At 43.4% G+C, this 125,000-nt stretch overlaps 5 protein-coding genes and 2 long non-coding RNA genes across 11 annotated transcripts in view; 3 read left to right on the top strand and 4 right to left on the bottom strand.

The window, feature by feature from the left end:
- LOC131370956 (macrophage mannose receptor 1-like) overlaps nt 1-27,064 on the top strand; it is a 31,182-nt gene extending 4,118 nt beyond the window's left edge. The window contains exons 3-5 of the mRNA XM_058418591.1: nt 25,716-26,084; nt 26,164-26,505; nt 26,641-27,064. Coding sequence (XP_058274574.1) covers nt 25,716-26,084; nt 26,164-26,505; nt 26,641-27,011 — 1,082 coding nt within the window. The 3' untranslated portion in view covers nt 27,012-27,064. The remainder of the gene's footprint in view (nt 1-25,715; nt 26,085-26,163; nt 26,506-26,640) is intronic.
- Nucleotides 27,065-30,038: 2,974 nt separating this feature from the next.
- On the bottom strand, nt 30,039-32,452 carry pnrc2 (proline-rich nuclear receptor coactivator 2). Of its 4 annotated transcripts, none has more exons than XM_058418593.1 (3): nt 32,257-32,452; nt 31,442-31,690; nt 30,039-30,788 (listed from the first exon to the last, which is right to left on the bottom strand). In XM_058418593.1, exon 3 carries the CDS (start codon nt 30,765-30,767, stop codon nt 30,357-30,359), a length of 411 nt encoding a protein of 136 aa, XP_058274576.1. In that variant the 5' UTR covers nt 30,768-30,788; nt 31,442-31,690; nt 32,257-32,452; the 3' UTR covers nt 30,039-30,356. The 4 variants fall into 4 exon arrangements, with proteins under 4 accessions (XP_058274576.1, XP_058274579.1, XP_058274577.1 ...); XM_058418596.1 differs by lacking the exon at nt 32,257-32,452 and adding an exon at nt 32,030-32,163; XM_058418594.1 differs by lacking the exon at nt 32,257-32,452 and adding an exon at nt 31,939-32,076.
- Nucleotides 32,453-36,599: 4,147 nt separating this feature from the next.
- On the top strand, nt 36,600-42,556 carry akirin1 (akirin 1). The gene is made up of 5 exons (XM_058418553.1): nt 36,600-36,979; nt 41,336-41,461; nt 41,570-41,704; nt 41,900-41,971; nt 42,167-42,556. The coding sequence occupies exons 1-5, from the start codon at nt 36,775-36,777 to the stop codon at nt 42,175-42,177; spliced, it is 549 nt and encodes a 182-aa protein (XP_058274536.1). The 5' UTR covers nt 36,600-36,774; the 3' UTR covers nt 42,178-42,556.
- Nucleotides 41,625-48,216, bottom strand: LOC131370937 (uncharacterized). The gene is made up of 3 exons (XR_009207478.1): nt 48,084-48,216; nt 47,675-47,754; nt 41,625-41,747 (listed from the first exon to the last, which is right to left on the bottom strand). It is a non-coding gene; the product is annotated as an uncharacterized LOC131370937 (long non-coding RNA).
- rhbdl2 (rhomboid, veinlet-like 2 (Drosophila)) lies at nt 48,136-73,410 on the top strand. Of its 2 annotated transcripts, none has more exons than XM_058418552.1 (8): nt 48,136-48,474; nt 48,996-49,237; nt 50,566-50,714; nt 50,810-50,922; nt 51,116-51,216; nt 51,423-51,483; nt 70,525-70,586; nt 71,860-73,410. In XM_058418552.1, exons 2-8 carry the CDS (start codon nt 49,019-49,021, stop codon nt 72,040-72,042), a joined length of 888 nt encoding a protein of 295 aa, XP_058274535.1. In that variant the 5' UTR covers nt 48,136-48,474; nt 48,996-49,018; the 3' UTR covers nt 72,043-73,410. The 2 variants fall into 2 exon arrangements, with proteins under 2 accessions (XP_058274535.1, XP_058274534.1); XM_058418551.1 differs by having other exon boundaries at nt 48,138-48,474; nt 48,992-49,237.
- A 401-nt stretch (nt 73,411-73,811) lies between these two features.
- LOC131370938 (uncharacterized) lies at nt 73,812-75,213 on the bottom strand. The gene is made up of 3 exons (XR_009207479.1): nt 75,166-75,213; nt 74,661-74,733; nt 73,812-73,935 (listed from the first exon to the last, which is right to left on the bottom strand). It is a non-coding gene; the product is annotated as an uncharacterized LOC131370938 (long non-coding RNA).
- A 97-nt stretch (nt 75,214-75,310) lies between these two features.
- Nucleotides 75,311-89,350, bottom strand: LOC131341978 (uncharacterized). Its single transcript, XM_058372681.1, has 5 exons — nt 89,240-89,350; nt 87,875-88,064; nt 81,054-81,262; nt 80,725-80,926; nt 75,311-75,612 (listed from the first exon to the last, which is right to left on the bottom strand). Exons 1-5 carry the CDS (start codon nt 89,240-89,242, stop codon nt 75,311-75,313), a joined length of 906 nt encoding a protein of 301 aa, XP_058228664.1. The 5' UTR covers nt 89,243-89,350.
- Between the last annotated feature and the right edge of the window lie 35,650 nt (nt 89,351-125,000).

Here is a 125,000-nt window from a genome sequence, read left to right as displayed (position 1 = left end):
GTGTGTGTGAAGGGTGTGTGGGGTGTGTAAGAGTGTGTGTGAGGGGTGTGTGGAGTGTGTAAGAGTGTGTGTGAGGGGTGTGTGGGGTGTGTAAGAGTGTGTGTGAGGGGTGTGTAAGAGTGTGTGTGAGGGGTGTGTGGGGTGTGTAAGAGTGTGTGTGAGGGGTGTGTAAGAGTGTGTGTGTGGGGTGTGTAAGAGTGTGTGTGAGGGGTGTGTGGGGTGTGTGTGAGGAGTGTGTGGGGTGTGTAAGAGTGTGTGTGAGGGGTGTGTGGGGTGTGTAACAGTGTGTGTGAGGGCTGTGTGGGGTGTGTAAGAGTGTGTGTGAGGGGTGTGTAAGAGTGTGTGTGAGGGGTGTGTGGGGTGTGTAAGAGTGTGTGTGAGGGGTGTGTGGGGTGTGTAAGAGTGTGTGTGAGGGCTGTGTGGGGTGTGTAAGAGTGTGTGTGAGGGATGTGTGGGGTGTGTAAGAGTGTGTGTGAGGGGTGTGTATGAGTGTGTGTGTGAAGGGTGTGTGGGGTGTGTAAGAGTGTGTGTGAGGGGTGTGTGGAGTGTGTAAGAGTGTGTGTGAGGGGTGTGTGGGGTGGGTAAGAGTGTGTGTGTGGGGTGTGTGGGGTGTGTAAGAGTGTGTGTGAGGGGTGTGTAAGAGTGTGTGTGAAGGGTGTGTGGGGTGTGTAAGAGTGTGTGTGAGGGGTGTGTGGGGTGTGTAAGAGTGTGTGTGAGGGGTGTGTGGAGTGTGTAAGAGTGTGTGTGAGGGGTGTGTAAGAGTGTGTGTGAGGGGTGTGTGGGGTGTGCATGAGTGTGTGTGTGTAGGGTGTGTGGGGTGTGTAAGAGTGTGTGTGAGGGGTGTGTGGAGTGTGTAAGAGTGTGTGTGAGGGGTGTGTGGGGTGTGTAAGAGTGTGTGTGAGGGGTGTGTAAGAGTGTGTGTGAGGGGTGTGGGGGGTGTGTAAGAGTGTGTGTGAGGGGTGTGTAAGAGTGTGTGTGTGGGGTGTGTAAGAGTGTGTGTGAGGGGTGTGTAAGAGTGTGTGTGTGAGGAGTGTGTGGGGTGTGTAAGAGTGTGTGTGAGGGGTGTGTGGGGTGTGTAACAGTGTGTGTGAGGGCTGTGTGGGGTGTGTAAGAGTGTGTGTGAGGGGTGTGTAAGAGTGTGTGTGTGGGGTGTGTAAGAGTGTGTGTGAGGGGTGTGTGGGGTGTGTAAGAGTGTGTGTGAGGGGTGTGTGGGGTGTGTAAGAGTGTGTGTGAGGGGTGTGTAAGAGTGTGTGTGAGGGGTGTGTGGGGTGTGTAAGAGTGTGTGTGAGGGGTGTGTGGGGTGTGTAAGAGTGTGTGTGAGGGCTGTGTGGGGTGTGTAAGAGTGTGTGTGAGGGGTGTGTAAGAGTGTGTGTGAGGGGTGTGTGGGGTGTGTAAGAGTGTGTGTGAGGGGTGTGTGGGGTGTGTAAGAGTGTGTGTGAGGGCTGTGTGGGGTGTTTAAGAGTGTGTGTGAGGGGTGTGTAAGAGTGTGTGTGAGGGGTGTGTGGGGTGTGTAAGAGTGTGTGTGAGGGGTGTGTGCGGTGTGTAAGAGTGTGTGTGAGGGGTGTGTGGGGGGTGTAAGAGTGTGTGTGAGGGGTGTGTAAGAGTGTGTGTGAGGGGTGTGTGGGGTGTGTAAGAGTGTGTGTGAGGGGTGTGTGGGGTGTGTAAGAGTGTTTGTGAGGGGTGTGTGGGGTGTGTAAGAGTGTGTGTGAGGGGTGTGTGGGGTGTGTAAGAGTGTGTGTGAGGGGTGTGTGGGGTGTGTAAGAGTGTGTGTGAGGGGTGTGTGGGGTGTGTAAGAGTGTTTGTGAGGGGTGTGTGGGGTGTGTAAGAGTGTGTGTGAGGGGTGTGTGGGGTGTGTGAGGGGTGTGTGTCGGGTGTGTAAGAGTGTGTGTGAGGGGTGTGTGGGGTGTGTAAGTGTGTGTGTGAGGGGTGTGTGGGGTGTGTAAGAGTGTGTGTGAGGGGTGTGTGGGGTGTGTAAGAGTGTGTGTGAGGGGTGTGTGGGGTGTGTAAGAGTGTGTGTGAGGGGTGTGTAAGAGTGTGTGTGAGGGGTGTGTGGGGTGTGTAAGAGTGTGTGTGAGGGGTGTGTGGGGTGTGTAAGAGTGTGTGTGAGGGGTGTGTAAGAGTGTGTGTGAGGGGTGTGTGGGGTGTGTATGAGTGTGTGTGAGGGGTGTGTGGGGTGTGTAAGAGTGTGTGTGAGGGGTGTGTAAGAGTGTGTGTGAGGGGTGTGTGGGGTGTGTATGAGTGTGTGTGAGGGGTGTGTGGGGTGTGTAATAGTGTTTGTGAGGGGTGTGTGGGGTGTGTAAGAGTGTGTGTGAGGGGTGTGTAAGAGAGTGTGTGAGGGGTGGATGGGGTGTGTAAGAGTGTGTGTGAGGGGTGTGTGGGGTGTGCAAGAGTGTGTGTGAGGGGTGTGAGGGGTGTGTAAGTGTGTGTGAGGGGTGTGTAAGAGTGTGTGTGAGGGTGTGTAAGAGTGGGTGTGAGGGGTATGTGGGGTGTGTAAGAGTGTGTGTGAGGGGTGTGTGGGGTGTGTAAGAGTGTTTGTGAGGGGTGTGTGGGGTGTGTAAGAGTGTGTGTGAGGGGTGTGTGGGGTGTGTAAGAGTGTGTGTGAGGGGTGTGTAAGAGTGTGTGTGAGGGGTGTGTGGGGTGTGTAAGAATGTGTGTGAGGGGTGTGTGGGGTGTGTATGAGTGTGTGTGAGGGGTGTGTGGGGTGTGTAAGAGTGTGTGTGAGGGGTGTGTGGGGTGTGTAAGAGTGTGTGTGAGGGGTGTGTAAGAGTGTGTGTGAGGGGTGTGTGAGGGGTGTGTGTGGGGTGTGTAAGAGTGTGTGTGAGGGGTGTGTGGGGTGTGTAAGAGTGTGTGTGAGGGGTGTGTGGGGTGAGTAAGAGTGTGTGTGAGGGGTGTGTGGGGTGTGTGGGGTGTGTAAGAGTGTGTGTGAGGGGTGTGTAAGAGTGTGTGTGAGGGGTGTGTGGGGTGTGTAAGAGTGTGTGTGAAGGGTGTGTAAGAGTGTGTGTGAGGGGTGTGTGGGGTGTGTAAGAGTGTGTGTGAGGGGTGTGTGGGGTGTGTAAGAGTGTTTGTGAGGGGTGTGTGGGGTGTGTAAGAGTGTGTGTGAGGGGTGTGTGGGGTGTGTAAGAGTGTGTGTGAGGGGTTGGTGGGGTGTGTAAGAGTGTGTGTGAGGGGTGTGTAAGAGTGTGTGTGAGGGGTGTGAGGGGTGTGTAAGAGTGCGAGTGAGGGGTGTGTGAGGTGTGTAAGAGTGTGTGTGAGGGGTGTGAGGGGTGTTTAAGAGTGTGTGTGAGGGGTGTGTGGGGTGTGTAAGAGTGTGTGTGAGGGGTGTGTAAGAGTGTGTGTGAGGGGTGTGTGGGGTGTGTAAGAGTGTGTGTGAGGGGTGTGTAAGAGTGTGTGTGAGGGTTGTGTGGGGTGTGTAAGAGTGTGTGTGAGGGGTGTGTAAGAGTGTGTGTGAGGGGTGTGTGGGGTGTGTAAGAGTGTGTGTGAGGGGTGTGTAAGAGTGTGTGTGAGGGGTGTGTGGGGTGTGTAAGAGTGTGAGTGAGGGGTGTGTGGGGTGTGTAAGAGTGTGTGTGAGGGGTGTGTAAGAGTGTGTGTGAGGGGTGTGTGGGGTGTGTAAGAGTGTGTGTGAGTGGTGTGTGGGGTGTGTAAGAGTGTGTGTGAGGGGTGTGTAAGAGTGTGTGTGAGGGGTGTGTGGGGTGTGTAAGAGTGTGTGTGAGTGTTGTGTGGAGTGTGTAAGAGTGTGTGTGAGGGTTGTGAGGGGTGTGTAAGAGTGTGTGTGAGGGGTGTGTGGGGTGTGTAAGAGTGTGTGTGAGGGGTGTGTAAGAGTGTGTGTGAGGGGTGTGTGGGGTGTGTAAGAGTGTGTGTGAGGGGTGTGTAAGAGTGTGTGTGAGGGGTGTGTGGGGTGTGTAAGAGTGTGTGTGAGGGGTGTGTAAGAGTGTGTGTGAGGGGTGTGTGGGGTGTGTAAGAGTGTGAGTGAGGGGTGTGTGGGGTGTGTAAGAGTGTGTGTGAGGGGTGTGTAAGAGTGTGTGTGAGGGGTGTGTGGGGTGTGTAAGAGTGTGTGTGAGTGGTGTGTGGGGTGTGTAAGAGTGTGTGTGAGGGGTGTGTAAGAGTGTGTGTGAGGGGTGTGTGGGGTGTGTAAGAGTGTGTGTGAGTGGTGTGTGGAGTGTGTAAGAGTGTGTGTGAGGGTTGTGAGGGGTGTGTAAGAGTGTGTGTGAGGGGTGTGTGGGGTGTGTAAGAGTGTGTGTGAGGGGTGTGTGGAGTGTGTAAGAGTGTGTGTGAGGGGTGTGTGGGGTGTGTAAGAGTGTGTGTGAGGGGTGTGTGGGGTGTGTAAGAGTGTGTGTGAGGGGTGTGTGGGGTGTGTAAGAGTGTGTGTGAGGGGTGTGTGGGGTGTGTAAAAGTGTGTGTGAGGGGTGTGTGGGGTGTGTAAGAGTGTGTGTGAGGGGTGTGTAAGAGTGTGTGTGAGGGGTGTGTGGGGTGTGTGGGGTGTGTAAGAGTGTGTGTGAGGGGTGTGTAAGAGTGTGTGTGAGGGGTGTGTGGGGTGTGTATGAGTGTGTGTGAGGGGTGTGTGGGGTGTGTAAGAGTGTGTGTGAGGGGTGTGTAAGAGTGTGTGTGAGGGGTGTGTGGGGTGTGTATGAGTGTGTGTGAGGGGTGTGTGGGGTGTGTAATAGTGTTTGTGAGGGGTGTGTGGGGTGTGTAAGAGTGTGTGTGAGGGGTGTGTAAGAGTGTGTGTGAGGGGTGTGTGGGGTGTGTAAGAGTGTGTGTGAGTGGTGTGTGGAGTGTGTAAGAGTGTGTGTGAGGGTTGTGAGGGGTGTGTATGAGTGTGTGTGAGGGGTGTGTGGGGTGTGTAATAGTGTTTGTGAGGGGTGGATGGGGTGTGTAAGAGTGTGTGTGAGGGGTGTGTGGGGTGTGCAAGAGTGTGTGTGAGGGGTGTGAGGGGTGTGTAAGTGTGTGTGAGGGGTGTGTAAGAGTGTGTGTGAGGGGTGTGTAAGAGTGTGTGTGAGGGGTATGTGGGGTGTGTAAGAGTGTGTGTGAGGGGTGTGTGGGGTGTGTAAGAGTGTTTGTGAGGGGTGTGTGGGGTGTGTAAGAGTGTGTGTGAGGGGTGTGTGGGGTGTGTAAGAGTGTGTGTGAGGGGTGTGTAAGAGTGTGTGTGAGGGGTGTGTGGGGTGTGTAAGAATGTGTGTGAGGGGTGTGTGGGGTGTGTAAGAGTGTGTGTGAGGGGTGTGTGGGGTGTGTATGAGTGTGTGTGAGGGGTGTGTGGGGTGTGTAAGAGTGTGTGTGAGGGGTGTGTGGGGTGTGCAAGAGTGTGTGTGAGGGGTGTGTAAGAGTGTGTGTGAGGGGTGTGTGAGGGGTGTGTGTGGGGTGTGTAAGAGTGTGTGTGAGGGGTGTGTGGGGTGTGTAAGAGTGTGTGTGAGGGGTGTGTGGGGTGTGTAAGAGTGTGTGTGAGGGGTGTGTGGGGTGTGTGGGGTGTGTAAGAGTGTGTGTGAGGGGTGTGTAAGAGTGTGTGTGAGGGGTGTGTGGGGTGTGTAAGAGTGTGTGTGAGGGGTGTGTAAGAGTGTGTGTGAGGGGTGTGTGGGGTGTGTAAGAGTGTGTGTGAGGGGTGTGTGGGGTGTGTAAGAGTGTGTGTGAGGGGTTGGTGGGGTGTGTAAGAGTGTGTGTGAGGGGTGTGTAAGAGTGTGTGTGAGGGGTGTGAGGGGTGTGTAAGAGTGCGAGTGAGGGGTGTGTGAGGTGTGTAAGAGTGTGTGTGAGGGGTGTGTGGGGTGTGTAAGAGTGTGTGTGAGGTGTGTGTGAGGGGTGTGTAAGAGTGTGTGTGAGGTGTGTGTGAGGGGTGTGTAAGAGTGTGTGTGTGAGGGGTGTGTAAGAGTGTGTGTGTGGGGTGTGTAAGGGGTGTGTAAAAGTGTGTGTGAGGGGTGTGTAAGAGTGTGTGTGAGGGGTGTGTGGGGTGTGTAAGAGTGTGTGTGAGGGGTGTGTGGGGTGTGTAAGAGTGTGTGTGAGGGGTGTGTGGGGTGTGTAAGAGTGTGTGTGAGGGGTGTGTGGGGTGTGTAAGAGTGTGTGTGAGGGGTGTGTGGGGTGTGTAAGAGTGTGTGTGAGGGGTGTGTGGGGTGTGTAAGAGTGTGTGTGAGGGGTGTGTGGGGTGTGTAAGAGTGTGTGTGAGGGGTGTGTGGGGTGTGTAAGAGTGTGTGTGAGGGGTGTGTGGGGTGTGTAAGAGTGTGTGTGAGGGGTGTGTGGGGTGTGTAAGAGTGTGTGTGAGGGGTGTGTGGGGTGTGTAAGAGTGTGTGTGAGGGGTGTGTGGGGTGTGTAAGAGTGTGTTTGAGGGGTGTGTGGGGTGTGTAAGAGTGTGTGTGAGGGGTGTGTGGGGTGTGTAAGAGTGTGTGTGAGGGGTGTGTGGGGTGTGTAAGAGTGTGTGTGAGGGGTGTGTGGGGTGTGTAAGAGTGTGTGTGAGGGGTGTGTGGGGTGTGTAAGAGTGTGTGTGAGGGGTGTGTGGGGTGTGTAAGAGTGTGTGTGAGGGGTGTGTGGGGTGTGTAAGAGTGTGTGTGAGGGGTGTGTAAGAGTGTGTGTGAGGGGTGTGTGGGGTGTGTAAGAGTGTGTGTGAGGGGTGTGTGGGGTGTGTAAGAGTGTGTGTGAGGGGTGTGTGGGGTGTGTAAGAGTGTGTGTGAGGGGTGTGTGGGGTGTGTAAGAGTGTGTGTGAGGGGTGTGTGGGGTGTGTAAGAGTGTGTGTGAGGGGTGTGTGGGGTGTGTAAGAGTGTGTGTGAGGGGTGTGTGGGGTGTGTAAGAGTGTGTGTGAGGGGTGTGTGGGGTGTGTAAGAGTGTGTGTGAGGGGTGTGTGGGGTGTGTAAGAGTGTGTGTGAGGGGTGTGTGGGGTGTGTAAGAGTGTGTGTGAGGGGTGTGTAAGAGTGTGTGTGAGGGGTGTGTGGGGTGTGTAAGAGTGTGTGTGAGGGGTGTGTAAGAGTGTGTGTGAGGGGTGTGTGGGGTGTGTAAGAGTGTGTGTGAGGGGTGTGTGGGGTGTGTAAGAGTGTGTGTGAGGGGTGTGTGGGGTGTGTAAGAGTGTGTGTGAGGGGTGTGTGGGGTGTGTAAGAGTGTGTGTGAGGGGTGTGTGGGGTGTGTAAGAGTGTGTGTGAGGGGTGTGTAAGAGTGTGTGTGAGGGGTGTGTGGGGTGTGTAAGAGTGTGTGTGAGGGGTGTGTGGGGTGTGTAAGAGTGTGTGTGAGGGGTGTGTAAGAGTGTGTGTGAGGGGTGTGTGGGGTGTGTAAGAGTGTGTGTGAGGGGTGTGTGGGGTGTGTAAGAGTGTGTGTGAGGGGTGTGTGGGGTGTGTAAGAGTGTGTGTGAGGGGTGTGTGGGGTGTGTAAGAGTGTGTGTGAGGGGTGTGTAAGAGTGTGTGTGAGGGGTGTGTGGGGTGTGTAAGAGTGTGTGTGAGGGGTGTGTGGGGTGTGTAAGAGTGTGTGTGAGGGGTGTGTAAGAGTGTGTGTGAGGGGTGTGTGGGGTGTGTAAGAGTGTGTGTGAGGGGTGTGTGGGGTGTGTAAGAGTGTGTGTGAGGGGTGTGTAAGAGTGTGTGTGAGGGGTGTGTGGGGTGTGTAAGAGTGTGTGTGAGGGGTGTGTAAGAGTGTGTGTGAGGGGTGTGTGGGGTGTGTAAGAGTGTGTGTGAGGGGTGTGTGGGGTGTGTAAGAGTGTGTGTGAGGGGTGTGTGGGGTGTGTAAGAGTGTGTGTGAGGGGTGTGTGGGGTGTGTAAGAGTGTGTGTGAGGGGTGTGTGGGGTGTGTAAGAGTGTGTGTGAGGGGTGTGTAAGAGTGTGTGTGAGGGGTGTGTGGGGTGTGTAAGAGTGTGTGTGAGGGGTGTGTGGGGTGTGTAAGAGTGTGTGTGAGGGGTGTGTAAGAGTGTGTGTGAGGGGTGTGTGGGGTGTGTAAGAGTGTGTGTGAGGGGTGTGTAAGAGTGTGTGTGAGGGGTGTGTGGGGTGTGTAAGAGTGTGTGTGAGGGGTGTGTAAGAGTGTGTGTGAGGGGTGTGTGGGGTGTGTGGGGTGTGTAAGAGTGTGTGTGAGGGGTGTGTAAGAGTGTGTGTGAGGGGTGTGTAAGAGTGTGTGTGAGGGGTGTGTGGGGTGTGTAAGAGTGTGTGTGAGGGGTGTGTAAGAGTGTGTGTGAGGGGTGTGTGGGGTGTGTAAGAGTGTGTGTGAGGGGTGTGTGGGGTGTGTAAGAGTGTGTGTGAGGGGTGTGTGGGGTGTGTAAGAGTGTGTGTGAGGGGTGTGTAAGAGTGTGTGTGAGGGGTGTGTGGGGTGTGTAAGAGTGTGTGTGAGGGGTGTGTAAGAGTGTGTGTGAGGGGTGTGTGGGGTGTGTAAGAGTGTGTGTGAGGGGTGTGTGGGGTGTGTAAGAGTGTGTGTGAGGGGTGTGTGGGGTGTGTAAGAGTGTGTGTGAGGGGTGTGTGGGGTGTGTAAGAGTGTGTGTGAGGGGTGTGTAAGAGTGTGTGTGAGGGGTGTGTGGGGTGTGTAAGAGTGTGTGTGAGGGGTGTGTGGGGTGTGTAAGAGTGTGTGTGAGGGGTGTGTGGGGTGTGTAAGAGTGTGTGTGAGGGGTGTGTGGGGTGTGTAAGAGTGTGTGTGAGGGGTGTGTGGGGTGTGTAAGAGTGTGTGTGAGGGGTGTGTGGGGTGTGTAAGAGTGTGTGTGAGGGGTGTGTAAGAGTGTGTGTGAGGGGTGTGTGGGGTGTGTAAGAGTGTGTGTGAGGGGTGTGTGGGGTGTGTAAGAGTGTGTGTGAGGGGTGTGTAAGAGTGTGTGTGAGGGGTGTGTGGGGTGTGTAAGAGTGTGTGTGAGGGGTGTGTGGGGTGTGTAAGAGTGTGTGTGAGGGGTGTGTAAGAGTGTGTGTGAGGGGTGTGTGGGGTGTGTAAGAGTGTGTGTGAGGGGTGTGTGGGGTGTGTAAGAGTGTGTGTGAGGGGTGTGTGGGGTGTGTAAGAGTGTGTGTGAGGGGTGTGTGGGGTGTGTAAGAGTGTGTGTGAGGGGTGTGTGGGGTGTGTAAGAGTGTGTGTGAGGGGTGTGTAAGAGTGTGTGTGAGGGGTGTGTGGGGTGTGTAAGAGTGTGTGTGAGGGGTGTGTGGGGTGTGTAAGAGTGTGTGTGAGGGGTGTGTGGGGTGTGTAAGAGTGTGTGTGAGGGGTGTGTGGGGTGTGTAAGAGTGTGTGTGAGGGGTGTGTGGGGTGTGTAAGAGTGTGTGTGAGGGGTGTGTGGGGTGTGTAAGAGTGTGTGTGAGGGGTGTGTAAGAGTGTGTGTGAGGGGTGTGTGGGGTGTGTAAGAGTGTGTGTGAGGGGTGTGTGGGGTGTGTAAGAGTGTGTGTGAGGGGTGTGTAAGAGTGTGTGTGAGGGGTGTGTGGGGTGTGTAAGAGTGTGTGTGAGGGGTGTGTAAGAGTGTGTGTGAGGGGTGTGTGGGGTGTGTAAGAGTGTGTGTGAGGGGTGTGTGGGGTGTGTAAGAGTGTGTGTGAGGGGTGTGTAAGAGTGTGTGTGAGGGGTGTGTGGGGTGTGTAAGAGTGTGTGTGAGGGGTGTGTGGGGTGTGTAAGAGTGTGTGTGAGGGGTGTGTGGGGTGTGTAAGAGTGTGTGTGAGGGGTGTGTGGGGTGTGTAAGAGTGTGTGTGAGGGGTGTGTGGGGTGTGTAAGAGTGTGTGTGAGGGGTGTGTGGGGTGTGTAAGAGTGTGTGTGAGGGGTGTGTGGGGTGTGTAAGAGTGTGTGTGAGGGGTGTGTGGGGTGTGTAAGAGTGTGTGTGAGGGGTGTGTAAGAGTGTGTGTGAGGGGTGTGTGGGGTGTGTAAGAGTGTGTGTGAGGGGTGTGTCGGGTGTGTAAGAGTGTGTGTGAGGGGTGTGTGGGGTGTGTAAGAGTGTGTGTGAGGGGTGTGTGGGGTGTGTAAGAGTGTGTGTGAGGGGTGTGTGGGGTGTGTAAGAGTGTGTGTGAGGGGTGTGTAAGAGTGTGTGTGAGGGGTGTGTGAGGGGTGTGTGTGGGGTGTGTAAGAGTGTGTGTGAGGGGTGTGTGGGGTGTGTAAGAGTGTGTGTGAGGGGTGTGTAAGACTGTGTGTGAGGGGTGTGTGGGGTGTGTAAGAGTGTGTGTGAGGGGTGTGTGGGGTGTGCAAGAGTGTGTGTGAGGGGTGTGTGGGGTGTGTAAGAGTGTGTGTGAGGGGTGTGTGGGGTGTGTAAGAGTGTGTGTGAGGGGTGTGTGGGGTGTGTAAGAGTGTGTGTGAGGGGTGTGTAAGAGTGTGTGTGAGGGGTGTGTGGGGTGTGTAAGAGTGTGTGTGAGGGGTGTGTGGGGTGTGTAAGAGTGTGTGTGAGGGGTGTGTGGGGTGTGTAAGAGTGTGTGTGAGGGGTGTGTGGGGTGTGTAAGAGTGTGTGTGAGGGGTGTGTAAGAGTGTGTGTGAGGGGTGTGTGGGGTGTGTAAGAGTGTGTGTGAGGGGTGTGTAAGAGTGTGTGTGAGGGGTGTGTGGGGTGTGTAAGAGTGTGTGTGAGGGGTGTGTGGGGTGTGTAAGAGTGTGTGTGAGGGGTGTGTGGGGTGTGTAAGAGTGTGTGTGAGGGGTGTGTGGGGTGTGTAAGAGTTTGAGTGAGGGGTTTGTGGGGTGTGTAAGAGTGTGTGTGAGGGGTGTGTAAGAGTGTGTGTGAGGGGTGTGTGGGGTGTGTAAGAGTGTGTGTGAGGGGTGTGTGGGGTGTGTAAGAGTGTGTGTGAGGGGTGTGTGGGGTGTGTAAGAGTGTGTGTGAGGGGTGTGTGGGGTGTGTAAGAGTGTGTGTGAGGGGTGTGTGGGGTGTGTAAGAGTGTGTGTGAGGGGTGTGTGGGGTGTGTAAGAGTGTGTGTGAGGGGTGTGTGGGGTGTGTAAGAGTGTGTGTGAGGGGTGTGTGGGGTGTGTAAGAGTGTGTGTGAGGGGTGTGTAAGAGTGTGTGTGAGGGGTGTGTGGGGTGTGTAAGAGTGTGTGTGAGGGGTGTGTGGGGTGTGTAAGAGTGTGTGTGAGGGGTGTGTGGGGTGTGTAAGAGTGTGTGTGAGGGGTGTGTAAGAGTGTGTGTGAGGGGTGTGTGGGGTGTGTAAGAGTGTGTGTGAGGGGTGTGTAAGAGTGTGTGTGAGGGGTGTGTGGGGTGTGTAAGAGTGTGTGTGATGGGTGTGTAAGAGTGTGTGTGAGGGGTGTGTGGGGTGTGTAAGAGTGTGTGTGAGGGGTGTGTGGGGTGTGTAAGAGTGTGTGTGTGGGGTGTGTAAGAGTGTGTGTGAGGGGTGTGTGGGGTGTGTAAGAGTGTGTGTGAGGGGTGTGTGGGGTGTGTAAGAGTGTGTGTGAGGGGTGTGTAAGAGTGTGTGTGAAGGGTGTGTGGGGTGTGTAAGAGTGTGTGTGAGGGGTGTGTGGAGTGTGTAAGAGTGTGTGTGAGGGGTGTGAGGGGTGTGTAAGAGTGTGTGTGAGGGGTGTGTGGGGTGTGTAAGAGTGTGTGTGAGGGGTGTGTAAGAGTGTGTGTGAGGGGTGTGTGGGGTGTGTAAGAGTGTGTGTGAGGGGTGTGTGGGGTGTGTAAGAGTGTGAGTGAGGGGTGTGTGGGGTGTGTAAGAGTGTGTGTGAGGGGTGTGTGGGGTGTGTAAGAGTGTGTGTGAGGGGTGTGTGGGGTGTGTAAGAGTGTGTGTGAGGGGTGTGTAAGAGTGTGTGTGAGGGGTGTGTGGGGTGTGTAAGAGTGTGTGTGAGGGGTGTGTAAGAGTGTGTGTGAGGGGTGTGTGGGGTGTGTAAGAGTGTGTGTGAGGGGTGTGTGGGGTGTGTAAGAGTGTGTGTGAGGGGTGTGTGGGGTGTGTAAGAGTGTGTGTGAGGGGTGTGTAAGAGTGTGTGTGAGGGGTGTGTGGGGTGTGTAAGAGTGTGTGTGAGGGATGTGTGGGGTGTGTAAGAGTGTGTGTGAGGGATGTGTGGGGTGTGTAAGAGTGTGTGGGAGGAGTGTGTGGGGTGTGTAAGAGTGTGTGTGAGGGGTGTGTGGGGTGTGTAAGAGTGTGTGTGAGGGGTGTGTGGGGTGTGTAAGAGTGTGTGTGAAGGGTGTGTGGGGTGTGTAAGAGTGTGTGTGAGGGGTGTGTGGAGTGTGTAAGAGTGTGTGTGAGGGGTGTGAGGGGTGTGTAAGAGTGTGTGTGAGGGGTATGTGGGGTGTGTAAGAGTGTGTGTGAGGGGTGTGTGGGGTGTGTAAGAGTGTGTGTGAGGGGTGTGTGGGGTGTGTAAGAGTGTGTGTGAGGGGTGTGTGGGGTGTGTGAGGGGTGTGTAAGAGTGTGTGAGGGGTGTGTGGGGTGTGTAAGAGTGTGTGTGAGGGGTGTGTGGGGTGTGTAAGAGTGTGTGTGAGGGGTGTGTGGGGTGTGTAAGAGTGTGTGTGAGGGGTGTGTAAGAGTGTGTGTGAGGGGTGTGTGGGGTGTGTAAGAGTGTGTGTGAGGGGTGTGTGGGGTGTGTAGGAGTGTGTGTGGGAGTGTGTGTAGGAGTGTGTGTGAGGGGTGTGTGGGGTGTGTAAGAGTGTGTGTGAGGGGTGTGTAAGAGTGTGTGTGAGGGGTGTGTGGGGTGTGTAAGAGTGTGTGTGAGGGGTTTGTGGGGTGTGTAAGAGTGTGTGTGAGGGGTGTGTAAGAGTGTGTGTGAGGGGTGTGTGGGGTGTGTAAGAGTGTGTGTGAGGGGTGTGAGGGGTGTGTAAGAGTGTGTGTGAGGGGTGTGTGGGGTGTGTAAGAGTGTGTGTGAGGGGTGTGTAAGAGTGTGTGTGAGGGTTGTGTGGGGTGTGTAAGAGTGTGTGTGAGGGGTGTGTGGGGTGTGTTAGAGTGTGTGTGAGGGGTGTGTGGGGTGTGTAAGAGTGTGTGTGAGGGGTGTGTAAGAGTGTGTGTGAGGGGTGTGTGGGGTGTGTAAGAGTGTGTGTGAGGGGTGTGTGGGGTGTGTAAGAGTGTGTGTGAGGGGTGTGTAAGAGTGTGTGTGAGGGGTGTGTGGGGTGTGTAAGAGTGTGTGTGAGTGGTGTGTGGGGTGTGTAAGAGTGTGTGTGAGGGGTGTGTAAGAGTGTGTGTGAGGGGTGTGTGGGGTGTGTAAGAGTGTGTGTGAGTGTTGTGTAGAGTGTGTAAGAGTGTGTGTGAGGGTTGTGAGGGGTGTGTAAGAGTGTGTGTGAGGGGTGTGTGGGGTGTGTAAGAGTGTGTGTGAGGGGTGTGTGGAGTGTGTAAGAGTGTGTGTGAGGGGTGTGTGGGGTGTGTAAGAGTGTGTGTGAGGGGTGTGTGGGGTGTGTAAGAGTGTGTGTGAGGGGTGTGTGGGGTGTGTAAGAGTGTGTGTGAGGGGTGTTTGGGGTGTGTAAGAGTGTGTGTGAGGGGTGTGTGGGGTGTGTAAGAGTGTGTGTGAGGGGTGTGTAAGAGTGTGTGTGAGGGGTGTGTGGGGTGTGTAAGAGTGTGTGTGTGAGGGGTGTGTAAGAGTGTGTGTGAGGGGTGTGTGGGGTGTGTAAGAGTGTGTGTGAGGGGTGTGTGGGGTGTGTAAGAGTGTGTGTGAGGGGTGTGTGGGGTGTGTAAGAGTGTGTGTGAGGGGTGTGTTGGGTATGTAAGAGTGTGTGTGAGGGGTGTGTGGGGTGTGTATGAGTGTGTGTGAGGGGTGTGTAAGAGTGTGTTTGATGGCTGTGTGGGGTGTGTAAGAGTGTGTGTGAGGGGTGTGTGGGGTGTGTAAGAGTGTGTGTGAGGGGTGTGTAAGAGTGTGTGTGAGGGGTGGATGGGGTGTGTAAGAGTGTGTGTGAGGGGTGTGTGGGGTGTGCAAGAGTGTGTGTGAGGGGTGTGAGGGGTGTGTAAGTGTGTGTGAGGGGTGTGTAAGAGTGTGTGTGAGGGGTGTGTAAGAGTGTGTGTGAGGGGTGTGTGGGGTGTGTAAGGGGTGTGTGTGAGGGGTGTGTGGGGTGTGTAAGAGTGTGTGTGAGGGGTGTGTGGGGTGTGTAAGAGTGTGTGTGAGGGGTGTGTAAGAGTGTGTGTGAGGGGTGTGTGGGGTGTGTAAGTGTGTGTGTGAGGGGTGTGTGGGGTGTGTCAGAGTGTGTGTGAGGGGTGTGTGGGGTGTGTAAGAGTGTGTGTGAGAGCTGTGTGGGATGTGTAAGAGTGTGTGTGTGGGGTGTGTGGGGTGTGTAAGAGTGTGTGTGAAGTGTGTGTGGGTTGTGTAAGAGTGTGTGTGAGGGGTGTGAGGGGTGTGTAAGAGTGTGTGTGAAGGGTGTGTGGGGTGTGTAAGAGTGTGTGTGAGGGGTGTGAGGGGTGTGTAAGAGTGTGTGTGAAGGGTGTGTGGGGTGTGTAAGAGTGTGTGTGAGGGGTGTGTGGGGTGTGTAAGAGTGTGTGTGAGGGGTGTGTGGAGTGTGTAAGAGTGTGTGTGAGGGGTATGTAAGAGTGTGTGTGAGGGGTGTGTGGGGTGTGTAAGAGTGTGTGTGAGGGGTGTGTGGAGTGTGTAAGAGTGTGTGTGAGGGGTGTGTAAGAGTGTGTGTGAGGGGTGTGTGGGGTGTGTAAGAGTGTGTGTGAGGGGTGTGTAAGAGTGTGTGTGAGGGGTGTGGGGGGTGTGTAAGAGTGTGTGTGAGGGGTGTGTGGGGTGTGTAAGAGTGTGTGTGAGGGGTGTGTAAGAGTGTGTGTGAGGGGTGTGTGGGGTGTGTAAGAGTGTGTGTGAGGGGTGTGTGGGGTGTGTAAGAGTGTGTGTGAGGGGTGTGTAAGAGTGTGTGTGAGGGGTGTGTGGGGTGTGTAAGAGTGTGTGTGAGGGGTGTGTGTGGGGTGTGTGGAGTGTGTGTGAGGGGTGTGTGGGGTGTGTAAGAGTGTGTGTGAGGGGTGTGTGGGGTGTGTAAGAGTGTGTGTGAGGGGTGTGTAAGAGTGTGTGTGAGGGGTGTGTGGGGTGTGTAAGAGTGTGTGTGAGGGGTGTGTAAGAGTGTGTGTGAGGGGTGTGTGGGGTGTGTAAGAGTGTGTGTGAGGGGTGTGTAAGAGTGTGTGTGAGGGGTGTGTGGGGTGTGTAAGAGTGTGTGTGAGGGGTGTGTGGGGTGTGTAAGAGTGTGTGTGAGGGGTGTGTGGGGTGTGTAAGAGTGTGTGTGAGGGGTGTGTGGGGTGTGTAAGAGTGTGTGTGAGGGGTGTGTAAGAGTGTGTGTGAGGGGTGTGTGGGGTGTGTAAGAGTGTGTGTGAGTGGTGTGTGGGGTGTGTAAGAGTGTGTGTGAGGGGTGTGTAAGAGTGTGTGTGAGGGGTGTGTGGGGTGTGTAAGAGTGTGTGTGAGGGGTGTGTGGAGTGTGTAAGAGTGTGTGTGAGGGGTATGTAAGAGTGTGTGTGAGGGGTGTGTGGGGTGTGTAAGAGTGTGTGTGAGGGGTGTGTGGGGTGTGTAAGAGTGTGTGTGAGGGGTGTGTGGGGTGTGTAAGAGTGTGTGTGAGGGGTGTGTGGGGTGTGTAAGAGTGTGTGTGAGGGGTGTGTGGGGTGTGTAAGAGTGTGTGTGAGGGGTGTGTGGGGTGTGTAAGAGTGTGTGTGAGGGGTGTGTGGGGTGTGTAAGAGTGTGTGTGAGGGGTGTGTAAGAGTGTGTGTGAGGGGTGTGTGGGGTGTGTATGAGTGTGTGTGAGGGGTGTGTGGGGTGTGTAAGAGTGTGTGTGAGGGGTGTGTAAGAGTGTGTGTGAGGGGTGTGTGGGGTGTGTATGAGTGTGTGTGAGGGGTGTGTAAGAGTGTGTGTGAGGGGTGTGTGGGGTGTGTAATAGTGTTTGTGAGGGGTGTGTGGGGTGTGTAAGAGTGTGTGTGAGGGGTGTGTAAGAGTGTGTGTGAGGGGTGGATGGGGTGTGTAAGAGTGTGTGTGAGGGGTGTGTGGGGTGTGCAAGAGTGTGTGTGAGGGGTGTGAGGGGTGTGTACGTGTGTGTGAGGGGTGTGTGGGGTGTGTAAGAGTGTGTGTGAGGGGTGTGTAAGAGTGTGTGTGAGGGGTATGTGGGGTGTGTAAGAGTGTGTGTGAGGGGTGTGTGGGGTGTGTAAGAGTGTTTGTGAGGGGTGTGTGGGGTGTGTAAGAGTGTGTGTGAGGGGTGTGTAAGAGTGTGTGTGAGGGGTGTGTGGGGTGTGTAAGAGTGTGTGTGAGGGGTGTGTGGGGTGTGTAAGAGTGTGTGTGAGGGGTGTGTGGGGTGTGTAAGAGTGTGTGTGAGGGGTGTGTGGGGTGTGTAAGAGTGTGTGTGAGGGGTGTGTGGGGTGTGTAAGAGTGTGTGTGAGAGGTGTGTGGGTTGTGTAAGAGTGTGTGTGAGGGGTGTGTAAGAGTGTGTGTGAAGGGTGTGTGGGGTGTGTAAGAGTGTGTGTGAGGGGTGTGAGGGGTGTGTAAGAGTGTGTGTGAGGGGTGTGTAAGAGTGTGTGTGAGGGGTGTGTGGGGTGTGTAAGAGTGTGTGTGAGGGGTGTGTGGGGTGTGTAAGAGTGTGTGTGAGGGGTGTGTGGGGTGTGTAAGAGTGTGTGTGAGGGGTGTGTGGGGTGTGTAAGAGTGTGTGTGAGGGGTGTGTGGGGTGTGTAAGAGTGTGTGTGAGGGGTGTGTGGAGTGTGTAAGAGTGTGTGTGAGGGGTGTGTGGGGTGTGTAAGAGTGTGTGTGAGGGGTGTGTGGGGTGTGTAAGAGTGTGTGTGAGGGGTGTGTGGGGTGTGTAAGAGTGTGTGTGAGGGGTGTGTGGGGTGTGTAAGAGTGTGTGTGAGGGGTGTGTGGGGTGTGTAAGAGTGTGTGTGAGGGGTGTGTAAGAGTGTGTGTGAGGGGTGTGTGGGGTGTGTAAGAGTGTGTGTGAGGGGTGTGTGGGGTGTGTAAGAGTGTGTGTGAGGGGTGTGTGGGGTGTGTAAGAGTGTGTGTGAGGGGTGTGTGGGGTGTGTAAGAGTGTGTGTGAGGGGTGTGTGGGGTGTGTAAGAGTGTGTGTGAGGGGTGTGTGGGGTGTGTAAGAGTGTGTGTGAGGGGTGTGTAAGAGTGTGTGTGAGGGGTGTGTGGGGTGTGTAAGAGTGTGTGTGAGGGGTGTGTGGGGTGTGTAAGAGTGTGTGTGAGGGGTGTGTGGGGTGTGTAAGAGTGTGTGTGAGGGGTGTGTGGGGTGTGTGGGGTGTGTAAGAGTGTGTGTGAGGGGTGTGTAAGAGTGTGTGTGAGGGGTGTGTGGGGTGTGTAAGAGTGTGTGTGAGGGGTGTGTGGGGTGTGTAAGAGTGTGTGTGAGGGGTGTGTAAGAGTGTGTGTGAGGGGTGTGTGGGGTGTGTAAGAGTGTTTGTGAGGGGTGTGTGGGGTGTGTAAGAGTGTGTGTGAGGGGTGTGTGGGGTGTGTAAGAGTGTGTGTGAGGGGTGTGTGGGGTGTGTAAGAGTGTGTGTGAGGGGTGTGTAAGAGTGTGTGTGAGGGGTGTGAGGGGTGTGTAAGAGTGTGTGTGAGGGGTGTGTGGGGTGTGTAAGAGTGTGTGTGAGGGGTGTGTGGGGTGTGTAAGAGTGTGTGTGAGGGGTGTGTGGGGTGTGTAAGAGTGTGTGTGAGGGGTGTGTAAGAGTGTGTGTGAGGGGTGTGTGGGGTGTGTAAGAGTGTGTGTGAGGGGTGTGTGGGGTGTGTAAGAGTGTGTGTGAGGGGTGTGTGGGGTGTGTAAGAGTGTGTGTGAGGGGTGTGTGGGGTGTGTAAGAGTGTGTGTGAGGGGTGTGTGGGGTGTGTAAGAGTGTGTGTGAGGGGTGTGTAAGAGTGTGTGTGAGGGGTGTGTGGGGTGTGTAAGAGTGTGTGTGAGGGGTGTGTGGGGTGTGTAAGAGTGTGTGTGAGGGGTGTGTGGGGTGTGTAAGAGTGTGTGTGAGGGGTGTGTGGGGTGTGTAAGAGTGTGTGTGAGGGGTGTGTGGGGTGTGTAAGAGTGTGTGTGAGGGGTGTGTGGGGTGTGTAAGAGTGTGTGTGAGGGGTGTGTGGGGTGTGTAAGAGTGTGTGTGAGGGGTGTGTGGGGTGTGTAAGAGTGTGTGTGAGGGGTGTGTGGGGTGTGTAAGAGTGTGTGGGGTGTGTAAGAGTGTGTGTGAGGGGTGTGTGGGGTGTGTAAGAGTGTGTGTGAGGGGTGTGTAAGAGTGTGTGGGGTGTGTAAGAGTGTGTGGGGTGTGTAAGAGTGTGTGGGGTGTGTAAGAGTGTGTGTGAGGGGTGTGTGGGGTGTGTAAGAGTGTGTGAGGGTTGTGTAAGAGTGTGTGTGAGGGGTGTGTAAGAGTGTGTGTGAGGGGTGTGTAAGAGTGTGTGTGAGGGGTGTGTGGGGTGTGTAAGAGTGTGTGTGAGAGGTGTGTGGGGTGTGTAAGAGTGTGTGTGAGGGGTGTGTAAGAGTGTGTGTGAGGGGTGTGTGGGGTGTGTAAGAGTGTGTGTGAGGGGTGTGTGGGGTGTGTAAGAGTGTTTGTGAGGGGTGTGTGGGGTGTGTAAGAGTGTGTGTGAGGGGTGTGTTGGGTGTGTAAGAGTGTGTGTGAGGGGTGTGTGGGGTGTGTAAGAGTGTGTGTGAGGGGTGTGTGGGGTGTGTAAGAGTGTGTGTGAGGGGTGTGAGGGGTGTGTAAGAGTGTGTGTGAGGGGTGTGGGGGGGTGTAAGAGTGTGAGTGAGGGGTGTGTAAGAGTGTGTGTGAGGGGTGTGTGGGGTGTGTAAGAGTGTGTGTGAGGGGTGTGTAAGAGTGTGTGTGAGGGGTGTGTGGGGTGTGTAAGAGTGTGTGTGAGGGGTGTGTAAGAGTGTGTGTGAGGGGTGTGTAAGAGTGTGTGTGAGGGGTGTGTAAGAGTGTGTGTGAGGGGTGTGTGGGGTGTGTAAGAATGTGTGTGAGGGGTGTTTGGGATGTGTAAGAGTGTGTGTGAGGGGTGTGTGGGGTGTGTATGAGTGTGTGTGAGGGGTGTGTGGGGTGTGTAAGAGTGTGTGTGAGGGGTGTGTGGGGTGTGTAAGAGTGTGTGTGAGGGGTGTGTGGGGTGTGTAAGAGTGTGTGTGAGGGGTGTGTGAGGGGTGTGTGTGGGGTGTGTAAGAGTGTGTGTGAGGGGTGTGTGGGGTGTGTAAGAGTGTGTGTGAGGGGTGTGTGGGGTGTGTAAGAGTGTGTGTGAGGGGTGTGTGGGGTGTGTGGGGTGTGTAAGAGTGTGTGTGAGGGGTGTGTAAGAGTGTGTGTGAGGGGTGTGTGGGGTGTGTAAGAGTGTGTGTGAGGGGTGTGTAAGAGTGTGTGTGAGGGGTGTGTGGGGTGTGTAAGAGTGTGTGTGAGGGGTGTGTGGGGTGTGTAAGAGTGTTTGTGAGGGGTGTGTGGGGTGTGTAAGAGTGTGTGTGAGGGGTGTGTGGGGTGTGTAAGAGTGTGTGTGAGGGGTGTGTAAGAGTGTGTGTGAGGGGTGTGTGGGGTGTGTAAGAGTGTGTGTGAGGGGTGTGTGGGGTGTGTAAGAGTGTGTGTGAGGGGTGTGTGGGGTGTGTAAGAGTGTGTGTGAGGGGTGTGTGGGGTGTGTAAGAGTGTGTGTGAGGGGTGTTTAAGAGTGTTTGTGAGGGGTGTGTGGGGTGTGTAAGAGTGTGTGTGAGGGGTGTGTAAGAGTGTGTGTGAGGGGTGTGTGGGGTGTGTAAGAGTGTGTGTGAGGGGTGTGTGGGGTGTGCAAGAGTGTGTGTGAGGGGTGTGTGGGGTGTGCAAGAGTGTGTGTGAGGGGTGTGAGGGGTGTTTAAGAGTGTGTGTGAGGGGTGTGTGGGGTGTGTAAGAGTGTGTGTGAGGGGTGTGTGGGGTGTGTAAGAGTGTGTGTGAGGGGTGTGTGGGGTGTGTAAGAGTGTGTGTGAGGGGTGTGTGGGATGTGTAAGAGTGTGTGTGAGGGGTGTGTGGGGTGTGTAAGAGTGTGTGTGAGGGGTGTGTGGGGTGTGTAAGAGTGTGTGTGAGGGGTGTGTGGGGTGTGTAAGAGTGTGTGTGAGGGGTGTGTGGGGTGTGTAAGAGTGTGTGTGAGGGGTGTGTGGGGTGTGTAAGAGTGTGTGTGAGGGGTGTGTGGGGTGTGTGAGGGGTGTGTGTCGGGTGTGTAAGAGTGTGTGTGAGGGGTATGTGGGGTGTGTAAGAGTGTGTGTGAGGGGTGTGTGGGGTGTGTAAGAGTGTGTGTGAGGGGTGTGTGGGGTGTGTAAGAGTGTGTGTGAGGGGTGTGTGGGGTGTGTGAGGGGTGTGTGTGGGGTGTGTAAGAGTGTGTGAGGGGTGTGTGGGGTGTGTAAGAGTGTGTGTGAGGGGTGTGTGGGGTGTGTAAGAGTGTGTGTGAGGGGTGTGTAAGAGTGTGTGTGAGGGGTGTGTGGGGTGTGTAAGAGTGTGTGTGAGGGGTGTGTAAGAGTGTGTGTGAGGGGTGTGTGGGGTGTGTAAGAGTGTGTGTGAGGGGTGTGTAAGAGTGTGTGTGAGGGGTGTGTGGGGTGTGTAAGAGTGTGTGTGAGGGGTGTGTGGGGTGTGTAAGAGTGTGTGTGAGGGGTGTGTAAGAGTGTGTGTGAGGGGTGTGTGGGGTGTGTAAGAGTGTGTGTGAGGGGTGTGTGGGGTGTGTAAGAGTGTGTGTGAGGGGTGTGTGGGGTGTGTAAGAGTGTGTGTGAGGGGTGTGTAAGAGTGTGTGTGAGGGGTGTGTGGGGTGTGTAAGAGTGTGTGTGAGGGGTGTGTGGGGTGTGTGAGGGGTGTGTGTGGGGTGTGTAAGAGTGTGTGTGAGGGGTGTGTAAGAGTGTGTGTGAGGGGTGTGTGGGGTGTGTAAGATTGTGTGTGAGGGGTGTGTAAGAGTGTGTGTGAGGGGTGTGTGGGGTGTGTAATAGTGTTTGTGAGGGGTTTGTGGGGTGTGTAAGAGTGTGTGTGAGGGGTGTGTAAGAGTGTGTGTGAGGGGTGGATGGGGTGTGTAAGAGTGTGTGTGAGGGGTGTGTGGGGTGTGCAAGAGTGTGTGTGAGGGGTGTGAGGGGTGTGTAAGAGTGTGTGTGAGGGGTGTGTAAGAGTGTGTGTGAGGGGTATGTGGGGTGTGTAAGAGTGTGTGTGAGGGGTGTGTGGGGTGTGTAAGAGTGTTTGTGAGGGGTGTGTGGGGTGTGTAAGAGTGTGTGTGAGGGGTGTGTAAGAGTGTGTGTGAGGGGTGTGTGGGGTGTGTAAGAGTGTGTGTGAGGGGTGTGTGGGGTGTGTAAGAGTGTGTGTGAGGGGTGTGTGGGGTGTGTAAGAGTGTGTGTGAGGGGTGTGTGGGGTGTGTAAGAGTGTGTGTGAGGGATGTGTGGGGTGTGTAAGAGTGTGTGTGAGAGGTGTGTGGGGTGTGTAAGATTGTGTGTGAAAGGTGTGTGGGTTGTGTAAGAGTGTGTGTGAGGGGTGTGTAAGAGTGTGTGTGAGGGGTGTGTGGGGTGTGTAAGAGTGTGTGTGAGGGGTGTGTAAGAGTGTGTGTGAGGGGTGTGTGGGGTGTGTAAGAGTGTGTGTGAGGGGCGTGTGGGGTGTGTAAGAGTGTGTGTGAGGGGTGTGTGGGGTGTGTAAGAGTGTGTGTGAGGGGTGTGTGGGGTGTGTAAGAGTGTGTGTGAGGGGTTTGTGGGGTGTGTAAGAGTGTGTGTGAGGGGTGTGTAAGAGTGTGTGTGAGGGGTGTGTGGGGTGTGTAAGAGTGTGTGTGAGGGGTGTGTAAGAGTGTGTGTGAGGGGTGTGTGGGGTGTGTAAGAGTGTGTGTGAGGGGTGTGTAAGAGTGTGTGTGAGGGCTGTGTGGGGTGTGTAAGAGTGTGTGTGAGGGGTGTGTGGGGTGTGTAAGAGTGTGTGTGAGGGGTGTGTGGGGTGTGTAAGAGTGTGTGTGAGGGGTGTGTGGGGTGTGTGAGGGGTGTGTGTGGGGTGTGTAAGAGTGTGTGTGAGGGGTGTGTAAGAGTGTGTGTGAGGGGTGTGTGGGGTGTGTAAGAGTGTGTGTGAGGGGTGTGTGGGGTGTGTAAGAGTGTGTGTGAGGGGTGTGTGGGGTGTGTAAGAGTGTGTGTGAGGGGTGTGTGGGGTGTGTAAGAGTGTGTGTGAGGGGTGTGTGGGGTGTGTAAGAGTGTGTGTGAGGGGTGTGTGAGGGGTGTGTGTCTGTCCTCACTATCCCCTGAAGGGTCTTGTGATCTGAGACGGTGCAGTTCCCAAACCAGGCAGTGATGCAGCTGCTCAGGACGCTCTCCATGGTCCCTCTGTAGAACACAGTCAGGATGGGGGAGGGAGATGGGCTTTCCTCAGCCTCCTCAGGAAGTAGAGACGCTGCTGGGCTTTCTGGGTGATGGAGCTGGTGTTGAGTGACCAGGTGAAGTTCTCTGCCAGATGAACATCAAGGAATTTGGTGCTCTTGACGATCTCCACAGAGGATCCGTCGATGAACAGTGGAGAATGGTCACTCTGTGCTCTCCTGAAGTCAACAACCATCTCTTTGGTCTTGTCAACGTTCAGGGAGAGGTTGTCGGCTCTGCACCAGGCTGTTAGATGTTGCACCTCCTCTCTGTATGCTGACTCGTCGTTCTTGCTGATGAGACCCACCACGGTCGTGTCATCTGCGAACTTGACGATGTGGTTGGAGATGTGCATTGCTGCACAGTCGTGAGTCAGCAGAGTGAACAGCAGTGGACTGAGCACACAGCCCTGAGGAGCTCCAGTGCTCAGTGTGGTGGTGCTGGAGATACTGCTCCCGATCCGGACTGACTGAGGTCTCCCAGTCAGGAAATCCAGGATCCAGTTGCAGAGAGAGGTGTTCAGGCCCAGGAGACTCAGCTTCTCAATCAGCTGCTGAGGGATGATTGTGTTGAATGCTGAACTGAAATCTATGAACAGCATTCATACATATGTGTCCTTACAGTCCAGGTGTGTGAGGGCCAGATGGAGGGTTGTGGTGATGGCGTCGTCCGTGGAACGGTTAGGACGAAACACAAACTGCGAGGGGTCCAGCGAGGGTGGTAGCTGTGACTTGATGTGCCTCACGACGAGCCTCTCGAAGCATTTCATCACGATTGGTGTGAGTGCAACGGGATGATAGTCATTGAGGCAGGAAACCGTAGACTTCTTTGGCAGATACATGGTCAGGTCAGACAGATACAGGGTCAGATACAGGGTCAGGTCAGACAGATACAGGGTCAGATACATGGTCAGGTCAGACAGATACAGGGTCAGATACAGGGTCAGGTCAGACAGATACAGGGTCAGATACATGGTCAGGTCAGACAGATACAGGGTCAGATACAGGGTCAGGTCAGACAGATACAGGGTCAGATACATGGTCAGGTAAGTCAGATACAGGGTCAGATACATGGTCAGGTCAGTCAGATACAGGGTCAGTTCAGTCAGATACAGGGTCAGATACAGGGTCAGGTCAGTCAGATACAGGGTCAGATACATGGTCAGGTCAGTCAGATACAGGGTCAGATATAGGGTCAGGTCAGTCAGATACAGGGTCAGATACATGGTCAGGTCAGTCAGATACAGGGTCAGATACAGGGTCAGGTCAGTCAGATACAGGGTCAGATACAGGGTCAGATACAGGGTCAGGTCAGTCAGATACAGGGTCAGATACAGGGTCAGGTCAGTCAGATACAGGGTCAGATACATGGTCAGGTCAGTCAGATACAGGGTCAGATACAGGGTCAGGTCAGTCAGATAGGGTCAGATACAGGGTCAGGTCAGTCAGATACAGGGTCAGATACATGGTCAGGTCAGTCAGATACAGGGTCAGGTCAGTCAGATACAGGGTCAGGTCAGTCAGATACAGGGTCAGATACAGGGTCAGGTCAGTCAGATACAGGGTCAGATACAGGGTCAGGTCAGTCAGATACAGGGTCAGATATAGGGTCAGGTCAGTCAGATACAGGGTCAGATACATGGTCAGGTCAGTCAGATACAGGGTCAGATACAGGGTCAGGTCAGTCAGATACAGGGTCAGATACATGGTCAGGTCAGTCAGATACAGGGTCAGATACAGGGTCAGGTCAGTCAGATACAGGGTCAGATACAGGGTCAGGTCAGTCAGATACAGGGTCAGATACAGGGTCAGGTCAGTCAGATACAGGGTCAGATACAGGGTCAGGTCAGTCAGATACAGGGTCAGATACAGGGTCAGGTCAGTCAGATACAGGGTCAGATACAGGGTCAGGTCAGTCAGATACAGGGTCAGATACATGGTCAGGTCAGTCAGATACAGGGTCAGATACATGGTCAGGTCAGTCAGATACAGGGTCAGATACAGGGTCAGGTCAGTCAGATACAGGGTCAGATACAGGGTCAGGTCAGTCAGATACAGGGTCAGATACAGGGTCAGGTCAGTCAGATACAGGGTCAGATACAGGGTCAGGTCAGTCAGATACAGGGTCAGATACAGGGTCAGGTCAGTCAGATACAGGGTCAGATACAGGGTCAGGTCAGTCAGATACAGGGTCAGATACATGGTCAGGTCAGTCAGATACAGGGTCAGATACAGGGTCAGATACATGGTCAGGTCAGTCAGATACAGGGTCAGATACATGGTCAGGTCAGTCAGATACAGGGTCAGATACAGGGTCAGGTCAGTCAGATACAGGGTCAGGTCAGTCAGATACAGGGTCAGATACAGGGTCAGGTCAGTCAGATACAGGGTCAGATACATGGTCAGGTCAGTCAGATACAGGGTCAGATACAGGGTCAGGTCAGTCAGATACAGGGTCAGATACAGGGTCAGGTCAGTCAGATACAGGGTCAGGTCAGTCAGATACAGGGTCAGATACAGGGTCAGGTCAGTCAGATACAGGGTCAGATACATGGTCAGGTCAGTCAGATACAGGGTCAGATACAGGGTCAGGTCAGTCAGATACAGGGTCAGATACAGGGTCAGGTCAGTCAGATACAGGGTCAGATACATGGTCAGGTCAGTCAGATACAGGGTCAGATACAGGGTCAGGTCAGTCAGATACAGGGTCAGATACAGGGTCAGGTCAGTCAGATACAGGGTCAGATACAGGGTCAGGTCAGTCAGATACAGGGTCAGATACAGGGTCAGGTCAGTCAGATACAGAGTACATTACACATTTCTGGCATTTGGCAGACGCTCTTATCCAGAGCGATATACAAAAGTGCTTTAAGTCTCTATCATTGAAAACATTAACCCTGGGTCAGTAGATTACAGACTCAGGAGACCAGGAGCCTAAAATTGGAATATTTTTTTAAATTTTTTTTTTTAAATAAACCATATAACTACATAAACAGTGAACGGTAAGAGCTAGTTTAAGTGCCTCAGGAAAAGGTAGGTCTTAAGACGTCGTTTGAAGACAGTCAGAGACTCTGCTGTACGGACATCTAGGAGAAGTTCATTCCACCACCTCGGTGCCAGAACAGAGAAGAGTCTAGATGAATACCTATAAACAGTCTGAAAGGTTCATATTTGTGTGTAAATGTCTAAAATAAACTGAAATTTCAGATCTTACTGCACGCAAAACCAAGAAAAAACAGTGGCTAAAATATACAATTATTAAATAAAACACAGAAAGAAACAAATTATTTGTTGTAATTCGATCTCCAGTTTATTTGTAGTTGAGCTCAGAGGAATCACACTGCCACCTGCTGGTGAGGAGGAGTTTAGTTTTACTGCTCAGTCTAACAGTCTAGAGGAGCAGAGAAAGAGAAGAACTGCAGACTCTTTCTGAAAGTGTTGAACTTTATTTAAGAGAAGGTCATGGTTATAGAGTCTTTGTTCTTTGGAATGGTTAGGTGTTATATAATAAAGCAGGTAATATAAAGATCCTGTCAAAATGTTGATAAATGATAAGCGAGGCATGTTTTGGTCATTTAAATAATAATCTTTATTCATCCAACACTTTTTATTTATAAATGAATCCCAATACACTTTACATCAAAAGATTAATGACTGCATTCATCCACATCACATTTCACTCCTTTCATCTCTGTCCTGCTACATTAACAGGAGAAATTTCTTCCACAGCTTCTTCTCCTCCAGTCCACAGTCTCCTCACTTCACTCCATTTCATTCCGGGTGACATGATTTACACTGAGGCTCGGGAAGCTTGCAGAGAAAAATACACCGACCTCGTCACTGTGTACTCTGATGAAGACACACTAACACTAAACACTAAACTGGTTAAACTGGTGATGAAGACTGCTATGGGTTACGGCTGGATCGGACTCTATCGTGGTCAGTTCAGTGAGAAATGGTCTAATGGTGATCCTGTAACATTCAGAAATCTGACAGGGGATTGTGGGACATCAGACTGCTGTGCTGCTATGAAGCCTGATGGTTCATGGGAAAGTCTTCAGTGCAGAGGGACAAGATATTTCATGTGTTATGAAGAAGGTACCTTCAGGTGACTTCATTACAGAATAACTATAAAATATAAATATAATACAGAAAAATATATTTTTAACCTCCACAGATGCTTCCTCACAGACTCCTAATTATCATCTAATCCCTGAGACTAAGACCTGGTATGAAGCTCAGCATTACTGCAGACAGATATACACTGACCTGGTCAGCATCAGAGATCAGCAGCACAATGAAGAGGTGAAGATTAAAGGGTTAAACAGCACCATGTCCTTCTGGATCGGCCTGCTGCAGGATGACTGGCAGTGGACTGATGGAGGAAACTCCACCTACAGAAACTGGGAGAGCGGTCAACCTTCATCATCACCATCCGACTGTGTAATACTGAGGAAGGAAGAATTGAGATGGTGCTCAGTCCCGTGCGATAATATTCACTCTGCTCTGTGCTCCAACAGTAAGTGTGGACTTTCTGAAGAGTAAAATGGTCTCAGCAATCTTCTGTATGAAGACTAGAACACTGATGTGAGTCTCTCTCTCTGATATCACTCTAAACCATCCTCCTCCTTTTGGGTTTTTGTGTCTCTATCAGTTTCCATCCATGTGAGTGAAGTGACTCTGAGCTGGGAGAAAGCTCTGGATTACTGTCAGGAAGAGGACAGAGGTGGACTGCTGCAGATTGAGTCTGAAGATGACCAGAAGGATGTGATGAAAGAGCTTAAAAGGGGGCGTGTTTCTGAGCCTGTGTGGGTGGGGCTTAGACAGAGCCGACTCTTCGGGTTCTGGATTTGGCCCGATGGGAAGGCTGTGTTTCCGTACTCCAACTGGGACGAAGGGAAACAGCCTGAACATCAGCTCTCTCAGCACTGCGGTGCCGTCGTTCCACAGAGAGACTACAGATGGAGAGACATGAACTGTCGGGCTCAGTACAGGGTTCTGTGTCACAGCACATGTTCTCACTGAGCCACTACACTTCCCTGATCAGTCAAGAACACTGATACTTTAAACATCTGAATGCATTCAATTTTATAATCATTTCTCTTGTGCATATATAATTATTATTAATTCATTTAATTCTTCAAGCTTAGAGACTGTGTGTGGTTATTTATGGTTAAATTTAAATAAATACAGCAATGGAAATATTTATTCTTGAGAATTAAAGAGATAGAAATCAGCTTCATTTATATTTGTAATTATTTTAAACCTTATATATTTAATTGCTATAATAATAAAACTCAGTGTGGGATTGTGGATTAATAATCTTATTTTTTGTGATACTGAAATAAATATTCTGAAAGATTCAGTTTATTCTGAATTTGTCAAAATGTTGGAAAATGTGTAGATAAACACACAAACTCCAAAAAAAAGCAAAAAAACATTCACACTTAAATCACACATACTCACGCGCGCGCACACACACACACACACACATACACACACACACACACACACACACACACACACACACACACACACACACACACACACGCACACGCACACGCACACGCACAAAACCCAAACAATCAGTCCTGGAAAGCATTCAGTGTTTCTAAATTCACTGCCAATAAAAACTCCTCATGGAGTTTATTTTTATTGAGTCCGAACTCTCCACCCTGCAGCGGTCAGTCAGTACTTTACAGCTACTGAATCATTCTTCCACTTTATTCACTGCAGAAGTGTGTGCTGCTCAGTGCTGCACTGCCCCGTGGTCACTACAGTACTGGCCCGTCTCTCTCTGTTTGCCACTACTGACCTCTGCTGTCTCCTGTGGTTGTGTGTGTGATGCTCCACATTTCATTTCCTTTGCACTGCAGCACCTTTCTATGGACATGATCAAATCATCTTGACTTCATGACTGGACACCAGAGAGTTCACTAAACTCTTGAGACTTGAGTTGAGATCAAACTCCTCCACCATCCTGAGGAACCTCCACCACATCACACACAGATTGCTGGAATAATTATTACTACTATGGGATTTTTAAAAAAAAAAAAAAAAAAGGCAACACACAGTTTGGGGGTGAAGGGGGGTGGGGGGTTTATTTTTTAAACCAAATTACACAGCGCTTTAAAACTTTATAACACCAATTACAATAAAATGGGCGTCTTTCTTTTTCTGATCCTAAAGTGACATTTTTTAAGTCTGGGACAAATTCAAAGCCAATTATCAGGGAATATCCAGAGACTTTTACACACACACAGGGAAATAAACGTGGGGAAAAATGAGAATTGATTTAAAACAGAAAATATATTTAAAAACAGTAAAAGTGGTGTATAGAGACGCGAGTCTGCAGAGGAAAGAACTCACTCCTGGACACCTGTAATTAAAACTAAATTAAAAAACCTTAAAATCAGGTTCTTATTGGAAAACGGAGCCAATGTGTGTGTAAAAGTCTGACGTTATAACTACATACATTTCTAAACCTTGCACTTGCAGAACCTGGACACAGTGCAGAGGGACGTCCAGGGCCCAGAGGGACGTCCAGGGCCCAGAGGGACGTCCAGGGCCCAGAGGGACGTCCAGGGCCCAGAGGGACGTCCACACACTACAGTACAGATATTTTCTTCTTTTTTTCTTTTTTTTTTTTAAACAAAAATAATTTCAGCATTTGAAATCAAGCCACATCGTCATCATGACTTACATTCAGTGTTGTTACTAAAAATACTTTATCAGCAGGTTTAAAACAACCCTGCGTTTAATGTACAATATACTACAAGGTTTTATACATTTCATTATTTACACGACTCCGGGTCTAGAGTCGCCTTCCAGCTGACCGTTAACGCGCCCGTGTGCAGGAGAGAAGACGTGTTCAGGCACGTGTGACGATCGGATACACCATATAATCGTGATAAAGCTACGATGTGATGGGATTGTGTTTGTACTGATGAGCCACACGGCACTAATACATTTCATTTTAAATCGTTTACTATATTTAGGGAAGATATCGGAGCTCTAGGGTCGGGCGGTTACACGATACGACACGTGCCTGAACACGTTACACGAGTCTGAAATGAGGCGACGGTTTCACTACACGCTCACAATGTGGAGACACAGTGCAAGTCAAAGGAGTCAGATACGCCTAAAACTTTGGCCCCTTTTTTTAAAGTGTAAACAGATTAAATGCTACAACACGACTATAACGACATGCTGCATGATGAACAGGCGAATGAAGTCCTACAGAGGGATGATCAACACTCCTCCGTCTCTCTCCATACGCCTTCCTCTGCATGGTTCACCATAAAGCTGCCGTACGTCACCGACTGCATCCACTTCCTCCTCTCTGTCTACATCCTGGAAACCCTATGCTGATGTCATGGCTCAGGGTGGACATACCCTACTCTGGAGCTGCTGTGATTTAGGGTTGCTGTAATAAGAAGCGCTCCGTTAAACTGGTCTGAATCTAAACCGGATATAAATGGAGCTCTACTCCACAGCGTAGATTCCTAACAGTGAGGTACTGACCATCAGCACACACACACACACACACACACACACACACACACACACACACACACACACACACACATCTGTAACCACATGACCAGGAGGGCCGGCTGTACGCCGTAAACTTCAACACCTGATTGAATAAAAGCAAAACAAAGGAGGCGCTGCTTATTTACACACCGTGTTGAATCCCAGCTCCCATAGTGCAGTGCGCACAGCGCTAATTATAAAAGTACAGGAGCTGAAAGCACACAGTGTGTGTGGGCCACATTGTGAGGATAAATCAGAACTAACACACACACGTACACACACATTCGCATTGCATTAAACATTTTCTCTTCCTCAAAAAAACAAACAAACCCAGAACACGTGAACAGCCTGATGGATTTTCTCTGATCTATAAACCTGTGTGGGAGAAAGGTGTGACAGTACAGGTGAGAGTGAGATGACTGCATTGTGAGAACTCTCTATCTGCACTTTAACACTATCGCGGGTTAGATGTTTAATGCTGCAGATCGTTACTGTGCTGATTTCCTGTAGTAAATATAAAAATGTTGTGATGTGTGAGGACGTCTCTCATCACACACTGACTATCGTTAACGGCCAACAAAAAAAAACAAAAAAACATGAGATCGTTCAGAAGGAAATTCGTTTTGTTCATCTAGATGTTGGACTCCGTTAACCGCTCCTCCCTCCTGTAAGGCTGCAGTGACGCAATATCTGTGCTAAACTTTTAAAAAAAAACTATATACAGTTAAAGAGGAACCGTTTGCAGAAATGGTCCCAATTAAAATCACAGCGCTGCAGCGTTGCAGGGGAGTGGAGCCTGGTATGAAGTCACTGACGGTTCGTTAACATTGATTTTTACGCCTGTACTTTGAGAAGGCTCTTCAACTGAAAGGCCATCATCTCACGTCGATCACAGGGAATCATGGGAAGGGAAACCCAGTGACTAGGAGGTTTGGGGAGAACACTAGGAGAAGGCGGCTCGCTGAATTTGGCACCGGCGTAGGCATGGCTGCACTGTGTGACCAGAATGTTGTTCAGGTGAGTCACGGCTCCTCCCCAGCACTGATTGCTGTAGGAGAAGCGAACGGAGCCGCCGTTCTTCTCTGTCAGTTTCTCGGGAGAGGTCGGAGCACCGGGAGATGTGGAAAAGGCGCCGGCGTGCTGGTTCCTGCACCTGGGCTTGGCCTTGCCAACGTGGTGGTGCTTTTTGGAGGCAGAGTGATCGGGATGGGGTGCTGGAATGTTGTATCTCTCACCGCCTCCCATTCTGATTGTGCTGGATGTCACCTGATTACACACAACATAAATAACCGAGTGGAATTAGAGCCCAAGTTCCTGTAGCCGTGATAAACCTGAGACTGACAGAAAGAATACTGATACAGAAATAAACATAAAGCACAACAAAAAGATAATCAGCCCAGACTCGCATAATGAAACACACAACAGGATCAGACCAGAGGTTTCACATTGTTGAGAACATCTGGATCTTAATGATAAAAGAAACAATAAGGGGAAAAACTTAAGGAATCATCTTTACCATGAACAGCGTTAAAACTTCATGAATGCATCTGAATTCCTGATCTAATCTTCATCACTCATCACCCTCTCTAAACTACTTCCAGAAAACACTCTTATTTCAGAACATGTGTGTGTGTAAAGGTTATTAGCTGGACACAGTTTCCTGCTGTCAGAAAATATCCAGTGCATGTTTATTTATAATTCCAATAAACACTCATTTAAAAAAGGGACAAAACCATAGCATGCTTCATGATATTGAAAATAACACTGCAGGCTAAACTGCACTGCATTAAAGTCCACTGTGTACATAATAAAGTCATATACTTCAGTATGCAGGTTTCAAAAACCCACAGACTTAAACACATTGTTGTGCTTCATCATCATCATCATCATCATCACACGGTTGTGTCCCTCAGCTGTACCTCTTTGTTGTTGATGTAAAGTGGACTCTGCAGAGGTTCCTCCTCCTCACGGTCTCCTCACTGATCTGTCTCCAGGTCCTCGAAGTCCGTCTGCTTCTCACTGCACGCGTCTTTAACTCGGACTTTACGGTGTTTCTGGACTTTACGGACTTTATGGTGTTCATGTGCCAAAGAGCGACGTTTTGTGGTGAATCCGAGCTGAACATCAACTCACCTCGGCAAACACGGCGCCCCAGGAAGCCCTGAAATCTACAGATAAAAACAAATGTTATTTTATCTTACAGCTGGATTTAAACCTATAAAAGTTTAAAACAGCATTAATTATAAAATATACATAAACTACATAATCCTGTGCGTTCACAAGACAAAGGCTCTTCGACGCCTGAACTGCGGATATTTACATTCTTGTTCCATTCAGTCGACATTACCCAAATAAATTAGATTTTATACTTTAAAATAAAAACCTGAACTCAAACATTAAAGTAAATCGAACACACCCGAGGAGAAAGGTCCAACAAACAAAAAGTTGGAGCCGTACCAAAACAAAGAGCTGCCTCTCACAATATGGCGGCCGATCGATTGGTTTACCTTTTCCACCCACATTCTGTAAATCCCTCCTCCTGCGCATGGATTGGCCAGAGCGTCGTATTTACAATCGTCTAGCCAATGGACGCTCAGAGATAATAAACACTATCCAATCCTAACGGAAAGGTCGAGACGAACCAGCTGTAAAACGGGTGCGGAAAAAGACCTCTATCTGGATTTCTAAGCTAACTTTGCTAACTAATTAGCAAACAAGAAAAAAGACGTCTTACCGACTTCCTTAAGGAACTGTTGTCGCGAACGCCAGCTGCAGCAGTTCGGTGAAACAAGCTACTTCCTTCAGGAGTCAACAACTTCTTCGACCCGATACCACAAATGATATTGATATTGATATCGATATCGATATCTCTCTCTCTCTCTCTCTCTCTCTCTCTCTCTCTCTCTCTCCTTCTCTTCGTCTATCTCACAACAAAATGGCTCCTCAGTCAAGAATAAGTCTCGCAGCTGGGAAGCGACCAATCAGCATCGAGCACTGACTTGGTGTGACCAATAGGAGAGAGCGACACGCTTGTTGCTGCCTTTGTTACGTCACGAGCTTTAAGACGGTGACGCAGTTTCATAAAGAAAACTTCTTTTTCTGAGTTTTCACTTTGTTCAACATTTTACTGTCGACTTACTAAACTAATTATTCGGTTTATCTAGAGATCAACACTCCTGTTTTTATTCCTTTATTATTACTGACACGAAACCCTGTCTGAGTCATTAACACTGCTGCCCTCTCCCTCTGTTCGAGTGTTTTATGTGAATTTTATATATATATATATATGTGTGTAATATTTGTGTGATACACATCTACAGTTCAACCATATATGATTCTCATCACTCATGTTTGAAGACAAATGATCTCTTTATGATTGTGTTAAATGTTTGCTTTGTAGTTTTTGTGTCATTTATTTCTAGCACATTTTATTTTTATTTATTTCTAGAACATTAAAAAAAACTCTGTAAATAAACCTGCAGTGATTACTGATCACACTGAACAGATAACAAGCCACAGCTTTATTATATACACATGGAACTGTTTACAAACACCTGTTCAACGATACATGAACAAACTATTTAAATCCTACACTGTTTACACTTTACACTGTTTAAACGTTACTGTTTACACTTTACACTGTTTACACTTTACACTGTTTACACTTTACACTGTTTAAACTTTACTGTTTACACTTTACACTGTTTACACTGTACATTGTTTACACTGTACACTGTTTACACTTTACACTGTTTACACTGTACACTGTTTACACTTTACACTGTTTAAACTTTACTGTTTACACTTTACACTGTTTAAACTTTACTGTTTAAACTTTACACTGTTTAAACTTTACTGTTTACACTTTACACTGTTTACACTTTACACTGTTTACACTTTACACTGTTTAAACTTTACTGTTTACACTTTACACTGTTTAAACTTTACTGTTTACACTTTACACTGTTTACACTTTACACTGTTTAAACTTTACTGTTTACACTTTACACTGTTTAAACTTTACTGTTTACACTTTACACTGTTTACACTGTACACTGTTTACACTTTACACTGTTTACACTGTACACTGTTTACACTTTACACTGTTTAAACTTTACTGTTTAAACTTTACTGTTTACACTTTACACTGTTTAAACTTTACTGTTTACACTTTACACTGTTTAAACTTTACTGTTTAAACTTTACTGTTTAAACTTTACACTGTTTAAACTTCACTGTTTACACTTTACACTGTTTACATTTTACACTGTTTACACTTTACACTGTTTAAACTTTACTGTTTACACTTTACACTGTTTAAACTTTACTGTTTACACTTTACACTGTTTAAACTTTACTGTTTACACTTTACACTGTTTATACTTTACACTGTTTACACTTTACTGTTTACACTTTACACTGTTTACACTGTACATTGTTTACACTGTACACTGTTTACACTTTACACTGTTTACACTGTACACTGTTTACACTTTACACTGTTTAAACTTTACTGTTTACACTTTACACTGTTTAAACTTTACTGTTTACACTTTACACTGTTTAAACTTTACTGTTTAAACTTTACACTGTTTAAACTTCACTGTTTACACTTTACACTGTTTACATTTTACACTGTTTAAACTTTACTGTTTACACTTTACACTGTTTACACTTTACACTGTTTAAACTTTACTGTTTACACTTTACACTGTTTAAACTTTACTGTTTACACTTTACACTGTTTAAACTTTACTGTTTACACTTTACACTGTTTAAACTTTACTGTTTACACTTTACACTGTTTAAACTTTACCGTTTACACTTTACACTGTTTAAACTTTACTGTTTACACTTTACACTGTTTACACTTTACACTGTTTAAACTTTACTGTTTAAACTTTACACTGTTTAAACTTCACTGTTTACACTTTACACTGTTTACATTTTACACTGTTTAAACTTTACTGTTTACACTTTACACTGTTTACACTTTACACTGTTTAAACTTTACTGTTTACACTTTACACTGTTTAAACTTTACTGTTTACACTTTACACTGTTTAAACTTTACTGTTTACACTTTACACTGTTTACACTTTACTGTTTACACTTTACACTGTTTAAACTTTACTGTTTACACTTTACACTGTTTACACTTTACACTGTTTAAACTTTACTGTTTACACTTTACACTGTTTAAACTTTACTGTTTACACTTTACACTGTTTAAACTTTACTGTTTACACTTTACACTGTTTAAACTTTACTGTTTACACTTTACACTGTTTACACTTTACACTGTTTAAACTTTACACTGTTTACACTTTACACTGTTTAAACTTTAGTCTTTTTTGCACTACTGTCATACTGCTGCTATCATACTGTCTTGCATCTAACTTCTGAATATTTACATTTATCTTCAGATTTATTTGCACCTTAGAATATATTTGTATATTTAATAGAATTCACTGTTTACACTCAGATATATATTCATTAAGATGTTCACTTTATTTTTCACTGGTTTATTTATATCTATTTATTACAAGTATACTGCTGGTACCATCACACAAAATCTGTTCTATACTGCACTGACCACACTGATAATGTAAATACTGATGAGAGAAGAGAAACGGTATTTCGATTCCTCTGCACATATGGAGGTATTGACAATAAAGAACCCCAAACCTTTATATAAAGAGGTGTTGAAATAGCCAGTGATGGTTCATTGAGTCTTTTTTATTCAGGTGTGATAAAAACATTTAGAAAACGGTGAGATATCCTGTTCTGTCTGTATGTGTTGTTTACATCCGGAAACTCAGTTGTGTGTTTAGTAACGTGCAGAGAGTGTGAAGAGCTAAGAGTGAGATCTGTGTGAGAGATCTGGGAGTGAAGAGAGAAGACTGAGATCTGGGAGTGAGATCTGAGAGTGAAGAGCTGAGTGTGAGATCTGAGAGTGAAGAGCTGAGTGTGAGATCTGAGAGTGAGATCTGAGTGTGAGATCTGAGAGTGAAGAGCTGAGTGTGAGATCTGAGAGTGAGATCTGGGAGTGAGATCTGAGAGTGAAGAGCTGAGTGTGAGATCTGAGTGTGAAGAGCTGAGTGTGAGATCTGAGAGTGAAGAGCTGAGTGTGAGATCTGAGAGTGAGATCTGACTGTGAGATCTGAGAGTGAGATCTGGGAGTGAGATCTGAGAGTGAAGAGCTGAGTGTGAAGAGCTGAGTGTGAGATCTGAGAGTGAGATCTGACTGTGAGATCTGGGAGTGAGATCTGAGCGTGAAGAGCTGAGTGTGAGATCTGAGAGTGAGATCTGAGAGTGAAGAGCTGAGTGTGAGATCTGAGAGTGAGATCTGAGTGTGAAGAGCTGAATGTGAGATCTGAGAGTGAGATCTGAGTGTGAAGAGCTGAATGTGAGATCTGAGAGTGAGATCTGGGAGTGAGATCTGGGAGTGAGATCTGAGAGTGAAGAGCTGAGTGTGAGATCTGAGAGTGAGATCTGGGAGTGAGATCTGAGAGTGAAGAGCTGAGTGTGAGATCTGAGTGTGAGATCTGGGAGTGAGATCTGAGAGTGAAGAGCTGAGTGTGAGATCTGAGTGTGAGATCTGGGAGTGAGATCTGAGAGTGAGATCTGAGTGTGAAGAGCTGAATGTGAGATCTGGGAGTGAGATCTGAGTGTGAGATCTGAGTGTGAGATCTGAGAGTGAGATCTGAGTGTGAAGAGCTGAATGTGAGATCTGGGAGTGAGATCTGAGCACACTGAGGTTACAGCTCTTCATATAAAATAGAGTTTATTAATTCATTCATTACTGAGTTATTGAATAAGGTGTGGATGTTGGAATCCAGCCAAGAAACGGGATGAGAGTAAAACGTTTTGTGATAAAAAAATTAAAAAGTGTTTTTTTTCCGTTTGTACAAAAACACAGAGCGCAGAATCTCCTGATTAAAGGCCTGGAAAATAAAGACAAAACCGTGTGTAGTGAGAGGAAGCGTGTTAAAGGGGAAGTAGTACACCCCTATGTGAGTGACATGGTACAGTCCGGCATCGTGACGCAGAAGCATTTTAGTAAGACGCTGGCGATCGGCTAATCCAAACCGGCGTTAGAGGGAGGGGGAGCTACCCGCTGAGCTAATAAAGAAAGCTTACGGAGAGAAAGACGGGCTGAGAGAGAGCGGAAGTCGGAGGTTTTACCGAACAGTTAGGATTTTGAAAGCCCTGAAAACTCGGCTGTGATTTTATCCACTCTGGTGAAAACATGGCGTGCGGTGCGACGTTAAAACGCTCCATGGAGTTTGAGGCCCTTTTGGGCCCTCAGTCCCCGAAGCGCCGGCGGTGCAGCCCGCTAGCCGGAGCCGCCGCTACTCCTTCCCCGCAGAGGTGCAGCCTGAGACCTCAAACGGAGAGTCCCGTGAACCCGGTGTCCCCTCAAGCTCTGAGCGGAGAACACAGGCTAACTCCAGGTAAGGAGTCGAGATATTCGCCTGATATCAGACCTTTATGTAGACTTCAGGTCCAGGTTTAGCTCCACGGTGTAGGGCCGAAGTCCGAATCCACTTGAGTCAGATATTTAGTGCACTACAGCAGCCGCTGTGATAAACACTATCTAGGGCACTAGGGTAGGAAGGGTGACTCGGTTTGGGATTGAACTATCTTTTTGTAGCTAGCTTTATGGTTTTGTTTTTGAACATCACCGAAACTCTTTATTACACCACATTACACCATATAAATCTCTGCATTCACATTTCTCTTAAAATATTTCTCTACATTTGGAGCTTGATGTAATTATAGTGTAATTAGCCTGAAGCATCACTGAAGCGTTAGCGTCTCGCTAATCAACCTAGCTAAGGCATGCTAACTGTTGTTGTTGTTGTTGTTTGCTTTGTCCTCGATCGAACATCAACACGACAATTTTAAACAAACAATTTAAACGATCCCAAGATTTATGAAAGTCCACGCACGCGCAGCTCTTTAAAACGCGGCCGTGTTTCAGTACAGATTAGATTACAGGACGGTAAATTATGCTAACAATGCTAACACACCTAGCCGCACTCTCACGAGCTCTGTTTACTGGAGAATTTATTACAAAATAAAAATATTTATTATAGATCTTAAAGAATAAAATTATACACTCACTTGCACTGAAACTGTGTTTATTCAACAGATATAATCAATAGATTAAATTTTATTATTTAATTTAAAGAGATTAACAAAATAAAGTGTACAGAAATATCTGAAGTGTCTGTTTTCTTTTTTAGTAATTATTATTAGTCAGTAGATCACTATTCAGTTTATATTTCTGTACTTTTGTATATTGTTCTTTTCTCATGATAAAACAGATTATTATTTATATTTATTTATTTAACTCTAGTACACTTCATCACTCTCAGTGAAGTTATTGTGTGTTTATTACAACTTTCATTATATCTGTAGTTATAAAGGATGTGATGCAGTGACCTGACCTCAGTAATACACACACACACACACACACACACTTAATACACACAAACATAATTAATACACACATGATAAATACACACAAACACATAATTAATACACACACACACACACAGGGTTAATATGACTGTGTTGATGTCAGAGCTGAGCAATGTTTCTGAATTTATCAGAACTCCTCAACTCACTTAATACACTCTGTTAATCGTGTGCGTGTGTGTTAATCGTGTGCGTGTGTGTGTTAATCGTGTGCGTGTGTGTGTTAATCGTGTGCGTGTGTGTGTTAATCGTGTGCGTGTGTGTTAATCGTGTGCGTGTGTGTGTTAATCGTGTGCGTGCGTGTGTTAATCGTGTGCGTGCGTGTGTTAATCGTGTGCGTGCGCGTGTTAATCGTGTGCGTGTGTGTGTTAATCGTGTGCGTGTGTGTGTTAATCGTGTGCGTGTGTGTTAATCGTGTGTGTGTGTTAATCGTGTGCGTTAATCGTGTGCGTGTGTGTTAATCGTGTGCGTGTGTGTGTTAATCGTGTGCGTGTGTGTGTTAATCGTGTGCGTGTGTGTGTTAATCGTGTGCGTGTGTGTGTTAATCGTGTGCGTGTGTGTGTTAATCGTGTGCGTGTGTGTGTTAATCGTGTGCGTGTGTGTGTTAATCGTGTGCGTGTGTGTGTTAATCGTGTGCGTGTGTGTGTTAATCGTGTGCGTGTGTGTGTTAATCGTGTGTGTTAATCGTGTGCGTGTGTGTTAATCGTGTGTGTTAATCGTGTGCGTGTGTGTGTTAATCGTGTGCGTGTGTGTGTTAATCGTGTGCGTGTGTGTGTTAATCGTGTGCGTGTGTGTGTTAATCGTGTGCGTGTGTGTGTTAATCGTGTGCGTGTGTGTGTTAATCGTGTGCGTGTGTGTGTTAATCGTGTGCGTGTGTGTGTTAATCGTGTGTGTGTGTGTTAATCGTGTGTGTTAATCGTGTGCGTGTGTGTGTTAATCGTGTGCGTGTGTGTTAATCGTGTGCGTGTGTGTTAATCGTGTGCGTGTGTGTTAATCGTGTGCGTGTGTTAATCGTGTGCGTGCGTGTGTTAATCGTGTGCGTGCGTGTGTTAATCGTGTGCGTGCGTGTGTTAATCGTGTGCGTGCGTGTGTTAATCGTGTGCGTGCGTGTGTTAATCGTGTGCGTGCGTGTGTTAATCGTGTGCGTGCGTGTGTTAATCGTGTGTGTGTGTGTTAATCGTGTGTGTTAATCGTGTGCGTGTGTTAATCGTGTGCGTGCGCGTGTTAATCGTGTGCGTGCGCGTGTTAATCGTGTGCGTGCGCGTGTTAATCGTGTGCGTGCGCGTGTTAATCGTGTGCGTGCGCGTGTTAATCGTGTGCGTGCGCGTGTTAATCGTGTGCGTGTGTGTGTTAATCGTGTGCGTGTGTGTGTTAATCGTGTGCGCGTGTGTGTTAGAGTGTGTGTGTGTTAATCGTGTGTGTTAATCGTGTGCGTGTGTGTGTTAATCGTGTGCGTGTGTGTGTTAATCGTGTGTGTGTGTGTGTTAATCGTGTGCGCGTGTGTGTTAGTGTGTGTGTGTTAATCGTGTGTGTTAATCGTGTGCGTGTGTGTTAATCGTGTGCGTGTGTGTGTTAATCGTGTGCGTGTGTGTTAATCGTGTGCGTGTGTGTGTTAATCGTGTGCGTGTGTTAATCGTGTGCGTTAATCGTGTGCGTGTGTGTTAATCGTGTGCGTGTGTGTGTTAATCGCGTGTGTGTTAATCGTGTGCGCGTGTGTGTTAATCGTGTGCGTGTGTGTGTTAATCGTGTGCGTGTGTGTGTTAATCGTGTGTGTGTGTGTGTTAATCGTGTGTGTGTGTGTGTTAATCGTGTGCGTGTGTGTGTTAATCGTGTGCGCGTGTGTTAATCGTGTGCGCGTGTGTGTTAGTGTGTGTGTGTGTTAATCGTGTGCGTGTGTGTGTGTTAATCGTGTGTGTGTGTGTTAATCGTGTGCGCGTGTGTTAATCGTGTGTGTGTGTGTGTGTGTTAATCGTGTGTGTGTGTGTGTTAATCGTGTGCGTGTGTGTGTTAATCGTGTGCGCGTGTGTTAATCGTGTGCGTGTGTGTTAATCGTGTGTGTGTGTGTTAATCGTGTGCGTGTGTGTGTTAATCGTGTGTGTGTGTGTGTGTGTGTTAATCGTGTGCGTGTGTGTGTTAATCGTGTGCGTGTGTGTTAATCGTGTGCGTGTGTGTTAATCGTGTGCGTGTGTGTTAATCGTGTGCGTGTGTGTTAATCGTGTGTGTGTGTGTTAATCGTGTGTGTGTGTGTTAATCGTGTGCGTGTGTGTGTTAATCGTGTGTGTGTGTGTTAATCGTGTGCGTGTGTGTGTTAATCGTGTGTGTGTGTGTGTGTGTGTTAATCGTGTGCGTGTGTGTGTTAATCGTGTGCGTGTGTGTTAATCGTGTGTGTGTGTGTTAATCGTGTGCGTGTGTGTGTTAATCGTGTGTGTGTGTGTGTGTGTGTTAATCGTGTGCGTGTGTGTGTTAATCGTGTGCGCGTGTGTGTTAGTGTGTGTGTGTGTTAATCGTGTGTGTTAATCGTGTGTGTGTGTGTGTGTTAATCGTGTGCGCGTGTGTGTTAGTGTGTGTGTGTGTTAATCGTGTGTGTGTGTGTGTTAATCGTGTGCGTGTGTGTTAATCGTGTGTGTTAATCGTGTGCGTGTGTGTGTTAATCGTGTGTGTGTGTGTGTGTTAATCGTGTGCGTGTGTGTGTTAATCGTGTGTGTGTGTGTGTTAATCGTGTGTGTGTGTGTGTGTTAATCGTGTGTGTGTGTGTGTGTGTGTGTGTGTGTTAATCGTGTGTGTGTTAATCGTGTGCGTGTGTGTGTTAATCGTGTGTGTGTGTGTGTGTTAATCGTGTGTGTGTGTGTGTGTGTGTGTTAATCGTGTGCGTGTGTGTGTGTGTGTGTGTGTTAATCGTGTGTGTGTGTGTGTGTGTTAATCGTGTGCGTGTGTGTGTGTGTGTGTGTGTTAATCGTGTGTGTGTGTGTGTTAATCGTGTGTGTGTGTGTGTGTGTTAATCGTGTGTGTGTGTGTGTGTTAATCGTGTGTGTGTGTGTGTGTTAATCGTGTGCGTGTGTGTGTGTGTGTGTGTGTTAATCGTGTGTGTGTGTGTGTTAATCGTGTGTGTGTGTGTGTGTTAATCGTGTGCGTGTGTGTTAATCGTGTGCGTGTGAAGTGTAGTTGATTTAAAAATCTTATCATTGTCAGTAGAGCACGCTGTCCACACCCCTGTGACTGAGCGGTTACTATGGAAACGATACCTCAGTAGAGTGTGTGTGTAATATAAACCTTTAACAGAAATGTTAGAATATTTCCGAGTTAAACATTAGCTCCTGTGTTTACAGAGCAGATCTTCCAGAACATCCGGCAGGAGTACAGTCGTTACCAACGGCGACGGCAGCTGGAGGGAGCGTTCAACCAGACGGAGACGGGCGTGGCTGCTGAGAGCTCCAACCCTAGCTCACCGTCAGGTCAGAACACACACGCTGGAGTGGAACTCTACACCCTGTGTGTGGTCAGAACACTGTAGTGGTGTTGAGGGACCTGGTCACTGATCTCCTCCTCCTCCTCCTCCACAGGTGCAGCATCAGTGAAGAAGGACCAGCCCACCTTTACCCTGCGGCAGGTCAGCTACCTGTGTGAGCGCATCCTGAAAGACCATGAAGAGAAGATCCGCGAGGAGTACGAGCAGATACTCAACACCAAACTGGCAGGTAGAGGAGAGAGACGCATTGGTCCAGCACGCTTTACTGACCTCTGAAAAATAAGATCAGCATGAGTCCAGTGTCCTGCTGATCACACGCTGGCGTCATGGTCACATCTCAAATTAACAAGAACAGCTCTGTGTGTGTGTGTGTGTGTGTGTGTGTGTGTGTGTGTGTACTGATCCTCTTCTCTCTTTATTACAGAACAATACGAGTCGTTTGTGAAATTCACACAGGATCAGATCATGAGGCGGTACGGAGCTCGACCTGCCAGCTGTGAGTACACATCTCCCCCAGCACCCCCACACATGTCCCCACCCTAACAGCCCACCATGTCTCCTCTTTTATGAACATACCTCGTTAGCTCTTATTTAAGTTATTTAATTACAAGTGATCCATTTTTTTCTGTAGTTGTATTACAATGAAATCTGTGGATTCTTATTTAAGTCATAAACTGTGTGTGTGTTTCAGACGTATCTTGAAGTTCTCATATGGACGACTACAAGCCAATGACATGGTTCCTGCAGTATCCTCTCTCTCTCTCTCTCTCTCTCTCTCTATCTCTCTCGTTCTTTGTTTTAAAGACAGCTCGGGTGATCTGGGTTCTTTCTCCACGTAACCTTCTTTTTCGTTTCTCTTCCTGAAGCCCGGCTCCTGAGCAGTTGTGAATAAACGCTGTTCTGATGAAAACTCGCTCTCTTCCCTCTTTTTAAAATAAGTGAATGTTTCGGGATCTGCCACATCTCACACACTCGACTCTCCTACTTCCTGTTTCAAACCTGAGGGATGTGGATATTATTTTCCTTACTCTTTTATTTTTTTGATTTTTGAAAAGAATAAAGGTTCAGTGGTCTTCTCGTACCCAGGTCCGTCTCCCTCCTTATTTCTCAGCTGGTGTGTTGTGATGCAGAGTGTGTTATTAATTTTACATATTTCAATTTTTAAGTTGTGTATTAAATAATCAGAGATAAACACCACTGTCCTGACACGGTTCTTCACACGGCAGGGTTAGGAGGAGCGGGGTGTGAGACTGCTCAATAAACATAGTTAGAATTAAATCTTCATATCTTTGTTACATATTGTGTCTGTGAGTGAGGGTGGGTTTGTGTGATTTCTGTGTGTGTGTGTGTGTATATATATATGTGTATATATATATATATATATATATATAATTAGTGTGTGTCCATCTAGTGGTCAAACTGTTTAATAGCAATGTAGAATTTGTAAGAAATCTCGTACATTTCCAGGAAACTGGTAAGTCATACTTCAGATCTTGGTTATAATAGCTGTGATTCAACTCACCAGACTAATACAAGTGCACACACCACTCATCTTATAGAAACTGTGTCTGTTCCCCGAATAGTGAGATCAAAGAATAAATTCATTAAAAGTTGAGTAATCACCATAAAACCAGAAAAAGGCCAAATAACCAAACAAAAACTATTTCTAAAGTTTGGGCTTCTCAATATTAGATCCCTTGAACTAAAACACTTCTTGTTAATGAAATGATCTCAGATAATAGATAAAAGATAATAGATAATAGACCTATTGATTCATTTTGACAAAGTGTTGATTGTAGGAGACTTTAACATTCATGTAGACCATGCTAATGATGCTTTAGGACTCTGGTTTCACTAAATTCCTTTGGGGTTAAACAAAACATCACTAGACCGACTCATCGTTTTAATCATATGCTAGATTTAGTTATATCACATGGGACAGAGGTCACTGATGCAGCCATTCTACCTCAAAGCGATGATATCACAGACCATCACCTCCTAGTGTACACACTACCTGTAGAACATATTAGACACGTCTCTCCACGTTATCAATTTGGTAGAACTAGTAATCTGCCGGATCTGTCTCAACTTCTTACTAGACCCCTAAATAAGAAGAAAGAAGGAAAAGCCTTTGTTTGTCACATACAGTGAGGGAAAAAAATGATTTGATCCCCTGCTGATTTTGTACGTTTGCCCACTGACAAAGAAATGACCAGTCTGTAATTTTAATGGTAGGTGTATTTGAACAGTGAGAGACAGAATAACAACAAAAAAATCCAGAAAAATGCATTTCAGAAAAGTTCTACATTAATTTGCATTTTAATGAATGAAATAAGTATTTGACCCCTATCAGTCCGAAAGATTTCTGGCTCCCAGGTGTCTTTTATACAGGTAAGGAGCTGAGATTACAGTAGGAGCACGCTCAGGGAGTGCTCTTAATCTCAGCTGGTTAACTGTATGAAAGACACCTGTCCACAGAAGGAAGCAATCAATCAGATTCCAAACTCTCCATCATGGCCAAGACCAAAGAGCTGTCCATGGATGTCAGGGACAAGATTGTAGACCTACACAAGGCTGGAATGAGCTACAAGACCATCGCCAAGCAGCTTGGTGAGAAGGTGACAACAGTTGGTGCGATTATTCCCAAATGGAAGAAACACAAAAGGACTGTCGATCTTCCTCGGTCTGGGGCTCCATGCAAGATCTCACCTCATGGAGTTTCAATGATCATGAGAACGGCGAGGAATCAGCCCAGAATTACACTGGAAGATTTTGTCAATGATCTCAAGGCAGCTGGGACCACAGTCACCAAGAAAACAATTGGTAACACACTACGCCGTGAAAGACTGAAATCCAGTAGCGCCCACAAGGTCCCCCTGCTAAAGAAAGCACATGTACAGGACCATCTGAAGTTTACCAGTGAACATCTGAATGATTCAGAGGAGAACTGGGTGAAAGTGTTGTGGTCAAATGAGACCAAAATCCAACTCTTTGGCATCAACTCAACTCGCCGTGTTTGGAGGAGGAGGAATGCTGCCTATGACCCCAAGAAGACCATCCCCAGGTGACAGGACAACTGCACCGCATCTAAGGGACGATAGACGGAGCCATGTACCGTTAAATGAATGAGAACCTCCTTCCCTCAGCCAGGGCATTGAAAATGGGTCGTGGATGGATATTCCAGCCTGACAATGACCCAAAACACACGGCCAAGGCAACAAAGGAGTGGTTCAAAAAGAAGCACATTAAGGTCCTGTCCAGACCTTAATCCTATAGAAAATCTGTGGAGGGAGCTGAAGGGTCAGCCACAAAACCTTAATGACTTGGAGAGGATCTGCAAAGAGGAGTGGGCCCAAATTCCTTGAGATGTGAGATGTGTGCAAACCTGGTGGCCAACTACAAGAAATGTCTGACGTCTGTGATTGCCAACAAGGGTTTGGCACCAAGTACAAGTACAAAGTCATGTTTTGCAAAGGGGTCAAATACTTATTTCACTCAATAAAATGCAAATCAATGTAGAACTTTTCTGAAATGTGTTTTTCTGGATTTTTTTTTTGTTATTCTGTCTCTCACTGTTCAGATAAACCTACCATTAAAATTACAGACTGGTCATTTCTTTGTCAGTGGGCAAACGTACAAAATCAGCAGGGGATCAAATCATTTTTTCCTCCTTGGAGGTTGGGGTCAGAGCTGAGGGTCAGCCATAATACAGCGCCCCCAGAGCAGAGAGGGTTAAGAGCCTTGCTCAAGGGCCCAACAGTGGCAACTTGGCGGTGCTGGGGCTTGAACCCCAGATCTTCTAGTCCACGACCCAGAGGTCAGAGATAAAACACCTGCACCATGGTACAATAGTCATACTCACGCCCTCAAGAGAGCAACCCATGACCTCGAGCGAAAGTGGAGAAAAACTAAATTAGAAGTTTTTAGAATTGCATATAAAGACAGTTTGTCCAGCTATAGACAGGCTCTAAAAGCTGCTAGAGCTGAGCATCTGAGCCATCTGATAAAAATAAACCAGAACAATCCCAGATTCTTATTCAGTACAGTGGCTAGACTAACAAAACATCAGATTTCTGGAGAAAATTTCTGGAGTATTTCAGCACAGTTTAGTAGTGAGGACTTTATGAATTTCTTCACTGAAAAAATTGATAGTATCAGGAACAAAATATTGGATGTTCAACCTTTGACAGCATCCGGTGATCCAGACCAGGCTACAGCTCCACATTTAAAGCTACAATGCTTTACCAGTATAGGACAGGAAGAGCTAGTTAAACTTATCACCACGGCTAAACCAACAACGTGTTTGTTAGATCCAATTCCAACTAGTATACTTAAAAGGAGTGATACATGCAGCTGGAGAGCCTCTTCTTAATATTATTAACTCTTCGTTATTTCTAGGTCATGTCCCAAAATCTCTCAAGTTAGCAGTTATTAAGCCTCTTCTTAAGAAACCAAAACTAGACCCTGATGAAATATCAAATTACAGACCGATTTCAAACCTTCCGTTTATATCTAAAATATTAGAAAAGGTGTCAGCCCAATTATGCTCCTTTCTACAGGAAAACAATATCCATGAAGAATTTCAGTCAGGTTTCAGGCCCCATCATAGCACAGAAACTGCACTAGTTAAAATCACTAATGACTTGATTTTAGCTTCGGACCAAGGCTGCATCTCCATTTTAGTCCTGCTTGATCTTAGTGCTGCATTCCACACTATAGATCATGATATTCTCATAGATCGCTTACAAAATCACACAGGTATGCAGAGACAGGCATTAAAATGGTTTAGATCCTACCTGTCTGATCCATACCACTTTGTAGATTTAAATGGAGAACTGTCCAGTGTAGTGCCAGTGAAATACGGGGTCCCACAAGGGTCAGTTTTAGGACCTCTGCTTTTCTCAGTATACATACTCTCATTGGGTAACATCATTAGAAGGCATGGGATTAGTTTCCATTGTTATCCCGATGATACCCAGTTATATATCTCATCAAAACCAGATGAAATATCTAATTTGTCTAGACTAACTGAGTGTGTTAAAGATATTAGAGATTGGATGACTGATAATTTCCTATTATTAAATTCTGATAAGACAGAGATATTACTTATTGGCCCAAAAACCAGTAGCTCTCGCAATTCAGCTTGCACCTAGAAGGATGTACTGTTACTACTAGCTCAACAGTGAAAGACCTGGGTGTAATATTAGACAGCAACTTATCCTTTAAAAATCATATTTCCAATATCACAAAAACTTCTTCCATCTTAGAAATATCGCCAAGCTTAGGAACATTTTATCTGTATCTGATGCAGAAAAACTAGTTCATGCATTCATGACCTCCAGACTGGACTACTGTAATGCATTACTAGGTGTTTGTCCTGCATCTTCAATAAACAAGCTACAGTTAGTCCAGAATGCAGCCGCCAGAGTTCTTACCAGATCAAGAAAATATGATCATATAACCCCAATATTATCATCCCTGCACTGGCTACCTGTTAAACTTAGAATTGACTATAAATTAGCTCTAGTCATGTTCAAGGCTCTAATTGGTTTAGCTCCCACCTATCTCTCCAGTCTTCTGACACGCTACAATCCACCACGCTCTTTAAGATCACAAAATTCTGGACTTCTAGTAGTTCCCAGAATATCAAAGTCCACAAAAGGGGGTAGAGTGTTTTCGTATTTAGCTCCAAAACTTTGGACTAGTCTTCCTAGTTTAAATGTAGATTAAAGACTTATCTCTTTATCCTGGCATACACATAATTCCTCCCATAACCTTGTGCTCCAGTACATCTGCTCAAATGCACATTATCATCTAGTCCTGCTAATATCATGAACAGCAACTACGCTAATTCCTTTCCACCTGTATCACACTCTCCTGTGTTTATAATCATGTATAATCACACGCTTCAATGTTTAGAATAATTTATAATCACACTCTCCGGTCTCACCTAAATGAGGACGGGTTCCCTTTTGAGTCTGTTTCCTCTTAAGGTTTTTTCTTGCCACAGTCGCCTCAGGCTTCTCACTAGGGATGATTTTGTCTAAACATCTAGGACTTTTTGTGTGTTTTCTGTTTCCTATGTTCTGTAAAGCTGTTTTAAGACAATGTTCATTGTTAAAAACACTATACAAATAAAATTGAATAGAATAGAAATCCCAGTTCTCCTGCAACCCAGTTCCCCTGCGGTTTTATTCACCTGCAGCTCGGTTCCCCTGCAGCCTGGTTCTCCTGCAGCTCGGTTCTCCTGCAGCCCGGTTCTCCTGCAGCTGGTCTTGTCTGTAGCAGCAGTAATAAAGCTGAGTGATGTATAAGACTTTACACGCTGCTGTATCTTCTCTTCTCCATCCAGTCTTTTATTTATTTCATCATTAAAGCTGATAAATAAAGGAGCTACAGCAGATTGTTGATGTTTCCTGAGAAATCACACACACTGTTCACACTGAAAACTTCCCTTTCTGGAGTTTTGATATGATCTGATTAATCTCCAAACCTTGATAAAGTTTGTGTTCTTATTATTATTCTCCCACATCCTCTACATGAGAGCTGGACAGAATGAGAGACTGATTAATTTCTCAGGTAAATTCCTGAACACACTGTAGCCCTACCTGTGCACGGCTTCCGCCTCGTGACGTCACTCAGGTGTGGTCCTGCGGGAAATGGCGGCTGAAGTTTCTTGTGTCTTTTTGCTGTGAGAGTGTGATGAAGTGAAGGAACAGAGGAGAGCTGCAGCTGGAGAGAGAGCGGAAGGAAGAGCTGATTACAGAGAGATCTGGACCGAGACACAGTCCGGAGATTTCCCTCGCTCGCGAGCGCGCGCGTGTGCGTGCGTGTGTATGTGTGTGTATGTGTGTGTATGTGTGTGCTCTGTACACACTCCTGCGGTCTGATCCTCACTAGAACACACAGATTTGACCCACAGCGCGGTGTCCAGTCTCGGGCTCCGAATCGCGGCTCAGAACAGTCTCTCAACTTTTACAGTAAAAGAGAGAAAAGTCGGTGAGTAAATATTTATTATTATTTAAATATTTATATTTTTTGGAGTTTTTATTTCTCTCACGTTTCAGTTTCGGGTTAAAGTTTAGAGTCGGAAGTTTTTCTTTATTCAGGATTCAAAGTTTTTACTGAACAGAGAGAGGAAATGTGCAGACTGAACTTTAATTATTATTCTTTAGGATAATCTGAAAAAAACTCTGTGTGCGCGCGCCCGTGTGTTTATGTTCCTGTTTCCTGTACACTGGACAGAATACAGAGTAAAGTGTAGTTCATTGAATAATTTGCTGTATAAAGTGTGTGTGTGTCTGTGTGTGTCTGTGTGTGTTTGAGCACATGTTCTGTGAAAGATTTGCTATATAATTTGTGTGTGTGTGTGTGTGTGTGTGTGTGTGTGTGTAGATAAATGTGCAGTTACTTTGGTCATTTCCTGTATGAGTGTTTACAGGATGTGTGTTTGTGTTCAAACTTTTCCCTACACACACACACACACACACACACACACACACACACACACACACAGACAGACAGTTGGAGGTTCAGGTGTGAGATGGCGAGTGAGGACGTGGAGGCGAGTGAAGCATTTCCTGTAGAGAGAGACAGTGTGGGTGTGGAGGAGGAGGAGGAGAGCCAGGACCCGGGATGCTGTGAGAGGTTCCACAGGTTAGTGTCCAGGTGGATGCTGCCCGAGGACCTGCGGGAGACCTATCTGGAGAGAGCGAACTGCTGCCCGCCGCCCATCTTCATCATCCTCATCAGCATCGGAGAGGTAAACAAACCTTTACACAGTTTATACACACACCTGTGGTGTAGTGTGGAGGGGTGTGGTGTGGAGGGGTGTGGTGTGGAGGGGTGTGGTGTGGTGTGGTGTGGTGTGGAGGGGTGTGGTGTGGTGTGGTGTGGTGTGGAGGGGTGTGGTGTGGTGTGGAGGGGTGTGGTGTGGTGTGGTGTGGTGTGGAGGGGTGTGGTGTGGTGTGGAGGGGTGTGGTGTGGTGTGGTGTGGTGTGGAGGGGTTTAAGGTCAAACTGAAATCTAAATTTTATTGGTCACATATATAATGGTACAGTGTGATAGACAGTGAAATGATTACACCACTGTTTGCTTTGACCCTTGGAAAGGAAAAGGAATAAGGACAGAAAAGACAAGGATAAAATGTAAAATATAAAATACATAATATAAAATAATGTGCAGTGTGCAGACAGCAGCAGTACGGGGGTCATGGAGTGGAATGAGGTGATGAGAGCAGTGCTATTGTCCATCTTAAAGCACAGATGTACACAAGTCCACTTTGTGTATAAACGGAGCAGAATGTCCCATATATGTTTGTGTTTATGTATTGTGTGTCACAGTCCTGTAGTGTGTAAATGTACAGTACGGTTTGGTGTTTTCCAACACGTGTGTAGGAAGCATGAAGGTGGGGTTTTGGGTGTGGTTTAGGGTGAAGGGGTTTAGGGTGGGGTTTTGGGTGTGGTTTAGGATGAAGGGGTTTAGGGTGGGGTTTTGGGTGTGGTTTAGGGTGGAGGGGTTTAGGGTGGGGTTTTGGGTGTGGTTTAGGGTGAAGGAGTTTAAGGTGGAGGGGTTTAGGGTGGGGTTTATGGTGGAGGGGTTTAGGGTGGGGTTTAGTGTCTCTATGAGGAACTTAGACACACACACACACACACAAAACACACACAGCTTTCAGACTCACTAAAACACACACACACACACAGCAGTAACAGTGTTGACTGTGCAGAGAAACAACACAGTGTTTATTCCTTTAGGACTGAAGCAGCGTTGTGTCTCACTGCAGTTTGTGGCTCTGAGTGTGGATTTAACCCCGAGTTACCTCTCTAACCTCACTGTGGAAATAAACATTATAATATCAAGCTTCTCTCTCTCTCTCTCTCTCTCTCTCTGTCATTCTCTCTCTCTCTCTCTCTCTCTCTCTCTCTCTCCTATATCTCTCTCTCGTCAGTAAAATAAATCATTTTAACTGACTTAAATGATTTTTAACTGATTAATATTGTATGAATGTCAGAGATCAGTGTGTGTGTGTGTGTGTGTGAATGGTATAAACAGTAATAAACATTAATAACCCTGCTCTGTGTCATGTGACAGCTGGCGGTGTTTATTTATTATGCGGTGTGGAAGCCTCAGAAGCAGTGGATAACTCTGGATGAAGGAATCTGGAGAAGTCCATTAACGTATAAACCTGATGAGCGTGAGGAGGCGTGGCGTTTCCTCTCCTACATGTTCGTCCATGCCGGGTAAACACACCCCTTCCTCTCGTTTACCTGATTAGTGTTTATTTTTGTTGTATTTCTGTGATTTCATGTTTTTTTGCTCTTCTTTTCCTCTCCAGTGTTCAACACATCCTCGGGAACCTGATTCTCCAGCTGCTCCTCGGGATCCCGTTAGAACTGGTCCATAAAGGGTTTGAGGTGGGGATGGTGTACCTCGGTGGCGTTCTCGCAGGTCAGACTGGCGTAGAACCTCTCTGTGCTGGGGGAGAGAACTCACACACAGACACACACACACACACACACACCAGCTCAGTGTTGGTTTAGTTTCAAACAGTGAGTGTTGATGTTCTGCACTCTGTATCTTCAGGCTCTGAAATGTGTGTGTGTGTTTGTGTGTGTGTGTGTGAGTGTGTGTGTGTGTCTAGGATCATTAGCGAGCTCTATCTTTGACCCGTACAGCGCCCTGGTCGGAGCTTCAGGAGGAGTTTATGCCCTGATTGGAGGTTACTTCATGAACGCTGTGGTGGTGCGCTTGTTACTGCTCTTATTTATGATTTTTTTTCTTTTTTCAGCTTTCAGTTTAAAGTGTTAAAGTGTAAAATGTCTAAATGTCTGTGATGGAGACCCTCACAGTCTGACCCTCACAGTCTGACCCTCACAGTCTGACCCTCACAGTCTGACCCTCACAGTCTGACCCTCCTGTGTTTACTTCCTGTTTTTTCTCTTCTTCAGAACTTTAGAGAGATGATTCCTCTGCTCGGAATTTTCCGCATCACCGTCATCATCCTCATCGGTGTGTGTTACTGTGTGTGTGTGTTACTGTGTGTGTGTGTGTGTGTTTGTTACTCTGTGTGTGTGTGTGTTACTGTGTGTGTTTGTTACTGTGTGTGTGTTACTGTGTGTGTTTGTTACTGTGTGTGTGTTACAGTGTGTGTTGTTACTGTGTGTGTTGTTACTGTGTGTGTTGTTACTGTGTGTGTTGTTACTGTGTGTGTTGTTACTGTGTGTGTTAGTTACTGTGTGTGTTTGTTACCGTGTGTGTTTGTTACCGTGTGTGTTTGTTACTGTGTGTGTTTGTTACTGTGTGTGTTTGTTAGTGTGTGTGTTACAGTGTGTGTTGTTACTGTGTGTGTTGTTACTGTGTGTGTTGTTACTGTGTGTGTTGTTACCGTGTGTGTTTGTTACCGTGTGTGTTTGTTACTGTGTGTGTTTGTTACCGTGTGTGTTTGTTACCGTGTGTGTTTGTTACTGTGTGTGTTTGTTACCTTGTGTGTTTGTTACCTTGTGTGTTTGTTACCGTGTGTGTTTGTTACCGTGTGTGTTTGTTACTGTGTGTGTTTGTTACTGTGTGTGTGTTACAGTGTGTGTTGTTACTGTGTGTGTTGTTACTGTGTGTGTTAGATACTGTGTGTGTTTGTTACCGTGTGTGTTTGTTACCGTGTGTGTTTGTTACTGTGTGTGTTTGTTACCGTGTGTGTTTGTTACCGTGTGTGTTTGTTACTGTGTGTGTTTGTTAGTGTGTGTGTTACAGTGTGTGTTGTTACTGTGTGTGTTGTTACTGTGTGTGTTGTTACTGTGTGTGTTTGTTACCGTGTGTGTTTGTTACCGTGTGTGTTTGTTACTGTGTGTGTTTGTTACCTTGTGTGTTTGTTACCGTGTGTGTTTGTTACCGTGTGTGTTTGTTACTGTGTGTGTTTGTTACTGTGTGTGTGTTACAGTGTGTGTTGTTACTGTGTGTGTTGTTACTGTGTGTGTTAGATACTGTGTGTGTTTGTTACCGTGTGTGTTTGTTACCGTGTGTGTTTGTTACTGTGTGTGTTTGTTACCGTGTGTGTTTGTTACTGTGTGTGTTTGTTACTGTGTGTGTTTGTTAGTGTGTGTGTTACAGTGTGTGTTGTTACTGTGTGTGTTGTTACTGTGTGTGTTGTTACTGTGTGTGTTTGTTACCGTGTGTGTTTGTTACTGTGTGTGTTTGTTACCGTGTGTGTTTGTTACTGTGTGTGTTTGTTACCTTGTGTGTTTGTTACCGTGTGTGTTTGTTACCGTGTGTGTTTGTTACTGTGTGTGTTTGTTACTGTGTGTGTGTTACAGTGTGTGTTGTTACTGTGTGTGTTGTTACTGTGTGTGTTAGATACTGTGTGTGTTTGTTACCGTGTGTGTTTGTTACTGTGTGTGTTAGTTACCGTGTGTGTTAGTTACCGTGTGTGTTTGTTACTGTGTGTGTTTGTTACTGTGTGTGTTTGTTACCTTGTGTGTTTGTTACTGTGTGTGTTTGTTACCGTGTGTTTGTTACTGTGTGTGTTAGTTACCGTGTGTGTTAGTTACCGTGTGTGTTAGTTACCGTGTGTGTTTGTTAGTGTGTGTGTTTGTTAGTGTGTGTTACAGTGTGTTTTTTAGTGTATGTGCTTGTTAGTGTGTGTGTGAATGTTAGTGGGTGTATGTTACAGGGTGTGTGTTTGTTAGTGTGTTTGTTAGTGTGTGTTTGTTACTGTGTGTGTATGTTACTGTGTGTGTATGTTAGTGTTTCTTAGTGTGTGTGTTTGTTAGTGTGTGTGTATGTTACTGTGTGTGTTTGTTACTGTGTGTGTTTGTTACTGTGTGTGTTTGTTACTGTGTGTGTTTGTTAGTGTGTGTGTTTGTTAGTGTGTGTGTATGTTACTGTGTGTGTTTGTTAGTGTGTGTTTGTTAGTGTGTGTGTATGTTACTGTGTGTGTTTGTTAGTGTGTGTGTATGTTACTGTGTGTGTTTGTTACTGTGTGTGTTTGTTACTGTGTGTTTGTTAGTGTGTGTGTATGTTACTGTGTGTGTTTGTTAGTGTGTGTGTATGTTACTGTGTGTGTTTGTTAGTGTGTGTGTTTGTTAGTGTGTGTGTATGTTACTGTGTGTGTTTGTTAGTGTGTGTGTATGTTACTGTGTGTGTATGTTACTGTGTGTGTTTGTTAGTGTGTGTTACAGTGTTACAGTGTGTTTTTTAGTGTATGTGCTTGTTAGTGTGTGAATGTTAGTGTGTGTGAATGTTAGTGTGTGTGTGTATGTTAGTGTGTTTGTTAGTGTGTGTGTTTGTTAGTGTGTGTGTGTTTGTTACAGTGTGTGTTTGTTACTGTGTGTATTTGTTACTGTGTTTGTTAGTGTGTGTGTTTGTTAGTGTGTGTGTGTTAGTGTGTGTGTGTTAGTGTGTGTGCATTTGTTGTAGTGTGTGTGTTTGTTACTGTGTGTGTTTGTTACACTGTGTGTGTGTGTGTGTTACTGTGTGTATTTGTTACTGTGTGTGTGTGTTACTGTGTGTGTGTGTGTGTGTTTGTTACTCTGTGTGTGTGTGTTTGTTAGTGTGTGTTTGTTAGTGTGTGTTTGTTAGTGTGTGTTTGTTAGTGTGTGTTTGTTAGTGTGTGTTTGTTAATGTGTGTGTTTGTTAATGTGTGTGTTTGTTACAGTGTGTGTTTTAGTGTGTGTGTTTGTTAGTGTGTATGTTTGTTAGTGTGTGTGTTTGTTACTGTGTGTGTTAGTGTTACAGTGTGTTTGTTACTGTGTGTGTTTGTTACTGTGTGTGTTAGTTACCGTGTGTGTTTGTTACTGTGTGTTTGTTACTGTGTGTGTTTGTTACTGTGTGTGTTAGTTACTGTGTGTTTGTTACCGTGTGTGTTTGTTACCGTGTGTGTTTGTTACTGTGTGTGTTTGTTACTGTGTGTGTTAGTTACCGTGTGTGTTTGTTACCGTGTGTGTTTGTTACCGTGTGTGTTTGTTACCGTGTGTGTTTGTTACCGTGTGTGTTTGTTACTGTGTGTGTTTGTTACTGTGTGTGTTTGTTACTGTGTGTGTTAGTTACCGTGTGTGTTTGTTACTGTGTGTTTGTTACTGTGTGTGTTTGTTACCGTGTGTGTTTGTTACTGTGTGTTTGTTACCGTGTGTGTTTGTTACCGTGTGTGTTTGTTACCGTGTGTGTTTGTTACCGTGTGTGTTTGTTACCGTGTGTGTTTGTTACCGTGTGTGTTTGTTACTGTGTGTGTTTGTTACTGTGTGTGTTTGTTACTGTGTGTGTTTGTTACTGTGTGTGTTTGTTACCGTGTGTTAGTTACCGTGTGTTTGTTACTGTGTGTGTTTGTTACTGTGTGTGTTAGTTACCGTGTGTTTGTTACTGTGTGTGTTTGTTACTGTGTGTGTTAGTTACCGTGTGTGTTTGTTACTGTGTGTGTTTGTTAGTGTGTGTTACAGTGTGTTTTTTAGTGTATGTGCTTGTTAGTGTGTGTGTGAATGTTAGTGGGTGTATGTTACAGGGTGTGTGTTTGTTAGTGTGTTTGTTAGTGTGTGTTTGTTACTGTGTGTGTATGTTACTGTGTGTGTATGTTACTGTGTGTGTATGTTACTGTGTGTGTATGTTAGTGTTTCTTAGTGTGTGTGTTTGTTAGTGTGTGTGTATGTTACTGTGTGTTTGTTACTGTGTGTGTTTGTTAGTGTGTGTGTTTGTTAGTGTGTGTGTATGTTACTGTGTGTGTTTGTTAGTGTGTGTTTGTTAGTGTGTGTGTATGTTACTGTGTGTGTTTGTTAGTGTGTGTGTTTGTTAGTGTGTGTGTATGTTACTGTGTGTGTTTGTTAGTGTGTGTTTTTTAGTGTGTGTGTATGTTAGTGTGTGTGTTTGTTAGTGTGTGTGTTTGTTAGTGTGTGTGTGTTACTGTGTGTGTTTGTTAGTGTGTGTTTGTTAGTGTGTGTGTATGTTACTGTGTGTGTTTGTTAGTGTGTGTGTTTGTTAGTGTGTGTGTTTGTTAGTGTGTGTGTATGTTACTGTGTGTGTTTGTTAGTGTGTGTTTGTTAGTGTGTGTGTATGTTAGTGTGTGTGTATGTTAGTGTGTGTGTATGTTAGTGTGTGTGTTTGTTAGTGTGTGTGTTTGTTACTGTGTGTGTTTGTTAGTGTGTGTTACAGTGTGTTTTTTAGTGTATGTGCTTGTTAGTGTGTGTGTGAATGTTAGTGGGTGTATGTTACAGGGTGTGTGTTTGTTAGTGTGTTTGTTAGTGTGTGTTTGTTACTGTGTGTGTATGTTACTGTGTGTGTATGTTAGTGTTTCTTAGTGTGTGTGTTTGTTAGTGTGTGTGTATGTTACTGTGTGTTTGTTAGTGTGTGTGTTTGTTAGTGTGTGTGTTTGTTAGTGTGTGTGTTTGTTAGTGTGTGTGTATGTTACTGTGTGTGTTTGTTAGTGTGTGTTTGTTAGTGTGTGTGTATGTTACTGTGTGTGTTTGTTACTGTGTGTGTTTGTTACTGTGTGTGTATGTTAGTGTTTCTTAGTGTGTGTGTTTGTTAGTGTGTGTGTATGTTACTGTGTGTTTGTTACTGTGTGTGTTTGTTACTGTGTGTGTTTGTTACTGTGTGTGTTTGTTACTGTGTGTTTGTTAGTGTGTGTGTATGTTACTGTGTGTGTTTGTTAGTGTGTGTGTATGTTACTGTGTGTGTATGTTAGTGTTTCTTAGTGTGTGTGTTTGTTAGTGTGTGTGTATGTTACTGTGTGTGTTTGTTACTGTGTGTGTTTGTTACTGTGTGTGTTTGTTACTGTGTGTGTTTGTTACTGTGTGTGTTTGTTACCTTGTGTGTTTGTTACCGTGTGTGTTTGTTACTGTGTGTGTTAGTTACTGTGTGTGTATGTTACTGTGTGTGTTTGTTACTGTGTGTGTGTGTTAGTGTGTGTGCTTGTTACTGTGTGTGTGTGTGTTAGTGTGTGTGCTTGTTACTGTGTGTGTGTGTGTTAGTGTGTGCTTGTTACTGTGTGTGTTTGTTAGTGTGTGTGTTTGTTAGTGTGTGTATTTGTTACTGTGTGTGTTTGTTACTGTGTGTGTTAGTGTTAGTGTGTTTGTTACTGTGTGTGTTTGTTACTGTGTGTGTTTGTTACTGTGTGTGTTTGTTACTGTGTGTGTTAGTTACTGTGTGTGTTTGTTACTGTGTGTGTTTGTTAGTTTGTGTTACAGTGTGTTTTTTAGTGTATGTGCTTGTTAGTGTGTGTGTGAATGTTAGTGGGTGTATGTTACAGGGTGTGTGTTTGTTAGTGTGTTTGTTAGTGTGTTTGTTAGTGTGTGTGTATGTTTGTGTTTGTTATTGTGTGTGTATGTTACTGTGTGTATGTTAGTGTGTTTTTTAGTGTGTGTGTTTGTTAGTGTGTGTGTGTGTTACTGTGTGTGTGTTACTGTGTGTGTGTTACTGTGTGTGTGTTACTGTGTGTGTGTTACTGTGTGTGTATGTTACTGTGTGTGTATGTTACTGTGTGTGTATGTTACTGTGTGTTTTTTAGTGTGTGTGTTAGTTACTGTGTGTGTTAGTTACTGTGTGTGTTAGTTACTGTGTGTGTTAGTTACTGTGTGTGTTTGTTAGTGTGTGTGTTTGTTAGTGTGTGTGTTAGTTACTGTGTGTGTTAGTTACTGTGTGTGTTAGTTACTCTGTGTGTTTGTTACTGTGTGTGTTTGTTAGTGTGTGTGTATGTTACTGTGTGTGTTTGTTACTGTGTGTAACATACTGTGTTAGTGTGTGTTTGTTACTGTGTGTGTTTGTTACTGTGTGTGTAACATACTGTGTTAGTGTGTGTGCGTTTGTTACTGTTTGTGTGTTTGTTAGTGTGTGTGTTTGTTAGTGTGTGTGTTTTACTGTGTGTGTGTTTGTTACAGTGTGTGTGTTTGTTACTGTGTGTGTTTGTTACTGTGTTTGTTTCTTAGTGTGTGTGTATGTTAGTGTGTGTGTTTGTTACTGTGTGTGTTTGTTACTGTGTGTTTGTTACTGTGTGTGTTTGTTAGTGTGTGTGTATGTTACTGTGTGTGTTTGTTAGTGTGTGTTACAGTGTTACAGTGTGTGTTTTAGTGTATGTGCTTGTTAGTGTGTGAATGTTAGTGTGTGAATGTTAGTGTGTGTGAATGTTAGTGTGTGTGAATGTTAGTGTGTGAATGTTAGTGTGTGTGTTTGTTAGTGTGTGTGTGTGTATGTTACAGTGTGTTTGTTACTGTGTGTGTTTGTTACTGTGTGTGTTTGTTACTGTGTGTGTTTGTTACTGTGTTTGTTAGTGTGTGTCTTTGTTAGTGTGTGTCTTTGTTAGTGTGTGTGTTTGTTAGTGTGTGTGTTTGTTAGTGTGTGTGTGTGTTAGTGTGTGTGTGTTAGTGTGTGTGCATTTGTTGTAGTGTGTGTGTTTGTTACTGTGTGTGTTTGTTACTGTGTGTGTAACATACTGTGTTAGTGTGTTAGTGTGTGTGCGTTTGTTACTGTTTGTGTGTTTGTTAGTGTGTGTGTTTGTTAATGTGTGTGTTTGTTAATGTGTGTGTTTGTTACAGTGTGTGTTTGTTACAGTGTGTGTTTTAGTGTGTGTGTTTGTTAGTGTGTATGTTTGTTAGTGTGTGTGTTTGTTACTGTGAGTTTTACAGTGTGTTTGTTACTGTGTGTTTGTTACCGTGTGTGTTTGTTACTGTGTGTGTTTGTTACTGTGTGTGTTTGTTACCGTGTGTGTTTGTTACCGTGTGTGTTTGTTACCGTGTGTGTTTGTTACCGTGTGTGTTTGTTACTGTGTGTGTTAGTTACCGTGTGTGTTTGTTACTGTGTGTTTGTTACCGTGTGTGTTTGTTACCGTGTGTGTTTGTTACCGTGTGTGTTAGTTACCGTGTGTGTTTGTTACCGTGTGTGTTTGTTACCGTGTGTGTTTGTTACCGTGTGTGTTTGTTACTGTGTGTTTGTTACCGTGTGTGTTTGTTACTGTGTGTGTTAGTTACCGTGTGTGTTTGTTACTGTGTGTTTGTTACCGTGTGTGTTTGTTACCGTGTGTGTTTGTTACCGTGTGTGTTTGTTACCGTGTGAGTTTGTTACCTTGTGTGTTTGTTACCGTGTGTGTTTGTTACCGTGTGTGTTTGTTACCGTGTGTGTTTGTTACCGTGTGTGTTAGTTACCGTGTGTGTTTGTTACTGTGTGTTTGTTACCGTGTGTGTTTGTTACCGTGTGTGTTTGTTACCGTGTGTGTTTGTTACCGTGTGTGTTAGTTACCGTGTGTGTTTGTTACCGTGTGTGTTTGTTACCGTGTGTGTTTGTTACCGTGTGTGTTTGTTACCGTGTGTTTGTTACCGTGTGTGTTTGTTACTGTGTGTGTTTGTTACTGTGTGTGTTAGTTACCGTGTGTGTTTGTTACTGTGTGTTTGTTAGTGTGTGTTACAGTGTGTTTTTAGTGTATGTGCTTCTTAGTGTGTGTTAGTGTGTGTGTAACATACTGTGTTAGTGTGTGTGTTTGTTAGTGTGTGTTTGTTACTGTGTGTGTGTTTGTTACTGTGTGTGTTTGTTACTGTGTGTGTTTGTTACTGTGTGTGTTTGTTACTGTGTGTGTTAGTTACCGTGTGTGTGTTAGTGTGTGTGTTTGTTAGTGTGTGTGTTTGTTAGTGTGTGTTAGTGTGTTTTTTAGTGTATGTGCTTGTTAGTGTGTGTGTGAATGTTAGTGGGTGTATGTTACAGGGTGTGTGTTTGTTAGTGTGTTTGTTAGTGTGTTTGTTACTGTGTGTGTATGTTACTGTGTGTGTATGTTAGTGTTTCTTAGTGTGTGTGTTTGTTAGTGTGTGTGTTTGTTAGTGTGTGTGTTTGTTAGTGTGTGTGTTTGTTACTGTGTGTGTTTGTTACTGTGTGTGTTTGTTACTGTGTGTGTTTGTTAGTGTGTGTGTATGTTACTGTGTGTGTTTGTTAGTGTGTGTTTGTTAGTGTGTGTGTATGTTACTGTGTGTGTTTGTTACTGTGTGTGTTTGTTACTGTGTGTGTTTGTTACTGTGTGTGTTTGTTAGTGTGTGTTACAGTGTGTTTTTTAGTGTATGTGCTTGTTAGTGTGTGTGTGAATGTTAGTGGGTGTATGTTACAGGGTGTGTGTTTGTTAGTGTGTTTGTTAGTGTGTGTTTGTTACTGTGTGTGTATGTTACTGTGTGTGTATGTTAGTGTTTCTTAGTGTGTGTGTTTGTTAGTGTGTGTGTATGTTACTGTGTGTTTGTTATTGTGTGTGTTTGTTAGTGTGTGTGTTTGTTAGTGTGTGTGTTTGTTAGTGTGTGTGTTTGTTAGTGTGTGTGTGTTACTGTGTGTGTTTGTTAGTGTGTGTATGTTACTGTGTGTGTTTGTTACTGTGTGTGTTTGTTACTGTGTGTGTTTGTTACTGTGTGTGTTTGTTACTGTGTGTGTATGTTACTGTGTGTGTATGTTAGTGTTTCTTAGTGTGTGTGTTTGTTAGTGTGTGTGTATGTTACTGTGTGTTTGTTACTGTGTGTGTTTGTTACTGTGTGTGTATGTTACTGTGTGTTTGTTACTGTGTGTGTTTGTTACTGTGTGTGTTTGTTACTGTGTGTGTTTGTTACTGTGTGTGTTTGTTACTGTGTGTGTATGTTACTGTGTGTGTTTGTTAGTGTGTGTGTATGTTACTGTGTGTGTTTGTTAGTGTGTGTTTGTTAGTGTGTGTGTATGTTAGTGTTTCTTACTGTGTGTGTTTGTTAGTGTGTGTGTATGTTACTGTGTGTTTGTTACTGTGTGTGTTTGTTACTGTGTGTGTTTGTTACTGTGTGTGTTTGTTAGTGTGTGTGTTTGTTAGTGTGTGTGTATGTTACTGTGTGTGTTTGTTAGTGTGTGTGTATGTTACTGTGTGTGTTTGTTACTGTGTGTGTTTGTTACTGTGTGTTTGTTAGTGTGTGTGTATGTTACTGTGTGTGTTTGTTAGTGTGTGTGTATGTTACTGTGTGTGTATGTTAGTGTTTCTTAGTGTGTGTGTTAGTGTGTGTGTATGTTACTGTGTGTTTGTTACTGTGTGTGTTTGTTACTGTGTGTGTTTGTTACTGTGTGTGTATGTTACTGTGTGTGTTTGTTAGTGTGTGTGTTTGTTAGTGTGTGTGTATGTTACTGTGTGTGTTTGTTAGTGTGTGTGTATGTTACTGTGTGTGTATGTTACTGTGTGTGTTTGTTACTGTGTGTGTTTGTTAGTGTGTGTGTATGTTACTGTGTGTGTTTGTTAGTGTGTGTGTATGTTACTGTGTGTGTTTGTTAGTGTGTGTGTTTGTTAGTGTGTGTGTTTGTTAGTGTGTGTGTATGTTACTGTGTGTGTTTGTTACTGTGTGTGTATGTTACTGTGTGTGTTTGTTAGTGTGTGTTACAGTGTTACAGTGTGTTTTTTAGTGTATGTGCTTGTTAGTGTGTGAATGTTAGTGTGTGTGTTTGTTACAGTGTGTGTGTTTGTTACTGTGTGTATTTGTTACTGTGTTTGTTAGTGTGTGTGTTTGTTAGTGTGTGTGTGTTAGTGTGTGTGCATTTGTTGTAGTGTGTGTGTTTGTTACTGTGTGTGTTTGTTACTCTGTGTGTGTGTGTGTTACTGTGTGTATTTGTTACTGTGTGTGTGTGTTACTGTGTGTGTGTGTGTGTTTGTTACTCTGTGTGTGTGTGTTTGTTAGTGTGTGTTTGTTAATGTGTGTGTTTGTTACAGTGTGTGTTTGTTACAGTGTGTGTTTTAGTGTGTGTGTTTTAGTGTGTGTTTTAGTGTGTGTTTGTTAATGTGTGTGTTTGTTAGTGTGTGTGTGTATGTTACAGTGTGTGTTTGTTAGTGTCCGTTTGTTAGTGTGTGTGTGTATGTTACAGTGTGTGTATGTTACAGTGTGTGTTACTGTGTGTGTTTGTTACTGTGTGTGTTTGTTACTGTGTGTGTTTGTTACAGTGTTTGTTTGTTACTGTGTGTGTTTGTTACTGTGTGTGTTTGTTACTGTGTGTGTTTGTTACTGTGTGTGTTTGTTACTGTGTGTTAGTGTTACAGTGTGTTTGTTAGTGTGTGTGTTTGTTACTGTGTGTGTTACAGTGTTACAGTGTGTCTGTTACTGTGTGTGTCTGTTACTGTGTGTGTCTGTTACTGTGTGTGTCTGTTACTGTGTGTGTTTCTTACTGTGTGTGTTTGTTACTGTGTGTGTTTGTTACTGTGTGTGTTAGTTACCGTATGTGTTTGTTACTGTGTGTGTTTGTTAGTGTGTGTTACAGTGTGTTTTTAGTGTATGTGCTTCTTAGTGTGTGTGTTAGTGTGTGTGTTAGTGTGTGTTAGTGTGTGTGTTTGTTAGTCTGTGTGTTTGTTAGTGTGTGTGTTTGTTAGTGTGTGTGTATGTTAGTGTGTGTGTATGTTACTGTGTGTGTTTGTTAGTGTGTGTGTTTGTTAGTGTGTGTGTATGTTACTGTGTGTGTGTATGTTAGTGTGTGTTTATGTTAGTGTGTGTTTGTTAGTGTGTGTGTTTGTTACTGTGTGTGTTTCTTAGTGTGTGTGTATGTTACAGTGTGCCTGTTAGTGTGTTTGTTAGTGTGTGTGTTTGTTAGTGTGTGTGTTAGTGTGTGTGTTTGTTAGTGTGTGTGTTTGTTAGTGAGTGTGTTTGGTAGTGTGTGTGTTTGTGTGTGTGTTTGTTACTGTGTGTGTTTGTTACTGTGTGTGTTTGTTACTGTGTGTGTTTGTTACTGTGTGTGTTTGTTAGTGTGTGTTACAGTGTTACAGTGTGTTTTTTAGTGTGTGAATGTTAGTGTGTGTGTGTATGTTACAGTGTGTTTGTTAGTGTGTGTGTTTGTTAGTGTGTGTGTTTGTTAGTGTGTGTGTTTGTTACTGTGTGTGTGTTTGTTACAGTGTGTGTGTTTGTTACTGTGTGTATTTGTTACTGTGTGTATTTGTTACTGTGTTTGTTAGTGTGTGTGTGTTAGTGTGTGTGTGTTAGTGTGTGTGCATTTGTTGTAGTGTGTGTGTTTGTTACTGTGTGTGTTTGTTACTCTGTGTGTGTGTGTGTGTTACTGTGTGTATTTGTTACTGTGTGTGTGTTACTGTGTGTGTGTGTGTGTTTGTTACTCTGTGTGTGTGTGTTTGTTAGTGTGTGTTTGTTAATGTGTGTGTTTTAGTGTGTGTGTTTTAGTGTGTGTTTTAGTGTGTGTTTGTTAATGTGTGTGTTTGTTAGTGTGTGTGTGTATGTTACAGTGTGTGTTTGTTAGTGTCCGTTTGTTAGTGTGTGTGTGTTACATTGTGTGTTTATTAGTGTGTGTGTGTATGTTAGTGTGTGTATGTTACAGTGTGTGTTACTGTGTGTGTTTGTTACTGTGTGTGTTTGTTACTGTGTGTGTTTGTTACTGTGTGTGTTTGTTACAGTGTGTGTTTGTTACAGTGTGTGTTTGTTACTGTGTGTGTTTGTTACTGTGTGTTAGTGTTACAGTGTGTCTGTTACTGTGTGTGTTTCTTACTGTGTGTGTTTGTTACTGTGTGTGTTTGTTACTGTGTGTGTCTGTTACTGTGTGTGTCTGTTACTGTGTGTGTCTGTTACTGTGTGTGTCTGTTACTGTGTGTGTTTGTTAGTGTGTGTGTTTGTTACTGTGTGTGTTTGTTAGTGTGTGTGTATGTTACTGTGTGTGTTTGTTAGTGTGTGTGTATGTTAGTGTGTGTTACAGTGTGTTTTTAGTGTATGTGCTTCTTAGTGTGTGTGTTAGTGTGTGTTAGTGTGTGTGTTTGTTAGTGTGTGTGTTTGTTACTGTGTGTGTTACAGTGTGTTTTTTAGTGTATGTGCTTGTTAGTGTGTGTGTTTGTTAGTGTGTGTGTTTGTTAGTGTGTGTTACAGTGTGTTTTTTAGTGTATGTGCTTGTTAGTGTGTGTGTGAATGTTAGTGGGTGTATGTTACAGGGTGTGTGTTTGTTAGTGTGTTTCTTAGTGTGTGTGTTTGTTAGTGTGTGTGTATGTTACTGTGTGTTTGTTACTGTGTGTGTTTGTTACTGTGTGTGTTTGTTACTGTGTGTGTTTGTTACTGTGTGTGTATGTTACTGTGTGTGTTTGTTAGTGTGTGTGTATGTTACTGTGTGTGTTTGTTACTGTGTGTGTTTGTTACTGTGTGTGTTTGTTAGTGTGTGTGTATGTTACTGTGTGTGTTTGTTAGTGTGTGTTACAGTGTTACAGTGTGTTTTTTAGTGTATGTGCTTGTTAGTGTGTGAATGTTAGTGTGTGTGAATGTTAGTGTGTGTGTGTATGTTAGTGTGTTTGTTAGTGTGTGTGTTTGTTACTCTGTGTGTGTTTGTTACTCTGTGTGTGTTTGTTACTGTGTGTGTGTTTGTTACAGTGTGTGTGTTTGTTACTGTGTGTATTTGTTACTGTGTTTGTTAGTGTGTGTGTTTGTTAGTGTGTGTGTGTTAGTGTGTGTGCATTTGTTGTAGTGTGTGTGTTTGTTACTGTGTGTGTTTGTTACTCTGTGTGTGTGTGTGTTACTGTGTGTATTTGTTACTGTGTGTGTGTTACTGTGTGTGTGTGTGTGTTTGTTACTCTGTGTGTGTGTGTTTGTTAGTGTGTGTTTGTTAATGTGTGTGTTTGTTAGTGTGTGTGTGTATGTTACAGTGTGTGTTTGTTAGTGTCCGTTTGTTAGTGTGTGTGTATGTTACATTGTGTGTTTATTAGTGTGTGTGTGTATGTTACAGTGTGTGTATGTTACAGTGTGTGTATGTTACAGTGTGTGTTTGTTACTGTGTGTGTTTGTTACTGTGTGTGTTTGTTACTGTGTGTGTTACAGTGTTACAGTGTGTCTGTTACTGTGTGTGTCTGTTACTGTGTGTGTCTGTTACTGTGTGTGTTTGTTACTGTGTGTGTTTGTTACTGTGTGTGTTTGTTAGTGTGTGTTACAGTGTGTTTTTAGTGTATGTGCTTCTTAGTGTGTGTGTTAGTGTGTGTTAGTGTGTGTTAGTGTGTGTGTTTGTTAGTGTGTGTGTTTGTTACTGTGTGTGTTACAGTGTGTTTTTTAGTGTATGTGCTTGTTAGTGTGTGTGTTTGTTAGTGTGTGTGTTTGTTAGTGTGTGTGTTTGTTAGTGTGTGTTACAGTGTGTTTTTAGTGTATGTGCTTCTTAGTGTGTGTGTTAGTGTGTGTGTTAGTGTGTGTGTTAGTGTGTGTTAGTGTGTGTGTTTGTTAGTGTGTGTGTTTGTTACTGTGTGTGTTACAGTGTGTTTTTTAGTGTATGTGCTTGTTAGTGTGTGTGTGAATGTTAGTGGGTGTATGTTACAGGGTGTGTGTTTGTTAGTGTGTGTGTTTGTTACTGTGTGTGTTACAGTGTGTTTTTTAGTGTATGTGCTTGTTAGTGTGTGTGTTTGTTAGTGTGTGTTACAGTGTGTTTTTTAGTGTATGTGCTTGTTAGTGTGTGTGTGAATGTTAGTGGGTGTATGTTACAGGGTGTGTGTTTGTTAGTGTGTGTTTGTTAGTGTGTGTGTTTGTTACTGTGTGTGTTACAGTGTGTTTTTTAGTGTATGTGCTTGTTAGTGTGTGTGTTTGTTAGTGTGTGTGTTTGTTAGTGTGTGTTACAGTGTGTTTTTTAGTGTATGTGCTTGTTAGTGTGTGTGTGAATGTTAGTGGGTGTATGTTACAGGGTGTGTGTTTGTTAGTGTGTTTGTTAGTGTGTGTTTGTTAGTGTGTGTTTGTTAGTGTGTGTGTTTGTTACCGTGTGTGTTTGTTACCGTGTGTGTTTGTTACCGTGTGTGTTAGTTACCGTGTGTGTTTGTTAGTGTGTGTGTTTGTTAGTGTGTGTGTTTGTTAGTGTGTGTTACAGTGTGTTTTTAGTGTATGTGCTTCTTAGTGTGTGTGTTAGTGTGTGTGTTAGTGTGTGTTAGTGTGTGTGTTTGTTACTGTGTGTGTTACAGTGTTACAGTGTGTTTTTTAGTGTATGTGCTTGTCAGTGTGTGTGTGAATGTTAGTGGGTGTATGTTACAGTGTGTGTGTTTGTTAGTGTGTTTGTTAGTGTGTTTGTTAGTGTGTGTGTATGTTACTGTGTGTATGTTTGTGTTTCTTAGTGTGTGTGTTTGTTAGTGTGTGTATGTTACTGTGTGTTTGTTACTGTGTGTGTTTGTTACTGTGTGTGTTTGTTTGTTACTGTGTGTGTTTGTTACTGTGTGTGTTTGTTACTGTGTGTGTTTGTTACTGTGTGTGTTTGTTACTGTGTGTTTGTTACTGTGTGTGTTTGTTAGTGTGTGTGTATGTTACTGTGTGTGTTTGTTAGTGTGTGTTACAGTGTGTTTTTTATTGTATGTGCTTGTTAGTGTGTGAATGTTAGTGTGTGAATGTTAGTGTGTGTGAATGTTAGTGTGTGTGAATGTTAGTGTGTGAATGTTAGTGTGTGAATGTTAGTGTGTGAATGTTAGTGTGTGTGTTTGTTAGTGTGTGTGTGTATGTTACAGTGTGTTTGTTACTGTGTGTGTTTGTTACTGTGTGTGTTTGTTACTGTGTTTGTTAGTGTGTGTCTTTGTTAGTGTGTGTGTTTGTTAGTGTGTGTGTTTGTTAGTGTGTGTGTGTGTTAGTGTGTGTGTGTTAGTGTGTGTGCATTTGTTGTAGTGTGTGTGTTTGTTACTGTGTGTGTTTGTTACTGTGTGTGTAACATACTGTGTTAGTGTGTTAGTGTGTGTGCGTTTGTTACTGTTTGTGTGTTTGTTAGTGTGTGTGTTTGTTAGTGTGTGTGTTTGTTAGTGTGTGTGTATGTTACAGTGTGTTTGTTAGTGTGTGTGTTTGTTAGTGTGTGTATTTGTTACTGTGTGTGTTTGTTACTGTGTGTGTTTGTTACTGTGTGTGTTAGTTACTGTGTGTGTTAGTGTTACAGTGTGTTTTTTAGTGTGTGTGTTTGTTACTGTGTGTGTTTGTTACTGTGTTTGTTAGTGTGTGTGTATGTTACTGTGTGTTTTTGTTAGTGTGTGTATTTGTTAGTGTGTGTGTGTGTTAGAGTGTGTTTGTTCGTGTGTGTGTTTGTTACTGTGTGTGTGTTAGTGTGTGTGCTTGTTACTGTGTGTGTGTGTGTTTGTTACTGTGTGTGTAACATACTGTGTTAGTGTGTTTGTGTGTGTTTGTTACTGTGTGTGTTCGTTACTGTGTGTGTTTGTTACTGTGTGTGTTTGTTACTGTGTGTTTTTGTTAGTGTGTGTGTTTGTTAGTGTGTGTTTGTTTGTGTGTATTTGTTAGTGTGTGTGTGTGTTAGTGTGTGTTTGTTACTGTGTGTGTTTGTTACTGTGTGTGTTTGTTACTGTGTGTGTTTGTTAGTGTGTGTGTATGTTACTGTGTGTGTATGTTAGTGTTTCTTAGTGTGTGTGTTAGTGTGTGTATATGTTACTGTGTGTTTGTTACTGTGTGTGTTTGTTCGTGTGTGTGTTTGTTCGTGTGTGTGTTTGTTCGTGTGTGTGTTTGTTAGTGTGTGTGTTTGTTTGTGTGTATTTGTTAGTGTGTGTGTGTGTTAGTGTGTGTTTGTTACTGTGTGTGTTTGTTACTGTGTGTGTTTGTTACTGTGTGTGTGTTAGTGTGTTTGTTACTGTGTGTGTTTGTTACTGTGTGTGTTAGTTACTGTGTGTGTTTGTTAGTTTGTGTTACAGTGTGTTTTTTAGTGTATGTGCTTGTTAGTGTGTGTGTGAATGTTAGTGGGTGTATGTTACAGGGTGTGTGTTTGTTAGTGTGTTTGTTAGTGTGTTTGTTAGTGTGTTTGTTAGTGTGTTTGTTAGTGTGTTTGTTAGTGTGTGCATGTTACTGTGTGTGTATGTTTGTGTTTGTTATTGTGTGTGTTTGTTAGTGTGTGTATGTTACTGTGTGTATGTTAGTGTGTTTTTTAGTGTGTGTATGTTACTGTGTGTGTATGTTACTGTGTGTGTATGTTACTGTGTGTGTTTTTTAGTGTGTGTTTGTTACTGTGTGTGTTAGTTACTGTGTGTGTTAGTTACTGTGTGTGTTAGTTACTGTGTGTGTAACATACTGTGTTAGTGTGTTAGTGTGTGTGCGTTTGTTACTGTTTGTGTGTTTGTTACTGTTTGTGTGTTTGTTAGTGTGTGTGTTTGTTACAGTGTGTGTGTTTGTTACAGTGTGTGTTTGTTACAGTGTGTGTTTGTTACTGTCTTTGTTTCTTAGTGTGTGTGTATGTTAGTGTGTGTGTTTGTTACTGTGTGTGTTTGTTAGTGTGTGTGTTTGTTACTGTGTGTGTTTGTTACTGTTTGTTTCTTAGTGTGTGTGTATGTTAGTGTGTGTGTTTGTTACTGTGTGTGTTTGTTAGTGTGTGTGTTTGTTACTGTGTGTGTTTGTTACTGTGTGTGTTTGTTACTGTGTGTGTTTCTTAGTGTGTGTGTGTGTTTGTTACTGTGTGTGTATGTTACTGTGTGTGTATGTTACTGTGTGTGTGTATGTTAGTGTGTGTTTATGTTAGTGTGTGTTTGTTAGTGTGTGTGTTTGTTACTGTGTGTGTTTGTTAGTGTGTGTGTTTGTGTGTGTGTTTGTTACTGTGTGTGTTGTTACTGTGTGTGTTTGTTAGTGTGTGTTGTTACTGTGTGTGTTTGTTATTGTGTGTTTTACTGTGTGTGTTTGTTACTGTGTGTGTATGTTAGTGTGTGTGTATGTTACTGTGTGTGTGTTTGTTACTGTGTGTGTTTGTTACTGTGTGTGTTTGTTACTGTGTGTGTATGTTAGTGTGTGTGTGTGTTAGTGTGTGTGCATTTGTTACTGTTTGTGTGTTTGTTGTAGTGTGTGTGTGTTTTTGTTAGTGTGTGTGTGTTTTTGTTAGTGTGTGTGTGTGTTTGTTAGTGTGTGTGTGTGTTTGTTAGTGTGTGTGTTTGTTAGTGTGTATTTTACTGTGTGTGTTTGTTACTGTGTGTGTATGTTAGTGTTTGTGTATGTTACTGTGTGTGTGTTTGTTACTGTGTGTGTATGTTAGTGTGTGTGTGTTAGTGTGTGTGCATTTGTTACTGTTTGTGTGTTTGTTGTAGTGTGTGTGTGTGTTTGTTACTGTGTGTGTGTTTTTGTTAGTGTGTGTGTGTTTTTGTTAGTGTGTGTGTGTGTTTGGTACTGTGTGTGTGTGTTTGTTACTATGTGTGTGTGTATGTTAGTGTGTTTTTGTTAGTGTGTGTTTTAGTGTGTGTGTTTGTTAGTGTGTGTGTTTGTTAGTGTGTGTGTTTGTTAGTGTGTGTTTGTTAGTGTGTGTGTGTAACATACTGTGTTATTGTGTGTGTTTGTTACTGTGTGTGTTTGTTACTGTGTGTGTTTGTTACTGTGTGTGTTTGTTAGTGTGTGTGTTTGTTACCGTGTGTGTTTGTTACTGTGTGTATGTTAGTGTGTGTGTATGTTAGTGTGTGTGTTTGTTACTGTGTGTTTCTTAGTGTGTGTGTGTGTTACAGTGTGTGTGTTTGTTACTGTGTGTGTTTGTTAGTGTGTGTATTTGTTAGTGTGTGTGTGTGTTAGTGTGTGTGTGTATGTAAGTGTGTCTGTGTTAGTGTGTGTGCATTTGTTGTAGTGTGTGTGTGTTAGTGAGTGTGCTTGTTAGTTTGTGTGTGTGTTTGTTACTGTGTGTTTGTTACTGTGTGTGTTTGTTACTGTGTGTGTAACATAGTGTGTTAGTGTGTGTGCATTTGTTACTGTTTGTGTGTTTGTTAGTGTGTGTGTGTTTGTTTGTGTGTGTGTGTATGTGTGTTTTTTAGTGTGTGTGTGTGTTTGTTACTGTGTGTGTGTGTTTGTTACTATGTGTGTGTGTGTGTTAGTGTGTTTTTGTTAGTGTGTGTTTGTGTGTGTGTTTGTTAGTGTGTGTGTTTGTTACTATGTGTGTGTTTGTTAGTGTGTTTTTGTTAGTGTGTGTTTTAGTGTGTGTGTTTGTTAGTGTGTGTGTGTGTGTGTGTTTGTTACTGTGTGTGTTTGTTACTGTGTGTGTTTGTTACTGTGTGTGTTTGTTACTGTGTGTGTTGGTTAGTGTGTGTGTTAACGTGTGTGTGTTTGTCACAGTGTGTGTGCTTGTTACTGTGTGTTTGTTAGTGTGTGTTTGTTACTGTGTGTGTGTTTGTTAGTGTGTGTGTTTGTTAATGTGCATGTTTGTTAGTGTGTGTGTGTGTGTTTTAGTGTGTGTGTGTGTGTGTTTGTTAATGTGCATGTTTGTTAGTGTGTGTGTGTTTTAGTGTGTGTGTGTGTTTGTTAATGTGCATGTTTGTTAGTGTGTGTGTGTTTTAGTGTGTGTGTGTGTTTGTTAATGTGCATGTTTGTTAGTGTGTGTGTGTGTGTTTTAGTGTGTGTGTGTGTGTGTGTGTTTGTTAATGTGCATGTTTGTTAGTGTGTGTGTGTTTGTTAATGTGCATGTTTGTTAGTGTGTGTGTATGTTACAGTGTGTGTGTTAGTGTGTGTTTGTTACTGTGTTTTAATTACACAACTATTTAGCAAATGAATACAACAGTATGTTGAATGCTCAGTGTTTCTAAACTTTGTTTTGTGTGTGTGTGTGTGGTGTGTGTGCGCTGCGCTGTGGTGTGTGTGCGCTGTGGTGTGTGTGCGCTGTGGTGTGTGTGTGTGGTGTGTGTGCGCTGTGGTGTGTGTGCGCTGTGGTGTGTGTGTGTGCGCTGTGGTGTGTGTGCGCTGTGGTGTGTCTGTGTGTGTATGTGCATTTGTGTGTGTGTTGTGTGTGTTCTGTGTGTGTGTGTATGCATGCGTGTGTGTGTTGTGTGTGTGTGTGTGTGTGTGTTCTGTCTGTGTGTGTGTGTGTGTTGTGTGTGTATGTGTTGTGCGTGTGTGTGTGTTCTGTGTGTGTGTGTGTTGTGTGTGTGTGTGTGTGTGTGTGTGTGTGTATGTATGTTTTGTGTGTGTGTGTGTTCTGTGTGTGTATGCGCGCGCGCGCGTGTGTGTATGTGTTGTGTGTGTGTGTGTGTTCTGTGTGTGTGTGTGTATGTGTGTGTATGTATGTGTTGTGTGTGTGTATGCGCGCATGTGTGTGTTCTGTGTGTGTGTATGCGCGCGTGTTTGTGTGTGTGTTGTGTGTGTTTGTGTTCTGTGTGTGTGTGTGTATACGCGTGTGTGTATGCGCGTATGTGTATGTGTGTATGTGTTGTGTGTGTGTTGTATTGTGTAGTGGGCACAGACGTGGGCTTCGCTCTTTACAGACGTTTCCTGAGTGACGCAGCAGGACTGAGGGTAAGAGATTCTCTCTGGTGGGATTTTTAATTTGTTTGAATATTCTAATCATATTTAAATAAATATGTAAATGAGTCTGTGACATCATTGCATAAATGTCTACACTGTAAAAGTGAAAATATCTGAAATCTAGTCATATTTATTCAAGTTCCAGGAGTTTTATTGTCATGTGTTAGTACAATGAAATTCTTACTTTGTTTTTGTTTTTTGTTTGTATGAGTTATTATATATTTTCTATTCTAAAATTACAATAAAAGAAATTTACAAATATTAAAATTCTTTGTTGATTTTTAAATCATTATAAGCTCGAAATCATCTCCTTCTATTGATGAATAATTTTTCTCCTTTAAAGCTTTTATTTCTAGAAAAATAATCAACAGAAATAAAATCTAAAGCATCGAAAACCAAGCTGAATAATTTGATCCGAGTGTGTGTGCGTGCGTGCGAGTGTGTGTGCGTGTGTGTGTGTGTGTGTGTGTGTGTGTGTGTGCGCGTGTGTGTGCGTGCGTGTGCGCGTGCGTGTGTGTGTGCGTGTGTGCGTGTGTGTGTGCGTGTGTGTGTGCGCGTGTGTGTGCGTGTGAGTGTGCGTGCGTGCGTGTGCGTGTGTGTGCGCGTGTGTGTGCGTGCGTGTGAGTGTGCGTGTGTGTGTGCGTGTGTGCGTGTGTGTGTGCGTGCTTCTCTCTGTTTGTCTCAGGTTTCATCTCGGTGTTTGTCTCAAGTGTCTTCTCTCTGTCTCTGGGTTCATCTCTGTGTTTGTCTCAGATGCTGTCTCTGTGTTTGTCTCAGGTGTCTCAGATGCTGTCTCTGTGTTTGTCTCAGGTGTCTCAGATACTGTCTGTGTTTGTCTCAGGTGTCTCAGATGCTGTCTCTGTGTTTGTCTCAGGTGTCTCAGATACTGTCTGTGTTTGTCTCAGGTGTCTCAGATACTGTCTCTGTGTTTGTCTCAGGTGTCTCAGATACTGTCTGTGTTTGTCTCAGGTGTCTCAGATACTGTCTCTGTGTTTGTCTCAGGTGTCTCAGATGCTGTCTCTGTGTTTGTCTCAGGTGTCTCAGATACTGTCTCTGTGTTTGTCTCAGGTGTCTCAGATGCTGTCTCTGTGTTTGTCTCAGGTGTCTCAGATACTGTCTCTGTGTTTGTCTCAGGTGTCTCAGATGCTGTCTCTGTTTGTCTCAGGTGTCTCAGATGCTATCTCTGTGTTTGTCTCAGGTGTCTCAGATGCTGTCTCTGTGTTTGTCTCGGGTGTCTCAGGTGTTGTCTTTGTGTTTGTCTCAGGTGTCGTTTGTGGCTCATATCGGTGGAGGAATTGCAGGAATGACCATCGGCTACGTGTTCTTCAGTAACTACAACCAGAAACTCCTGCGAGATCCTCGCTTCTGGTTCTGCATCGTGGGCTACATCGTCTTCCTGCTCTTTGCCGTCTTCTTCAACATCTTCCTGTCTCCGGCTCCTCGCTGATGGAGCACTGGAGCCGAGACGGAAACCTCGCGGTGTCTGACCCTCAGTCAGGAACCGAGTGTTCACGCAGATCCTTAGGTCAAACGCTGAGAAATTAAAGACTGGAAGAACAAAACCTTCACATTAATGTCATTTGAGATTTCAGGCTTGTTACAGGACATGAGGACCGCGTGGAACTTTAGCCAGTTTTTTAATATTTAATATTTCATTTTACAGGAAAACCTGACGTTATTTACGGTGCTTTAGATTTTATATAGAATTTTTTCAGGGGTTTTAAAGGTTTTTACAAAGGTTTTTTAATTTAATTTTTCATAAAGTCAACCATTACATACATTTGTCTAGTCCGTGTGTGTGGAGTGTGTATGCTGTACATGTCCCTGTTGCTATGGAAACAATAAGGTATCAGAGTGAGTACATTAATATAAAGCTGCACTACTGTCAGAGCTGCTGTTAGAGAGAATTAATCAACACCTGATCCACCAATCAGAGAGCAGGATATAATAATAATAATAATAATAATAATAATAATAATAATTATTATTATTATGTATTATTATATTATTACTAGTGCACTAAAGTGTGCATTATTATTATTATTATTATTATTATTATTACATATAATAATAATAATAATAATAATAATAATAATACACATTTTAGTGCACTAGTGTGTGGTTTGGGACACAGCCAGACAGAAGCACTTGGAGGTCTTGGTGTATGACTGAATGTGATGAGGTTAAGGCTCTTGGTTGTTGATCAGAAGATCAGGGTTCAATCCCCAGCACCACCAAGCTGCCCCTGCTTGGCCCCTGAGTGAGGCCCTTAACCCTCTGTACTCCAGGGGGTGCTGTACTATGACTGACCCTGCACTCTGACCCCATCTTCCAAAAAGCTGGGATATAATAAAAGAATTCACCGTGCGGTAACCTGATGTACGGCAATAACAAAACCTTCACATGTTCACAGTTTTACTGACTGAAGTCCATCAGCTGAGACCTACATGCTAATGTAGCTAACCACATAGCCTCCAGTTTAGCATTGTGTGTGTGTGTGTGTGTGTGTGTGGTGTTCATCAGGAAAATAGACTTGATTTCACTCTAACTCAGGTGTTTGTGTTTGTGTGTGTGTGTGTGTTTTGGATTCCACTGATCTTTTATCAGATATTAATCCTGAACATTATGAAATTATCTGGAATCAGGTCACATTTGTGGTTATTGTTTGTTTATTGATTGTGTTTATTATTGTTTGTTTTTTGTGCTTTTACCTTCAGGGAAATATTTACAGGGTTTTTGTGTGGAATTGTTAGAAACCTGTTATTTGTGAAGTTCACGTGTATTTTTCATTAAAAGACATTTTCTAACTTTAAAACTGTTTTGTTTTTAATCTTCACTCATTTTAATCTGAAAATATTTCAGTTAAAGTCCAGAATAACTTGTTTCTATAGCAGTGAGGTATAAAAACACACTCCCAGGTAATAATTTAATATTTTGAGATTTAAAGGAATCTGAGCCGCCTTTATTATGACTTAAATCTGTATAACACACTCGTCTGTATTATTGTGATTTGTTCTGGTGTTTATCTGCATACATTTTTTATTTTTACAAGAAGTTTTATTCTCTAAATCAATAATAAATGATGAGTTAAATAACTGCAGAAACAATAATGATTATAATAAATAAATCAGAATAAAATGTTTTAACTTTCATTACTGACCTTTCTGGAACAATGCAATAAAAGTCTGTGTTTTAGCTGGATTTATTTATTCACAACTCAGTTCATCTCTAATAATTACATCATAACACAAAAATCATCCATCAGCAGACTGTCCACTCCTCTGTGTGTCCAGCAAGCAACATCTGTGTGTCCAACATCAGCAACATCTCACCATCTTCCCTAAAACACGACAACAACTTTATTCCGTGATGAGATGCTGCTCCTCTTCACACACACACATTTCAACACGTTTTAGGCTTTAAGAGCATTCAGCTTAGATGCTAACATGCTACAGTTGAATCAGAGGTGTGTGTGTGTGTGGCTGACAAAGTACACAACTTCCTTACTTGAGTAAAAGTACAGATACTCCTGGTCAAACATGAGTAAAAGTACAGAAGTTCTTGTTTTTAAAGTAGTTAAGTATAAAAAGTAAATGTAGCTACACACACTCATCATAAACAAAGCATTTCACATTTTATTCATTCTTATTTGTCCAATATAATTTACTATTCATATTTTATATATATAAATAATTATATATAAAATGTATATATTCCTGCGTGCAATGCATTGTGGGTAATATTACCAGTTAGAGTGTGCATCGTTCTGCACTTCCAATTTCTCCTGGAAGTAGTAGACCATCCGGGAATTTTTGCATTGTTCAATTTGGGGCATACTAATTCTATTTTCGAATACTATTTAGTACAGATAGTATGAGAATTTGGACGCGGCATACGTTTTACGTGTTAACTAACATCATTACCAATGTGTTGGTGGTGTATATGCAAAGCTATGGCAACTAGGCAAACAAATATATAAACAAAAACAATTTCCTTCCCATACATACTTCATGGCACAGGCAATATCCATTTCAAGCTTTTACCAGAAATTAAAAGTATAAATACCTCAATATGCTTCCGCAGGTTGGAGAGTTTCTGTAGACTGTGATGTGGTTTGTTTTCGGGAAACATAGCAAACCTTTAAAAGGAAAAGAATCTTTACTCTTTTCTAAAAACTGGAACATTCTGTCTCAGTATGGACATGGACGCTGCACTGCGCTGATGATCTTCCATTTTGTCAACAATTGATCAGAGTTCAAAAAATGAAAACCACTGAACTTCACGACACATGACGCTACAAGAGTGAAAGAAAATCATCCTCTGATTAACGTAAATACTTTCTACTCAGTGACCTGGACAGAAATGTAGTGGAGTAAAAAGTACAATATTTATCTTTCAGATGGAGTGAAGTTAAAGTCACAGGGTTCCAGAAAAAATAATACTCAAGTAAAGTACAGATACTCAGAAAGTGTACTTAAGTACAGTACTCAAGTAAAGGTACTTCGTTACCTCTGGTGTGTGTGTGTGTGTGTGTGTGTGTGTGTGTATGTGTGGAGTCAGATAATCAGACCTGAATTCCTTCAAAATCGTCAAATAACAGTTTCATTAGATCTTCCACGTTTCTGTCTTTGACCTGTGAAAGAAATATAATATTTATTAATATATTATTAATCTAGAGAATATTAGAATGATATTTGATATGAGTCTATAGTATATTAATCGGTCAGTGTGTGGATGCAGTAAATCACATGAGTTGAGTTTCTTGCCTCTAAATCTCCGTAGTAGAGCTCCAGGGCAAAGTGAATGCAGTTATAATTTAACAGCTGATATTTTGGGCTTTGTTTCATCGCTTCAGCGACTCTTCTCTGGAACGAGTCTGAGATTCCTGTCTTCTTCCTATAAACCGCGAATTTGCTGTGTGTGAAGCCTTTAATGTTCACTTTACTGACGAGACCTGGACAGGAAGTGGACACGGAGGACACTGCTGCACTGAGCCCAAAGGATCCGGGATAAAATGCTGAAGAAAAGAAATCACAATATAATATAATATAATATAATATAATATAATTAATATAATATAATATAATATAATATAATATAATATAATATAATATAATTAATATAATATAATATAATATAATATAATATAATATAATATAATATAATGTAATATAATGTAATATAATGTAATGTAATGTAATATAATATAATATAATATAATATAATATAATATAATATAATATAATATAATATAATATTCATTCATTCATTGTCTCCCGCTTATCCGTAGCCGGGTCGTGGGGGCAGCAGTCTAAGCAGGGATGCCCAGACTTCCTTCTCCCTAGCCACTTCCTCCAGGTCATCCGGGGGAATTCCAAGGCGTTCCCAGGTCAGCCGAGAGACATAGTCCCTCCAGCGTGTCCTGGGTCTTCCCCGGGGTCTCTTCCCGGTTGGGCATGCCCGGAACACCTCCCCTGGGAGACGTCCAGGAGGCATCCGAAAAAGATGCCCAAGCCACCTCAACTGGCTCCTTTCGATGTGGAGGAGCAGCGGCTCTACTCCGAGCTCCTCCTGGGTGACAGAGCTCCGTACCCTATCTCTAAGGGAACGCCCCGCCATCTTATGAAGAAAACTCATTTCGGCCGCCTGTATCCGGGATCTTGTCCTTTAGGTCATGACCCAAAGCTCATGACCATAAGTAAGAGTAGGAACGTAGATTGACTGGTAAATCGAGAGCTTCGCCTTTCGGCTCAGCTCCTTCTTCACCACAACAGACTGGTACATAGACCGCATTGCTGCTGCCGCTGCACCAATCCGTCTGTCAATCTCACGCTCCATCCTTCCCTCACTTGTAAACAAAACCCCGAGATACTTAAACTCCTCCACTTGAGGAAGGAACACCCCTCCAACCTGGAGGAAACAAACCACCTTTTTCCGGTCGAGAACCATGGCCACAGATTTGGAGGTGCTGATCCTCATCCCAGCCGCTTCGCACTCGGCTGCGAACTGCCCCAGCGCATGCTGTAAGTCCTGGCTCGAAGGAGTCAGGACAACGTCATCTGCAAAAAGCCAATGATCCCCAAACCGGACTCCCTCCACCACCTGGCTGCGCCTAGAAATTCTGTCCATAAAAATAACGAACAGAACCGGTGACAAAGGACAACCCTGCCGGAGTCCAACATGCACTGGGAACAGATCAGAATTACAGCCGACAATGGGAACCAAGCTCCTGCTTCGGTCATACAAAGACCGAACAGCCCTTAACAGAGGGCCACGGACCCCATACTCCCAGAGCACCTCCCACAGGATGCCACGAGGGACTCGGTTGAATGCCTTCTCCATGTCCACAAAACACATGTGGACTGATTGGGCAAACTCCCATGAACCCTCAAGCACCCTGTGAAGGATATAGAGCTGGTCCAGTGTCCCACGACTAGGACAAACCCGCATTGTTCCTCCTGAATCCCTGGTTCGACTAAAGGATGGACTATCCTCTCCAGTACCCTGGAATAGACTTTCCCTGGGAGGCTGAGGAGTGTGATCCGCCTATAGTTGGAACACACCCTCCGATCCCCCTTCTTAAAAAGAGGGAGCACCACCCCGGTCGCCCAGTCCAGAGGCACTGTCCCTGACTGCCACGCTATGTTGCAGAGACATGTCAGCCAAGACAGCCCCACAACATCCAGAGACTTAAGGTACTCAGGGCGAATCTCATCTACTCCCTGCGCCTTGCCACCAAGGAGCTGCTGGACTACCTCAGCTTGGGTAATGGATGAATCTACCTCTGAGTCCTCAGCCTCTGCTTCCTCTATGGAAGGTGTGTCAGTAGGATTGAGGAGATCCTTGAAGTATTCCTTCCACCTTCCGACAATATCCCCAGTCAAGGTCAGCAACTCTCCACCAGCACCATACACAGTGCTGCTTACCCCTTCTGAGGCGCCGGACAGTCTGCCAGAATTTCCCCGAGGCCGACCAATAGTCCTTCTCCATGGCCTCCCCGAACTCCTCCCAGACCCGAGTTTTTGCTTCCACAACCACCCGGGCTGCAGCTCGCTTGGCCTGCCGGTACTCATCAGCTGCCTCCGGAGTCCCACGAGCCAACCAGGCTCGATAGGACTCTTTCTTCAGAGTCCTATTTTTTTTTTCTTTCTTCTCTTTCTTGACAGCATCCCTTACTTCCAGTGTCCACCACTGGGTTCGGGGATTGCTGCCACGACAGGCACCAGAGACCTTACGGCCACAGCTCCTGGTAGCTGTGTCAACAATGGAGGAGGAGAACATGGTCCACTCAGACTCAATGTCCCCAACCTCCCTTGGAATCTTGTCGAAACTCTCCCGGAGGTGGGAGTTGAAGACCTCCCTAACAGAGGGTTCAGCCAGACGTTCCCAACAGACCCCCACAATACGTTTGGGTCTGCCAAGTCTGTCCGGCATCCTCCTCTGCAAGCAGATCCAACTCACCACCAGGTGGTGATCAGTTGACAGCTCAGCCCCTCTCTTCACCCTAGTGTCCAAGACATATGACCGAAGGTCAGATGACACGACCACAAAGTCGATCATCGACCTCCGGCCTAAGGTGTCCTGGTACCACGTGTACTGATGGACACCCTTATGCTTGAACATGGTGTTCATTATGGACAGACTGTGACTAGCACAGAAGTCCAATAACAGAAGACCACTTGAGTTCAGATCAGGGAGGCCGTTCCTCCCAATCACGCCCCTCCAGGTAACACTGTCATTACCCACATGGGCGTTGAAGTCCCCCAGTATAACTATGAAGTCCCCAGTCGGGGAACCTTTCAGCACCCCTCGTAGGGTCTCCAAGAAGGTTGGGTACTCCACACTGCTGTTCGGCCCATAAGCCGAAACAACAGTGAGGCCCCTATCCCCCACCCGAAGACGCAGGGAAACCACCCTCTCATTTACTTGGGAAAACTCCAACACATGGCGGCTGAGCTCGGGGGCTATAAGCAAGCCCACCCCAGCCCGCTGCCTCTCACCATGAGGTACTCCAGAGTAGTAGAGGGTCCAACCTCTCTCCTGGAGTTGGGTTCCAGAGCCCAGGCTGTGCGTGGAGGCGAGCCTGACTATCTCTAGCCGGTACCACTCAGCCTCCCCCACCAGCTCAGGCTCCTTCCCCCCCAGTGAAGTGACATTCCATGTCTCAAGAGCCAGATTCTTTAACCAGGGTTTGGGTCGTCTAGGCCCCTGCCCATGACTGCTACCCAAAACACATTGCACCAGCCCCTTATGCTCCCTCCTGCGGGTGGTGGGCCTACGGGAAGACGGGCCCACGTCGCTCTTTCGGGCTATGCCCGGCCGAGTCCCATAGGCGAAGACTCGGCCACCAGGCGCTCGCCTGCGTGCCCCAGCCCCAGGCCTGGCTCCAGGTTGGGGCCCCGGTAATGCCAATCCGGGCGACGTAACGGTCCTTGCTTTCTTTTTCTTCATAAGGGGGATTTGAACCGCTCTTAGTCTGACCCGTCACCTAGGACCCGTTTGCCTTGGGAGACCCTACCAGGGGCACTTGGCCCCTGACAACATGGCTCCTAGGCTCATTTGGGTACTCAAACCCCTCCACCACAATAAGGTGGCGGTTCAGGGAGGGGATAATATAATATAATATAATATAATATAATATAATATAATATAATATAATATAATATAATATAATATAATATAATATAATATAATATAATATAATATAATATAATATAATATAATATAATATAATATATACACTGGTCAGCCATAACATTATGACCATTGACCAGTGAAGTGAATAAGACTGATGATCTCCTCATCATGGCCCCTGTTAGTGGGTGGGATATATTAGGCAGCAAGTCAACATTCTGTCCTCAAAGTTGATGTTAGAAGCAGGAAAAATGGACAAGTGTAAGGATTTGAGTGATGTGAAGTGTGTGATGTCTAGACCACTGGATCAGAGGAGTGATGGAGACATTAGTATAATGAAAATTATAACACAATTATAACATTTATCCAATATTGTCCTGGAATGACAATGTGTGTGTGTGTATGTGTGTGTGTGTATGTGTGTGTGTGTGTTATTTTCAGTGTTGGGGTAACGCTTTACAAGTAACGTGCGTTACGTAATCAATTTACTAAAGTAACAAGTAAAGAAATGCATTACTTTATGAATTTACACATTAATATTTGAGTTACTTTTTTTGTAAACTAATGCTAGTTACTTTTCAGTTAAATTAATCTTATTTAACCGTTATGTCTTCACTGAATTAAAATTATTGCCATCACATGTGCACTCATGCGTGTGCCGTAACACGCTTCAGAAACAGGCATGGCAGGTCAGAGCTTTACGTTTCTGGAAATACTCTCATTATTTTGAAGTCACTGAAGAAAAGGAGAAGGCAATAGTCAAGTGTAGATTGTGTGCAGGCGAAAAACACAAACTCAAATTAAAAAAAGCTTCTTCATGTAAAGCCCAGCTCTGAGTGAAGTGAGAGCGTTGAATGGTGACGCCTGCACCCGCCTACTGCTAAACAACATAAGCTTGATTTCAGTTCATCACCTGGCAAAACAATTAGTTCAACAATTACTGAACTCAATAAAATGGTTTCTGCATTTATTGTTGATGAGATGGAGCCACTCTCCACTGTGGAGGCGCCGACATTCTGTAATATCATCAGCAACATCTCTGTGACGGGGAAACGGACGGGGGCCGTGTTCTCCCATCGCAAAACCTTTACAAACTTTTAGGACAAGGCATGTATAGAAATGGAGGCGGACCTGAAGGAAACATTTGCCAATTGATCTAATTTTAGAATGACTTTAGGAAGCTTTAGGAAACTCTAGGAAACTCTTTAATGTCTTTATTAACTTGGACTGTGAGTTTACTTTGTAATGGATCACATATAGGTTTCTGTGTGTATAAAATGAAAAGAGAACGAGTCTACTGGTCAAATTTAAGGAAAAGTATCGCAAAAGTAAAGTAACGCATTACTTTTTATAAAAAATAACTAAATAATGCAATTAGTTACTTTTTTTAAATGCAATATTGTGATGCATTACTTTTAAAAGTCACTTTCCCCAACACTGCTGATTTTCACCAAACATCATCATCTGGACATTTATAAAGTGGTGTAGAGATTACGTGTGAAGTGAATGATCTCCTGTCCACTTTCACAGCAGCAGACCCCAGCATGGTGATATCCTGTTACACTCATCCCACTCTCCACGATCAACAGATCTCCAAGCTTCACGTGTCCAGAAGAATGATCTGAGAATTTCTTCACAACTTTGAAGCCCCTTGGTTTAGTGCCGAGTCCAATCTTTATCCCGTCCTGAATAGTCGGCTGAAGAAAAAAAAGTCACCGGTCAGTTAAAATGCTATTTATTAAAGAGAAGGAAAATGAAACTAAAGCATCATGAAGACAGTTTGTTAAAAATAAAAGTTATGAAGTATAAAAACATGAGATTTACCTTCAGATCAACTTCCAGAAGATCCATGACAAGTTCCATGCAGTTGTATCTGCGTAAACTGTACTCTGGACCTCTGCTCATGGCTTCTTTAACATTTTCTCTGAATGAGTGAGGGATTCCTCCGTTCTTCCTATAAACTGCAAATCTGTTCCCTCTGGTGAAGCTCAGCACGTCCACCTTCCTGACCTCTGTGCTGATGAAAAACTTTTCTGTAGAAGAAAATAAAACAACAACAATGACTATCAACATAATCCCATGATGCATCACCAGCAGGACTTTCAGGACGCAGCCACAAGGTGATTTAAATCCGATCTTGACAGTCTGCTGTCTGATGCCACAGCGCAGTGAATTCTTATATCTGATTGGTCAGAAGATGACCAGATGTTAACCCTCTTGAACGAGCTCCAGCTTTAACATGAGGAACAGGTTTATATTAATGACTTTATTGTTTCCATAGCAACAGCTCTTTCACAGGGACGTGTCCAGCGCACACTCCACTGATAATAAACACTGATTAATAACGTGTGTTAATCGTCACATGGTGAAGTTTTCTGTAAGATGTTTATTGAACCTCAGGAAAAGAATCTCCAGTCTCAGTCTTAACACTTAAAGTTTTCCACATCTTCAGGATGGATGAGATTAAACGGCTTTACAGTTTCTCATTAACAACTGAGATTTTCTCTTATTAACATGAAGAGAGAGAATAAAGAGAGACTGCTGAGGGAAGGAGTGTTTATAGCTGCTATATAGACTATATGAGTGTTTATAGCTGCTATATAGACTATATGAGTGTTTATAGCTGATAAATAGACTATACGAGTGTTTATAGCTGCTATATAGACTATATGAGTGTTTATAGCTGCTATATAGACTATATGAGTGTTTATAGCTGCTAAATAGACTATACGAGTGTTTATAGCTGCTATATAGATTATGCGAGTGTATATAGCTGCTATATAGGCTATATGAGTGTTTATAGCTGCTAAATAGACTATACGAGTGTTTATAGCTGCTATATAGATTATGCGAGTGTATATAGCTGCTATATAGGCTATATGAGTGTTTATAGCTGCTATATAGACTATACGAGTGTTTATAGCTGCTATTTAGACTATATGAGTGTTTATAGCTGCTATATAGACTATATGAGTGTTTATAGCTGCTAAATAGACTATACAAGTGTTTATAGCTGCTATATAGATTATGCGAGTGTTTATAGCTGCTATATAGGCTATATGAGTGTTTATAGCTGCTATATAGACTATACATGTGTGTATAGCTGCAATATAGACTATATGAGTGTTTATAGCTGCGATATAGACTATATGAGTGTTTATACCTGCTATATAGACTAAACAAGTGTTTATAGCTGCTATATAGACTATACGAGTGTTTATAGCTGCTATATAGACTATATGAGTGTTTATAGCTGCTATATAGACTATACAAGTGTTTATAGCTGCTATATAGACTATATGAGTGTTTATAGATGCTATATAGACTATATGAGAGTTTATAGCTGCTATATAGACTATACAAGTGTTTATAGCTGCTATATAGACAATATGAGTGTTTATAGCTGCTATATAGACTATATGAGTGTTTATAGCTGCTATATAGACTATATATGTGTGTAGCTGCTATATAGACTATTTGAGTGTTTATAGCTGCTATATAGACTATACGAGTGTTTATAGCTGCTATATAGACTATACGAGTGTTTATAGCTGCTATATAGACTATTTGAGTGTTTAAAGCTGCTATATAAACTATACATGTGTGTATAGCTGCTATATAGACTATACATGTGTGTAAAACTGCTATATAGACTATACGAGTGTTTATAGCTGCTATATAGACTATATGAGTGTTTACAGCTGCTATATTGACTATATGAGTGTTTGTAGCTGCTATATAGACTATATGAGTGTTTATAGCTGCTATATAGACTATATGAGTGTTTTCAGCTGCTATATAGACTATATGAGTGTTTATAGCTGCTATATAGACTATATGAGTGTTTATAGCTGCAATATAGACTATAAAAGTGTTTATCGCTGCTATTTAGACTGTAGGAGTGTTTATAGCTGCTATATAGACTATATGAGTGTTTATAGCTGCTATATAGACTGTAGGAGTGTTTTTAGCTGCTATATAGACTGTAGGAGTGTTTATAGCTGCTATATAGACTATATGAGTGTTTATAGCTGCTATATAGACTGTAGGAGTGTTTTTAGCTGCTATATAGACTGTAGGAGTGTTTATAGCTGCTATATAGACTATATGAGTGTTTATAGCTGCAATATAGACTGTAGGAGTGTTTATAGCTGCTCTATAGACTATATGAGTGTTTATAGCTGCTATATAGACTATATGAGTGTTTTCAGCTGCTATATAGACTATATGAGTGTTTATAGCTGCTATATAGACTGTATGAGTGTTTATAGCTGCTATATAGACTAAATGAGTGTTTATAGCTGCTATTTAGACTGTAGGAGTGTTAATAGCTGCTATATAGACTATATGAGTGTTTATAGCTGCTATATAGACTGTAGGAGTGTTTTTAGCTGCTATATAGACTGTAGGAGTGTTTATAGCTGCTATATAGACTATATGAGTGTTTATAGCTGCTATACAGACTATATGAGTGGTCATAGCTGCTATATAGACTGTAGGAGTGTTTATAGCTGCCATAGATACTATATGTTTATAGCTGCTATATAGACTATATGAGTGTTTATAGTTGCTATATAGACTGTAGGAGTGTTCATAGCTGCTATATAGACTATATGAGCGTTTATAGCTGCTATATAGACTATTTGAGTGTTTCTCGCTGCTTTATAGACTATATGAGTGTTTATAGCTGCTATATAGACTATTTGAGTGTTTATAGCTGCAATATAGACTGTAGGAGTGTTTATAGCTGCTCTATAGACTATATGAGTGTTTATAGCTGCTATATAGAATATATGAGTGTTTATAGCTGCTATATAGACTGTAGGAGTGTTTCTACCTGCTATTTAGACTATTTGAGTTTTTATATCTGCTATATAGACTATATGAGTGTTTATAGCTGCTATATAGACTATTTGAGTGTTTATAGCTGCTATATAGACTATATGAGTGTTTATAGCTGCTATCAAGACTATATGAGTGTTTATAGCTGCTATATAGACTATATGAGTGTTTATAGCTGCTATATAGACTATATGAGTGTTTATAGCTGCTATCGAGACTATATGAGTGTTTATAGCTGCTATATAGACTATACGAGTGTTTATAGCTGCTATATAGACTATATGAGTGTTTATAGCTGCTATATAGACTATACGAATGTTTATAGCTGCTATATAGAATATACAAGTGTTTATAGCTGCTATATAGACTATACGAGTGTTTATAGTTGCTATATATCTATATATGTGTGTTTAGCTGCTATATAGACTATATGAATGTTTATGGCTGCTTTATAGACTATCCGAGTGTTTATAGCTGCTATATACACTATGCGAGTGTTTATATCTGCTATTTAGACTATGTGAGTGTTTATAGCTGCTATATAGAGATGTATGAGTGTTTATAGCTGCTATATAGCCTATATGAGTGTTTATAGCTGCTATATAGGCTATATGAGTGTTAATAGCTGCTATATAGACTATATGAGTGTTAATAGCTGCTATCGAGACTATATGAGTGTTTATAGCTGCTATATAGACTATATGAGTGTTCATAGGTGCTATATAGACTGTTGGAGTGTTTATAGCAGCTATATAGACTATATGAGTGTTTATAGCTGCTATATAGACTATATGAGTGTTCATAGGTGCTATATAGACTGTTGGAGTGTTTATAGCAGCTATATAGACTATATGAGTGTTTATAGCTGCTATATAGACTATATGAGTGTTTATAGCTGCTATATAGGCTATATGAGTGTTTATAGCTGCTATATAGACTATATGAGTGTTTATAGCTGCTATATGGACTATATGAGTGTTCATAGCTGCTATATAGACTTTTGGAGTGTTTATCGCAACTATATGGACTATATGAGTGTTTATAGCTGCTATATAGACTATATGAGGGTTTATAGTTGCTATATAGACTGTCGGAGTGTTTTTAGCTGCTATATAGACTATATGAGTGTTTATCGCTGCTTTATAGACTATATGAGTGTTTATAGCTGCTATATAGACTATATGAGTGTTTACAGCTGCTATATAGACTGTAGGAGTGTTTTCAGCTGCTATATAGACTATATGAGTGTTTATAGCTGCTATATAAACTATACATGTGTGTATGTCTGCTATATAGACTATAAGAGTGTTTATCGCTGCTATATAGACTATTTGAGTGTTTATAGCTGCTATATAGACTATACAAGTGTTTACAGCTGCTATATAGACTATACAAGTGTTTATAGCTGCTATATAAACTATATATGTGTGTATCGCTTCTATATAGACGATACAAGTGTTTATAGTTGCTATATAGACTATACGAGTGTTCATAGCTGCTATATAGACTATACGAGTGTTTATAGCTGCTATATAGACTATATGAGTGTTTATAGCTGCTATATTGACTATATGAGTGTTTATAGCTGCTAAATAGACTATATGAGTGTTTATAGCTGCTCTATTGATTTTGCGAGTGTTTATATCAGCTATATAGACTATATGAGTGTTTATAGCTGCTATATAGACTATAAGAGTGTTTATAGCTGCTTTACAGACTATATGAGTGTTTATAGCTGCCATATATATATTCTATATGAGTGTTTATAGCTGCTATAGAGACTATATGCTTATAGCAGCTATATAGACTATATGAGTGTTTATAGCTGCTATATAGACTGTAGGAGTGTTTTCAGCTGCTATATAGACTATCCAAGTGTTCATAACTGCTATATAGACTATATGAGTGTTTATAGCTGCTATATAGACTATACAAGTGTTTATAGCTGCTATATAGACTATAAGATTGTGTATAGCTGCTATACAGACTATACGAATGTTTATAGCTGCTATATAGACTATACGAGTGTTTATAGCTGCTATATAGACTATATGCGTGTTTATAGCAGCCATTTAGACTATATGAGTCTTTATAGCTGCTATATAGACTACATGAGTGTTTATAGCTGCTATATAGACTATACGAGTGTTTATAGCTGCTATATAGACAATACAAGTGTGTATAGTTGCTATATAGACTATATGAGTGTTTATAGCTGCTATATAGATTATGCGAGTGTTTATAGCTGGTATATAGACTATATGAGTGTTTATAGCTGCTATATAGACTATATGAGTGTTTATAACTGCTATATAGACTATATGAGTGTTTATAGCTGCTATCGACTCTATATGTTTATAGCTGCTATATAGACTATTCCAGTGTTTATAGCTGCGATATAGATTATGCGAGTGTTTATAGCAGCTATATAGACTATATGAGTGTTTATAGCTGCTATATAGACTGTAGGAGTGTTTATAGCTGCTATGTAGACTATATGAGTGTTTCTAGCTGCTATATAGACTATAAGAGTGTTTATAGCAGCTATATAGACTGTAGGATTGTTTATAGCTGCTTTAGAGACTATATGTTTATAGCTGCTATATAGACTATATGAGTGTTTACAGTTGCTATATAGAATTTAGGAGTGTTTATAGCTGCTATATAGACTGTATGAGTATTTATAGAGCTATATTGACTATATGAGTGTTTGTAGCTGCTATATAGACTGTATGAGTGTTTATAGCTGCTATATAGACTATATGAGTGTTTATAGCTGTTATATAGACTATATGTTTATAGCTGCTATATAGACTATATGAGTGTTTATAGCTGCTATATAGACTGTAGGAGTGTTTTCAGCTGCTATATAGACTATATGAGTGTTTATAGCTGCTATATAGACTATATGAGTGTTTTTAGCTGCTATATAGACTATATGAGTGTTTATAGCTGCTATATAGACTATATGAGTGTTTATAACTGCTATAGAGACTATATGTTTATAGCTGCTATATAGACTATATGAGTGTTTATAGCTGCTATATAGACTATATGAGTGTTTATAGCTGCTATATAGACTGTAGGAGTGTTTTCAGCTGCTATATAGACTATATGAGTGTTTATAGCTGCTATATAGAGATGTATGATTGTTTATAGCTGCTATATAGACTATATGAGTGTTTATAGCTGCTATAGAGACTATATGTTTATAGCTGCTATAGAGACTATATGAACGTTTATAGCTGCTATATTGACTGTAGGAGTGTTTATAGCTGCTATATAGACTATATGAATGTTTATAGCTGCTATAGAGACCATATGAGTGTTTATAGCTGCTATATAGACTGTAGGAGTGTTTATAGCTGCTATATAGACTATATGGGTGTTTATAGCTGCTATAGAGACTATATGTTTATAGCTGCTATATACACTATATGTGTGTTTATAGCTGCTATATAGACTGTAGGAGTGTTTTCAGCTGCTATATAGACTATATGAGTGTTTATAGCTGCTATATAGACTGTATGAGTGTTTTCAGCTGCTTTAATGTCAGTGAGTAGAGAAATGAAATCCAGAGCGTTAAATATAAATATATGTTGTTCTTTAATAAATAAAAAGTTGCAGTTGGTAAGTTGCTGTGGTGTGATGGGAATAAAGCATTGGGGGACGCTGTAAGAGAAAAATAATCACCTCCCTTTTGTTGACCGCGTCCTCCACATCATCACACACAGTGTTTATTATTTAAAACTGTTTGTGTTTGTTTGATTAAGTGTGTGCTCTTGTAGGAGTGTCCAGATTACTTTTCAGCCGAATGACCCGCGCGTTTTCAGCACAGTATACTCCAGCGTCCAGACTCTTTCTGTCCTGCTGCACAATGAAGACGTCTCCGTTTTGTGCATCTCCGGTGTATTCCTCTGTGTAGTTTTTCACAACTGTGAAGACTTTGGGTTCTAAAATCAGTCTCATCATCATCCTCTCCTGTGACTGGGTCTGAAAATAAACACCACAAACACCAGGAGTTCAAATACAGGACAGGAATCAAGACAGTGTTTCAGCACTGCGGTCAGTCGCTCTGTCCATCACTCAGAGACTCACACCACTGAAAACAACACAACAGGAAATAAACAGGTGATGAGAATGATGATAAAGACAATGATGAAGAAGATGATGAGGATCATGATAAAGACAATGATGAAGATGATGAGGATCATGATAAAGACAATGATGAAGAAGATGATGAGGATCATGATAAAGACAATGATGAAGATGATGAGGATCATGATAAAGACAATGATGAAGAAGATGATGAGGATCATGATAAAGACAATGATGAAGATGATGAGGATCATGATAAAGACAATGATGAAGAAGATGATGAGGATCATGATGAAGCCGATGATGAAGAAGATGATAAGGATGATGACAGACAATGATGAAGAAGATGATGAGGATCATGATAAAGACAATGAAGAAGATGATGAGGATCATGATAAAGACAATGAAGAAGATGATGAGGATTATGATGAAGAAGATGATGAGGATGATGATAAAGACAATGAAGAAGTTGATGAGGATGATGATGAGGATGATGATGAAGAAGATGATGAGGATGATGATAGACAATGATGAAGAAGATGATGAGGATCATGATAAAGACAATGAAGAAGATGATGAGGATTATGATAAAGATGATGATGAAGACAGTGATGAAGATGATGATGAGGATAAAGACAGTGATGAAGACGATGATGAAGATAATAACAGTGAGGTGTTTTGTATGTAGTTTAAAACCCCAGACACATCACGCCCGTGTCCTCGTGCTCAATACAGCAGCCTTCCTCCTCCTCCTCCTCCTCCTCCTCCTCCTCAGCGCTGTGTTACTTCATCTCCAGCTTCTTCACCAGACCCTTCTACACTTTCTAGATGAATAAATCTCTTTAATTTGATTAAAAACATCTTTTATTTTCAGTGTGAATGTCATTAAATTGTTGGTAAAACTCCATGGGATTATTTTCAGTAATAATATTTATCAGTAATAATTTAGATGAATTTATTATTACAGTAGCTCAATAATATCAATGTTAATCAACAGAAAGAGTTTTTTCTGAAGAAATCTCTTTCCTTTTCAAACGGAGAGGAACCTGCAGGAAGAAACTGAGACTCACCATCAATGCTGATGAAGATCTTCAGGGAAGAAAACAAGACACACACTTCAGTTAAAGTAGAACTTAACTCCACAGTGTGGTCCAGTAACTTCACAGAGTCTTTAATACGCTCTGGTGTACAGGAAGTGAGCGTAATAATTTGAATATGACAGGAAGTGGTTTTATCTGGTGATGTAAAGCTATAGTCTGTTCCTGTTTTACTCTAAATAAATATTTAACACCGATCTGTACTGAAATTAATCAGACTCTCAACTTTATCAGTGGCTTTTATTTCAGTTTAGTTTGTGTACAGTGTCACAAAACAACAACAACAACAACAACAATAACAACAACATATTCACAGCAAAGACACACATCTGTCAGGTGAAGAAACAAAGCTCAGAACCTTGTCACGCTCCATCAGGTACCAATGATTATGGAAATTAGACACGTGTAGAAATCAGAGTAGAGAACAGCCGAGCGGAGAGGAGCATCATGCAGACACAAACATCAGCCAGAGCAACCAGCAGGAAGATCCTGGAGCTTACAGAAGCAGGAAGAAGCAGCAGATCAGATCATCGATAAACTTCACGACTGAATGAAAGTTACATGAGCTGAGGGCTAAAACAGCGAGAACAACACACACCATGACCACCACCTGGATCTGAAGGTCTGGGGTTGACATGTTCTTGCTCTTTACAGGAGAGAGGTGACTGGACATTACTCCATCTCCAGGAGCGTTTCAGACTGCAGGTACAGCGAGGACTGAGCTCTGCTCCAATTATATGATACATACGGTCAGCAACAGCAGAAGCGATGGACGATGTGAAGGTCAGGAAGTAAAGGTCAAAAAAAGCACAGCAGCCCAGAGAAACGAAGTCAATATTTTTGGGCATGTACATGCAATGTGTGACTGTGACCAGCAGAGGGCTCACCAGAGCAAAGGGAATTTATTCTGATCCAGAAATCTCTCCTGTGGGTTCTCTTCCATCTTATCTGTAATCTGTTTGTCTTTAGAGATAGAGACAGACAGACAGACATATAGACAGATAGATAGATAGATAGATAGATAGATAGATAGATAGATAGATAGATAGATAGATAGATATTCAAATTCAAATTCAAATTCAAATTCAAATTCAAATTCAAATTTTATTAGTCACATACATAATGGTACACAGTGTGATATGCAGTGAAATGCTTACACCACTGTTATGACCCTAGGAAAAGGAAAAGGAATAAGGACAGAACAAAAGACAAGGATAAAATATAAAAATAAAATATAAAAATACGAAATATAAAAAATAAGAATACGAATTATATTAAAATACGAAATATAAAAATATAAAAACAAGTTCACAGTAAGCAAAAAAATATAATAGAATAAAAATAGAATAAAATATAATAAATATAAATAAAGTAAGGTATGTATATATGTATATAGAATATGTATATAAAATAAGATAGAATATGTATATAGGAAGTGTAAAATGTAAAATACAGGAAGTGTAAAATACAACAACTGTGATGCAAAATTGTATAAAATTATAAAATTATAATAAAAGTGAATAGTGTGTAGTGCAATAGTGTCCAAGGTGCAGACAGCAGCAGTACAAAATTTTGCAAAATTATATAAAGTGAAGTGTGTAGTGTGCAATAGTGACCAAGGTGTCCATGGTGCAGACAGCAGCAGTATGGGGTGGTCATGAAGTGGAATGAGGTGATGAGAGCAGTGGTATTGTCCATCTTTAAAGTGCAGATGTGCAAAAGTCCTCTTTGTATGTAAATGGACCAGGTGGTGATGTTTCCCATCAGGATGCTCTCTATGGTGCAGGAATAAAAGTTCCTTAGCAGCTTAGCGGGCAGTCTAAAGTCTCTCAAGCGTCTGAGGTGGAAGAGACGCTGTCGGGCCTTCTTCACCACGGCGTTGATGTGACAGGACCATGACAGATCCTGCGTGATATGAACACCAAGGTGTCTGAAGCTGTCCACTCTCTCCACTGGGCTGTTGTTGATCACAGGGGTCTGGTAGTTCCTCTCCTGCTTTCTGCTGAAGTCCACAGGAGTCGAACTGGAGATTTTTGGCTTGTGATGTCGGCGTAGCGCCCTCGTCTTCTTTGTTTGACGTCAGATGTATTTGTAAGTATGTCTGCGACCAAATCGATTTCTTCTCCTCTGTCAGCCATTGTGAGTTAAAATATATATATTTTATTTAGTGTGTGTGATTTGCTGCCTCTGACTACTCCAGTTATCCAATCAAAGGACGGGAAATTGCTGATGTAATCGTACGCCGCTAGATGGGCCTGCTAGAAGCTCCGGGCGCCTGCACTATTGATTTTGAAGGTCTTAAGACAGATTTCTTTCACCCTGGAAACACATGATGTCATCCACTAGCTGAAATCTGATTGGATAAATACTCTTATCATAAATATACACTACTGGAAGCAGCGCAACCGAGAGAAAAGCTATGAAATGTAGAGAATAGACTATTGGGAATAATTTAATACACATTCATGGAAAATATATTAAATATATTAAAATGCAAGTCAGTGATTCAGATCACTGCTGTTTAGGGCAGCAGAGAAGGCCTTACTGACCCTGATGGTCCACCTGACGCTCTGTGCAATGGCGTCTCACTTTAAACCCTATGACTGTTTTATATCTGCCCTACACTTCTTGTTTGTATTTATGTGAAAAATAAAATTTAAAAAAATCTGAAAAAAAAAAAAGTCTTCTGATTGGCCAACATGGCTTTACGGTTGAGATTATATCGCCACCTGTTGGTTTGGCATGCTCTTGACAGCGCTTCAGGCCGTGTTTTTGCGTTTTCATGTGGACGAGATTTTAAAAAAAAAAACGGAGGAAAAACTCCATTTATAAAAATACCCATGTCCGTGTGGATAGGGCCTCAGAGAGAGGAGTTACTGACCTGTAGGGGGCGATGGTCAGACGCTCACTTCACCTCTTCTCGCCTGACTTTGTGCTCCAGTCATTTATCTCCAGGATCAGGCGAGTTATCTGAGCTGAGTTTAACACCTTTCTCTGTCAGAAGATGAGATTTTAGAAGTTTATAGAAATGTTTTGGTGGAACTGCAGAAGATTTCAGATGATAATATAATAATTCTGTTTATAGCTGCTGTAAAGTAAGAGAGAACAGGAACTGACTCGATTCACTGGTGTTCCACACACACAGAAAGATAGACAGACAGAAAGACAGATATATATGTATATAGATAGATAGATAGATAGATAGATAGATAGATAGATAGATAGATAGATAGATAGATAGAAAGATAGATAGATAGATAGATAGATAGATAGATAGATAGATAGATAGATAGACAGATAGATAGACAGACAGACAGACAGATAGACAGACAGACAGACAGACAGACAGACAGACAGACAGACAGACAGATAGATAGATAGATAGATAGATAGATAGATAGATAGACAGACAGAAAGATAGACAGACAGACAGATAGACAGATAGATAGATAGATAGATAGATAGATAGATAGATAGACAGACAGACAGAAAGATAGACAGACAGACAGACAGACAGATATAGATAGATAGATAGATAGATAGATAGATAGATAGATAGATAGATAGATAGATAGATAGATAGATAAATAGATAGATAGATAGACAGATAGATAGACAGACAGAAAGATAGACAGACAGACAGACAGACAGACAGATAGACAGACAGATAGATAGATAGATAGATAGATAGATAGATAGATAGATAGATAGATAGACAGACAGAAAGATAGACAGACAGATAGATAGATAGATAGATAGATAGATAGATAGATAGATAGATAGATAGATAGATAGATAGATAGATAGACAGACAGACAGAAAGATAGACAGACAGACAGATAGATAGATAGATAGATAGATAGATAGATAGATAGATAGATAGATAGATAGATAGATAGATAGATAGATAGACAGACAGAAAGATAGACAGACAGACAGATAGATAGATAGATAGATAGATAGATAGATAGATAGATAGACAGACAGACAGACAGACAGATAGATAGATAGATAGATAGATAGATAGATAGATAGATAGATAGATAGATAGATAGATAGACAGACAGACAGACAGAAAGATAGACAGACAGACAGATAGATAGATAGATAGATAGATAGATAGATAGATAGATAGATAGATAGATAGATAGATAGATAGACAGACAGACAGACAGACAGACAGACAGACAGAAGACAGACAGACAGACAGACAGACAGACAGACAGACAGACAGACAGATAGATAGATAGATAGATAGATAGATAGATAGATAGATAGACAGACAGACAGAAAGACAGATAGATAGACAGACAGACAGACAGACAGATAGATAGATAGACGGATAGATAGATATAGACAGACATCAGACGTGTAACACAAACACACACACACACACTGTTAGTTATATACCTTAACTGTATACTAAAACTAAGACACCGTGTGTATCTGCATGCTGTATAAAGATTAGAATTGTCATGTTGAAGTTTTCTGAATCAGTTTCATCCTAAATGTTTACGCCAAGCTTCATTATAGAATCTCCTTCCTTTTATTTCTTTCACATTAGTTTGAGTTTATAATGATGTTTGATATCTCACCCTGAGCAGTGATTTGGACCTCCTGTGTGATTATCTTATTGTCTCCACACATTAATAACACACTCCTCCATCATCACCGTGTTGTGTGTTTGTATAAAGGATTAAAGTATTGTCATTAATGAGTTTTGTGGCAGGAGAAGGAGGCCATGTTTTGCTCCTGGAGACGAGCCGAGGTACGGACATGACGGCTTACACGTTACAGCAGATTAAATCCTCCAGATCTGGCCGTGGGCCACAGAGTCAGCTGTAATGAGGTCAAAGTCAATGCCACTTTTTCCACCAACACACTTACAGAGCTGCTGAGTGGAAACCTGAACACACACACACACAGTCCAGAGGTCACACAGTGATAACGGCTGGAAGACAAAGTTCTTTAGTTAAACGTTGAGGAAGAACAAGTCCGTGAGATCTAACATGCTTCTCTCTGCACTGTAATCCAGCAGGACGTTTCTCACGTCTCCTCAGACAAACCTGTCATTTAATCTAAATCCAGGATGAGTAACACTCTAATTACACCCTTCACTTCTCAGCAGGTTTAGTGTGTGTGAGCGTGGCCGTGTGATGGTGCTGTTCCTCACTGGCTATCATGTAGATGATGTTTTTGGGTGAAGAGCATGAGCAGAGCTCCAAATAATGTTTATTACTGTTAAAGGATCCGAAGAACCAGAACCAAATCTGCGTCATTTACACACCTGAAATATCTTCCTCTTTATAAAAGATGGCGTGTCTTCATCTGGTCCATCCGCTTCAAGGTTCCTGTTCCAAGGTTCCCACTGGGTGGGGTTCGGTTTGAACAGAACAGGGAACTCTGGCCCTGGACTGTAGCCAACACTCTAAACCCTGGTTACCATTTTTACCTCACAATAAAGGATTTTAGCCACAGACTGGACAAACATCAGACAAGCCAGCGTCCAGCCCAATCTGCATTCTCCTAGCATAGCATTTCAACAGCGATTAGCTTCTTGCTAAAAACACAGACTTTTATAAAAACTCTTATAAAAAGCACTTCAGGAGACACGTTACAGGAACTAGAGTTCCTCATTTACAGTTCCTGTAAAGAGAGTGATGTTGTCCCCAGGAAGTTTCTGAGTGAAGAACAGATCCATGATCTCATGGCCTTTATTGGAGATTTGAATGAAGATGTGAAATAAGAGCAGAATTCTACAGACTGCAGGTTTCAGTGCGGCTGTGCAGAAGGTCAAATGTCCAGATCTTTCCGACCCTCCAGACGGAGCAGATGAGTTTGGATTCGGATGTTAATGTCCGGTCTGGACGTCTCGGTCCGGCACAAAGTCGGTTTTCCTCGAGTAGTTGCGGTATGAAGAGAGATTGGTCCAGTAGCTGACTCACAGAGAATTTCTGCCCCAATGCTAAAAGGTCAATAATTTCAGAAAACCTTTTAAAACGTGCTGGACACGTCGCACTGCGTCAGACGGAAAGGTCAGTGCACTCGAGGGATTAAGAGAGAAATCCTGTAGTGCTGTGAGGCTTTGTGACATGTGATAAACTACAACCGATGTGTAATGTAGGGTCAAAGGTCATTGCTATGTTTACAGGTCCAGGGAGTAAATGAAGAAGCTTTGCATGGAGGTAACGGCTATTTTTGGTCAGATCACCACTGCGCTTCCTGACCTTTAAGTGCACTAAAGAGTGAGAGTCACGTTTGACAAAGCTGCCACTGGGATATGCTAATGCTAATATCTCTACACACACAAACACACACACACACACAAACACACACACACACAAATACATATACACACACACAAACACATACACACACACACAAACACACACACACAAACACACACACACACACAAAGATACAAACACAAACACACACACACAAACACATACACACACACACATATACACACACACACAAACACATATACACACACACAAACACATACACACACACACAAACACACACACACAAACACACACATACACACAAACATACAAACACAAACACAAACACACACACAAACACACACACACACACATATACACACACACACACAAACACACACTGTCATAATAAAGGGTTCTGAACAAGAGATAGCATCAGAACATTTTGTGTAATGTTTTTGTAATGTTTGTGTAGTGCTCTAATGTTTGTGTAATGTTGTTATAATGTTTGTGTACTGTTGTAATGTTTGTGTAGCGTTGTTGTAATGTTTGTGTAGTGCTGTAATGTTTGTGTAGTGTTGCAATGTTTGTGTAGTGTTGTTGTAATGTTTGTGTAGTGTTGTAATATTTGTGTAGTGTTGTAATGTTTGTGTAATGTTGTAATGTTTGTGTAATGTTGTAATATTTGTGTAGTGTTGTAATGTTTGTGTAATGTTATAATATTTGTGTAGTGTTGTAATGTTTGTGTAATGTTGTTGTAATATTTGTGTAGTGCTGTAATGTTTGTGTAATGTTGTAATGTTTGTGTAGTGTTGTAATGTTTGTGTAGTGTTGTAATGTTTGTGTAGCGTTGTTGTAATGTTTGTGTAATGTTGTTGTAATGTTTGTGTAGTGTTGTTGTAATGTTTGTGTAGTGTTGTAATGTTTGTGTAATATTGTAATGTTTGTGTAGTGTTGTAATGTTTGTGTAGTGTTGTTGTAATGTTTGTGTAATGTTGTTGTAATATTTGTGTAATGTTGCTGTAATATTTGTGTAGTGTTGTAATGTTTGTGTAGTGTTGTTGTAATATTTGTGTAGTGCTGTAATGTTTGTGTAATGTAATGTTTGTGTAATGTTATAATGTTTGTGTAGTGTTGTAATGTTTGTGTAATGTTGTAATGTTTGTGTAGTGTTGTAATGTTTGTGTAGTGTTGTAATATTTGTGTAGTGTTGTAATGTTTGTGTAGTGTTGTAATATTTGTGTAGTGTTGTAATGTTTGTGTAGTGTTGTAATGTTTGTGTAGTGCTGTAATGTTTGTGTAGTGCTGTAATGTTTGTGTAGTGTTGTAATGTTTGTGTAGTGTTGTTGTAACGTTTGTGTAGTGTTGTTGTAATATTTGTGTAGTGTTGTAATGTTTGTGTAATGTTGTAATGTTTGTGTAATGTTGTAATGTTTGTATAGTGTTGTAATGTTTGTGTAGTGTTGTTGTAACGTTTGTGTAGTGTTGTAATGTTTGTGTAGTGTTGTTGTAATATTTGTGTAGTGCTGTAATGTTTGTGTAATGTTGTAATGTTTGTGTAATGTTATAATGTTTGTGTAGTGTTGTAATGTTTGTGTAATGTTGTAATGTTTGTGTAGTGTTGTAATGTTTGTGTAGTGTTGTAATATTTGTGTAGTGTTGTAATGTTTGTGTAGTGTTGTAATATTTGTGTAGTGTTGTAATGTTTGTGTAGTGTTGTAATGTTTGTGTAGTGCTGTAATGTTTGTGTAGTGCTGTAATGTTTGTGTAGTGTTGTAATGTTTGTGTAGTGTTGTAATGTTTGTGTAGTGTTGTAATATTTGTGTAGTGTTGTAATGTTTGTGTAATGTTGTAATGTTTGTGTAATGTTGTAATATTTGTGTAGTGTTGTAATGTTTGTGTAATGTTATAATATTTGTGTAGTGTTGTAATGTTTGTGTAGTGTTGTTGTAATGTTTGTGTAATGTTGTAATATTTGTGTAGTGCTGTAATGTTTGTGTAATGTTGTAATGTTTGTGTAGTGTTGTAATGTTTGTGTAGCGTTGTTGTAATGTTTGTGTAATGTTGTTGTAATGTTTGTGTAGTGTTGTTGTAATGTTTGTGTAGTGTTGTAATGTTTGTGTAATATTGTAATGTTTGTGTAGTGTTGTAATGTTTGTGTAGTGTTGTTGTAATGTTTGTGTAATGTTGTTGTAATATTTGTGTAATGTTGCTGTAATATTTGTGTAGTGTTGTAATGTTTGTGTAGTGTTGTTGTAATATTTGTGTAGTGCTGTAATGTTTGTGTAATGTAATGTTTGTGTAATGTTATAATGTTTGTGTAGTGTTGTAATGTTTGTGTAATGTTGTAATGTTTGTGTAGTGTTGTAATGTTTGTGTAGTGTTGTAATATTTGTGTAGTGTTGTAATGTTTGTGTAGTGTTGTAATATTTGTGTAGTGTTGTAATGTTTGTGTAGTGTTGTAATGTTTGTGTAGTGCTGTAATGTTTGTGTAGTGCTGTAATGTTTGTGTAGTGTTGTAATGTTTGTGTAGTGTTGTTGTAACGTTTGTGTAGTGTTGTTGTAATATTTGTGTAGTGTTGTAATGTTTGTGTAATGTTGTAATGTTTGTGTAATGTTGTAATGTTTGTATAGTGTTGTAATGTTTGTGTAGTGTTGTAACGTTTGTGTAGTGTTGTTGTAATATTTGTGTAGTGTTGTAATGTTTGTGTCGTGTTGTAATGTTTGTGTAGTGTTGTAATGTTTGTGTAGTGTTGTTGTAATGTTTGTGTAGTGTTGTAATGTTTGTGTAGTGTTGTAATGTTTGTGTAGTGTTGTTGTAATGTTTGTGTAGCATTGTTGTAATGTTTGTGTAGTGTTGTAATGTTTGTGTAGTGTTGTTGTAATGTTTGTGTAGTGTTAATGTTTGTGTAGTGTTGTTGTAATGTTTGTGTAATGTTGTTGTAATGTTTGTGTAGTGTTGTTGTAATGTTTGTGTAGTGTTGTAATGTTTGTGTAGTATTATAATGTTTGTGTAGCATTGTTGTAATGTTTGTGTAGTGTTGTAATGTTTGTGTAGTGTTGTTGTAATGTTTGTGTAGTGTTGTAATGTTTGTGTAATGTTGTTGTAATGTTTGTGTAGTGTTGTAATGTTTGTGTAGTGTTGTAATGTTTGTGTAGCGTTGTTGTAATGTTTGTGTAGCATTGTAATGTTTGTGTAATGTTGTAATGTTTGTGTAGTGTTGTAATGTTTGTGTAGTGTTGTAATGTTTGTGTAGTGTTGTAATGTTTGTGTAGTGTTGTTGTAATGTTTGTGTAGTGTTGTAATGTTTGTGTAGCATTGTTGTAATGTTTGTGTAGTGTTGTAATGTTTGTGTAGTGTTGTTGTAATGTTTGTGTAGTGTTGTTGTAATGTTTGTGTAGTGTTGTAATGTTTGTGTAGTGTTGTTGTAATGTTTGTGTAGTGTTGTACTGTTTGTGTAGTGTTGTTGTAATGTTTGTGTAGCATTGTTGTAATGTTTGTGTAGCATTGTAATGTTTGTGTAATGTTGTTGTAATGTTTGTGTAGTTTTGTAATGTTTGTGTAGTGTTGTAATGTTTGTGTAGTGTTGTTGTAATGTTTGTGTAGTGTTGTAATGTTTGTGTAGTGTTGTTGTAATGTTTGTGTAGTGTTGTTGTAATGTTTGTGTAGTGTTGTAATGTTTGTGTAATGTTGTAATGTTTGTGTAGTATTGTAATGTTTGTGTAGCATTGTTGTAATGTTTGTGTAGTGTTGTAATGTTTGTGTAGTGTTGTTGTAATGTTTGTGTAGTGTTGTTGTAATGTTTGTGTAGTGTTGTAATGTTTGTGTAGTGTTGTTTTAATGTTTGTGTAGTGTTGTACTGTTTGTGTAGTGTTGTTGTAATGTTTGTGTAGCATTGTTGTAATGTTTGTGTAGTATTGTAATGTTTGTGTAATGTTGTTGTAATGTTTGTGTAGTGTTGTAATGTTTGTGTAGTGTTGTAATGTTTGTGTAGCGTTGTTGAAATGTTTGTGTAGTGTTGTAATGTTTGTGTAATGTTGTTGTAATGTTTGTGTAGTGTTGTAATGTTTGTGTAGTGTTGTAATGTTTGTGTAATGTTGTTGTAATGTTTGTGTAGTGTTGTAATGTTTGTGTAGCATTGTTGTAATGTTTGTGTAGTGTTGTAATGTTTGTGTAGTGTTGTTGTAATGTTTGTGTAGTGTTGTTGTAATGTTTGTGTAGTGTTGTAATGTTTGTGTAATGTTGTTGTAATGTTTGTGTAGTGTTGTAATGTTTGTGTAGTGTTGTAATGTTTGTGTAGCGTTGTTGAAATGTTTGTGTAGCATTGTAATGTTTGTGTAATGTTGTTGTAATGTTTGTGTAGTGTTGTAATGTTTGTGTATTGTTGTACTGTTTGTGTAGTGTTGTTGTAATGTTTGTGTAGTGTTGTTGTAATGTTTGTGTAGTGTTGTAATGTTTGTGTAGCATTGTTGTAATGTTTGTGTAGTGTTGTAATGTTTGTGTAGTGTTGTTGTAATGTTTGTGTAGTGTTGTTGTAATGTTTGTGTAGTGTTGTAATGTTTGTGTAGTGTTGTTGTAATGTTTGTGTAGTGTTGTACTGTTTGTGTAGTGTTGTTGTAATGTTTGTGTAGCATTGTTGTAATGTTTGTGTAGTATTGTAATGTTTGTGTAGCATTGTTGTAATGTTTGTGTAGCATTGTAATGTTTGTGTAGCATTGTAATGTTTGTGTAATGTTGTTGTAATGTTTGTGTAGTATTGTAATGTTTGTGTAGCATTGTTGTAATGTTTGTGTAGCATTGTAATGGTTGTGTAATGTTGTTGTAATGTTTGTGTAGTGTTGTAATGTTTGTGTAGTGTTGTAATGTTTGTGTAGTGTTGTTGTAATGTTTGTGTAGTGTTGTAATGTTTGTGTAGCATTGTTGTAATGTTTGTGTAGTGTTGTAATGTTTGTGTAGTGTTGTAATGTTTGTGTAGTGTTGTTGTAATGTTTGTGTAGTGTTGTAATGTTTGTGTAGCGTTGTTGTAATGTTTGTGTAGTGTTGTAATGTTTGTGTAGTGTTGTAATGTTTGTGTAGTGTTGTTGTAATGTTTGTGTAGCGTTGTTGTAATGTTTGTGTAGTGTTGTAATGTTTGTGTAGTGTTGTTGTAATGTTTGTGTAGTGTTGTAATGTTTGTGTAGTATTGTAATGTTTGTGTAGCATTGTTGTAATGTTTGTGTAGTGTTGTAATGTTTGTGTAGTGTTGTTGTAATGTTTGTGTAGTGTTGTAATGTTTGTGTAATGTTGTTGTAATGTTTGTGTAGTGTTGTTGTAATGTTTGTGTAGTGTTGTTGTAATGTTTGTGTAATGTTGTTGTAATGTTTGTGTAGTGTTGTAATGTTTGTGTAGTATTGTTGTAATGTTTGTGTAGTGTTGTTGTAATGTTTGTGTAGTGCTGTAATGTTTGTGTAGTGTTGATGTAATGTTTGTGTAGTGTTGGAATGTTTGTGTAGCATTGTTGTACTGTTTGTGTAGTGTTGTTGTAATGTTTGTGTAGTGTTGTAATGTTTGTGTAGCATTGTTGTAATGTTTGTGTAGTGTTGTAATGTTTGTGTAGTGTTGTTGTAATGTATGTGTAGTGTTGTAATGTTTGTGTAGCATTGTTGTAATGTTTGTGTAGTGTTGTACTGTTTGTGTAGTGTTGTAATGTTTGTGTAGCGTTGTTGTAATGTTTGTGTAGCATTGTAATGTTTGTGTAATGTTGTTGTAATGTTTGTGTAGTGTTGTAATGTTTGTGTATTGTTGTACTGTTTGTGTAGTGTTGTTGTAATGTTTGTGTATTGTTGTAATGTTTGTGTAGTGTTGTTGTAATGTTTGTGTATTGTTGTAATGTTTGTGTAGTGTTGTTGTAATGTTTGTGTAGTGTTGTAATGTTTGTGTATTGTTGTAATGTTTGTGTAGCATTGTTGTACTGTTTGTGTGGTGTTGTTGTAATGTTTGTGTATTGTTGTACTGTTTGTGTAGTGTTGTTGTAATGTTTGTGTAGCATTGTTGTACTGTTTGTGTAGTGTTGTTGTAATGTTTGTGTATTGTTGTAATGTTTGTGTAGTGTTGTTGTAATGTTTGTGTAGTGTTGTAATGTTTGTGTAGTGTTGTAATGTTTGTGTATTGTTGTACTGTTTGTGTAGTGTTGTTGTAATGTTTGTGTATTGTTGTAATGTTTGTGTAGTGTTGTTGTAATGTTTGTGTATTGTTGTAATGTTTGTGTAGTGTTGTTGTAATGTTTGTGTAGTGTTGTAATGTTTGTGTATTGTTGTAATGTTTGTGTAGTGTTGTACTGTTTGTGTGGTGTTGTTGTAATGTTTGTGTATTGTTGTACTGTTTGTGTAGTGTTGTTGTAATGTTTGTGTAGCATTGTTGTACTGTTAGTGTAGTGTTGTTGTAATGTTTGTGTAGCATTGTTGTACTGTTTGTGTAGTGTTGTTGTAATGTTTGTGTAGCATTGTTGTACTGTTTGTGTAGTGTTGTTGTACTGTTTGTGTAGTGTTGTTGTAATGTTTGTGTATTGTTGTAATGTTTGTGTAGTGTTGTTGTAATGTTTGTGTAGTGTTGTTGTAATGTTTGTGTATTGTTGTAATGTTTGTGTAGCATTGTTGTAATGTTTGTGTAGTGTTGTAATGTTTGTGTAGTGTTGTTGTAATGTTTGTGGAACATTGTTGTATTGTTTGTGTAGCATTGTTGTAATGTTTGTGGAACATTGTTGTAATGTTTGTGTAGCATTGTTGTAATGTTTGTGGGACATTGTTGTAATGTTTGTGTAGTGTTGTTCTAATGTTTGTGTAGAATTGTTGTAATGTTTGTGTAGCATTGTTGTAATGTTTGTGTAGCATTGTTGTAATGTTTGTGGAACATTGTTGTAATGTTTGTGTAGCATTGTTGTAATGTTTGTGTAGTGTTGTAATGTTTGTGTAGTGTTGTTGTAATGTTTGTGTAATGTTGTAATATTTGTGTAGTGCTGTAATGTTTGTGTAATGTTGTAATGTTTGTGTAGTGTTGTAATGTTTGTGTAGCGTTGTTGTAATGTTTGTGTAGTGTTGTTGTAATGTTTGTGTAGTGTTGTAATGTTTGTGTAGTATTGTAATGTTTGTGTAGCATTGTTGTACTGTTTGTGTAGTGTTGTTGTAATGTTTGTGAAGTGTTGTAATGTTTGTGTAGTGTTGTTGTAATGTTTGTGTAATGTTGTTGTAATGTTTGTGTAGTGTTGTTGTAATGTTTGTGTAGTGTTGTAATGTTTGTGTATTGTTGTAATGTTTGTGTAGTGTTGTACTGTTTGTGTGGTGTTGTTGTAATGTTTGTGTATTGTTGTACTGTTTGTGTAGTGTTGTTGTAATGTTTGTGTAGCATTGTTGTACTGTTTGTGTAGTGTTGTTGTAATGTTTGTGTAGCATTGTTGTAATGTTTGTGTAGTGTTGTAATGTTTGTGTAGCATTGTTGTACTGTTTGTGTAGTGTTGTTGTACTGTTTGTGTAGTGTTGTTGTAATGTTTGTGTATTGTTGTAATGTTTGTGTAGTGTTGTTGTAATGTTTGTGTAGTGTTGTTGTAATGTTTGTGTATTGTTGTAATGTTTGTGTAGCATTGTTGTAATGTTTGTGTAGTGTTGTAATGTTTGTGTAGTGTTGTTGTAATGTTTGTGGAACATTGTTGTATTGTTTGTGTAGCATTGTTGTAATGTTTGTGGAACATTGTTGTAATGTTTGTGTAGCATTGTTGTAATGTTTGTGGGACATTGTTGTAATGTTTGTGTAGTGTTGTTCTAATGTTTGTGTAGCATTGTTGTAATGTTTGTGTAGCATTGTTGTAATGTTTGTGGAACATTGTTGTAATGTTTGTGGAACATTGTTGTAATGTTTGTGGAACACTGTTGTAATGTTTGTGGAACATTGTTGTAATGTTTGTGGAACATTGTTGTAATGTTTGTGGAACATTGTTGTAATGTTTGTGGAACATTGTTGTAATGTTTGTGGAAAATTGTTGTAATGTTTATGTAGTGTTGTATGTGTTAGAGCTGATGTGTGTGTTCAGTGTGTGTGTGTGTGTTAGAGCTGATGTGTGTGTTCAGTGTGTGTGTGTGTGTTCAGTGTGTGTGTTAGAGCTCTTGTGTGTGTGTGTTCAGTGTGTGTGTGTTAGAGCTGATGTGTGTGTTCAGTGTGTGTGTTAGAGCTGATGTGTGTGTGTTCAGTGTGTGTGTGTGTTAGAGCTGATGTGTGTGTGTTCAGTGTGTGTGTGTTAGAGCTGATGTGTGTGTGTTCTGTGTGTGTGTGTTAGAGCTGTTGTGTGTGTGTTCAGTGTGTGTGTGTTAGACCTGATGTGTGTGTTCAGTGTGTGTGTGTTAGAGCTGATGTGTGTGTGTTCTGTGTGTGTGTGTTAGACCTGATGTGTGTGTTCAGTGTGTGTGTTAGAGCTGTTGTGTGTGTTCAGTGTGTTTGTGTTAGAGCTGATGTGTGTGTTTTCTGTGTGTGTGTGTGTGTTCAGTGTGTGTGTTAGAGCTCTTGTGTGTGTTCAGTGTGTGTGTGTTAGGGCTGATGTGTGTGTTCAGTGTGTGTGTGTGTGTTCAGTGTGTGTGTTAGAGCTCTTGTGTGTGTTCAGTGTGTGTGTGTTAGAGCTGATGTGTGTGTTCAGTGTGTGTGTTAGAGCTGATGTGTGTGTTCATTGTGTGTGTGTGTGTTCAGTGTGTGTGTTAGAGCTCTTGTGTGTGTTCAGTGTGTGTGTGTTAGAGCTGATGTGTGTGTTCAGTGTGTGTGTTAGGGCTGATGTGTGTGTTCAGTGTGTGTGTGTGTGTTCAGTGTGTGTGTTAGAGCTCTTGTGTGTGTTCAGTGTGTGTGTGTTAGACCTGATGTGTGTGTTCAGTGTGTGTGTGTTAGAGCTGATGTGTGTGTGTTCTGTGTGTGTGTGTTAGACCTGATGTGTGTGTTCAGTGTGTGTGTTAGAGCTGTTGTGTGTGTTCAGTGTGTTTGTGTTAGAGCTGATGTGTGTGTTTTCTGTGTGTGTGTGTGTGTTCAGTGTGTGTGTTAGAGCTCTTGTGTGTGTTCAGTGTGTGTGTGTTAGGGCTGATGTGTGTGTTCAGTGTGTGTGTGTGTGTTCAGTGTGTGTGTTAGAGCTCTTGTGTGTGTTCAGTGTGTGTGTGTTAGAGCTGATGTGTGTGTTCAGTGTGTGTGTTAGAGCTGATGTGTGTGTTCATTGTGTGTGTGTGTGTTCAGTGTGTGTGTTAGAGCTCTTGTGTGTGTTCAGTGTGTGTGTGTTAGAGCTGATGTGTGTGTTCAGTGTGTGTGTTAGGGCTGATGTGTGTGTTCAGTGTGTGTGTGTGTGTTCAGTGTGTGTGTTAGAGCTCTTGTGTGTGTTCAGTGTGTGTGTGTTAGAGCTGATGTGTGTGTTCAGTGTGTGTGTTAGAGCTGATGTGTGTGTGTGTTCAGCGTGTGTGTTAGAGCTGATGTGTGTGTGTTCAGTGTGTGTGTGTGTGTTAGAGCTGATGTGTGTGTTCTGTGTGTGTGTCAGAGCTGATGTGTGTGTGTGTTCAGTGTGTGTGTTAGAGCTGTTGTGTGTGTGTGTTCAGTGTGTGTGTCAGAGCTGATGTGTGTGTGTGTTCAGTGTGTGTGTGTTCAGTGTGTGTGTGTTCAGTGTGTGTGTGTCAGAGCTGATGTGTATGTGTGTTCAGTGTGTGTGTGTTCAGTGTGTGTGTGTCAGAGCTGATGTGTGTGTGTTCAGTGTGTGTGTTTGAGCTGATGTGTGTGTGTTCAGTGTGTGTGTGTCAGAGCTGATGTGTATGTGTGTTCAGTGTGTGTGTGTTAGAGCTGATGTGTGTGTTCAGTGTGTGTGTGTTCAGTGTGTGTGTGTCAGAGCTGATGTGTGTGTGTGTTCAGTGTGTGTGTTAGAGCTGATGTGTGTGTGTTCAGTGTGTGTGTTAGAGCTGTTGTGTGTGTGTGTGTTCAGTGTGTGTGTGTCAGAGCTGATGTGTATGTGTGTTCAGTGTGTGTGTGTTAGAGCTGATGTGTGTGTTAGAGCTGATGTGTGTGTTCAGTGTGTGTGTTACAGCTGATGTGTGTGTGTGTTCAGTGTGTGTGTGTGTGTGTGTGTCAGAGCTGATGTGTATGTGTGTTCAGTGTGTGTGTGTTCAGTGTGTGTGTTAGAGCTCTTGTGTGTGTTCAGTGTGTGTGTGTTAGAGCTGATGTGTGTGTTCAGTGTGTGTGTTAGAGCTGATGTGTGTGTTTATTGTGTGTGTGTGTGTTCAGTGTGTGTGTTAGAGCTCTTGTGTGTGTTCAGTGTGTGTGTGTTAGAGCTGATGTGTGTGTTCAGTGTGTGTGTTAGGGCTGATGTGTGTGTTCAGTGTGTGTGTGTGTGTTCAGTGTGTGTGTTAGAGCTCTTGTGTGTGTTCAGTGTGTGTGTGTTAGAGCTGATGTGTGTGTTCAGTGTGTGTGTTAGAGCTGATGTGTGTGTTCAGTGTGTGTGTGTGTGTTAGAGCTGATGTGTGTGTTCTGTGTGTGTGTCAGAGCTGATGTGTGTGTGTGTTCAGTGTGTGTGTTAGAGCTGTTGTGTGTGTGTGTTCAGTGTGTGTGTGTCAGAGCTGATGTGTGTGTGTGTTCAGTGTGTGTGTGTTCAGTGTGTGTGTGTTCAGTGTGTGTGTGTCAGAGCTGATGTGTGTGTGTTCAGTGTGTGTGTTTGAGCTGATGTGTGTGTGTTCAGTGTGTGTGTTAGAGCTGTTGTGTGTGTGTGTTCAGTGTGTGTGTGTCAGAGCTGATGTGTATGTGTGTTCAGTGTGTGTGTGTTAGAGCTGATGTGTGTGTTCAGTGTGTGTGTGTTAGAGCTGATGTGTGTGTTCAGTGTGTGTGTGTTCAGTGTGTGTGTGTCAGAGCTGATGTGTGTGTGTGTTCAGTGTGTGTGTTAGAGCTGATGTGTGTGTGTTCAGTGTGTGTGTTAGAGCTGTTGTGTGTGTGTGTGTTCAGTGTGTGTGTGTCAGAGCTGATGTGTGTGTTAGAGCTGATGTGTGTGTTCAGTGTGTGTGTTACAGCTGATGTGTGTGTGTGTTCAGTGTGTGTGTGTGTGTGTGTGTGTCAGAGCTGATGTGTATGTGTGTTCAGTGTGTGTGTGTGTGTGTGTGTCAGAGCTGATGTGTATGTGTGTTCAGTGTGTGTGTGTGTGTGTGTCAGAGCTGATGTGTATGTGTGTTCAGTGTGTGTGTGTTCAGTGTGTGTGTGTCAGAGCTGATGTGTATGTGTGTTCAGTGTGTGTGTGTTCAGTGTGTGTGTTACAGCTGATGTGTGTGTGTGTTCAGTGTGTGTGTGTGTGTGTGTCAGAGCTGATGTGTGTGTGTTCAGTGTGTGTGTGTTCAGTGTGTGTGTGTCAGAGCTGATGTGTGTGTGTGTTCAGTGTGTGTGTGTTCAGTGTGTGTGTGTCAGAGCTGATGTGTGTGTGTGTTCACTGTGTGTGTTTTCAGTGTGTGTGTTGGAGCTGATGTGTGCGTTCAGTGTGTGTGTGTTAGAGCTGATGTTTGTGTTCAGTGTGTGTGTGTGTGTTAGAGCTGATGTGTGTGTTCAGTGTGTGTGTGTTCAGTGTGTGTGTGTTCAGTGTGTGTGTGTTAGAGCTGATGTGTGTGTTCAGTGTGTGTGTGTTCAGTGTGTGTGTGTTCAGTGTGTGTGTGTTCAGTGTGTGTGTTCAGTGTGTGTGTGTGTTGGAGCTGATGTGTGTGTTCAGTGTGTGTGTTAGAGCTGTTTTGTGTGTTCAGTGTGTGTGTTTCAGAGCTGATGTGTGTGTGTGTTCAACGTGTGTGTGTTAGAGCTGATGTGTGTGTGTTTAGTGTGTGTGTGTGTTAGAGCTGATGTGTGTGTGTTCAGTGTGTGTGTGTGTGTTAGAGCTGATGTGTGTGTGTTCAGTGTGTGTGTCAGAGCTGATGTGTGTGTGTGTGTTCAGTGTGTGTGTGTCAGAGCTGATGTGTGTGTGTGTGTGTTCAGTGTGTGTGTGTGTCAGAGCTGATGTGTGTGTGTGTTCAGTGTGTGTCTGTTAGACCTGTTGTGTGTGTGTGTTCAGTGTGTGTGTTAGAGCTGTTGTGTGTGTGTGTTCAGTGTGTGTGTGTCAGAGCTGATGTGTGTTCAGTGTGTGTGTTAGAGCTGATGTGTGTGTTCAGTGTGTGTGTTAGAGCTGATGTGTGTTCACTGTGTGTGTTAGAGCTGATGTGTGTGTTAGAGCTGATGTGTGTGTTCAGTGTGTGTGTTACAGCTGATGTGTGTGTGTTCAGTGTGTGTGTGTGTGTGTGTCAGAGCTGATGTGTATGTGTGTTCAGTGTGTGTGTGTCAGAGCTGATGTGTGTGTGTGTTCAGTGTGTGTGTGTTCAGTGTGTGTGTTAGAGCTGATGTGTGTGTTCAGTGTGTGTGTTAGAGCTGATGTGTGTGTTCAGTGTGTGTGTTAGAGCTGATGTGTGTGTTCAGTGTGTGTGTGTTAGAGCTGATGTGTGTGTTAGAGCTGATGTGTGTGTTCAGTGTGTCTGTGTGTGTGTCAGAGCTGATGTGTGTGTGTGTTCAGTGTGTGTGTGTTCAGTGTGTGTGTGTCAGAGCTGATGTGTGTGTGTGTTCAGTGTGTGTGTTAGAGCTGATGTGTGTGTTCAGTGTGTGTGTTAGAGCTGATGTGTGTGTTCAGTGTGTGTGTTAGAGCTGATGTGTGTGTTCAGTGTGTGTGTGTTAGAGCTGATGTGTGTGTTAGAGCTGATGTGTGTGTTCAGTGTGTCTGTGTGTGTGTCAGAGCTGATGTGTGTGTGTGTTCAGTGTGTGTGTTAGAGCTGTTGTGTGTGTTCAGTGTGTGTGTTAGAGCTGATGTGTGTGTTAGAGCTGATGTGTGTGTTCAGTGTGTGTGTGTGTGTGTCAGAGCTGATGTGTATGTGTGTTCAGTGTGTGTGTGTCAGAGCTGATGTGTGTGTGTGTTCAGTGTGTGTGTGTCAGAGCTGATGTGTGTGTGTGTTCAGTGTGTGTGTGTTCAGTGTGTGTGTTAGAGCTGATGTGTGTGTTCAGTGTGTGTGTTAGAGCTGATGTGTGTGTTCAGTGTGTGTGTTAGAGCTGATGTGTGTGTTCAGTGTGTGTGTGTTAGAGCTGATGTGTGTGTTAGAGCTGATGTGTGTGTTCAGTGTGTGTGTGTGTGTGTCAGAGCTGATGTGTGTGTGTGTTCAGTGTGTGTGTGTTCAGTGTGTGTGTGTCAGAGCTGATGTGTGTGTGTGTTCAGTGTGTGTGTTAGAGCTGTTGTGTGTGTTCAGTGTGTGTGTTAGAGCTGATGTGTGTGTTCAGTGTGTGTGTGTGTGTGTGTCAGAGCTGATGTGTATGTGTGTTCAGTGTGTGTGTGTTCAGTGTGTGTGTGTCAGAGCTGATGTGTGTGTGTGTTCAGTGTGTGTGTGTTCAGTGTGTGTTAGAGCTGATGTGTGTCTTCAGTGTGTGTGTGTTAGAGCTGATGTGTGTCTTCAGTGTGTGTGTGTTAGAGCTGATGTGTGTCTTCAGTGTGTGTGTTAGAGCTGATGTGTGTCTTCAGTGTGTGTGTGTTAGAGCTGATGTGTGTGTTCAGTGTGTGTGTGTGTTAGAGCTGATGTGTGTGTTCAGTGTGTGTGTGTTCAGTGTGTGTGTGTTCAGTGTGTGTGTGTTAGAGCTGATGTGTGTGTTCAGTGTGTGTGTGTTAGAGCTGATGTGTGTGTTCAGTGTGTGTTAGAGCTGATGTGTGTGTTCAGTGTGTGTGTTAGAGCTGATGTGTGTGTGTGTTCAGTGTGTGTGTTAGAGCTGATGTGTGTGTGTTCAGTGTGTGTGTGTGTTAGAGCTGATGTGTGTGTGTTCAGTGTGTGTGTGTTAGAGCTGATGTGTGTGTGTTCTGTGTGTGTGTGTTAGAGCTGTTGTGTGTGTGTTCAGTGTGTGTGTGTTAGACCTGATGTGTGTGTTCAGTGTGTGTGTGTTAGAGCTGATGTGTGTGTGTTCAGTGTGTGTGTGTTAGACCTGATGTGTGTGTTCAGTGTGTGTGTTAGAGCTGTTGTGTGTGTTCAGTGTGTTTGTGTTAGAGCTGATGTGTGTGTTTTCTGTGTGTGTGTGTGTGTTCAGTGTGTGTGTTAGAGCTCTTGTGTGTGTTCAGTGTGTGTGTGTTAGGGCTGATGTGTGTGTTCAGTGTGTGTGTGTGTGTTCAGTGTGTGTGTTAGAGCTCTTGTGTGTGTTCAGTGTGTGTGTGTTAGAGCTGATGTGTGTGTTCAGTGTGTGTGTTAGAGCTGATGTGTGTGTTCATTGTGTGTGTGTGTGTTCAGTGTGTGTGTTAGAGCTCTTGTGTGTGTTCAGTGTGTGTGTGTTAGAGCTGATGTGTGTGTTCAGTGTGTGTGTTAGGGCTGATGTGTGTGTTCAGTGTGTGTGTGTGTGTTCAGTGTGTGTGTTAGAGCTCTTGTGTGTGTTCAGTGTGTGTGTGTTAGAGCTGATGTGTGTGTTCAGCGTGCGTGTTAGAGCTGATGTGTGTGTGTTCAGTGTGTGTGTGTGTGTTAGAGCTGATGTGTGTGTTCTGTGTGTGTGTCAGAGCTGATGTGTGTGTGTGTTCAGTGTGTGTGTTAGAGCTGTTGTGTGTGTGTGTTCAGTGTGTGTGTCAGAGCTGATGTGTGTGTGTGTTCAGTGTGTGTGTGTTCAGTGTGTGTGTGTTCAGTGTGTGTGTGTCAGAGCTGATGTGTATGTGTGTTCAGTGTGTGTGTGTTCAGTGTGTGTGTGTCAGAGCTGATGTGTGTGTGTTCAGTGTGTGTGTTTGAGCTGATGTGTGTGTGTTCAGTGTGTGTGTTAGAGCTGTTGTGTGTGTGTGTTCAGTGTGTGTGTGTCAGAGCTGATGTGTATGTGTGTTCAGTGTGTGTGTTAGAGCTGATGTGTGTGTTCAGTGTGTGTGTGTTCAGTGTGTGTGTGTCAGAGCTGATGTGTGTGTGTGTTCAGTGTGTGTGTTAGAGCTGATGTGTGTGTGTTCAGTGTGTGTGTTAGAGCTGTTGTGTGTGTGTGTGTTCAGTGTGTGTGTGTCAGAGCTGATGTGTATGTGTGTTCAGTGTGTGTGTGTTAGAGCTGATGTGTGTGTTAGAGCTGATGTGTGTGTTCAGTGTGTGTGTTACAGCTGATGTGTGTGTGTGTTCAGTGTGTGTGTGTGTGTGTGTGTCAGAGCTGATGTGTATGTGTGTTCAGTGTGTGTGTGTGTGTGTGTCAGAGCTGATGTGTATGTGTGTTCAGTGTGTGTGTGTTCAGTGTGTGTGTGTCAGAGCTGATGTGTATGTGTGTTCAGTGTGTGTGTGTTCAGTGTGTGTGTTACAGCTGATGTGTGTGTGTGTTCAGTGTGTGTGTGTGTGTGTGTCAGAGCTGATGTGTATGTGTGTTCAGTGTGTGTGTGTTCAGTGTGTGTGTGTCAGAGCTGATGTGTGTGTTCAGCGTGCGTGTTAGAGCTGATGTGTGTGTGTTCAGTGTGTGTGTGTGTGTTAGAGCTGATGTGTGTGTTCTGTGTGTGTGTCAGAGCTGATGTGTGTGTGTGTTCAGTGTGTGTGTTAGAGCTGTTGTGTGTGTGTGTTCAGTGTGTGTGTCAGAGCTGATGTGTGTGTGTGTTCAGTGTGTGTGTGTTCAGTGTGTGTGTGTTCAGTGTGTGTGTGTCAGAGCTGATGTGTATGTGTGTTCAGTGTGTGTGTGTTCAGTGTGTGTGTGTCAGAGCTGATGTGTGTGTGTTCAGTGTGTGTGTTTGAGCTGATGTGTGTGTGTTCAGTGTGTGTGTTAGAGCTGTTGTGTGTGTGTGTTCAGTGTGTGTGTGTCAGAGCTGATGTGTATGTGTGTTCAGTGTGTGTGTTAGAGCTGATGTGTGTGTTCAGTGTGTGTGTGTTCAGTGTGTGTGTGTCAGAGCTGATGTGTGTGTGTGTTCAGTGTGTGTGTTAGAGCTGATGTGTGTGTGTTCAGTGTGTGTGTTAGAGCTGTTGTGTGTGTGTGTGTTCAGTGTGTGTGTGTCAGAGCTGATGTGTATGTGTGTTCAGTGTGTGTGTGTTAGAGCTGATGTGTGTGTTAGAGCTGATGTGTGTGTTCAGTGTGTGTGTTACAGCTGATGTGTGTGTGTGTTCAGTGTGTGTGTGTGTGTGTGTGTCAGAGCTGATGTGTATGTGTGTTCAGTGTGTGTGTGTGTCAGAGCTGATGTGTATGTGTGTTCAGTGTGTGTGTGTTCAGTGTGTGTGTGTCAGAGCTGATGTGTATGTGTGTTCAGTGTGTGTGTGTTCAGTGTGTGTGTTACAGCTGATGTGTGTGTGTGTTCAGTGTGTGTGTGTGTGTGTGTCAGAGCTGATGTGTATGTGTGTTCAGTGTGTGTGTGTTCAGTGTGTGTGTGTCAGAGCTGATGTGTGTGTGTGTTCACTGTGTGTGTTTTCAGTGTGTGTGTGTTAGAGCTGATGTGTGTGTGTGTTCAGTGTGTGTGTGTTCAGTGTGTGTGTTGGAGCTGATGTGTGTGTTCAGTGTGTGTGTGTTAGAGCTGATGTTTGTGTTCAGTGTGTGTGTGTGTGTTAGAGCTGATGTGTGTGTTCAGTGTGTGTGTGTTCAGTGTGTGTGTGTTCAGTGTGTGTGTTCAGTGTGTGTGTGTTCAGTGTGTGTGTGTTCAGTGTGTGTGTTCAGTGTGTGTGTGTGTTGGAGCTGATGTGTGTGTTCAGTGTGTGTGTTAGAGCTGTTTTGTGTGTTCAGTGTGTGTGTTTCAGAGCTGATGTGTGTGTGTGTTCAACGTGTGTGTGTTAGAGCTGATGTGTGTGTGTTCAGTGTGTGTGTGTGTTAGAGCTGATGTGTGTGTGTTCAGTGTGTGTGTGTGTGTTAGAGCTGATGTGTGTGTGTTCAGTGTGTGTGTCAGAGCTGATGTGTGTGTGTGTGTTCAGTGTGTGTGTGTCAGAGCTGATGTGTGTGTGTGTGTGTGTTCAGTGTGTGTGTGTGTCAGAGCTGATGTGTGTGTGTTCAGTGTGTGTCTGTTAGACCTGTTGTGTGTGTGTGTTCAGTGTGTGTGTGTCAGAGCTGATGTGTGTTCAGTGTGTGTGTTAGAGCTGATGTGTGTGTTCAGTGTGTGTGTTAGAGCTGATGTGTGTGTTAGAGCTGATGTGTGTGTTCAGTGTGTGTGTTAGAGCTGATGTGTGTGTGTTCAGTGTGTGTGTCAGAGCTGATGTGTGTGTGTGTGTTCAGTGTGTGTGTGTCAGAGCTGATGTGTGTGTGTGTGTGTGTTCAGTGTGTGTGTGTGTCAGAGCTGATGTGTGTGTGTTCAGTGTGTGTCTGTTAGACCTGTTGTGTGTGTGTGTTCAGTGTGTGTGTGTCAGAGCTGATGTGTGTTCACTGTGTGTGTTAGAGCTGATGTGTGTGTTAGAGCTGATGTGTGTGTTCAGTGTGTGTGTTACAGCTGATGTGTGTGTGTTCAGTGTGTGTGTGTGTGTGTGTCAGAGCTGATGTGTATGTGTGTTCAGTGTGTGTGTGTCAGAGCTGATGTGTGTGTGTGTTCAGTGTGTGTGTGTTCAGTGTGTGTGTTAGAGCTGATGTGTGTGTTCAGTGTGTGTGTTAGAGCTGATGTGTGTGTTCAGTGTGTGTGTTAGAGCTGATGTGTGTGTTCAGTGTGTGTGTGTTAGAGCTGATGTGTGTGTTAGAGCTGATGTGTGTGTTCAGTGTGTGTGTGTGTCAGAGCTGATGTGTGTGTGTGTTCAGTGTGTGTGTGTTCAGTGTGTGTGTGTCAGAGCTGATGTGTGTGTTCAGTGTGTGTGTTAGAGCTGATGTGTGTGTTAGAGCTGATGTGTGTGTTCAGTGTGTGTGTGTGTCAGAGCTGATGTGTGTGTGTGTTCAGTGTGTGTGTGTTCAGTGTGTGTGTTAGAGCTGATGTGTGTGTTAGAGCTGATGTGTGTGTTCAGTGTGTGTGTGTGTGTGTGTCAGAGCTGATGTGTATGTGTGTTCAGTGTGTGTGTGTTCAGTGTGTGTGTGTCAGAGCTGATGTGTGTGTGTGTTCAGTGTGTGTGTGTTCAGTGTGTGTTAGAGCTGATGTGTGTCTTCAGTGTGTGTGTGTTAGAGCTGATGTGTGTCTTCAGTGTGTGTGTGTTAGAGCTGATGTGTGTGTTCAGTGTGTGTGTTAGAGCTGATGTGTGTGTTCAGTGTGTGTGTGTTAGAGCTGATGTGTGTCTTCAGTGTGTGTGTGTTAGAGCTGATGTGTGTGTTCAGTGTGTGTGTGTGTTAGAGCTGATGTGTGTGTTCAGTGTGTGTGTGTTAGAGCTGATGTGTGTGTTCAGTGTGTGTGTGTTCAGTGTGTGTGTGTTCAGTGTGTGTGTGTTAGAGCTGATGTGTGTGTTCAGTGTGTGTGTGTTAGAGCTGATGTGTGTGTTCAGTGTGTGTGTTAGAGCTGATGTGTGTGTGTTCAGTGTGTGTGTTAGAGCTGATGTGTGTGTGTGTTCAGTGTGTGTGTTAGAGCTGATGTGTGTGTTCAGTGTGTGTGTTAGAGCTGATGTGTGTGTGTGTTCAGTGTGTGTGTGTCAGAGCTGATGTGTATGTGTGTTCAGTGTGTGTGTGTTAGAGCTGATGTGTGTGTTCAGTGTGTGTGTGTGTTAGAGCTGATGTGTGTGTTCAGTGTGTGTGTGTGTTAGAGCTGATGTGTGTGTTCAGTGTGTGTGTGTTCAGTGTGTGTGTTAGAGCTGATGTGTGTGTTCAGTGTGTGTGTTAGAGCTGATTTGTGTGTTCAGTGTGTGTGTTAGAGCTGTTGTGTGTGTGTGTTCAGTGTGTGTGTGTTAGAGCTGATGTGTGTGTTCAGTGTGTGTGTTAGAGCTGATGTGTGTGTTCAGTGTGTGTGTTAGAGCTGTTGTGTGTGTGTGTTCAGTGTGTGTGTTAGAGCTGTTGTGTGTGTGTGTTCAGTGTGTGTGTTAGAGCTGTTGTGTGTGTGTGTTCAGTGTGTGTGTGTCAGAGCTGATGTGTATGTGTGTTCAGTGTGTGTGTGTTCAGTGTGTGTGTGTTCAGTGTGTGTGTGTTCAGTGTGTGTGTGTTAGAGCTGATGTGTGTGTTCAGTGTGTGTGTTAGAGCTGATGTGTGTGTTCAGTGTGTGTGTGTTAGAGCTGATGTGTGTGTTCAGTGTGTGTGTTAGAGCTGATGTGTGTGTTCAGTGTGTGTGTGTCAGAGCTGATGTGTGTGTTCAGTGTGTGTGTGTCAGAGCTGATGTGTGTGTGTGTTCAGTGTGTGTGTTTTCAGTGTGTGTGTGTCAGAGCTGATGTGTGTGTGTGTTCAGTGTGTGTGTTCAGTGTGTGTGTTAGAGCTGATGTGTGTGTGTGTTCAGTGTGTGTGTTCAGTATGTGTGTTAGAGCTGTTGTGTGTGTGTGTTCAGTGTGTGTGTGTTCAGTGTGTGTGTGTCAGAGCTGATGTGTGTGTGTGTTCAGTGTGTGTGTCAGAGCTGATGTGTGTGTGTGTTCAGTGTGTGTGTGTTCAGTGTGTGTGTTCAGTATGTGTGTTAGAGCTGTTGTGTGTGTGTGTTCAGTGTGTGTGTGTTCAGTGTGTGTGTGTCAGAGCTGATGTGTGTGTTCAGTATGTGTGTTAGAGCTGTTGTGTGTGTGTGTTCAGTGTGTGTGTCAGAGCTGATGTGTGTGTGTGTTCAGTGTGTGTGTGTTCAGTGTGTGTGTGTCAGAGCTGATGTGTGTGTGTGTTCAGTGTGTGTGTTTTCAGTGTGTGTGTGTGTCAGAGCTGATGTGTGTGTGTGTTCAGTGTGTGTGTGTTCAGTGTGTGTGTTGGAGCTGATGTGTGTGTTCAGTGTGTGTGTGTTAGAGCTGATGTGTGTGTTCAGTGTGTGTGTGTTCAGTGTGTGTGTGTTAGAGCTGATGTGTGTGTTCAGTGTGTGTGTGTTCAGTGTGTGTGTGTTAGAGCTGATGTGTGTGTTCAGTGTGTGTGTTAGAGCTGATGTGTGTGTGTTCAGTGTGTGTGTTAGAGCTGATGTGTGTGTGTGTTCAGTGTGTGTGTGTTCAGTGTGTGTGTGTTAGAGCTGATGTGTGTGTGTTCAGTGTGTGTGTGTTCAGTGTGTGTGTGTCAGAGCTGATGTGTGTGTGTGTTCAGTGTGTGTGTGTTCAGTGTGTGTGTTGGAGCTCATGTGTGTGTTCAGTGTGTGTGTGTTAGAGCTGATGTGTGTGTTCAGTGTGTGTGTGTTCAGTGTGTGTGTGTTAGAGCTGATGTGTGTGTTCAGTGTGTGTGTGTTCAGTGTGTGTGTGTTAGAGCTGATGTGTGTGTTCAGTGTGTGTGTGTGTGTTAGAGCTGATGTGTGTGTTCAGTGTGTGTGTGTTCAGTGTGTGTGTGTTAGAGCTGATGTGTGTGTTCAGTGTGTGTGTGTGTGTTAGAGCTGATGTGTGTGTTCAGTGTGTGTGTGTTAGAGCTGATGTGTGTGTTCAGTGTGTGTGTGTTAGAGCTGATGTGTGTGTTCAGTGTGTGTGTGTTAGAGCTGATGTGTGTGTGTTCAGTGTGTGTGTGTTCAGTGTGTGTGTGTTAGAGCTGATGTGTGTGTTCAGTGTGTGTGTGTTAGAGCTGATGTGTGTGTTCAGTGTGTGTGTGTTAGAGCTGATGTGTGTGTGTTCAGTGTGTGTGTGTTCAGTGTGTGTGTGTTAGAGCTGATGTGTGTGTTCAGTGTGTGTGTGTTAGAGCTGATGTGTGTGTTCAGTGTGTGTGTGTTAGAGCTGTTGTGTGTGTTCAGTGTGTGTGTGTTAGAGCTGTTGTGTGTGTTCAGTGTGTGTGTTAGAGCTGATGTGTGTGTTCAGTGTGTGTGTGTTAGAGCTGATGTGTGTGTTCAGTGTGTGTGTGTGTTAGAGCTGATGTGTGTGTTCAGTGTGTGTGTGTTAGAGCTGTTGTGTGTGTTCAGTGTGTGTGTGTTAGAGCTGTTGTGTGTGTTCAGTGTGTGTGTGTTAGAGCTGTTGTGTGTGTTCAGTGTGTGTGTTAGAGCTGATGTGTGTGTTCAGTGTGTGTGTGTTAGAGCTGATGTGTGTGTTCAGTGTGTGTGTGTGTTAGAGCTGATGTGTGTGTTCAGTGTGTGTGTGTTAGAGCTGATGTGTGTGTTCAGTGTGTGTGTGTTAGAGCTGATGTGTGTGTTCAGTGTGTGTGTGTGTTAGAGCTGATGTGTGTGTTCAGTGTGTGTGTGTTAGAGCTGATGTGTGTGTTCAGTGTGTGTGTGTTAGAGCTGATGTGTGTGTTCAGTGTGTGTGTTAGAGCTGATGTGTGTGTTCAGTGTGTGCGTTTTAGAGCTGATGTGTGTGTTCAGTGTGTGTGTGTGTGTTAGAGCTGATGTGTGTGTTGTGTGTGTGTGTGTTAAAGCTGATGTGTGTGTTCAGTGTGTGTGTTAATGAAGGATTCACACTGTTCCTTTTCACAGAGTATGCTGTCAGATTCAGGTAGGAGGTGTGGCCTAAAGTCTGAAGGTGTGGTTTGGACATTAGAAATGATTTAGAATGAATTTTCTGTGTGTATTGAATTGGTGTGTGTTTTATTGGAGCAGGGTCCAGTAGGAGGTGCTGGACATTCACCCTCTCGGCCTCCAGACTGATTCAGATCTCACAATAAAAGAAGTCTGTGAATTATTTATAAAAAGCCGGATGAGAAAATTTCAGTGTGTGTTGTAATAAACACACCATGACCTGAATCAGGAGTTAGTAAATGTTTTAACATCGCTTAACTGTGTGTAAGAGTTACAGAGGGATCTGAGCACTGATACACACACACACACACACATACACACTCTGTTAGGATCAGCAAATGTTTCAGTGTGTGTGTGTGTGTGTGTATGTGTGTGTGTGTGTATGTGTGTGTGTGTGGTACAGGTCATGAGACAGGTCGCAGGGTTAAATGAGGACACAACCGTGTTTAAGGTCACATCAGTATGTCAGTGACTTGGGTTACGCCCCACTGTGTGTGTGTGTGTGGGTGTGTGTGTGTGTGTGTGGGTGTGTGTGTGTGTAGTAAATGGGAATGGCAGGTGCAGTGTGTATTCAGTCAGTGTGTTAAAAGATTATTACTGATTACACGCCATGGAGTGAGAAGTAAAGTATAAAAACAGTAAAATAGTGAAGGTGATGAAGTCGAGTGCTGAAGCTGATTATTTCCCCTGTCTGCACGCCCCCCAGGGGTTATTACTCATAGCAACTTCACAACAATTACACTTTATACATTCATATTCGTTATTACAGGTGTGCTAGATCTCAGTGAGGACTTCATGAGCTGAGGTCAGTGTTAAGGTCAGTGAAGCAGAACTGGTCTCAGGACATCCATCATGGCCGAAGGTCACGAGCTTGGACGCTGCAGTCGGAGGATTTGGGAAAACTTTCCTTCCTTTCTCATCTGTATTGTCTCTTACATAACAGAAACCACAACAAGCCTGGCCTGGGAGTTTCCTCAGACAGAATGACGAGGTCTGTTTTCTCTAATTGGTGATGAGAGTGGAGAAGAAAGCTAACGAAGGCGGTGTTGTTGAAGTGTGCGCTCTGGACGCCGGCGTCTCTGACCTCAGCCTGTCATTAACGTCGCTCCACTTCTGCCTCGTCCCACGCTTTCGCTGCTCTCCTGCAATAAAGCCCACGCAAACACACACTCACTTTTGGACATAACTACATGTTAGCATATTTAGCAGTGCCTTTTTTAGCTAGTGACATGGAGGCTAGTGTGTTACAAGAAACACACAAAAGCACATTCCTCACCTCCAATGTCTTCATCCTGAACACACAGACTGCTGAAAAATCACTCCTGAAGTTTCGCTCTGCTACAGAATTCACATGAGGAACTTACAGCTGAATAAAAATGATCATTTATGGTAAATATTTTACTGTTCAGTTTTAATGACATCATAAATGATTAACGTTTCTTCATCTTCATCTTCATTAGAAAACTCCAGGAGCAATAAAAGCACATGATGCAGCGACACTAATGCAGCCTTATATTGCTGACTTTAGCTAACATAGCTAGCTGGTTAGCTAATCGCTAGTAAATTGATTTCAGTAGCAGAGTCTTGAGGTATTTTTTTCAGCGTTACTATGACAATATACGTTCATCACTAACATTAGCTAAGTTATTTAGCGATAACAAACCTGCACGTGTCCCTGACTGATGGAGAAACAGAAAAATTGTCATTTCTTCAGAGAAGCAAACAAACAAAAACATCAAGAATAAATTTCTGTCTCTTTTTAGAGAAGAGGCCGGCTTTGCCCCTGATGTGTATGTGTTTAGAGTCAGAGATGCTGAAAGTGTGCTGGTATGAGGTGAGGAGTATTTGCCCCATAATGTGGAGCGATTGTGCTGTTGGGGTATCAGTGGAATCTGCTGTCCAGCTGGAGCAGATGGAACTCCTGCAGATTAAACTGGAGGAGAAAATCTCTACAACATTCAATAACATCTTCATGTCAGATTATAAGAAATATGAAGATCCTGAAGATTACTGTAACATCCCAACATGAACGCGAACCCTCTCCGGAATACTAATTGCTCACGTGACTCACTGATTGGTTTCCCACGGACATAAATACCTCACGCACGCATTGTTTTACGCGAAGTATTGTCCTCACGTGACCTACTGAGCGTTTCTGTGTTTGAGATTGATATTGTGTATGATCCTTGCCTGTTTTCCACGACTGATTCTTGCCTTGCCTCCGATATTGATTTCCATGTATGACCCTGCCTGTTTCTCTGACTACGCGCTTCGTTTTGTGCTTTTGGTTTTGTTTTCTCGTCCCAGTGGTTTTCCGGTTTTTGACTCGCATTTGTTTTTTGACTGCGATTTTGCCTGTGTGATTATTATTAATAAATATCCGCTTATGGATTCGACTCCTGCGGCCTCCGGCTCCTCCTTACAGGATACTTCGCCTATTGAGAATCCAGCGGAGTTACACGCCACTATCGTCCGCCAAGGACATATGATCTGCGCATATCAAGATCAGCTAGCGGAACTACAGGCCGCCAATGCGCAGCTGCAACAACAACAGCCTCAAGCCCAGGTATCGAACGCTGCTCCTCCTGTTTCTCAGCCACCTGCTCCTGCTGCACGTAGTTTAACTCATCAAATGGCGCTGCCAGAAAAATTTGATGGATCAGCTGATCGTTGCTGGGGATTTCTTCGCCAGTGTGATAATTACTTTGCGCATCAGCCAGAATTGTATAGCAGCGAAACAACCAAGTGCGCGTTCATGCTGTCTCTCCTCACGGGCAGAGCTCTGGACTGGGCATCAGCAGTGTGGGACGCAGATCCACAGATCAAGACTTCTGCTGATTATTTCGCAGGTCAGATCTGCGGTTTTTGAGTATCCAGCAGGGGGCAAGGACATTTCTGTGCAGCTGATGGAGTTACGCCAAAGCTTGGATAGCGCTGCTGATTACGCCATAAAATTTCATACCCTCGCAGCCCAATCCGGGTGGAATGATACAGCTCTCCTGGCCGTTTTCTGAGGTGGTTTGAACCCAGCCCTACAGGTGGAAATGGCGTGCCGAGATCCAAACACCACGCTGTCCCAATTCATTGGAACAGCGATCCGGCTCGACAACCTGCGACGCCAGCACCGTGTCACTGCTTCCTCTCGTCTTCCGCCACGCCGCTACCAGGATGTCCCAGCTGCCCCAGAGGATACTTCTGAGCCCATGCAACTGGGTCGAGCCAGAGTGTCAGAGAAAGAACGCCAGCGCCGTACCGACATGTGCCTATGCTACTACTGCGGTCAACCAGGTCACCAAGTATCACGCTGCCCTGAGAAACCAACCACATCTCAGGTGGGAGATTAAAAACTCTGCTAAGGTGTCTTTATCGGCCATACTGCACTATGCTGATCATATGTTTCCTGTCTCAGCACTACTAGACTCTGGCGCGGCCATCAACATCATTGATAGCGGCCTCGTAGAGAAGTTACACTTTCCCACTACACCATGCATCCCTCCTCTACGAGTGATGGCCATCAACAACCAACCTATTGGAGAGGGATTCCTTTACCGTCAGACTCAACCCCTTGACCTCCAAATCGGGCTCTTTCACCACAAGAGGACCACGTTCTTCGTCATTTCCTCACCTGCTAACCCCATCGTTTTGGGCCTACCCTGGCTTCAACAGCATGAGCCTCGCATTTCCTGGAGAGACGGGGAACTGACACACTGGTCTCTTCACTGCCAGCGCCATTGTTTCTCTCCCACCTCACCATGTCCGTGCTTCACTACAACAGTAGAAAACCCCAAACCCAATTATGCGGTCAGAATACCCAAGGAGTATGAGGACCTGCGCGAGGTGTTCAGTAAGGAGAGGGCCTCTCATCTTCCACTGCATCGCCCTTGGGATTGTGCCATAGAACTTCTACCCAATGCCATGCCACCCAAAAGCCGGATCTACCCTCTATCACTGCCAGGGAATCAAGCCATGGAGGATTATATTGAGGAAGCACTAGCCTCTGGGTTCATTCGCCCCTCTACATCACCTGCTGCTGTCGGTTTCTTTTTTGTAGAGAAGAAGGATGGAGGTCTTCACCCATGTATTGACTGTAGAGGCTTGAATAACATCACCATCCGTTACCCATATCCTCTCCCTCTGGTGCCCGCAGCTCTGGAACAACTTCGAGGGGCCACGATTTTCACCAAGCTGGATTTACGGAGCGCTTACAACCTCGTGCGTATCAGGGAGGGGGATGAATGGGAGATGGCATTCCACACGACCTGGGGACACTACGAGTACCTTGTCATGCCCTATGGTCTCACGAACGCCCCCGCCATGTTCCAGTCTCTAGCTGTCTCCGAATGGCCCGAATCCATCACAGTTAAGGATTTACAATGCTTCCTGGGGTTTGCTAATTTCTACAGGTGCTTTATCAGGAACTATAGCATGATCGCCGGTCTGCTAACCTCTCTTCTTAAAGGAAAGCCTAAGAGACTGTTATGGACAGACCGAGCACGTGCCGCTTTTAAAGAACTCAAAACCAGTTTCACCACAGCCCCGATCCTACGCCATCCTGATCCAGACACCCCCTTTGTCGTGGAAGTCAACACCTCCAGCTCGGGGATTGGGGCCGTCCTGTCGCAACGCCAGCCAGATTCCAGGAAACTCCACCCTTGTGTGTACTTCTCCAGGAAACTAACCCCAGCAGAGGCAAATTATGATGTGGGCAACCGTGAACTCCTCTCGATTAAAACCGCCCTGGAAGAGTGGCGCCACTGGCTGGAGGGGGCACAACACCCCTTTCTGGTTCTCACAGATCACCGTAACCTCCAATATTTACGTGGTGCCCAGTGTGTCAACCCCCGTCAGGTCCGCTGGGCTCTCTTATTCACCCGCTTTAACTTCTCTGTCACCTATCGTCCAGGTTCCAAGAACGGCAAAGCTGACGCGCTCTCCCACCAAGTGGAGATAAAAAGCTCGCAATCTCAGTCTGATCCCATTCTGCCACCCTCTGTTATCCTGGCCCCTATACAATGGAACCTTATGGAGGAAATCAGGAGAGCTCATGTGGAGGAAGCTCTGCCCGCAGCCTGCCCTGTAACCAAGCTTTATGTGCCTGTCACTCTTCGTCCTAGAGTTATACAGTGGGTGCACGAGGCGCCCAGTAGTGGCCATCCGGGTATTCGCCGCACCACAGAACTCACCCAGTGCCGTTTCTGGTGGCCCTCTCTCAGTTCCGACATTAGGGATTATGTGAGATCTTGCTCTACCTGTGCCCAGTCACGCACTAGCCGTCAGCTTCCCGAGGGACTGCTTGAGCCACTGCCCATCCCACACCATCCCTGGTCGCACATCCCGGTGGACTTCCTGATGGATCTCCCAGCCTCGGACGGGTTCACTGCGATCCTAGTCATCATTGACCGGTTTTCTAAAGCCTGCAAACTAATACCACTCAAAGGACTACCTACAGCCATGGAAACAGCAACCATGCTCTTTCACCAGGTTTTCCGTCACTACGGACTCCCAGAGGACATTGTGTCAGACAGAGGCTCTCAGTTCACCTCACACATTTGGCGGGCCTTCTGCTCTCAACTGGGCATTAACGTGAGCTTGAGTTCTGGGCACCACACTCAGTCTAATGGCCAAGTAGAAAGACTTAATCAGGAAATCGGGAGATTTATCTGCTCCTACTGTAGTCGCCAACAACACCGCTGGAGTGAGTTTCTTCCCTGGGCCGAATATGCCCAGAACTCCCTCACCAACTCATCCATGGGTCTCACGCCATTCCAATGTGTCTTAGGATATCAACCGCCATTGTTTCCCTGGTCTGGGGAGCCCTCCTCGGTCCCCGCTGTAGATGACTGGTCTAGACGCAGCCAAGAGGTATGGGAAAGAACTCATGTCCAGTTACAAAGGGCTATTAGATGGCAGAAAGATATGGCGGATCACTGCCGCCGTCCGCACCCCACCTACAGGGTAGGGCAGCAGGTCTGGTTATCTACCCGTAACTTGAAGCTCCAGCTCCCTTGTCGCAAGCTGAGCCCACATTTCATTGGCCCATTCACCATCATCCGCCAGGTTAACCCAGTCTCCTACCGTTTACAGCTGCCACCCGCATACCGTATTTCTCCCACCTTTCATGTCTCTCTTCTTAAGCCTGCCTATGATCCCCCATCTAACATCCCCAGTCAGGATGAGCCTCCACCCCCGCTGGACATTGACGGGGCCCCGGCCTATCGAGTACGTACCCTCCTGAACTCTCGCCGCATCCGCAACCGCCTACAGTATCTGGTCGATTGGGAGGGCTATGGTCCTGAAGAACGCTCCTGGGTGGACTCTGCTGACATCCTCGACCCCTCCTTAATGGAGGAATTCCACTCAGCTCACCCAGATCGTCCCGCCCCCCGCCCTTGGGGGAGACCATGCCGTAGAACACCGGGAGGTGTTCGTAGAGAGGGGGCTATGTAACATCCCAACACGAACCCTCTCCGGAATACTAATTGCTCACGTGACTCACTGATTGGTTTCCCACGGACATAAATACCCCACGCACGCATTGTTTTACGTGAAGTATTGTCCTCACGTGACCTACTGAGCGTTTCTGTGTTTGAGGTTGATATTGTGTATGATCCTTGCCTGTTTTCCACGTCCGTTGTTTCTACAACTCCATCCTGCTGAACTTTTTCATCTGGAAGGAATGGAATAGTTTCACGTTGCTGTGAGAGAGAGTTCCTGTGCTACATTAGCTAGCTACTCTCCTGGAGCTGGAACTCATCTTCCCGTGTTGTCCAGTCATGATGTGGACTTTCCCTCGGCTGCTCACTTGTCCTTTGTCAGGAGGAACAGTGGCGGTAACTCGGCTCACTCTTCACCTTGCTCACTCTTTCTGTAATTATATCACTAATATCCTCCTGACTGACGCCGGGGTTATGGCTCATATTTTAATTTTTATTACTGATTTTTAACACTATGACTTAAGAGCAGTCACTTCCTGTATTCATGAATATTCATTTGTAATGGCCTTACAGTGACATCACAAACTGAGGTTATATGTAGCCCTGCCCACAATTCAGTGTTAAAATGGACCCGAGGAGACAAACCTGCGGGTCAGAATCTGCAGGGAAATGAGTTCAGAGTTGAATTAAAGCCGAGAATCAGACTGTACCTCTCTCAGAGCACTGTGAATAAATAGCGCTATGCTACACAGATCGTGGACGCAATGTTCTGTTCTTATCTAAAGTCTTACTCTTACTGATATAAACAAGCCCGGCTCCTGACCTGCTCCTCTCCAGATGGCAGTGTGTACAGAAGGACACACAAACGTCCATTTGTGTTCAGTGTGAGTCTCCGGTGTTTAGCGTTAGCGTTAGCATGCGGCGCTAAGTACAAACACTGCTTGTCCCTAATGGACCTCATTTGTCATGGTGAGTCAACAGAACCATCGATTTGCTTTTGTAAGTGGCGTCATTCTCACGAGCAGCGTCAGGTTACAGATTACCCACAATGCACCTGGGTCATTGTACCACACCAAGCCACGAGGACAGCACGGACTTGGAAGAAAGACAAATGCTGACAAAATCCAAATCATTGTTTATAAAACTGATCATAATGTTATAAACATTTGCGAAAAATCACTTATTTGTGTAACTTTGGAGGTCTTTAGGATTAAATTTACACACTCATGTAAATAAAGTGGGTCAGAGGTGTGTCTTTACACCAGATTTAAAACGTGTAGAGATTAAAAACTGGACCCTTGTGGACACTCGGCGCTCCATCTGTCTGTTTTGACGGATTTATCAGTCTCTCCCTGAATCACGGCCGAGTTATAAATCAACTCAGATGAAGGTCAGTCAGCAAGACTGAGTGGACCCGAGACCAAGTTCACTGTGAGCTTTCGTCATGTTCTCTTTGATTAATGCCGTGTATGACGGCAGTGTGTGTGTGTGTGTGTGTGTGTGTGTGTGTATGGTTCCCACAGGTATCTATTTTAATAGAAGGAGGTTTAGAGCTGTTCCATGAGCAGCGACTGTCCTGTAGATGTTTAATAAAAGCTGCTGCAGTTAAAGGGCCTCGACCATCATCTGGAAATCATACAGAAAAATCCTTCTAAACCAA

The sequence above is a fragment of the Hemibagrus wyckioides genome, linkage group LG20, assembly GCF_019097595.1.
Source record: "Hemibagrus wyckioides isolate EC202008001 linkage group LG20, SWU_Hwy_1.0, whole genome shotgun sequence".
NCBI classification, from domain to species: domain Eukaryota; kingdom Metazoa; phylum Chordata; class Actinopteri; order Siluriformes; family Bagridae; genus Hemibagrus; species Hemibagrus wyckioides.
The sequence above is the reverse complement of the archived record's forward strand: the minus strand, read 5'-3'. Positions and strand labels throughout refer to the sequence as shown.

Bases quoted from the DNA above. Each gene is read 5' to 3' on its own strand.
- pnrc2 (XM_058418593.1), bottom strand. From the start codon at position 30,767: ATGGGAGGCGGTGAGAGATACAACATTCCAGCACCCCATCCCGATCAC.
- akirin1 (XM_058418553.1), top strand. From the start codon at position 36,775: ATGGCGTGCGGTGCGACGTTAAAACGCTCCATGGAGTTTGAGGCCCTT. The intron at 36,980-41,335 runs GTAAGGAGTCGA...CTGTGTTTACAG, and splicing joins AGAACACAGGCTAACTCCAG to AGCAGATCTTCCAGAACATC. The intron at 41,462-41,569 runs GTCAGAACACAC...CCTCCTCCACAG, and splicing joins CAACCCTAGCTCACCGTCAG to GTGCAGCATCAGTGAAGAAG.
- rhbdl2 (XM_058418552.1), top strand. From the start codon at position 49,019: ATGGCGAGTGAGGACGTGGAGGCGAGTGAAGCATTTCCTGTAGAGAGA. The intron at 51,217-51,422 runs GTGCGCTTGTTA...TCTCTTCTTCAG, and splicing joins ACTTCATGAACGCTGTGGTG to AACTTTAGAGAGATGATTCC. The intron at 70,587-71,859 runs GTAAGAGATTCT...TGTTTGTCTCAG, and splicing joins GTGACGCAGCAGGACTGAGG to GTGTCGTTTGTGGCTCATAT.
- LOC131341978 (XM_058372681.1), bottom strand. The intron at 81,263-87,874 runs GTAATCTGGACA...TTTCTTCTACAG, and splicing joins GCGGGTCATTCGGCTGAAAA to AAAAGTTTTTCATCAGCACA. The intron at 80,927-81,053 runs GTAAATCTCATG...TTTTTTCTTCAG, and splicing joins TTCTGGAAGTTGATCTGAAG to CCGACTATTCAGGACGGGAT.